Source organism: Vitis riparia, chromosome 3 (genome assembly GCF_004353265.1).
Source record: "Vitis riparia cultivar Riparia Gloire de Montpellier isolate 1030 chromosome 3, EGFV_Vit.rip_1.0, whole genome shotgun sequence".
Classification (NCBI taxonomy): Eukaryota; Viridiplantae; Streptophyta; class Magnoliopsida; order Vitales; family Vitaceae; genus Vitis; species Vitis riparia.
Window position 1 is genome coordinate 2,016,591 of NC_048433.1, and position 118,965 is coordinate 2,135,555.

Sequence of the window (118,965 nt, forward strand, 5' to 3'; positions counted from 1 at the left end):
GGAGAATGGTTGGTTAAAAAAATTAGCAAGAAAAATAAATCTAAAAAAAAAAAGAAAAAATCAAACATGGTAGATCATTCTATACAGTGTTGATGAAAGAAGATGGGAAATCGGCTATAGAGTGAGAGCCTATCTTCACATTATGAGAATAATCATGATTTTCTTTTAGTCAGTGATGGCCACGTCTGAGAACTGATAGGAATCCACTAGAAGATTTCTCCTTGCGCCGGTCTTCTTCATCTCCAACCTGTTCAAATACAGGTCAAATTTTAATGTAAGCAGAGTGCCGAAAAGGAAAGTTGGCATGCCAATTCCATTATTTTTGGTTTTAGCAAAATAAAAAGAAATGAAAAAAAAATACCACAGAAAATTATTTTCTTGTGAATGGTTTTATTACAGAAAATATAAAAACAAAATCAAATATCATTGAAATTAATAAATTATAGAAAATTTAAAAAGATTTGAGATAAGTTTAAAGTAGTATATAAAATTAATTTATTGATTTTAAATTTATTTTTAATTTTTCTTTACTACTTTCTACTTTTCCTTTCTATTTTGTTTCTCTCACATTTCCCTTAAATTTTTTGGGAACAAAACATTGCCTTCACAAAAGAAAAAGTGGAAGTTAACCTAACTACATCTACGACAGACATGGAATGTGACATACAACTATTTGCAAATTCATGGGTGCATCATCTTCCATCATGATACATGACCAAAAAGAAGATGCAACTTAAGATGATGAGAATTTGACAGGTTCTTAAAAGCTAAACCAACCACAAACAAAATATCAGCATTGTTTTGTGGATAAAGGCAAGCATACTAGGGGAAAATGGTTGAGCTAATGAAAATATTCATTATTTTGTTCCAAAACAATTTGCTAATTATTTGGATGAGACACAAGAAAATTGGGTTTGCATATTGCAAAATGAGCATTACCTCTTTGGCTATTTGCTGAAGAATCTCTATAATTTCAGAGAAGTCGGGTCTTAATGTTGGATCTTGTTGCCAGCACCTCTCGAGCAACTCTGCAAGCTTTGGATGAGTGTTCTTTGGCATGGTTGGCCGGAGACCCTGGAAATGTTATCAAAATGTGAATTATTTTCACATAATAGTAATATCTACTTCAAATGAGAGTATTGGACATGGTCTCTATGTTTATCCTGAGGAAATTAACCCAACCCATCTAGAAGAAATTAGATGGTTATTGATGACATGATCAGTATTGTGTGCTGGATGATTACCTTTTGGACGACTCCAACGGCTGCTTGTAACGGGGTCAAGTACTCATATGGAAGCTGGCAAGTGAAACATGAATTTTTGTGAAAGGAACAAAAGCATAAAGATTATCCAGATCTAAAAGCTGATAATACAAAGACATACCTTTCCAGTTAGCAACTCCCATAACACAATTCCAAAACTAAAAACATCAGCTTTGTGATCATATGGCTTGTGTTCTATGACCTTCAATGCAGAAAAGAACCATTGTAAGAGAATGCCAGGATGAGCAACCTCTGATCAAAGAATAGTAGAATACATGATCGTTACATGTAAGAAATACAATCAATATTACTAATTCAGTCAGATTTAAGAAACAACCAGTAATATCTAGAAATACAATCGAGAATACTAACTCATTCATATTGAAGAAATGAGTAATATCCAAGATTCTCTCAAACAAAACCACTCCAAAATGGCCACCACATTGCAGCTTCCATAAGAACAGTGAGAATGACCCACTTAAAAATGTTCGAAACACTGCGAGCAAAATATTTTTATCACCAATTAATTAATAATAGTTGTTGTAGATGTTGATTTGTGCCCCTTCGCCATTCTTAACGAATTTGATTGTTTATTAAAAGGACAAGAAATTGACAATATATGCTAAAGAGGTGACAACACCAAATCGTGGCACTCTACTGTATGTAAAGTTCATTTTCTTACTATTTCCTGGAGGGGAAGTAGGGTACAACTGCTAATTATTATTCCCCACAACCCACTAATCACATTTCTTTGGATCTACAAGAGAACAATGCTAGTGATGCATGGGGTGAGATTAACTAGTTATCCCCGTATTTGATAGCATAAGGTCCAGGCGGGTTATAGCACTCAGTGCTTCCAGCTATTGATAAGATAATGACTTCTCCTGCCCTATTGTCAAACAACTTCTCTAGCAGAGATAGCAGGTTTAAAGGCTAGCCAGCATCAGCATCTCATTCTTAGGCCCCAAACAAAGAATCAAGCGTTGAAGCCAGTTCCATTCCAGTTGGAGTCCTATTTTCAACCTGTTCTAAGATAGGGCCATATGAAATGATGAGGAAGATAAGAATGAAATGGTGGATCTCACTTGAAGGCAGGAAGTGCTCTAGTGAAAGTATGTACTAGGTGAGCCTACCCCTATCATGTGTGTAAGATATCTAATGAAATGCCTTTCAGCTAGTGCTATTCTTTCTGCTTGCGATGCAGTTGTTGGAGTGGAAGTTGTAGTCATATGAAATGATGAGGAAGATAAGAATGAAATGGTGGATCTCACTTGAAGGCAGGAAGTGCTCTAGTGAAAGTATGTACTAGGTGAGCCTACCCCTATCATGTGTGTAGGATATCTAATGAAATGCCTTTCAGCTAGTGCTATTCTTTCTGCTTGCGATGCAGTTGTTGGAGTGGAAGTTGTAGTCATCAGCTTTTCTCTTTTTCAGTCCATATATTGGGCATTGTAGTATCATGAGTTGTTTCAATGAGTGCATCAAAAGTTGTACATAATATACAGTAGGCGCATTAATAAAAGGACATTCAATGTGCTAAACTACCAATTGACCTATAAACTTAAACTGTTAAATAGTGATCCAATAATATATATCAAGATTAATTGGGAATTAGCTTTAATACCCCATGACACAGGAAACCTTATTAGGGCTTGTATGTGGGTTCAATAAATTGGAGGAAATAAATAGATGATGAAGTTTAACCTCAAGAGTTCCCATCAAATAAGGTTTTGATACCATGTTAAATTATTAATTGAACTAAAAGTTTTAGCTGTAGGTAATGGACCAACAAGGAATAACGAGCTTATTTAGGTTTTAGCCCTAACAATAAGTTATAGCAGGATTAAGTTACTGTTGATAAGAATGAAATGGTGGATCTCACTTGAAGGCAGGAAGTGCTCTAGTGAAAGTATGTACTAGGTGAGCCTACCCCTATCATGTAGGTAAGCTATCTAATGAAATGCCTTTCAGCTAGTGCTATTCTTTCTGCTTGCGATGCAGTTGTTGGAGTGGAAGTTGTAGTCGTCAGCTTTTCTCTTTTCAGTCCATGTATTGGGCATTATAGTATCACGAGTTGTTTCAACAAGCTTGAACCAAATGAAACAGCATAAAAAAAAAAAAAAAAGCAACATAAATAATGCAAAATGGTAGATTTTAATTCATTATTAATGCATAAATCAAAAGTTGTACATAATATATAGCAGGTGCATTAATAAAAGGACATTCTGCGTGCTAAACTACCAATAGAAACTGTTAAATAGTGAGCCAATAATATATATCAAGCTTAATTGGGAATTAGCTTTAATACCCCACATCATGGGAAGCCTTCTTAGGGCTTGTATGTGGGCTTAATAAATTGGAGGAAATAAATAAATGGTGAAGTTTAACCTCATGAGTTCCTATCAAACAAGGTTTTGATACCATGTTAAATTACCAATTGAACTAAAATTTTAAGTTGTAGGTAATGGACCAACAATGAATATCAAGCTTATTTAGGTTTTAGCCCTAACAATAAGTTATAGCAGGATTAAGTTATTGTTGATAAAAATGGCAGGTGTCAGATTTAATTAACATATAGAAGGTGTAGGAATCAAGCATGACATTCAAAATTTTGATATCTATGAACTATCCATTATGTAATAAAGATGCACCTCTGGAGCCATCCATCGATATGTCCCAGTTTCTGCAGTCATAACTCCAGATTGAGCTTTCACTCTGGCAACTCCAAAATCTGCTACCTTAACAACCTGCAATCCAGAGCATAAGATATTGTCAGCCATGCTGAAGTTTTAGATATGCATGCATTTATAAAGACTATATCAGAATCAAATCATAGCACTCATAAGTCTGAGAGCAATGCAAAAACATAGGAAAGAGAATCACAAGGAAAACCAACACATTGCATATAAACAAAAGCAACAAGTCTTACACCTAACATGTGACAAAATCTTGATCTAATTATCCTTTTCACCAAATAATGAAGTAAACAATTACATAACATAATATCTGAAATTAAAGATTGATTGCACGAGCTTTTGAAAAAAACAAGTAACAATAATATCTAAAAATCCTAAAAGTGAATATAGAGATAACAATTACAAAAAGAACAAGGCAACAAGGGCAAAAATTTCAATAATATTTTGCAGATAATGTAGCATTAATACATGGATGAAAAGATGAACCAAAGAGTGGCAACAAAAGCAGTACACTATACTCTTTTAAGTAAAAGTATCAATTTTTAACATTTTCTGGTTGTAATAAAGGTGGAATCTGAAGTTTGACTAACTATGCTAGTTTATAAAAATATCTTATGTGTAACACAAACTACAGAAAGAAAATAAAAAATTACACAGAGAATGACATTATTGAAAATATGTGTTTAAGGGAGTATCTTACTTCATTCTCATCCATCAGAAGATTGGCAGCTTTCAAATCCCTGTGGATTATATTATTTTGGTGCAAGTAGTTCATTCCCTTGGAAACATCAATTGCTACTTTGAGCAATGCAGGAAGCTTAAAAACACCCTTTTGCTTGTGTAGATAGTCATACACACTTCCACCAGACATAAATTCTAACCAAAAAAAAAATGAATATGGAGTTGATAATAACCCAAAGAAAAGATATGGACAAAAATTCAAGACAAAGATCAAATTCAAATTCTATTAGCAAAAGATTTGAACTCTTATTTTTCAAGACACATTTGGAAACCCATAGGAGTTTACCTGTCACAATGTATAAGCTTGGAGGCCTTGTACATGCACCAATGAACTGTACCACATTCTTGTGCCTAACTTTCCTGCAAGTACACAAGGAGTTTGTCCGTTATCAAAACAAACAAAGACATTCCTAAGCAAGATTTATGCAGAACTGTGTTTGTGGGAGAGAAGAAGAATAAGAAATTAACAAAAATTATCTAAAAATGATCAAGCACCAATACCAAAGGGAAAAAAAAAAAAGACAGAAAAAAAACCAGTGACTAGATCCATAATACTGTGAAGTGGTATAGGTACATAAGTAAAAGATAGGATGCTGGTGGAATATGTCAAGATCCAATGCACCTTTTAATGAAATAATTTCTGCAAAACAAATTAGTTGTTGAATGCATATGCATGGTGTTTTTTAAGTACCTGCTTGAAACTTAAAAGATATTTTTCTGTATGATGTATTTACAGCCTGGAAGGGTGTTGTCTCCTCCAAGCCCTCTAAGAGATTCATTACCATTCTAGTCCTTTGATTAGCTGATCCAAGCAAAAATTTGATGACTGTGCTCTAGGTTCTCTTGCACAGATGGGTTCACTGGGTTTTACAAGGATTTGGCATTGTAGTTTACATTTATTTTCCTTTGGATCCAAAGGGTTGAGTTGGCAACTTGCTTTCCCTCGTTTGGAGTATCAAAGAGTGCAGAGCTTATAATTTATCTCATGTGTAGCTTCTGTTGGATTGCAGAGGCAACTTGCTTTCCCTCCTTTGGAGGGTCTAAGAGTGCAAAGCTTATTTTCTCATGTGACAGTTAAAATTGATAGCTCCAATATGAAAAATCTCTTCTCCTAATCATCCATGCTTTTGAAACAACAGTTGTCAACTTGATCCGATCACTTTGGAAATAGTTATTTCCTTCAACTGGATACTTTGATCTCACAAGCCAGAGGCTGATAGTTCTCGTTCTTTAAATTTCCTCCTAGTTGCTCGGCCTTGGTAGGTATCTGGTTTCCAACTTCAGGTATCAGTTTTCAATTTCAAGCAGTCTATAGTTGATAGTCCAGGTATGTAATTAATACCTGGTTGCTCTTGTAACCATGCTAAGCTTGCTAGTTATGCGCAAACAAAATTAAGTTCCCTCCAGACCATGCTGCTGCCAATAGCCCACCTACAAATGGATAAGATTCTGAATTTCAAGCATACAAGTTCTTGAAATTAAAGTAGCAGAGCAATAATTAACTTCATGCAGGACATGGGGATTGCTCTTTCATTACAAGTTCTATACTTCTCTAAGTTTTTTTTTTTCTCCTTTACTTCAACAAGTTCGTATTAATGATGAAAAGTGTTCTTCTGGAACAGACTGGTGAACAAGCCAGCCAAACATCTGATCCAATGCCCCTGCTAAACTGAGATTACAAATTAACATGAGAGCAATGGTTGGAGAAAATTAATCCTTAAAGATAGCTTAAAAGATGCCACAAGCCAATGAGCCAGCTTTAAGCTTTTTCTAAAGCTTTAAAACTTCCAACCTTTTTCCTTTTCCAACAGACTGGGTCAACAAATTCAACCACAGTTGTTGGCCACCAAAATAGGGTCTACGACCAATCCAGTTCTGATTTGCATTGTTGTAAACCACTTAAATAGGTTTAGAGTCATCTCATGTTGTGTTATCAAGAGAGATCTATTCTTCTTGTACTATTTCCTCAATTCTTCTCAACACAATCATCCTTGTACAAGAAAAAAAATAAAATTCTATAACTTGAGAGGTGAAAACTGGCTAATAGGAAACTTTACTTCATTTCCACTATTGATGCATGAAATAAATATCAAATATCAGGTATTGCTTCCAATATGTTTTCCTTTCATCATAGCGCAGATGTCACGAACAGACAACTGTCCAACTAATTACACAGCTTCTTCAACAAGCCACATCCTCAAATTCCTGTGTTCATATAATCATGATTGAGAACATTCTTTTTGATAGGCCATAGTCATGGTCAAAAGAATATAATCAAGTTTTAACCAGCAGCACTGTTAACATTGATTAACACATTCTAATAATTCAAAGCCCTACTATAGAAAACTAACACAATTTTATCACACATGAAGGAAAGAACATATCACAGAAGCTCAGCAAGGGTGGTTAGATATAATTTTGACAAACCTCATAATAAAGACTTCCTGTGCAAACTCTTTCTGCATGTCTGAATTTAAACGCTCAGGCTTGAGGACTTTAATTGCCACTTCCTGACTACAGTATGTACCTTTGTACCTAACATAATCAGAAGAGATAGTTTAACCAAACATTCAAACACTATCAAGACATGTGTCTAAAACATTATAAACTTACAGATCACCATATGAACCCGATGCAACTTTGTTCTCAAATTTCAACTGCCTAACATCGATTTCCCAGACATCAGTCCCATCATTAGGTATTGTCACAAAATCAGATTCGCATTTGATTCCTGTTTCTTCTTGCTCGCCTGTAGGAGATAAGGAATGATGATTTGGCCAAGATTGCATCTGCATAGCAACTCAAAAATGTCATACTGGGAAATAGACATGTTAATTGTGGTATAGAAAAATGACAAAGGAGAGAACATTCAAGAGTAGACAGGATGAGCAAGTTGTTGTCAATTAGTATGATGAAAGATCAATACACAAATTGGAGTAGTCTATGCTTAGGACTTATTTTACTGCATAAAATCCCGAAATTAAATAGTATAATAAAATAAAATGTTTAAAACAAATGAGTAGCAGTGAAATACCTCAATCTTAAAAACTTCCTTTTCCAGTGCAGTTCTCAGCTGCTTTGTTTCCTAAGAAATTTAAAACATCAAGCCTGTTAAGCAGTTTCTTGCAAACTGAAATACATTATAAAAGAAAGTTTAGTAGTTTGGCATTATATGTTTAACATAAGCATATTTTGAAAGCCTCGAGATTTATCATAACTTTTTAAATGATCCTTGGTTAAACCAAGGTATACTTACCTTTCCAAAGTGAGCAGCTGCATTGTATAAAAATTCAGAAAAAGGATGACCAAAAAAGTAGAAAACTATGACTAATGAATTCTAAAAACTGGTAAACAGATCAGCAATCTTAAATTGATGAAATCACAAATAAAATGAAAACAATACTTAGAAATTATAGTAGCAGACCAGGTAACATTGCCTTGTTGATATTCAACAAATAGATGCTGAATATTTTCATTTTCCCATTAGCAAACAACCATCTAGCAACACATCTAAATAACAGAAAAGCAAATACCTCATACGGCCATCCATCAACAACAAAGACATCTAAGGAGTAACCATCCACTGTGGAAAAGGCATGTGCTTCTAGGATGTTGAGCCCAATCTCAGAAAGCAAGCAAGTCAACTGAAATTATGCATAAGAAGAAAAATGTGTGAAATGGGGAGACATGTATAACCAATGAGATAATACAATCTTCATCAAAAGGATTTTCATGTATTTTATGCACAGAAATTTTCATTAAGCACTCAAAACTGCACCCCTATCAGAACAAAGATAACAATAAGCATCTAAAAACACACTACTTCGGAGGATGTTCATTAGTGCCTGTGCGCAACCCCCACCCACCCATACACAAATGTTATTCCAGATTGTGGTGCAATGGCAGAACTTCACATCACCAACTTGAGACATGATAAGCCAATTTCACTCACAAGGGAGATTTCCTTTTTAATCTAGAGCATATGAATTATAAAATGTACCAGATATATGCCCCATTCATGAGCATAGCATCGAGTGTTATATAAAATTTCGTCTACTTGTGCCCTTCCTTTCCTGGAATAGGAAGCTCTTAAAACATATGAGGCTCCAAATCCATATTTTTTTACACTAGCTCAATGAAAGGGAAAGAAGAACAAATAATAACAATTACAAATCACCACTTTTCGAAATTCAAAATGTGCTATACTTTGGATGGTGTGGTTTTGATCACAGATTAAGAGGGTAATGGTTTGTCTATTTAAAACTATGGTAAGCTCAAATCAAGGGACTAATTGAGCCTTTATTTTTCTGCACTAGCTACTGATAAGCAAACTGCATATATTCAAGAAGAGAACTGTGTCATATGTATGTTAGTGATGCTACAGTTGAAGTTGACAAACCTAGAGTAAGAAAGTGATTGTTGTGGTCATCATGAATTAAGAAACCATAAGATGGGAGATTGAATGGGAAATTGCCCATGGATAATAGCCAGATTGGTGAAGTAGAAGAATTGTGTGATGGTAGATACAAAGGCAAACCTTTTTTACAAGACCGTTTACACTTGATGGCATTTGAATTAGAGCAGTCTAGAGATAACATATTTTAAAAAATGGCTGGCCAATTGAGGATGTTGAGATGAATAAGTAGCAATACCAGAAAAGAAAGAACAACAAATAAATAGGAAATCAAATGCAACAAGAGTGAAGAGAAGCTAAAAGACTTGCAATTATTAAACATATGAAGAAAACTCATTTAAGATCATTTGGTTTGGTTCATAGAAAACCAACAGACACAATAGGGCTTATTTGACCCAAGTTGATGACACTACTAGGATGCGAGAACACAGAATGAGGCACTGAGAAAGACTTGATGGCCTATGATGACATAAAAGAACACATATATAGCGCATTACCCATCAATACCAACATGCACTTGTAGGGATACAAATATTTTGAATTCAGTGAAGGCATAGGTTTGTAAGCATTTGGGTGTCCATAAAAAATACAATAAACCATGCACTTTAGTTTAATAAATCATATGCACTGTCTAAATTCTCAAAGAAGATAACAAGGCCAATATGGTTTGCCATATTAATGGTGTTTAACCTATTAATATAATCTGACTACTTTCTTCAGAATGCTACACTCCTATTAGTAGTGGCATTTTTCTTTGCCTCTTTTTTGCCTTTTTGTCCTTATTTTCCTTAGCTAGGAAGCCCACCTCTCTTCTACTTCTCTCCTGCAATAAAACTATGATTAAAAACATGGCAGATCTGGGGTCTAAAGCCAGTGTGGAAAAGCCTTGTATATGACTTATTAAGGGTGACCTTGCAAACAGGTGTGCCTCAGAAATTAGGAAAAAAAAAGACAGCCATATATAGGATGATCTAGGACAGGTATGGAAAAAATTTGTATATAACTCCTTGGGGTCACCTTGTGAACACACATGTGCTAGAGAGAGAGAGAGAGAGAGAGAAATAGAGTGAAGAGACAGAAAGAGAGGATTAACAAATAACAGGAATTTCATGTTTCCTGATGAGACTGAACTAAAGTCATTTAGACCCAAAAGCCAAGTATTTTAACAGGAATTCTGGAACCTTTGCATAACTATACAAGTCTCAGATAATATGAACACTTCTAATGATAAGTGAGGAGCAAGATGTATCCTCCAAACAAAATTTATACAACAAAATGTAAACATGCATGCTATTCTTCTATCTGTTCTTCAAAATAGTAGTCATCTAGAATAACACATGACTTCGTAATGCTCATAGCATAATTGTGGTTACTTTTGACAGAACATGACTAGCAAACTGCAAGAAAGCTACCAGCTGAAGTCTGTGACTAGACCAATAGCTCATATGAACTCTCAATACAACTGTTATTGTTACATAAGATGATAACATAATGTTGAATTGGAAGAATGATGTAGCATCGACAAAGTCTTCACAAATTTGTAAAAACAATAATTTCAAACTCATACAAGAGATAGTGTGCTTGAATAAGCAAACCCATAGACTACCTGACTCAGGAGTTTTGGCTTGTCATCTGATGAAAATGTGATTTCATGCATGGGCCTGCATATTTTTCAATCACACAAAAGTGTAAGTTTCACAATGCAAATCTGTGAAAGTACTGTTGTAAAACTTCACTAGCAAAAGCAGAACAGTGTAGCCACACTATGGAAATCATGTGTTGATTGGTTCTAAAGTGAGAATAAAATTTACAAGATTAAGTATTTTTAAAAAAAAAAAGAAAAAAAAACAATTTATATTCAAGCACTCATTAAAAATGATATACAAAATAACCTAGCGACAAAGCTAATATCCTAGTGATAAAGCCAACAATAAAGCATCAAAGAAGAAGTTAGCTTACACTAGAAAATAACATCTAGCAGTTAATCCCATATACAGGTGTCAAGAATCTGAGTGTAAACAAGGAAAGTTATTACCCAGTGTCCATTATGTCCTGAAGAAAATATTCTTCTTTTTTCTATGTCAAAACTGAATACAAAGTGACCTATATATATACAAGTGGGATTCCTAATCTAAGCCATATAATATGCACAATCACTATCTCTAAGGAAACAATAACTAATTAGAAGAGATTCTCTCATCCATAAAAATAGAAAGTATCCTAACACAAGGAGAGATTCTCTCATCCATAAAAATAGAAAGTATCCTAACACAATCCTTCTAATCTTGGCACTTAATTACAAATCATAATCCCATATTTCCACACTCCCCCTCAAGTTGGGTAGTAGATGTCTAGCATTCCCAACTTGCTTTTCATGTTTTCGTAGGTGGCCTTTGGAAGTGCCTTTGTCAGAATGTCTGTTGTTTGACGACTTGAAGGAATATACATAAGTCTGATTGTTCCCCCTTCAAGTTTCTCCTTGATGAAGTGACGGTCTATCTCCACGTGCTTGGTCCTGTCGTGTTGAACTGGATTCTTTGCAATACTTATGGTAGCCTTGTTATCACACAAAACTGTAATAGTGGAGTTTGATATAATTCCAAGTTCCTTGAGTATTCTTTGGAGCCACATTCCTTCACATATCCCATGAGCCATTGCCCTGAATTCTGCCTCTGCACTGCTTCTCGCCACTACGGACTGCTTCTTGCTTCTCCAAGTCACCAAGTTTCCCCACACATAGGAACAATACCCAGTAGTTGACCTCCGATCTGTCAAGGATCCTGCCCAATCAGCATCTGTGAATACCTCAACTTCCCTACTTGAGGTTTTCTTGAAGTAGAGTCCTCTACCCGGGCTCTTTTTAAGGTACTGTAAAATTCTGTATACGGCTTTCATGTGTCTTTCAGTGGGATTGTTCATGTAGCGGCTTACCATGCTCACAGCGAAACCAATATCGGGCCTTGTGTGAGTTAAGTAGATCAACTTTCCTACTAACCTCTGGTACCTATCTTTGTCAGTTGGATGACTGTCATTATTTTTATCAATCTTACCAATAGGATCCATAGGCGTGTCCACTGGCTTACAACCTAGCATTCCAGTCTCCTGAAGTAGATCAAGGACATACTTCCTTTGCGTGACCACAATTCCCTCCTTAGTTCTGCCAATTTCCATGCCAAGAAAGTATCTGAGTTGTCCAAGATCTTTGATTTCAAATTCTCTTGCTAGCAGCTTCTTGAGATTCCCTATCCCTTCTTCATCGTCTCCGGTAATTATAATATCATCAACATAGACAATGAACAAAGTCATTTCACCTTCCTTAGAGTGCTTCATAAACAGTGTGTGATCTGCTTGACATTGGATGAACCCATGTTTTTTCACAACTCTAGTCAGTCGATCAAACCAGACCCTAGGTGACTGTTTTAGACCGTATAGGGACTTTCTCAGTTTACACACTTTTCCTGAATTTTCTGGAGTTTCCATACTAGGTGGAATATTCATGTAGACTTCCTCTTCTAGTTCTCCGTTGAGAAATGCATTTTTGACATCAAGTTGGTGCAGATTCCAGTCCAAATTTACTGCAACTGACAATAACACTCTGATGGAGTTGAGCTTTGCTACTGGTGCAAATGTCTCTTCATAATCAATGTCATAGGATTGAGTAAATCCTTTAGCTACTAGTCGAGCCTTGAACCTGTTTATACTTCCATCTGGATTGTGCTTCACGGTAAATATCCACTTGCATCCAACAGGCCTCTTACCCTCTGGTAATTCTGAGATTTCCCATGTCCCATTTTTCTCCAATGCTTGTATTTCTTCCTGAACAGCAGTCTTCCATTCAGGTTGTTGAAGTGCTTCTTGGATGTTGGATGGGATACGATCATCTTCAAGAGAAGTGATGAACGCTTGGAAATTCTGTGAAAGCTTTCCATAGGACACATGATTACTGATTGGATGCTGAGTGCAAGATCTTACACCTTTCCTTAAAGCAATGGGTTGATCAAGATCATCAAGGTCATTATTGGAATTTAGATCATAAATTGTGTTACCTGGTTGTGAGTTTGGGTTGCTTGGATCCTGGTCCAATTCTTGGTTCTGCTCAAGTGAAGTGCTGTCCTCGGGCTCCTTTTGAGGAGGTTTCTCGGGCTTTTCCTTTAAATTTTTTCTAGAATAAACTATTACCTCTTTACTGCCTTGTGTAGTCGACTCAGGTATGACAGAAGGGACATCCAAGGAATTGTTTTCGGGGACAGAAAGAGTAGTATCTGTTTGAGGAGGCAGTGATGAACTCAAAGGAGAAGTAGTGCTGATTTCGGTTTCCCAGAATTGGAATTCATCTGTGGACCAGTTCTCCCCCTGAATTGCAATTTTGGGGTAGAAGGGTTGATTTTCGAAGAAAGTGACATCCATGGAAGTGTAGAATTTCTTGGTTGTTGGAGAGTAGCACTTGTATCCTTTTTGGTTTGGTGAGTACCCGAGAAAGATGCATTTAGTGGCTGTCGGATCAAGTTTACTACGTAGGGACTTATGAATGTGAACGAAAGCAGTACAACCAAAGACTTTGATTGGGATAGACGAGATTATTCGAGCGGATGGATATGCAGCGAGGAGGATTTGACACGGGGTTTTAAATTGAAGAATCCTAGAAGGCATTCGGTTGATCAAGTAGGTTGCTGTGAGTACAGCTTCACCCCATAATTGTTTAGGCACGTTTGAAGCTATCATGAGGGATCGTGCAACCTCCATCAAATGTCTATTTTTCCTTTCTGCAACTCCATTTTGCTGTGGAGTATCAATGCACGAGCTTTGATGTACAATGCCATTCTCCAGAAGATATGACCCAAGAGTGTTGTGATAGTATTCTCGAGCATTATCTGTCCGAAGGACTTGAATTTTTGCCTGAAACTGCGTCTGAACCATGTTGTTGAAGTTTTCAAATATTTCCCTCACTTTTGATTTCTTCTTCATAAGGAATACCCAAGTCACTCGAGTGTGGTCATCAACAAAGGTGACAAACCATCTAGAACCTGTAATGTTGTTGATTCTAGAGGCCCCCCAAACATCACTGTGAATCAAGGAAAAAGGATGAGATGGTTTGTATGGTTGAATGGAATAGGAGTTGCGAGTATGTTTGGACAATTGACATATTTCGCATTGAAAATTTTTGGAATTTTTATTGAATAATGATGGATATAGTTTTTCACGATAGGAAAAATTTGGGTGACCTAATCGGTAGTGCCATAACATAACAACACTATCCGTCTTGGTACTAGGGTTGGAAACTACACAAGCAGTCTTCATTGGTAGCCTTCGAATTTCCTCAGCTCTCAGAAGGTAAAGTCCAGCACGCACCTCAGCATTGCTAATCCTCTTCCCAGAGTTCAAGGCCTGAAATTCACACATGTGAGGAAGGAATTTAGTAACACAATTAAGATCCTGTGTTAGTCTACTTATAGACAATAGGTTGCAATCCAATTTCGGAACATAGAGCACGGAGTGAAGAGTAATATCCTTGGAAATAATAACTGAAACTGTGCCGAATACCCTAGAAAGGGTTCCATCGGCAATTCGAACAGAGGAATTGTTATGGCAAGGAGTATATTCATGAAAAACCATGAGATTCCCAGTCATGTGATCTGAAGCTCCTGAGTCCACTATCCATGTAGTGTGATTTTCCTATCTAACATTTAGGGCATGGGAAAAAATACCTTTCTGGGCTACAGATGCCGGTACCAATAGTTGTTCCAGTTGATTGAAGAGTCTGTTGGAACATTTTCTGTAGTGCCTCCAATTGCTCTTTGCTAAACGGTCCAGGATTTGAGCTAGTGTCAGATGTGTCTTCTTCGGCTGTAGCGGTGTAACCCCGGCCTTCTCTGTTTTGCTGTAGCCGAGAAGGTTTCCAATTAGCAGGTTTACCGTGTAGATGCCAGCAAGTCTCTTTCGTGTGTCCAGGTTTTCTACAATGGTCACACCATGGACGATTCTTCTTCGTTTGGTGGTTGTTGTTGTTGGATTGGGTTCCTCGTGCAACTAGGGCTGAGTTCTCAAGATTTTTGGAGGAATTTTGGGTTCCCAACATCACTTTTTGTCTGTTTTCCTCTCTACGAATTTCAGAAAAAACTTCCCTAACACTAGGTAATGGCTTAATACTTAGAACTCTTCCACGTACCTCATCTAAATTCTTATTAAGGCCAAGTAAAAATTTGTAGATGTGTTCCTTTTCAATGACCTTCTTGTATAGGAGTCCATATTCGGGACACTTCCAAACCAATTCTTCATAAATATCGAGTTGTTGCCAATACCATGTAAGGATATTAAAATATTCGGTAACAGTTGAATCTCCTTGTCGAAAATCCTGGAGAATACTCTTGATTTCGAAAATCGCCGAGGTATTATCGATGTTGGAGTAGGTCTCTCTAGCTGCATCCCATATCTCCTTTGCTGTGCCATAATACATGAAGTTTTCTCCTATGTCATTGGTCATAGAGTTAATTAACCAAGACATCACCATACTATTTTCCAACTTCCAGGTTCGGTATCCTGGATCATCTTCCTTTGGCTGAACAATGGCTCCCGTAAGGTATTCTTCCTTACCTTTCCCGCAGATGAAGATCCGAACAGACTGAGCCCATTGAATAAAATTCTGCCCATTGAGTTTATGACCTGTTATGGGAAGAATGATGCCGTCTGTGGTGCTGGCACTGCCGGAGTGAACTGCTTCAGGTCTGGACGTCACCTCCGAGTTTGATCCTTCCGTTCTGCTCTCCATGGAAAAAGATGATTTTTTTTTTATACGTGGTTCAGACCTGAATGCTCTGATACCATGAAGAAAATATTCTTCTTTTTTCTATGTCAAAACTGAATAGAAAGTGACCTACATATATACAAGTGGGATTCTTAATCTAAGCCATATAATATGCACAATCACTATCTCTAAGGAAACAATAACTAATTAGGAGAGATTCTCTCATCCATAAAAATAGAAAGTATCCTAACACAAGGAGAGATTTTCTCATCCATAAAAATAGAAAGTATCCTAACACAATCCTTCTAATCTTGGCACTTAATTACAAATCATAATCCCATATTTCCACATGTCCACAGTGGTAAAAGTGTGGATTTTGGAAGATGACCCTTCTATGCATGATCTGGACCATTTGAAAAAGGAACATAAGGGTTTTTGAAGGTTCCAAGCAAACTTTGTTGGCAGATGAAAGACTTTTTTCAAAATCAATGGCTGCTTAATCAAGCTGCTTTGGGGCAGAAATCAACTATTTGGTAAGAAATGAATAGAAGAGTTTTTCAAGGTTCTGAGTGAACCTTTTTGGTGGTTAAAGACTTTTTTTAAAGTCTTTGCTTGCTTATCAGGCTGCTCTAAGGTGGAAATCAACTAGTCTTCATTTGATTTGTAGATAGTTTGTGCTTAGGATAGCTATAGATGTTGTTTCTGGATTTTTATTCTTTGGTCACAGTGTGCCAGGTATACCTCTAGTGTACTATGGTAGCATCCCTTTCTGATTCAGAGCCTTTTAATACATTTTATCCTATTTCCCTATAAAAAAGAAGGTTTAAATTAGTCTATGCAATTTATCCTTGTTCATCATTCCACACAAATTTTTATTTTACGTCATAACAGAGTTCAGTGGTACGGACCCTACAAATATTTTGTGCATTAATGGTTGCTTGTGCCCACAAGTCCATTGAGCTTGAAGATCACAAGTGTAAAAGTTAGGATTTTTTGGACCCAATCTGACTATTCAAAGTGTAATGCCTTCTCATGCCATTTACTAGCTTAAGACGTTCTTCAAGGAAACATAGAATTTTTTGGACCCTTGCATGGTTGTTACTTGAATCCAACCTCTACTAATTTTAAAAATTGACTAAATTTGCTGCTTCCAATATCAAAAGTTTCAGTTTCCAAGCACAATTTCTATAGCCAATAGGCACTAGCATATACTTCTCTAATTCTATGACCTAACTATAGAATTTAAAGCTATCCCAGACAAGTACTAATCATCCAGCAGCCTATTTAAAATAAACAATAATGATGCTATTAGAAAATAATTCAAAATGCACATGAACAAGCACTTTAATATAAAATATTTCAATAATATAAACAAGAAACAGAGTTCCAAAAAAATTCAGTTAACAATGTCCATCAGCCAATCCAAGCTGTGTTTAACCCAGTCAAGTTTGATTAGACATTTCCAGATCTAATATGAGGACATTTAGGACAAAAGTTATTTACCGAGAATACTGTGAACTAGCATGTACAGAATCATCCCCATCCCCATCTTGGACATGAGAATTGTTTGCTTCAATTGCAAGGGCCTCGAGATTAGGTGATGATCCAAAGGCAGGTGGTGGGAGAATGCTGACAAATTAAAAAGGGAGGCAAAGATGTCAGCCTAGTTAATAAGAAGTGATACCAAACAAAAAGAAAGCAAGAAATACTGAATAAATTTCACAAAAGATAGCTCATATGAGATTTAAAGAACTTGCATTCAGCAAACTAAAAAAAAAAAAGATAAAAACAAGAGAAGGAACTTGGAAAAACGAACCATACCTCTGTTTGCTAGAGTACTTTGGAGAACCATGGGCTGGCCCAATAGTAGGAGAGTTTGAATGAATAGAATCAGCTATGTTCCCATGAATCCCATCAGATATAGGATGAACCTACATAACAGAATGGGCAAAACCTCCCATAGAATTAGGAAAAAAAAATAGAGTTGGAGAATACATATATAGAAACTAAGGCTTAAGATCCATTCTGCAGCATGGAAATTTCAACAAAAAAGGGACTAGGGGAGTATTTGGAGATACAAATCTTCATAAATTATAAGAGACATCAGTTCAAATTGTCAATAACTTGTGTTAAAAAATTCATAAACAATCACAAGTTAAGATAACACTAGTTAAGATAAATTGCTCACTGACAATATAGAAGCCACTTCTAAAATAATCAAATACAAAAGTGACAATGTATCTGGACCATCAACAAGTATTTTCACAGTTTTCCCAGGAACTTTTTGAAAGCTACTCTGATAAGTGCAATGCTATGCCAAATCAAAATTTTCATTTCAACAGGGTGTGAATTCTTCAAAAAATGTTACATGAACCTTCTTCTAGCAAGATCAGCTACCTATTATATCCCTAAGAAACTTTAAAAAATGAGAGTTTCCCTCCTGGTTACATCGTCCGATACTCAAGATGCTTGAAAAACTTGTCGTTGCTGGACTAAGACCAAGATTCAACTAGTCAATTTATGTTATAGTTTATTTAATACACAATTGGTTGATTTGTGGAATAGTTGATTTATATACAAATGGTTATATTGTAGGATTTGGATGCTATTTATCCACTAGAACAAACATTAAAATTAGCTTTGTCCTAGAAAAGAATAGAAAAGAACGCACATCAAAACTACAGCCAAAGGAAGTTCATTTAAGGGTGAAAAAGTACTCAAAGAAAAAACTACAAGAAAATAAGAAAAAATTTGCAAAGAAATAAACAGAACAAAGTAACAACAAATAAAAATTTCAAGGTCCAAGCCAAAAACATGAAAATGGAGACAAGACATAAATATTTAACAGTCTAACAGTCAATGATATTATGTTCCTTTTCCCCTGTTGCAGAGCCCAACCACATCTTACATGACGTTTGTGAGAGACATCAAATTTTCCAAACTGAAACATAAAAGTAATTAGTTCATGTAGTTACATAAACTGATGCCAGCATCATCCATATACATGCAAATCTGAATGTCTTGCAAAAGAAAGTCTCATTCCTTCAGCAATATATAGTTAACAAGCTCACTACGACCCCTCAATAACTCAAACTAATATCCCAGCATCCACATATTGCTATGCTCATACAAGATATAGTATTTTAACCATACATGTTGACACCACTAGAGTGGATGATGCATCTTAATTAATCTAGCTTAATGACTGTCTGACTTTGAATAAAAATCACAGTATGGCCAGGCTAATGGGAGTCCATTGCACATTGCATTAATTCCAGCAAATAGCAATGGGAGTGTCAACTAACCACCAAATATATTTGTTAAAACAAAGTTCATATTCATAGTTCTTCTACCCATGTCCAGAGTATTGCAAAGCAAGAATAAATTTTCCTATTTCTATTAGTTTTGAAAACCAATCACTAAGATAATGTGAGATGACAAATTTCCGCCTTTTAGTAATATCTCAAAAAGAAAAAAAGACAAAATCCCTTCCAATATGATAAATCGAAAATGAAATATAGATTGGTAGAATCAAGTTAGATCTTCTTAATAATCAATGCTGAATCCCACTTCGGACAAACAAACTGAGCCGAGCCAAGCCAAGTCAACACGTGCAAATGTTTCTCATTTCATAACAACTGGAAACATCAATCTAGTCTTCCCTGAATTTGAGCACATCAAGCCAGAAGCCACAACCAAGATTATAAATAATCTCTTAAATGGGGCTTGCAGTTGGACTCACATTCCTTAATAAAAAGGTAATGGATTTACAGTTGGTTACTGAATTTAGCAACTAGTTGCAGTCACATATAGGAAAGATCTCATATCCCTCAAGGAGAGAATTCATGGAAATAGGGATAAAAAGATGAGCAAATTCAAATTAAAAGTTGTCCCAAACAGAAGTAACACCCACACACTGCGAGTAACATTATATGATTACACAAAGAAATCAAAGTATCCCTAAGGAAAATAAAGTTTCAGCAATTATATAAGAAAATGAAAAAAGAAAATGTTCAAAATTGAAATAACTTACATCTAGTATGGAACTAAACTACGATTTATAGGAGATCCATAAAAACCATAGGAAGAAACAACACTGATGCTAAACAACAAGCACAATGTGATGTAACGGCCAGCCAGCCAACGTTACTGACATTCGTTAGTTGAAAGCCGACCAAATCAACTCACCTGCACAAGGCGAACTTCAATTGCAGGCCTATTGGCAGGATCATGCGCCAAATGCAGCAATCTCTTGTGCATTAGAACGTCTTCAGCCCTCTCCACATTCACATCCAGAGCATACCTGCAGTCCAAAACATCAAATTCCTCAGCGCAGTCATTCAACAAAGCATAAACACACAGAAAACCACGGAAAATGCTATGAAGTCTGAAACGAAACGTTCAACAGTATCAAAGATAATTAATCTACTAAACTAAACTACCTTCATGTAAGATTAATCCACCAAACACAACCAAAATAACACTGATATCAAATTCATAAACTAATCATCAAGAAACGGATTCAAGATTCCAACAATCCAAAACCACAATCATCGTTACAAAAAGAAAAAAGAAAAATAAACGAAAATCGAAACAAACAGTGTACAAACAAACCAAAAAGAAAAAGGATAAAAAAAACTTGAAAAAATAACAGAAACGAAACGAAACGAAAAGGCTAGGGCAAAAGGTACCGAGTGGGGAGTCGAACGAAGTGAGCCCACAGTTCCTCGTCGAAACCAGGCTCAAGCGCCTCCTCGTTGTCGGAATCCTTGAGCCGACGCAGAACCTCATTGTATACCTCCAGCTTCTGGCGCTGTTGCCGCGACTGCGCCGGCGACGACGAATCGTGAACTCTGCTACTGCAACTCTCGTTGTCTTCCATCACCATTGAAGACAACACCAAAACTAAAAAAGAAAAACGGAGAAAATTGGCGAGAAAATCTTGAAGCAGCGAGATCCGGAACGGCGAACGGAGATATAAACGGTGGATGAAGATTTGTTTGGTTACGTGAAATGGATTGATTCGGAAAAATAGAGAAGGCGATAGCAAGCTTTTATGGAGACGCAGATGCTTAAACTGTAAAAAATAAAAAAAATAATAATAATTATTATAATTATAATTATAATAATCGTTAGTATTACAAGGACGTTTTATGCCTTTCATTCCATCGACCTTCCCTTCCCACTCCCTTTCGCAAACTATACACATATACAACTACTAAAAAATAAATTTTATTCTTATTATTATATAATTATTATTTTTTATATATGTATAATTAATTAAATTAATTTTAATTTTTTAAATTACATTAAAATCTATTTCTATGAATTATTTTTGTTTATTTTGTTGTGGAATGTTGAAGTTGATTGGATTGGATTAGATTAGATTTGGTTAATTAATTAGAGTTTGGGGATTAGTTTAAATAAAGTTATAATTAAATCATCCCAACGAGTCCGTGAGGCCAACACCCACCTTCTTTCATGCCCAATCAGACGCGGGATGACGTGGCATTGTTTTGGGCGCCGGGCGCCCACTGATTTTAGATAAGTTCATGGTGTAATGACACTTCTGCCCCTCGTTTTACCTTCTGGGATGTCCTCATCCGAAAATAATTGCCAATATTTTTAAGAAAAATTATGAGAGTGATTTTGGTTTATTTAATTTTTTTGAAGAATCGTCTTCCAACTAATTTTCTTAGAATAAACTTAGGGTAATTTTTAAAAATTTATCCGATGTCTAAGTTCTTTGATGAAACACTTTTTATTTTTTAAAAATTATTTTTAAAGTGATATTTTAGATTTTGAGAATAATTAAATTAATTGATTTTTATTTTTAAATGTTATATGCTATGCACTTTTAACTTTTTCAAAATTATTTTTATAAATTTTTAAAGATATATATATAAAATAAAATGTGATAAACATGATAATTTTAAAATAATAATAATAATTTTGAATATTTTATTTCATTAAAAATATTTTTTTTAAATATAAAAAAACTATTTTAACTGTAATTTTTTTAAACTTATTTTTAAAATTTTTATTTTATTTTTAACTTAAAATTAATTTTTAAAAATAAGATTTTAGAAAATATGATCATGTTGATGTTTTTTTCTTTTATTTTTAAAAATTGATGAAAATAACTTATACTTATTCTCTAAAAATTATAAATTATTTTTCGTTTTATTTCATTTTTTAAAATTGTTTTCATATAACAAAGATAAAATAATATTAAAAAATAAATAAATAATTTTTTGTTTTTAAAAACATAAAAACTATTTTTAAATTACATAATCAAACAAACTCGGAATAATATTAATTTTATTTAAATTTCAAATAAATTGAAACATGTTTAATTAATTTTTAAAAATCATTTATACTTTAGAAAAAACGTTTTTAAAGAAAAATCAAATATTTGAAATTTTTTTAAAATTTTGAAAAATCAATTATAATCTTTTATGAAAAAAAATATTCTCAAAAACATTTTTATAAAAAATGTTTCCATTAAAAACATTTAAAAAATAATTTCAAACACATTATTAATCTTCATATTTAAAAAATAAAAATAAAAGAAAATAAAATAAACCGACCACTTTTACGTATAAGAAATTTTCATATTAACCAAACAAAGTCTACGGATGAGAGTTCACGAGAGAAATGTGAAAAGGAAAACCAAAAAGTGAGGTAAGATTGCTTTGTTTGATGCAAGCTTCTAAGGTGGAGAATGGATAGAAGGGATTGCAAGGGGACCATTTCAATTATAAAAGTAGTTGGTGCAATAAGTGAATCAAATATGTTTCATGTGTCGTTTCTCCATTGTTTGGCAACCTAGAAACCCTTTTCCTTCCTCACGCCCCAAACTAAGTTCCTGACCAAAAATCCAGGTCACCATCTCTTGGATAGCTGGCCATTCATAACATGCCTTAAATTTTCATTTATTTGAAAACACTCTTAAGTATTTTCCTTCTGAGTTAATCGAAGGTTACTGATAACCGGAGAAGACAATGCGATGGATTAGAGGTGACCCGCCCCATCCTAACCCTTCCTAATTATTTAAATTAATTCTCATTATCCTTCAAATAAATCATATGGAGGAGACGGAGTAATTTTCCGCACATTTTAGCATCGTCCCTTTGAATTTTTTTTTTAAATAAAATAAAAATATTATAATTTTTTGCTAGAAATAGTTTTTATCCTATATATATATATTTAAAAAGAGAAAAAACAATTAAATTAATTTATATTTAATTATATGGACAATCAATACTAGAGGAAATGTAACACGACAATATTCAAACCTGACATTGTTTATTTTTTTTAACTTTTTGTTAAAAGCAACTTATTTTTATATTTAAGATAATTTATCTTTTTACCTTTATTTTTTTTGTTAATTCATCATTTAAAAGTTATGATTAAAAATGACGAAATCATCTAATTTCGTAAATCTAACCCTAAAAATACCGGTTTTAGACAATAATACCCTCAACTTTTTCTTGAAAAATAACCATTTCCTTTAACACACACGGAAATAATCAATATACTAAAAGATATTTATATTAAAAACATATTATTTTTCAAAATAGTTATATGATTAAAAGGATCTTTAAAAACTTGATTTTTGAAATTTAATCTTCTATTTTTTTTTTTTTTTGGATTCATTTGGACAAAAATGTCCTCATTATTTTCTTATAAAAATAATCATTTATTTTAAAACTTATATATAAATATTTAAAATGATAAATGATATCTATGTCAAAAATGAGTTACTCTTTGAAAAAAAACATGAGAATTATTAAATTTACAATTTGAAAATTATTTAATATCTTTTAATCAAGTATTTGTAAAGATAAAAATGAAGGACTTTAGATTTATAGATATGAAATATTTTCATCAATTATTTTCATTACTTATTTCTTAAAATTTTTAATTAAATAAAAAATAAAATATTTAAATTTTTCCAAATTTTAAAAGTAATTTGCCGTTATTTTTTTACTTTTTAATAAAATAAAGTATTAGAAAAAAAACCAACAACAACGACAACAACTTAACAAGAGACGGATGGGGCAGTACATAAAAAATCTATCTAATTTAACGATAATTTTTTTAATGTATCAAAACTTTGATATATACAACCCCACCCTCTCAATAATAATAATAATAACGAGGAAAAAAACTACAAAAATATTCTGCAATGATACAACATTACACCACGTGGGGTTTGACCCACCATGATTCCCCTTAGCTGAGGGGCCTACCATTCAAGTGACGTGTCTGGCGTCAATACTAAGGATAAGCTTGAACTCTTTTACTAAAGGTCAATTTGGAAAGGAAACTAGTAAATACTAATAAGTCGTATCTTAACGTATCCAAAATTTGGTATTTACAACCTAGAAATTAAAAATAAATAATAACTTTTGAAAAAATTTATAAAATATGGAATACTTGTATAATGACAGCTATTAAAGCATGATGATAATATATAATATTAATAAGATAATCTCTAACCTCACATATTAAATGTGGCGAATATTGATATCTAAAGATAGTGTCGTGTTTGATTCCACACTTATCTTTTAAATTTGTTTTATGATTAAATTCAAAAATAATTTTAAAAATCTCCACATCATACGTACATTAAAAATATCTGATCTTTGGACTATTCGAATATTTATTTAAATGTTTAGCGTCTCTCTTTTTTCCATTTTCAAACAAATCGAAATAATTAAAGTTTTTCTATTTGGAATCATGCTAGGTATAATTCTTATTACTTTGGTTGAATTATTCGTAACGACATATTTATAATATAAAGGCGGTGATCGGTTAGACTTTTGATTAATTAACTTTTTTTTTCTTTAATCCGAATGAGGTTGTTCGTGGATCAATTATAGGTTAATCACTGATCTCAGTAATTAAAAAAATTATATAAAAAAAATATAAATATAAATATAAATAAAATTTTGTCGTATTTTAAAAAACTTCACTTGATTTAATTGAAACTAAATATAATTATTTTTTGTTATTAATACGAATGTAGTTGTGATGGCTAGAAATGACGACATCATGATGTGTAAGGTGTGACATTATTTTCTATATATTTTTAGAGTCATCTTGGGTAGTATGATATGTGGGAAGCCAATTGGAGCCAGGCCTGACTCATGGGGATGTGGAAAATAATTTACAATATTATTAAATCTTATTAAATTAGAACAAGAGTTGGGAGGAAAACATTAAGGGCGCCTCCTCTCTAATCCACCTAAAAAATCATGTAAAAGCAGTTCGAGATTAACTAAAAAGGAAAAAAAAAAAACAAATAAACACGTGGAAGGATAGGTGCAACACGTGGCAAATGACCTTTCGAATAGGCGAAAGGCCAAATACAGAAGGCGAAGCTCAAGAGTGCCGGCTAAGCTCAAGAGTAGGCGGCGACCGGGCGCTGGCGGAATAGGCGAAGGAATATGCGACCCTGAGTCAAACTCAGGCGTGAATGTGTATGCATGGGAGGATGAAGAGTGCCAGGCTGCCAGCTAAGCTCAAGAGTAGGCGGCGACCGGGCGCTGGCGGAATAGGCGAAGGAATATGCTGACCCTGAGTCAAACTCCTAGGGCTTTTATACTAATAAATAATATATTAATAATATTGGGGTAACGTATAAAAAGTTATCCTTAAGATCGTCAAACGATAAAAAAAAAGGCTCCTAGACGAGAATTTCAAGGTCTTTTTAATTTTTTATAAATATATATTTTAAATCATCATCTTGTAAAAAAGTGTAGATTTTTTTTTATACTTTTAAAATTGACACAATATTTTTTTTTTAAAACATTTGAGCTAACCGTATTTTCTTTTAAAAATTATTTTTTATTTTTCAATTTAAAAACAAATTTTAAAAAATATGATTAAACAAACCAATATATATATATATTTTAAAAGGTAAAAATAACTCCTATTTTTTTTCTAAAAATTATTCTCTATTTTTATTTTTAAAATTATTTATAAATAACAAAAATAAAACAATATTATAATTTTTTAAAAACAGTTTTATATTTTTAAAAACATAAAATTATTTTTAAATCACACAACTAAACAAACTATTTCCAACATAACCTATTAATGATTATTATATATTATATGACGGTTATTATTATTATTTTTAAAATATAAATAGAAAGTGTATCCATAGAATACTTATTACTTTATTTATTCTTTTAATAAATTCATTTTTTGATTAAACATTAATAAATTATTTTTGTTTATATATATATATAAAAGCAAAATTGGTAGTTTTTGGAGGGCATGATGGTGGCCAAGAGGAGGAAATGGAGGGGCAAAATATTATGGATCGTGAGGTACCCGACCTAACAGGCCCATGTGTTGGGTCCTCAACGTGGTGTCAATACACTTTGAATGTGGATTTGGACAAAAACATCTTTGACAACTTGGCATGATAATCTATCTTATTGACTTTCTCTCACTATACATATATATTTGAAATTTTAAAAATGCTACTCAGATGAGTTTCTCCTACATTTTTTGCGATTATTTGCATGATATCAATAAGTATCTTTAAGATTTAAATATAAGGCATTTGTAATATCAAGTCGATAATTTGGAAGTCAAATTTTCCTAAAAATTGTTATAAAATTTGATTTTAAATATTGTTGTGGTTCAATTTTTAATCAAATTTATACTATTCTATTTTATAGTCTTTTTTCATAAAAGAAAAAAATATATATTGTATGATAAAAACGATGATATAAAGTTGGTGTTTGAGAGAATTTCTTAAACATTAATATTGTTTTAGTTTTAAAAAATGTTAAAAAGGAAAAGAAAATCCTCTTGTTTGATTTGTCATTGAAAACTATGAAATAAAATAAAATGTAATTAAAATTTTATATTTTTCAAATTATTTAATTTTTATATTAATAATATTTTTATAACATGGAGGATATTATCCTAATGTTGTTAAGAGATAGTTCTAGGATAAGTTCATTTTCCTTTCTCGCAAGGGAGAGGCAAGTTTAAATTAAGAAATTATTTCGAATACAAATTGGATGAGAATTCAAATTCAAATTGGATTAGACCCACGTGTTTTATTTATATAGAAATAATCAAAGAAAATGGTTTTAAATGTTTAGGTCAATGACCGGCTCTAACCAGATGAACATGGATGCATTTCTTGCATCATTCATCATCACAATTCTCATCATCGTATTTTTAAGCAAATATTTGGAAATATTTTGGAAAATGCTATGAAATTTTGGCCCGGGGCACCGCGTGAGTCATACGGATTAAAGGCCATGGGTTTCATTTGTTTTGTCTGTGATTTGGGCTCCATGTATTTTGCTTGAAAAGGACAAGTTCATGCCTTTGTCGATGACTCACACTAAATACAAAAATTAATTTAGCTTCCACATCCCTTAAACGATGAGGTTGTTGTCCAAAAGGCCTCGCCTCAGTAGCTTACGAAAAATTGAATACTTCTTCCAGGCTCATAACTTAATAATATTATTTATGGATTGGTTTCAAAGAATTTTGAGAGGAAGAAAATAGATTAAAAAAATATTAAAAAGGTAAAAATATGTATATTTTTCTGGAGTTAATTATTTAATTTTAATCTATATGAAAAGAAAATGGAAAGATTTTTTACTAGCATTTTTGCTCATCTTTTTCTTATTTTATTTTTATACCAAAACATTGAAAAAAAAATTCTTTAAAACAAAAAATAACTTAAGGTAATGTTTATTTTTTGACTTTTTCTATTCAATTAAAAATAATTTATTAATATCAAGTAAAGATATTAATAAAATTTTTACTTAAATTATATTAATCGATATCAATATTTCAACCAAAAAATAAACATTACTTGAGTTGATAACTCAACATTTCATTAGTACAATTTGATGCAACACTAAGGGCTTTCAGCTAAATAATTCAATAATATTGTTCAATTTGGTAGGAGAAGATTTAGATTGTGTACGATAAAATGTAACTTTATTAAATATTTTAAAATAAATTCATTTGAATTTTGTTAAATCTGTATTTTATAAAACTAATTTAAACATTTTGTTACACTAGAAACAAGGAGGAAAAGAAAGTTTTCGATGGTTGTAGAAGATGCTAAGAAGCCTAAGTAGTCCGTATTAGGTGCGGGGGCAAGTGGCATTGGCAACCACTAACCAGACCATCGCCTCATTTCCTCAAGAGAAGCTCCCATCCAAAAACATCCACGTATCCCACTCGATTCATTCACCGGCCCCACCTTAGGAGTATGCTCAGAGGCATCACACAAAATTGTTTTGTTCCCCATTAATTTTATTTTATTTTTGGCTTCCTTTGTTAACAGCTTTGAAACATGCGAATAGGTTTTGAATCTCTTGAGATCATACACTATGACGATATTTGGTTAAAAGGGGAACATAAATATCTTTCTTCTTATGAAAATAGTTTTTAAATATTTAAAGGATATTTATATAAAAAAAAGATAGATTATTTTTTAAGTTGAAACATATGAAAGCCTATTTTTACGATATCAGAAGTATTTTGTTCCTTTTAATCTATTATGTCTATCATAGATATAAGGTACATGAAAAAGATTGCATCCATCTGGCTTTTCCTTAGGGGATAAGATGGGCCTCTAATAATTCAACCTGATGCATGCACATCTGAGTGAGATATCGGAAATGCACAAAGCATAGTGGATTTATTCATTACCTGCATCATGGAGGGTAGGACTGGCATTAACTTTGTTCGCATGAACCAACCAACCAACCAACCATCCATCAGGAGATGCCTCCGCCTCCGTCATTATATCTCAAATGGCCGACAAACATCGCTTTCTGCTGAGATTCATCAAAAAGTGATACGGGTTAACAAAACATAATGGCTAGGGAAGATGCCGAGAACTGAGGAACACCAGGAGTGGACTGGGAAACAGTTACCTCAATATGCAGGTCTCAGTGGCCAAGTCTGATGGGAGCTTCAACTGAGGGGCCTTCTCTGGCAAGAATATACCGATGGTGGGGGCAACTGTGCCTGGGCCTGCGAAGAAGGAGACAGAAACTTTTTAAGTAAATCTAGCAGCTGAAGACCTGGAAACCCAGACCAGCTAATCATGTTGGGGGGTATCGATAAATTTAAAGCTTGATCAAGGAAAACAATGCGGCAGAGAGAACAAATTGAAAATTTGAATCCACAAATATACAATTCTGAGTTTATACAAGATTTGTAACCGCATAAGCATGCAAAGATCCATGGAGGATCAGTTGATAAATTTTCCAATCAAACCTGATGGCTCAGCAAATCTGGAGCAGCACTGTCAGAAGGGCTTTCTGATGGAGGTTCAAGTCAGAAAACCAAGCCGAGACTGTCTGAAGTAAAGTCTATAATTTAAGAGTCAAATTTTCTACATAAAACTAGCGAGGGAGAAGTAACAAGTAACAAATAAATACATAAAAAAGTACAACAATCTCGTCTTGGAAATCACTCGACCATTTCTCCATTGTTTTCAACTTCTTCCATCTCTTCATCGTCACTCTCATCCCCTCCTTCGAGCAGCCACTGTTCAAGTTCATCCATTTCTTCATTATCATGCATGTACAAACCATCCCAGTGGTCAGTCCCTAGCTCCTCACCATGGCATGCCACATGCAAGAAGGGTCTACTTCTAGCTAAAGCGTCTACCATGTCTCTGTTCACGCTTCCTGTCACTCCCAACCATCTCAGTCTGGGAAAGTAAGGGTTCTTTAACCACCGGAAAGAAAGAGATGTAATGCCACCACAGTTATAAAGATCCAACACCCGCAAACTACTGCCATGTGATCTATGATCGTCAACCTGCATTGAGGCTAATGCCATGATTGAAGTGTCACCTATGAGTGGACATTGTCGCATCCTGAGTTCAAGAATTGGAACACGACTTTTAGCCAGCGAGAATATTCCATTATCAGATAGGTTAGGAAGATTAGATAGGTCCAATTCTTGCAACTCCTGTTTGGAAGAGGGATCAAATAGAGCAGAGATGCATTTATCCGTAAGCCTTTTGCACCCTCTAATGGACAATGAAACTAGTGAGCCTATCACTCCCTCTCTCAAGTATGACAAACCCGCATCTGTAATATCAGATCCATCCAATAGTAAAATCTTCAATTTATGAAGAGTGCTGATGGCTTGGAGGGCTTCATCCCCAAGGTTTCTGCAGTCTCTCAAGTCAAGAACCCTAAGATCCAAGTTGGATGCCAAACTTATGACTGCCTGGTTTCTCAAAAGATTACACCATCTCAAGCTGACATGTGTCAAAGAAAGGGATGTTGCTGAAATATCAAGAAAAACCAGATTAGTCAATAGCATTCCATGAGACACCCTAAGCTTGTATAAGGTCGAGCACGAGTGCAGGATTGTTTTGAAACCAGAATCTGTTACTCGACAAAAGCCACCGAGACATATACTTTCCATACCAGAGCATCTGTCGGCCATTAGGAGGATTCCTAGATCGTTAACTCGTTTGAAGTATGTAATTAGGAACTCCTGGCTACGAACCAAGGAGAGGTGTTTCAACTTCCCACGTTGATTAATCTGTTGAAAACCGGAGTTTGTGAGGTCAAATGTGACTCTTGGTTCAATGATGGGTGCATCTCGAAGATCCAGATGAGTTAAGTTGATGAGACATTTAGATACTGTCTCAACCATAGTGTCAGTAATATAATCCACTGAGAGGCACAATCTCTGAAGACTCGGCAATATGGATGGCTGGAGATGATTTGGGGGCTGATGGGGTCCCACATTAGGGCTGAGCAGTTCAGTCACCATAACTGAAGAAACATAGCCAATCTCAAGACTTGTGAGATTCTCTGAAGCCAAAGACCAGGCTCGAGCAAAATTATAACGAGGAAATAGTGAAATATCGAACATCAGGCTTAGTGTCTACAAAAAAGAAATTGGAAAAATGAACAACTAGTAGATGGAAAAAATGCTCCAGAAATGAATCAAATAATATATATATAAATAGTAAAAAATTTAAAACATCTATGAATCATCTATAATTAAGATGAAAATCATGTCAATTCAAAGGAGAAATAATCAATCAACTTAACCATTTAGAGTGCGAATAGGGGTGCAAATTGAACAGGTCTTCCTAAGCTCCAGCTGGAAACAGACAGAGCTGTACCTAGTTCACACTGGGCTGAGAAGCAGGCCTTACTGAGCCTCAGTTCAGGAACAGCCTGCCCCTACAGGTCTTGTATTGATATTACATTGCAGGCAAATTTTGGTTCTCAATGTCAAGATCTAAGGTCCAACTTCCCCCCCCCCCCGGATAAATAAATGAGAAAATATAATAAAAGGAAGTTATACACCAAGGTACACAGGATGTAAACTATGGGTACCAAAAGATGCTGCCTTAAAGAGAGAGAACACAAAAAAGAACTACTCCTTCCCTCAGCTAGGTCCAACTGCTAAGTAGTGTCTTCCATTAAACCGTTTGTGTCCCATTTTGTGCACAACATGCGCACCTAGGATGAGTGCTGGATGAGCACAAATGACAAAATAAGCCCAGCTGCAGATGGAACAATGAACATGCCTGATGGATTGGTGGCCTATGGGTCAATTTATGCAGAGGCAGATGTTATTCTTTGTCCACATGGCCATTGCAGCATTGTGCTCCAAATTACCTCCCATGCCAAGGCATGGTAGCACTTTTATGGATGCCCACTCTTCTAGTAGATGTTTAAGCTCCTTGAATGGCCGCAACACATGCATAGGAGGTGTAGTGAGGTAGGTAGAGATTGACTGCATGCCACAACCATTTCAGTTAAATTGAAAGGAAGGGACAATTCATCATTGTCCTCAGAAACATCATCTGAATGCAATGACATGCTGATGGAGCAGTTGATCAACACCCTAGTTGAATCCCTTACAGGCTTACTCTCCTAAACTCACTAGACCTATCTACACTTGTGCCTCTTGTAGGGGTCATAATTGATTTTGAGCCTGTACGATTCCTTTCATAGAGTGGCTTAGTGAGAGCAAAACCCATCTTTGGTTCTAGGTCTACCCAGCTAGCTAGGCACCCTCCATAAGCTTAGCCTAGGGCAAAGCTTAAACTTTTTCATTGATTAGGATTGTGATCCATCTAGTTGGCACTGTCTAAGTCCTTATATAAAGACCCAACGGGTGAATATGGTAAGGGGTTAAAACATTTTCAAGTCTCAAGCCCAAGTTAAGATACACTCTTAAGTTTGCTTCCACCTTCTCTAACCCCCTCCCACCTTGTTACCTATTTTGTTTGCTCCTCAAGCTTGAACATCTTACATCCACATTGCTAAATCTCCTCCAACAAGAACTACAACCAAACATGTACAAAATGAATAACTTAGTAAAGATAATCCATTATGCCCAATCTCCAATACTTTCATTCATAAAAAACTTGATAATTGCTAACTTCATAAAAAGGCCTTGAGCTCAAATCAAGCTCAAGCTTAAGAATGATAATTCATGTTGGTAGATTGTGTTCTTGTTGTGTCAAAACTTAGACACTCGACTAAATAAGTCAATCCAAACATGACATGAATAACAAACGAGTTAAGAACACAAATCCAAACATGAATTAATTATCAAACAGGTAAACCCACTTAATAATTAGGTCCTATTTAATAATTAGATCAAGTTAGGTCTTGTTTAAATCAATATGATTAATCTTCCAACCCAACATATTTATGACTCAATTAACTTATTTATTCATAATCAACTTTTAAATAAGCCAAATTTGAGTTAAGTAGGTTATAGTTATAATCAAGCCAATAAACACAATTATTAAACATTTCAATTTAGGTTAAATTTGTGTTATGCAAGTTGACAAAAAAAAAACCTATTTATCAAATAGGCGATGTAGGTTGACATGAATTTGACCCAAACAAGATTATACTTAACCTAAATTTGCAAAAAAAGTGTCGGATTTGAGTCGTGTTGATGAATAGTATCAAACTTTGCACCTTGCTTGAGCTAAGCAAGAACTACAGAAGACCTTCAGTATACCTCTGCCCAAACAATATATACATGCCAATAGTTTTCTTGTCAAAGGAGTTGAGTTTTTGATGGAGGTTGTGTTAATGCCAAGTTATAAACAAATTAAAAAGGTTAGAAATGTGTCTTTAATATATAAAATTACTGCAGCATGATTTAGGAGAACTGAGAATTAGTTTTCATGATTATTGTGTTTTACAAACTATGTCTTGCACTTATCTTATGTCAATATTCACACTTTTTCTAGTCGCGCATTATCATCTTAGTTCAATTCATGTCTGTTGTCTTGCGGATTTTTTCAAGAAAGGAAAATTTTATCAGAAAAAGGTAAAATGTTTAGTTTCCTGCATATCGCATAGTTTGCATGTGTTATTGTGCTTCCTTATGGCACCATTTGATAAAATTGGGATGTTAAATATCTAACACTACCTTGAAGTTGCCCATGACAAAAATAAATGAAACATCCCATCACCATCAAAACTTTCTTCCATCAAATATCCATTCAAACTGCTAAGAAAATAATTCAGGATGGGAGAGAATTGTCTTAACAAAAGAATGAAGATTGTCCCTGTTTTTCATTTTTTGAAAAGGGAATAGAATCATACTATTGTTAGATACTCAAACAAAGGGTATCATTAGGTTTAGGAAAACTTGTTCAAAGGACTGGAATACTAATTATACTAAATTCTACATATATTAGTGTAGCCAATACTTTAAAATAAAATTAAGAACTAAACAACAAAAGACAACACTATCTCATGACAGGCAAAGCAAGGCTCACTAATCATGCTAGTGCCATCATCACTGATAAATTAATATGTTAATCACCCACTCTAGGCCTCACTGGGGCAGAATGATACCTAAGCAACCAATTGAGCGAATTGATAGCATTAACAAAGGTTAACAACTTCATTGTAAAACATAATAAACATCCAATTGAGCACATACTCAAACTAACTTGCATATCCATAGAATGCAACCACAACAGGTGTTACAGTTGTGCCAAAGTGTTCTTGTCTATCCCAATGCGTGGGTGTCTCCAAAACCAAGTAAAAAATAAAAAAATAAAAATGATTAGATAGCAATTAAGCAGCTCTAACAATTAATTTGAAGAATTAGCATTGGCACAATATGGTCAATGTAAAAGAGGAAAGCAACCTGAATATGTTGTAATCTCTCCAAAATATTAATTATAAGGCTTGATTTATGGTGATGCAACAATGAGGACAAAATGCAGTAGTCATCAAACTCATTCCTTCACTACTAAATATTAAGTAAAAAATTTTACTAATGTAAATATCATTCCTTTATCATAATTCTCATTCAAGCATTATTAGACACCATTCTATCTTTTAAGTAAAAAATTTTACTTATGTAAATATCATTCCTTTATCATAATTCTCATTCAAGCATTATTAGATGCCATTCTATCTTTTAAGTAAATAACCAACAATCAAGGAGAGGTTTCTTATCATGACCTTTAACATAGAGCGAATAATGGTTGAGAAGTAGTTCATAATGAAATATACTTGGAGAAAAGTAACAAGATATACCCCACAAAAGGTAATGTCAAGCCTCCCAACACTCTTGGGGCTTACTTGACAACATTTGTTTTAAGAAATGCTCAATTCAAATATGGGGAGTTCATCGTAATCAACATATCCTAGCACTCTTAAGAATTCCCAAATGAATGACCTATAAAAGATGACCCCAAAATTGATTAACTTAAATCCATCAGAGAACATTGCCTAACATGATCATGTTTATTTATTCTTGATGCTAGGGTACCAATCTTGAAATTGAACCTTACTTTTAACTCAGTGCAACCACAGAGTAACTCCTCAAGGTTAGAAATATGGACTGCTCGTCCTCTTTTCTCAGCCACACAACCCAAGTAGAGAGACCTGGAGAGAAGTAAGTGGACAATGCTAATAACTTGTTGCTTGAAATAGGTAAGAACTAAAGATTAAACTATTGCTAATTTAGACCAAACTATTACTAGTTTAGAACTAATAAACAGATTTATACTGATGAAAACATCAATCCACACTAGATTCTTAAGCACCAAAACAAGAGAAGAAAAGGCAAACCTTAAATCCTTGCATTGACCTCCAATCAGAGAAAGCAGCCTCCCACTAAAATCAGCACAATTGAGGAGAGAAATCTCATGCAAAGATGGCCGAACCAGATGTTCAATTGATGAATCATCAAGTTTACTGCAATCAACTTTCAAACTCCTAAGATAAGGATTTGGTGGCAGCAAAGGCCTCAGCAAGTTGATTGAGAGTGCAACATCCTGAATTGAAAATACCCAAAAAAAAATTTTAAAAAAATGAACACATCGAATCTAAGAACAGTTAGCTGCCAAGAAACTCAACTGAATGGGGAAAAAAGAGAAAGAATATAAATTTTAGAATTTCGAATTTGAGAATCTTAAAATCTTCAACATTCGAAGAACCGCTAAAGAATTAAAACAAAAACATCAAACTCATGCTCACTTTGGTTGAGGCAAAACTGAAGGCAAACAAAAACAATCAAAATTAACGATCATGAAAATCGGGATATTAAAATTCGATTCCGATATGGAATTCGAACTCAATAGAATTCGAAATTCATGCTGCCGCGCTAGAGATTTTATACATTTCGGATCTACAAATCTAAACAAGGATCCTATTCCAAACCCTCCTTTCGAGGCAGACGATAAAACAAAGAAAAATCAACCTAAATTTAAACAACCAGTGGCTTCTCTAAGTTGAATTTTCAATTTTTTTTTTATCGACAAAAACAACAAGGACAAATTAATAAACAGAATAAAACTCAAACTTCTGCTTTCGTTTCGTGTTTTTTGCTTCTAGTTTTTTTTCCCCCTCGAAATCCAAACAAAGAACCAGGGTTTGAAAGAGATTTGACTCACGAGGAGATGGAAATTGGGGAGGAAGTGGAAGATTTGAGAAGCGCATGAGCGGATGGTAGTGCACGTGGACGCTAGGGAGCGAATCGAGGAGACGTCGAGCTTCGTCATGATCGTTGCCAGCAGTGCCGCCGGCAACTGCTCCAGAGCCCCTCCGGCGGCTTCGCTATTCGCCATTCTCTCTCTCCCGATCTCTCGATCTCAATCCCGATCGATGTTTCAGGCGGATATGTGTTCCGCTGTGGAAGGGGCCAGGGTCAGTTTTGTAGGTCCACGTGAAACCGTGCACGCCAGCATAAAGGGTAATTGGACTTAGGGTACGTTTGCCAAAGCCAAATTAAAGGGGAAATGGATTTTAGCACGGGAAATTGCCTTTATTATTAAAATTAATTTATTAAATACATAACCTTCGTTTTGTTTACGGATAAAAGTATATTTGTGATCTCAATTTTACATCTCAAGAATAACATTTTTAAATCTGATAAAAGACTCTTATTAAAGTTCATAAATCTTGTCCTAACACACTTCCCCAACTTATTCAATAGTTGTAATTTTTTCATGGTAATATCTATTACCACAAAAGTGTGACAAAAAAAAAAAAAAAAAATCTTATCCGAATGGAATGGCGAACCAATTGGATACACATCAGACAGAAGTATCGATGGTAAAGCCTCTTTCCGCGGCGAAGTCCACAAAGCTGTAAAGCGGAACGACGCTGTCGCCATACTTGTCGAATCCACTCAACTCTCTCTTCGCCTTGGCTCGAAGCTCCTCCGCCACTTCCATGGCCTTCTCCATACCGTACACGTCCACATAGCTCTTCCCTTTCTTTTTCTTCTCTTCGTCTTCCTCACTCTTCGTCTTCGCTTTCAGCACATCGTCCACCACCTGGTACAACATCCCGACAGCTCGGCCGTATCTCCTAAGGCGTAGGATGTCATCGTCGGCGGCGCCGCCCAGGAACCCGCCACAAACAGCGGAGCACTCAGCCATCTCGCCGAACTTCTTGCGCTGGACGAAGTCGACGGAGTTGGGGGCGCCCTCGAGGTCGAGGAACTGGCCGGCGGCCATGCCGGTGGAGCCGACGGAGCGGGCGATTTCCGCGATGACGCGGATGAGCTGGCCCTCTGGGACGAGGTGGGAAGGGGTGTGGGAGACGATGTGGCGGAATCCGAGGGGGAAGAGGGCGTCGCCGGCGAGAATGGCCATGTCGACGCCGTAGACGGTGTGGCTCGAGGGCTGGCCCCGCCGGGAGGGGTCATCGTCCATGCAGGGAAGGTCGTCGTGAATCAGTGAAGCCGCGTGAACCTGTTAACAAAAATATCCAAACTTTAATACAGAATCTATAGTGCAGAAGGGAAATAAAATGACAAATAGAGCGGAAGAAAAGAAAATCATGGCTTTTTCCTATGATAATCCCTTGAATTATTTCACAAGAAGTAGTTTCATGGGTCAATTTGCCATTGCCTTTGACTGAGAATGAAACGCATTTTGAATTTACAAACCATTCTTCTTTCACGAGTAACTTGTTTCTAAAATTAGCCATTAATTCAAACTACCCATAAGTTTCTCAGACACCAAACATTCCTTTAAGCTGACTTCACAGACAACCAAGTTTGGTGGGGGGATCCTCTGTAGACAAAACAATTTGATTTATGACCTTTTTCTTTCATGAGTAATTTGTTTCTGAAATTATTCAAACTACCTGTAAGTTTCTCAGGCGCCCAAACATTCCCTTAAGCTGACTTCACAAACAACCAAACTTGGCGCCGAATCACATCCCTAATAATCATTTTGGTAACCAATTCCATGTTTCTTAAAATATAGTTTGTGACATTTTTGTTAAATTAACGTATCATACTCTATAAGCTCTCAGCTTCCTCAACCGTATACATAGAAAATTTCAAATTTCTACCAAAAATTCACTTAATCGTTGTCTCTTAAGCTATAGATTCTACCGTTTTTCTTAAATTAACATATCATCCTCTCTGAACTTTCAGCTTCCTCAACCATAACAAAAGAAAATTTCAAATTTCCACCAAAACTTCAATTAATTCCATCTTTCTGAAACTACAGGTTGTAACATTTTTCTTAAATTAACAAGCCATCCTACATGAACTTTCTGCTTCCACAATATTATCACAGAAAAAGAAAAGTAGAAAGCTGATTCGCAGGCAAAAACGTGAAACACAAGAATCAAAATCAAAACGAGAAAAGCGTGACAACTGACGTGAACGACTGAGATTAGGGTTTGTTTTGGCCGTACCATTTCTAGGGCACAGGCGGTCGGAAAGGCAGCAAGGCGGTCGCCGCCGAAAAGCTCACAGACGGCGACGCACATCACCGGGGGAGCTCGCTTCGCGCCTTTTGCTAGCACGGAGTAGCGCATGGCTTCGTAGATCTGTTGCGGATACTTCACCGGAATGGCTTCCTCGAGCTTGGTGTTGATCTCTGAAATCAGGGTGGTCCAGTAGGAACGGAGATCGAACTGCATTGATTTTGACGGTGAGACTGAAATTGAAGGAGAAGAGCATCGAATTGTACGTGGTAGGCTCAGAGAAGATCGGTTCGGAAGGCGGTGGTGGAGGCGGGCAGCGGAGGGCAGCGATAGAGCGGTTGTGAACGCCATGGCAGACCACCTCTCTCTCTCTCTCTCTCTCCTCTCTCTCTTTCTATCTATTCTCTGACCAATTGAGTGGGACTATGAGGACGCTTTGCTCTGCCTGTTTTTGTCTATGAATGGGATCCACGTGGCACAATTTTCCAGCATTCTGGCCCTTTTCACTAGTAGACTTGAAGAAAATTACGGCATGGTTTCAAAATGGAAATAGCATAAATTAAATTTAAATTAAGATAAAATTGAAGAAATTTAATTGGAATTTTACAACTTGTGTCAGGGATGGATGAATATCGGAAAAAAAAAAAATCAATTTTGCTAACAACACCTTTTCACGGGATTCCTTTGCAACTTTGATAGATTAATCGAGTTGACGAGTAACCTAAACCCAATTTGAATTAAGAAATAACCACCCCGAAATACTCTAGTCAAACTCAATCTAACTTTATATTTCTAAACTCAAGTTGAGATCGGGTTGCTTAAATTAAACTCGAGTTATTGAACGAGTTTGTTAAGTTGTATAATTCAAAATCTATTTATGATATTATTTTAATGTATTTATATATGAAAATTAAATAACAAATATAACACAATTTCAAGAAAATGAGAGAAGAAAAAACATAAATTTATATATTTTTTAAAAATAATAAAAAACTTATGATATAATTTTATTTTATTTCTTAAAAATATAAAAAGAAAATAAATATGATTATATATGATAAAATGTATTATAAATATTATAAAAATATTAAATCAAGTTTTAGTTAGGTGCAAGTTATCTAACCCTAGCCCAAGTCCCACCCAAATTGAACTTGGATCCAAAAAATCTAACTCAAATTATTTATATTATTTTAAATCAGTTTTCTTTCTAAATAAATGGGTAGATTTTTAATGTGCATTATTTATATAGATTTATCATTATTTGATTTTGATGATTAGTAGTAAATCAGATCTTGACATAAATTCAAAATTAAATTACTCATAAAAACAATAAAGAATTGTAAAGAAAAACTTACAAAATAATTTTGACAACCATTTTTAAAAAATAATTCTTAATTATTGTTTGGAAACTTAAGTATCAATAAAGGTATTTTATACTCATGTGGTGTTTGTTTTTTAATTAAATAAAATTTGATTTAATTTAATTTAAAATAAAATTTAATAGTATTGAGTATTAAGTTGTTTGTTGTTTTATTATTTATTTCTATTAAGTATTAATGGGATAAAAGTTGTGTTGAAATTGTTTTAAAAATTTAATTTTAGCATTAAGAAAAAATTCAAAAATTTTGTTTTTTTTTTTTCTATTAAGCATAAAAAATTTTAAACATAAAAATTAAAAACAAACCATTTAAAGTCTAAATGTAAATTGCATTTGATATTAAGTTAAAAAAACAAATAACATCTTAGTAAATTTTTTTAAGGCATTGAAAATTCATCAGAGCACTTTAAAAAAACAAATGAAATCACCTTAAATTTACTTTTAAAAAACTACATATTTTGATAATAAATTCTTAAAAATATGTTTTATACGAAAAGTGTTGATATATCTAACTATCTAATTTTGGGTGATTTAGTAAAATTTAATAATTATCATTTAATGATTTAAGTTGACTTTAAGTTAAATTATTTTTAGGCTATTAACCTAAAACTTATTATTTAATTTTTATTTTAAGTATTAAGGTTTTTTATTTATTTTATAAAATCAACTTAAAATTTCTTCATAATAATCAAATTGATATATTTATATTTATAAATTATAATTAGGACAAAGGAGGTTGAGTAATAAAGGTTTTGGAGCAACAAAAGAAATCTTGAAGGTAATTAGGGAAAATTGAGATAAAAATATAAAATGAAAATTTGGACTTGAGAATGAGTTAATTGTTTTTATTTATTACTTAAATTTATTTTTAATTTTAAGTTATACTGTTAATTATTTTACTAAACATATTTAACTCATTTAATGACTTAAATTAAATTATTAAGTCACTTTGAGTTATTAAGTTGGTGTAGTAAACACTAAACAAGTAATGTTTTTAGCTTTTTGTTTCTAATTTTAAAACACAAAAAATAATAATAATTTTTATACAAAATACAAAAATTCTTTAAAAACTCATCTTGAAAACATAATGATTTTTTAAAATTGATTAAAAAATATTGAGATATTGAATTAAAAAAATTTTTAAAGTAATTTTTAAGGACTTAAGAAAAGTACAAACCGTACTTTTATACAAAAAATTTTTAAATACCAAAAATTGAAAATACATTCAAATTAAGTCTTTAAAAACAATATTTTTATTTTTATTTTTAAATAAAACAATTGTTTTCAAAATCAATTTCCAAACATAAACTTAGGGGTTGGAGGCAGAAAACTAGCAAAATTAGCATGAGTAGAATTTTCACAATAAATTTATACTGAAAGTAAAAAAAAAAACACTAGAGATTAAATTTAACATTTTAAAACCATTTTAAAACCCTAGAAAAGCTTATAAATTTATAGAAATTAGAGGAAAATAAATCAATAAATTAAAATGATTTTTGAACCGTCAACAAAATTTGAAATTATAATTGGAAAGCTCACAATTACTAATAAAATTTTAAAATTCATAAATTGAGGTTTTTAATAAAAAAAATAAAGCATGAGACTTTAAAAGTTACATATTTTCGTGAGAAAATACAAAAGGCGCCAGTGTAGACGCCTCTTTCCCTCGAACCAGAGCTGATCAGAGTCGCCATTGAAGCTTCTTGGGAGCTCAAAAGCTTTCAAATGTGAGAGTTCTGGGACATCTCGAGTTGGCGTACGTGTTTGTAAATCTCTCCATCTCGGTTTTTATTTTTTATTTTGATTTTTTGGGAGGGAGAAATGTAGTGGAATGTGGCGTCTGGTTTTCTTGGAAATATTTATCAATCGGAATTACATTCTAGGAGTCACACAAGAAGGAGATATTAATTTTTTTTTTTTGGTTGAAAAATTTCCAGATTTTTTTTGGCTTCGGGGTTATTTTAAACCCTAAATTTGTTGTTTTGAAGTTGCTGTCTTCTACAACTCTCTTCCAAGGCGTTGCGTTTTGTTTTCTCCAATTCTTGTTAACAGCAAGAATGTTTTCGAAGTTTCTGTCTTTGGATTTATGTATTAATCTTCCTTTAATTGCAGCACATTTTGGATTCTAATACGATTTTGAAACATATGCTTCTGTAGGATAATGCAAATACCGCATTCACCCATCGATCATGGACTATACGAATGTTTTCACAACTGACGTAATTCACCCTAGTAGAGAAGCTTTGATCGAATGGGTCCGGGAGACCGGTAAGAGGAATGGAATGGTGATTATAATTCAAAGAGCTGATATAGGTGCTACAAATAGGAGCAGGCCTAGAATCACATTTGTTTGTGAAAGAAGTGGAGCTTATAGGCATACGGGGACGGATAAGGGGGAGGAAGGAAAAAAGAAAAGGAAGAGAAAGGCCACAGGAACCAAAAAATGTGGCTGCCCTTTCTCTTTGAGGGGTATCAAGTTGCCACTAGCCGATGAATGGATGTTGGTAGTTAAATGTGGAACTCATAACCATCCAGGAGGTCAGCATGTTGAGGGACACTCCTTTGCTGGCCGGTTAAGTATGGAAGAAATCGGTATATTGATTGACCTGTCAAAGAGTCAGATGAAGCCAAAGGAAATCTTGAATACCCTAAAGGAGAGAGATGGGCTTAATTGCACAACAATAAAGGGTATATACAATGCAAGACATAAGCATAAAGTAAACGAAAATGCTGGTGGGTCACTGATGCAACAACTCATGAACAAGTTAATGGAGTTTAAGTACATTGAGTGGCATAGGAATGATGAACATAATAACTGTGTTAGGGACTTGATGTTTGCACATCCTTCATCCCTTGAGTTGTTACGTGCCTTCCCAAGGGTCTTGATCATGGATTGTACATACAAAACCAACAAATACCTATTACCTTTGCTTGAGGTGGTTGGTGTTACCTCGACTGAGAAGACATTCTCTGTTGCTTTTGCCTATCTTGGGTCTGAAAGAGAGGAGGCCTACACTTGGGCATTGGAGAGATTGAAGAGTGTGATTGATGATGCCATGCTTCCACAAGTAGTTATGACTGATAGGGAACCATCCCTTATGAATGCCCTCCAAAAGGTGTTCCCAATGGCTTCAAATCTCCTATGCAGGTGGCACATTTCAACAAACATCCTCGCAAATTGCAAATTTTTTTTTGAGTCAAAGTCAAGGTTGGACGCTTTTATTTCCATGTGGAACCTAGTAGTGCTTGCTGAAACCGAAGATGAGTATGCAAATCGCCTTAACCAGTTGGAGTCACACTTTCATAGATATATACAGGCCATTAATTACTGCAAGGAACAATGGTTGTTGCCGTATAAGGAGAAGTTGTGGCAGTTTGGACAAACAAAGTCATGCACTTTGGTAACACCACAGTGAATAGGTATGCAACTAAACTCCATTATAAGAATCGATATTTTAGACTGGGAAACTGTTCACTAACAATTTTACATGTCACCTATTAGGGCAGAGTCAACACGTGCAAAACTAAAGAGGCAGCTAGGCTTGTCTCGGGGTGATATTGAGAGCTCATGGCCAAAAATCCATTCTCTGCTCGAGTTGCAACACACAGATATAAAAACATCATTTGAGATTAGTTTAACAAATGTGCAACACAACTTCAAAGATCCATTATATGGTGAGGTAAGGGGAAGTGTTTCGAAGGCTGCATTGTGCATATTGGTAGATGAAGCAAATAGATCTGAGAGTATTGGAGTGGATGCCTCTGCTTGTGGGTGTGTGTACAGTCGGACTCATGGGTTACCCTGTGCCCATGAGATATCTTCATATAAGATTAGAGGTCAACCCATCCCTTTGGCGTGCATAGACCCCCACTGGAGAAAACTCGATCTAGTATCAGTTAGTGGGAAAAAAGTGCAGGATGTGAGTTTTACCACTGCCATGGAACTCTTCTACAAACGATTTATGGATGCTGATGACATTGGCAAGCAGCAGTTGGTGATGAAGTTGATGGAGTTAGTTAATTCAACTTCCACCTCCCTTGTTGCACCAAAAGAAAATGTGAAGACCAAAGAGGGATGCACATCTTCATTTCCAGAGGGCTTGCAGCCGTACATCATGCATGTGAAGGATGTAGCTGCAGATGGTAATTGTGGCTTTCGAGTTATAGCATCTGCTATGGGCATGGGTGAGGAAGGGTGGCCTCAGGTGAGGAGAGACATGCTGTTTGAGTTACGCACATACTGGGCTGAGTATGCCCAGTTGTTTCGGGATCCAATACGGGTTGATGAGCTTATTCATGCACTTGAACACTTTCAGAGTCCTGCTGATTATGATAGATGGATGACTATGCCTGATATGGGGCACATTATAGCCTCCAGATACAATGTTGTCCTAGTTTATATTTCAATGCAGTTGTGCCTTACCTTCCTCCCACTCAGGTCAGCGCCAACACCACTACTATGCGTAGGGTTTTGTCAATAGGTTTCATCAATGATAATCACTTTGTGGAGGTAATGTTTATAATTTAGTTATGTTAACATATTGTTTACTGCTGTATGTAGTTAACTCATCCTGTTTGGATTATTATTATGTAGATTTTGATGACAACTGGGGCTCCCATGCCACCTGTTGCAAATAGTTGGTCCAAGAGCTGTTATCCATGTGCTGAAGGTTGGGCAACTCCATATGCTGCATACATTAACATGTTTCGTGGCCTTGTTTCTAATGATGTTGCCACACAAGATACTATGCATTTGGATAGTGATGGATGATTTTTTTTCCTTTTCAATCTAATCTCTGCGTAATTGTATGGACATCAAGGAATGAAAAGTTCACTAAGTAGTTATCTACTATATATTTATAATATAGATAGAGTCTATTACATAGTTTTTCAGTAATTCAAAATATCTATGGCTACAATAAATCATTCCTCCACATGCCTCCTTGTGTATCACTAAGATGTACTGTCTGGATGGTGGATAGCTGTGGATGACTCTCCAATGCTTGCCAAGTAGAGGATCTCTCTTCTCCTGGACACACCAGTATAGGTGATCAAAAGGCTGAAACCTCTTTAGATGGATGGATCTAGTCCCAATCTCCAATGCTTGTATCATAGCAGTCTGAGTCTGAATGTGGCTCATGGGGCTGCTGCTGCTGCATGGGGAGAGGTGTTGATGGTGAGGCCTACATGTAATCAGACACACATTCTGAATGACAATGGACTGGGCCACCATGCATCACAACTTGAGAGAAATGATCTCCCCCATGATCCCAAAGATACTCCATGGTTAGCCTATATGATATGTTTGTTTGGCACTTGCCTTATTGTTTAGGAAGAAATTTATTTTTAGAGAATTTACTCATATCCCATTGTTGAGTGAAATAAGGCTTTTCTTTCTGGAGAAGAAAGGTTTAGACGTGGAAGACTAAAACCCCATTCCACCGTGTCACAGTGGATCCAGGTACGCTTCTGACTTATTTTTCTTGATGATTTAATATGATCTTGATTTTGAAATTAAAATATAAAGAAAAATAAGTTGAAGTCCTCAGTCTAAATAGTTTTTTTTAGAGAATTTACTCGTATCCCATTGTTGAGTGAAATAAGGTTTTTCTTTCTGGAGAAGAAAGGTTTAGACGTGGAAGACTAAAACCCCATTCCACTGGGTCACAATGGATCCAGGTATGCTTCTGACTTATTTTTCTTGATGATTTAACATGATCTTGATTTTCAGTTATAACATATGATCTTGATTTTGGGTTATAACACAATCTTGTTGTTTTTGGGCTATTAATATGAGATCTGATGTTTGGATATTCCTACAAGTAGTTTGGCTAATCCCTACAGATATTTCCCATTGTTGACTATCTCGTCTGACAGGGGCTGGTTGTACATGTTTACCCTTACAGCAGACAATCCCCGGCAAGTATGCCTTCAAATGAGGGAGAAGGGCTTTGCTGCAAGCACTGTTGTCCAGAGATCAACTCAGGAGAGTCTCCATGTTATCAAGTTCTGGCAGGATTTTGGTATTGGAACAGAGCAAAGGAAATTGTGACAATAAGCAAACAGCTCCAGCAAGGGTCATGGAGTCTCTACTTCCACCATTTCCTCAATTGCCATTCTGGAGAAATGGCAACAGCATGAAAAAGTGAAAGCTTCAAAGGTGAGATTGTGTTCATTCTTTTGTTCAATTTTTCTGTTCTATTTCCATATTGTCCTTGGAGTCTTGGACACAGCATTGTTGTGATATGTTAGAAGCCCATATCTGATTCTTTGGTGCGGCTATGGGGCTTAGATGCAGTACTACTTTTATCCATAAAATGTTTAGCATTTCATTTTTCCTTTTTTTTTTTGGTCTCCTTAACTGGGTGGGTTTGATATACTCCTTATTGTGGCTTATCAGTGAATTTGCTTTTATTTTTTTGTTTTTTATTTTTAAATTTTTAGTGAAGGAAGGTACTCTTCTATTCACTCTTTTTTCATTAGATAGTCTATCATTCATCTGTGACTACTGACTGGGTATAAGCAAGAAACTGCTACCAGGCGAGAGACTATTTGAGTAAGGCGGTCCATGTTCTCAGTCCCTTATATCATATAAACCGACCTGTTAGAGCATCATCCAACAGCATGGAAGTGGGTTGTTGGCTTGTGGCAGTGGTTATGTTATCTCTTCTTTAGCTCTCATACTTGTGCCCTTCATGGGGTTCATTATTTGGCTGCTGTCATCCACCCTCATGCAGCAGTGAGGTTCATGCCTTCTGCCAAGTTGATATCCACTGGCATGGCATCAGGACTGGAGAGAAACTTGGCCGGATTGGTTGATGTGTAGTGGGCTATCCTGGAACTGCCATTTCTGGGGCTCGGGGGCCGAATGGGCGGGGATAACCAATCACCTGTCCGACAGAGGCTGGTTATATCTGTTTCACTCTCACAGCAAACAACCTCACAAATATGCCTCCAATTTAGAGAAAAGGGCTTCCACCTCCACAACTGTTGTCCAAAGATCAACTGAGGAGAGTGTTTTGATTCTCCAACGAAGTGGTTCCTGCTAGAGTGTTGGAGTCCCTGCTTTCCCCATTTTCTCAGTGACAATGCTGCAGAAATGGAAGCAGCAGCAGATATATAGCTTGAAAGCTTAGACCTGTGACATTGAGCTGAGATCCTCGTTTTCTCTTCAATTTTTCAGTTCTATTTCCGGAAAATCTATTTCAGATTTGGTGTATGCTACGGGATTACTATTTGGCTTGATTAAATCAATTTTATTTTTTCATAAATTATTTATTTATTTTTATCATATGGTTGAGATTGGATGACCAAAACATAAGAAAATGAATAATTAAAAAATCAATTTCCCTCCTTTAATTTAAAATTTTTTTTTAACAAAATATTTTGCTACGTATGTTGGAAGACATTGGAAATTAATCCTTTATGGTTTATATCACCGTAATTACGTATCATAAAAATAAATTATTAATTAGATTATTTATTAAATATTTGAAACTAGGAATTTGAGGGCTTTACCCTGGGTTAGAGGGAGCCCTTCCAGAAATTCTCGATGGCCTAGGCTTAACCCAGGCCAAGGAGGGGGTTTGGAAATAGTTTTCAACCAGCAATTGACGCGCCTCGGTTAGAACCTCACTAGCTGCGTCATTGCCCCAAGCGCAAAGATGCCTTAACAATGCCCTCTGGTGTCCCTTTTATAGTCAATGTTTCTAACTCAGTACTTCTCTCCATCCGATGTGGGACGCAACTCCACTCTTACGAGAAAGAAACACCATTCTAATACACCCCTCATTAATCTAAATCTTCTTCACATTAATTTATGACATGGAAAATGATTTGTACAATTGTATATTGGAAAAAAAATTGGTGGAGAATTTAAGAAAGTTAATCATTTTTTATTTTAATAAAAGAAGAAACCAATGATAAAGTTGTTAAGAAAAGATTAAACTATAATATTAATTATTTTAGGGTCGGTGTGAGCTTTTCATTTGCAATTTTAATGAATTAAAATATTCCTGAAATAGTAACTGAATTTCTTTGCATCTAATAAATCAAATGATAATTTTTTGCATTCCGCTAACGAAGATAATTACAAAAATTAAGGAAAAGTGAGTTTTTATTCCATAATTTTAAAAAATATAAAAAAAGACCGCAAACTTTTATAATTCAATTTTATTTTCGTTCATTTAAAAATATTTAAAATATATATGTATTTTTTTCTAAGTTAGATAATTATTTTTTAAAATACCATTTTATTTGATGATATTAAACAAACTTATCAAAAAATTAATTTATCATTTTAATTTGATAAAAATACCTTAAAAATAAATATATTACAATTTTTTTATTATATAATATGATATACAAATCATTGTGAAAAAATTCTTAAGAATCCTCAAATGATAAATAAAATCCATCTAATTCCTTAATTAATAGTGATTTTATATAATGTATTATATAAATTAACTCATCTTCTCATTTAAAAAAAAATGAAATTGAATTAAAATTTTGTTAATGATATCAATAATAAAATTTTTTTAAAATTTTAAAATTTAAAAATATAATTAAAACTAAAATACTTAAAAATTAAATACAATTAAAACCAAAAACTAAATTTTTTTTTAAAAAAAAATAGAATATTGACTCCCATTGAATTTCTAACTTTTTCTCAATTTCTATATTTTTAGTTTTAATTGTAATTTTAATTATTAAGGATTCCTATTTTTAATTTCAAATTAATTATCACTATAATTTTTTTTCAATTGGTGTTATCAACGTATCGATTAAAATGGTCATTTTAGGAATAATTATTTAACTTTTGAAAAAGTGCATTTATTTTAAAATATTTTTAAAATTACTTTTCCTATATTTTTAAAATTAGTGGATCAAAACCCGTTTTTTTTTTTTCAAAAAAAAAAACTTTTAAGGTAATTTTTTTTAATATTTTTTAAAATTAGTGAGTCAAAATCCACGTTTTTTCAAAACAATATATTTTCAAAACAAATTCATAACAAAGTGTTTTATCATTTTATTTTTTTGAATTAGAAAATTGTTCATATTTATAGGAAATTTACAAACCTATTTTTTGAATTAAAAAACTGTTTTTCATTTTAAAGAACAAAAAAAATATTTAAAACTAGTTTGAAATTGGACAAAATATTACCGATCCCATCATTATCCATATTAAAATCCGACATTCAAATATTGATCTAAATACAAAAATTTTAAAAAAAAGTTTAAATCTTATCCAAAATAAATAGTAATTTTGTCCCCATTTCAAATAATTTTCATCACAAATTAATCAAGTTGTATTTAGATTAGAGAACCAGACCCAAAAGAACTGCCACCTGGCACCTACCAGTTATGCAACAAGATGAATCAGGCAACACACATACTTGGTTCCTCCATTTATTTTTTCCAGAAAAACAACAGAAACTGGATTAAAGTTTGAGCTTCCACCCTGAACCGCGGCTCAAGCCAAGGACCCACTTCAATCACAGACCGCAGAAATGGTCCCTTAACATACTCCCACTCCTTTAAGGCCCTTCCTTTGCCAGTAGCGTGAGTTTTGACTTGTAGTCGATGTGGGACTTGTTTTATGTCTGACAAGGCACTGTTCTTAAGGCGCGTTTGTCTTTCTTTTGATTTTATTTTCTTGCCTAAGATTGGGTGGACCGGGAAAGATGAAAATCAAGCATTAATATTACGGAATTAATAATACAAAATTAGGTCCGATTTACATGATTGGTGAGCAAGATCATGTTAAAATTGAGATGGAAAGATGACTGAATCATATTTCCAAAGAAATAAAACAGAGGAATATTTGTTTCCCAGGTTAATTTAGAGGAATTTACCTTGCGATATATTAAGGGTATGCTTCAATGATAGACTGCACAATATTGCGAATAGGTTTTATGGTATATCGACTAAAACCAGCATTGAGAAGGACGTAGTCCCATTCCTTGAAGGTCCTTTCTTTGCCTGTAGTAGTATGTGCCATCATAACCATGTCTACCATCAACTTCACATCCTTGAGCTTCTGATCATCACCTTGGGGATCACCATCTTCAATCACGGCTTCTACAATGATCACCTTCCCTTTGTCCTCTGGAATGGCTTCTCTGCATTTTTCTAGGATCTTGATGCACTTTTCATCTCCCCAATCATGTAGGACCTTCTACAATTGAGAAAAAGAAAACCCGATTAATTCAATTAGTAGATGACTAAGATGGTGTTTGTTTTTTGGCTAAATAGAAAAAACCAAAATATTTGATTTTTTTTATTTAGTTAAAAGTACCTTGTTGATATTAACTAATATTACTAAAATGAACTTGTTATCAATAAATTTAATTTAATTATTTTGGTTGATATCAATGAATTACTTTTAACTAAATAGAAAAAATTAAATATTTTGGTTTTTTCTATTCAGCCAAAAAATAAATACCACATAAATATGAAATGAAAATATTATTGGTATAAAATTTTGAAGTGATATGTTTCGCCATTTAGGTTAAAATAGAAGTTTTTAGTGGAATAACGTATAACTTTCAATGTAGATATTATCTGTTATAAGTTTAACGAGAGCACACAATTTAATAGTCATTTATATAGTTAAGAAAAACTCATTCTTAGACCCTATCATGTAAACACAATGTCTTTATTGTGTCTATGAAATTATATGACTATCGAGAAAAATCAATATTGAAGATCAACTATGATACTATTTGTAATGACTCGTTTTCTTCCATGTATATTTCCATCCTAAGTTTAATAAGCTTTTGCAACTTTAAAACATATTCATGGTCAAGAGAAGTCAATTATATATATAATGCTATGAAATTTATTTTTATTTTTATTTTTTTATGGGATATGAGATATCGCAAATGTGTTTGACCTTGAAATAGTTTTTTTTAGATTTTGAAAAGCCCTCCCAGACAGGTTAAATTAAATATACCGACCATGATGAAAACAGCATCAGCTTTGGGGACGCTGTCGAACATGTTTCCTCCAACATGCTCAACACCGTTACATTTAGGAGCAGTGGCCACGACATGAGGAAGATCAAAGTTGATGCCTCTAATCCATGGGCAGACCTTGACCAACGTCCGCAGGGCGGTGCCATTGCCCCCACCTACATCCACCAGGGTGCTCACCCCATCAAACACCTCTGGACAGTCATTCACCATTGCTGGCACTACCCTCCTGGCATTAGAAGCCATTGCATCATTTATAAGCTTGCTGTGATCAGGGTTTTTAGCTGCATAGCCCCAGATATCATCCCCGTGGGCAGCCTCGAACGTTGAGTTCCCTTTCCCTAGAACCCGGGCGCTCAGGCCATGCCATGGAGCCAGCATCACTGGGCTGCTCTCCAGCAACACAAAGGCAGCCATGCCATCTCCTCCGCTCGTCATCAGGCACCGTGACATGGGTGTTTGTTGATAGCCTGTATCGCCTTGGCTTGTCGCCACCTCCCTGAATATTCTCCGGCTCACCAGGAACCTCATGATCCGGTTCAAACCAGAAGGCGGGCACCCCAGGGAAGAAGACAAAGCAGAAAGAGTGATGGGGCTTCCATGGCTTTCCATGACATCAGCTATGCCTAGCTCAATGCCACACTTCACTGCGGCCATTTCAGCAAATCCATATATGTACTTCCACATCTCAATTCCAGCTTCTGCTTCTTCTTCCTCCTCCAAGGTTTTCATCTCCCTCGTTGCCTCTGTCATAGAAAATTAACTAATGAATCTTCACTCTTCACTAAGAGAATTCAACCATGGAAGAAAGAAGAAACAAATCAATGTGCATTATATTAGGAAAAAAGTTTTTTTCAGGTGGGGGATTTCCACTAACATGATCTCATCAGAAAGACCATTAATTTTTTTTTTTAATATGATAAAAGGATATATTTTGAAATCTACAATTGGAAAAGGAAGACAAAAGGTGATGAATCAGCTGTCGTTGATGTGTTTGGCGGGAATTGCGTGGGCATTTACCCATTCTATCAATGGAACTTCACTTCAATAATTCAGCTCTGGCCATATTTGGTTAGAAATAAAGGTTTTTTAAATGCCCCACTATCATCAGAATCTCGCAAAGATATCAATTTATCTATAAATAGAATAATTTAATTCATCTGTGGTGTATAAAAAGTATCAAAGCAGACAAAAACACAAGATTTGATGCACCCCCTGCTCAAGAATGAAACATTATTAGTACATATTGGATCCCACAAACTTTTTATAATTCTATCTTATTTCATTCTTGGTTACTTGGACATATGTGTAAAAATAACTATTAATATTATATTTTAAGGTTATTTTAGGGTTATAAAAAATAATTTATCCCTTTAATTTTCGTCAGTAATTAGAAAGAATTTAATAAGAGTTAAGTTTTCGAATTCCATTATAGTTAAATTATATTAATGTGGTTAAATTTCATTTAAAAAGAATGTAATTAGGGTTAAGTTTTTGTTTTATTTATAAAGAACTTGATTAAGATTAAGATGGTGTTTATTTTTTGGTTAATATTTGATATTTTCTATTCAATTAAAAAAAAACACCATTTAAGTCTTTGGTTAAAATATTCATGTAAACTTAATTAAAATCTTGAAGAAACTCCGGGACTTTCGAATAATTAAAGTTTTGATATTTATTTATTTATTGATCTTTACGATTTGGACGTGATCAAAAAAGGATTTGGACTTCACTAAAAAAAAAAGAAAAAAAAAGGGGGGGAACTATTTTTGGAGGAACAAAGGGTAAAAATGATTAAAATGGATCATTTTTCTTAGAATTAATTGATTAAAATGATGAAATAATCTTCGTATTTTTGTTTGAAAAGTAACCTATTTTTGATATAAATGTCTTTAACTATTTCAAATATTCACATATATATTTTTTTTTAAAAGTTATTTTTATAAAAAAAAAAAGACTAAGGTATTTTTGTTAAAACGAGACAAAAAAAAAAAAAACAAAAAACCAAGGACTCTGAACCTTATTTTGAAAAACTGTTTTTAAGTTAAAAAATAAAAAATAATTTAAAAAAATAAGTTTTAAAAAATATGGTCAAATAAACCCATGTTTTCCCTTTGTTTTTAAAAACCAGTAAAAACGAATCATATTTGTTCTTTAAAAATTATTCTCTATTTTATTTTATTTTTTAAAAGTATTTTCAAAAAACAACAGCCAAATTATGTTAGCATCTTTTACTTTTCCAAATGGGTAAAAAAAAATACAAAATCACTATTACTAGAATTAGCATATTTTAAGTCTTGTGGGGTCGTACAAGTCAAATAGTTTGGAAAACATGACATTACTATAATTAGAATTCGAATATTTTAAGCTTCACGAGCCTCATGCAACAACTTGCATATAATAATTAATGAAAGGTCACATCACAATTATGATTCGTTAGAGGTAAAAATTGGCCAATTATTTCAAAAATTCCACACCTACCCTTACAAATACTTGCCATTCTAACGTAAAAAACAAATAAGAAACACACCAAGTACTTCACTAAACAAATAAAAATTCCACATCTAGTTTTTACTTTCCTACATCTCATTAAAAAGACACTATTTACACAATCCACATTATAGATATACCAAATCAATGAATATAAATCAATTGTGCTAATAAATATTTTGATATTAATAAAAAAAAAATAAAAATGATGATATAAGAGATTTTGGGTTACCTGAGAGTTCACGAAGCTGAAAAGAGCGATTGTGTGTTAACTATGGGTATGAGAAGAGGTAGAAAAAATTTTTGGTTAGGACTATGGAATGAGATTTTTTTGGATTGTGGGTAAGTGAAAACAATGAGCTTTTTATATACTATCATTATTCTTAAAGTGAGTCCATTAAGTTATAATATTTTTTAAAAAAATTATTTTATAAGGTGTCACTTTTTGAAAACCGACACTATAAACCTAAAATTAATATCATCGATTCTAATTGAAAACTTTTATATGATGTGTCGTTACCTTTGTGGATTTTAAATCATATAGTATCATTATTTTAAAAGTGACACCATAAATTATTGTAGTAGTTAACTTCACTTGAATAATTCAGCTCTGGCCATATTTGGTTAGAAATAAAGGTTTTTTAAATGCCCCACTATCATCAAAATCTCGCAAAAGATCTCAATTTATCTATAAATAGAATAATTTAATTCATCTGTTGGTGTATAAAAAGTATCAAAGCAGACAAAAACACAAGATTTGATGCACCCCTGCTCAAGAATGAAACATTATTAGTACATATTGGATCCCACAAACTTTTTATAATTCTATCTTATTTCATTCTTGGTTACTTGGACATATGGGTAAAAATAACTATTAATATTATATTTTAAGGTCATTTTAGGGTTATAAGAAATAATTTATCCCTTTAATTTTCATCACAGATAACTAATTAGAAAGAATTTAATAGGAGTTAAGTTTTCGAAATTGATTATAGTTACTTAAATTATATTAATGTGGTTAAATTTCATTTAAAAAGAACATAATTATGGTTAAGTTTTTGTTTCATTTATAAAGAATTTGATTAAGATTAAGGTGTTATTTGATTTTTTGGTTAATATTTGACCTTTTCTATTCAGGTAAAAAATAAACATCATTTAAGTCTTTAATTAAAATGTTCATGTAAACTTAATTAAAATCTTGAAGAAACACCGTGACTTTTGAATAATTAAAGTTTTGATATTTCTTTATCTATTGATCTTTATTTTAAGATTTGGACTTCACTAAAAAAAGAGCACGAGAGCTTAAAGAGGGGGGAAAAAAGTTACATATCAAAGATGGAAGAGAAACGAGTTACAAAAAATGGATCATTTTTCTTATAATTAATTACCTAAAGGATGAAATAATCCTTATATTTTTGTTTGAAGAGTAACCCATTTTTTTTATATATAAATGTCCTTAATTATTTTAAATATTCACATATATGTTTTTAAAGAAAGAGTTATTTTTATAAAAAAAAATTAGGATATTTTTATTAAAATGAGACAAAAAAAAAAAAAAGATAAAAGGCTAGAACTTGTTTGACTGTGTATGTTTTTTAAACTTATTTTGAAAAACTGTATTTAAGTTAAAAAAATAAAAAAATAATTTTTAAAAAATATGGTCAAATAAATTTATGTTTCCCTTTGTTTTTAAATACGGGTAAAAATGACTTGTTATTTAAAAATTATTATCTATTTTATTTTATTTTTAAAAATTATTTTCAAATAACAACATCCAAACTATGTCAGCATCTATTACTAGAATTAGCATATTTTAAGTCTCGTGAGGTCGTACAAGTCGAATAGTTTAGAAAACATGACATTACTATAATTAGAATTCGAATATTTTAAGCCTCACGAGCCTCATACAACAACTTGCATATAATAATTAATGCAAGGTCACATCACAATTATGATTCGTTAGAAGTAAAAATTGGCCAATTATTTCAAAAATTCCACACTTACCCTTACAAATACTTGCCATTTTAAGGTAAAAAACAAATAAGAAACACACCAAGTACTTCACTAAACTTCGAAGAATGTCAAAATACAACACAAACACAATCATTTAACATTGAAAATCAAATCATCTTCATTCTCATCTTATTTTTATGCCTAATTTCGTGTCCCAATGACACCCTAAGGATAAGCTTCGATGACGGATTTGACGGCACGAATAGGTTTCACGGTGTATCGATTAAAACCGGCCTTCTTAAGGACATAGTCCCACTCCTTTAAGGTCCTTTCTTTGCCGGTAGTAGTATGAGCCATCATAGCCATGTCTAGCATCAACCCCACGTCTTTAAGATTGTTGTGATCACCTTCTTTTTCGTTTTCTTGTATCACAGCTTCCACAATTATCACCTTCCCTTTGTCCCCAGGAATAGCTTGTCTGCATTTTTCTAGAATTTGGATGCACTCCTCGTCTCCCCAGTCGTGTAGAACCCACTGCAATCCACAAAGAGAAGGTAGATTAGTAAATGAGCCAGGCTTCCAAGTGACCGACTTCAAATCCACAAATTAAATCTTCTACCAAAATAATTCCCAAGCTAATCCATTTCAACCATGGGATGCCCATGTGACCAATTTTAGATGGAAACGATGTCTTTTGCCACTCATATTTAAAAAAAAAAAAAAAAAGAGCTTCTAGGCTACCAACCATGAGGAAAGCAGCATCCGCTTTAGGGACAGTGTCAAACATATCCCCACTAACATACTCAACACCGTTACATTTAGGGGCGGAGGAAACAACGTGAGGAAGATCAAAGTTGATGCCTCTGATCAATGGACGGGCCTTGATCAACGTCCGCAGGGCAGTGCCATCTCCCCCACCGACATCCACCAGGGTGCTCACCCCATCAAACACCTCCGGACAGCCATTCACAATGGCGGAAACCGCCATTCTAGCATCACAAGCCATCGCATCGTTTATGAGCTTACTGTGAGCAGGATGCGAAGCTGCATAGCCCCAGATATCCTGCCCGTGGGCAGCGTCGAACGTCGCGTTCCCTTTCCCTAGAAGCCGGGCGCTTAGGCCATGCCATGGAGCCAGCATCACTGGGCTGCTCTCCAGCAACAGTAAGGCAGCCATGCCATTCTCGCTGCGGGTCATCAGGCGCCGCGAGAGAGGTGTCTGCTGATAGCCTGTGTCGCCTTGGCTTGTCGCTACCTCCTTGAATAGTCTCCGGTTCACCAGGAACCTCATGATCCGGTACAAACCAGAAGGCGAGCACCCGAGGGAAGACGACAGTGACGAAAGAGTGATGGGGCCTGCATGGCTTTCTATAACATCAGCTATGCCGAGCTCAATGGCACACTTCACTACAGCCATTTCCACAAATCCAAAGATGTACTTCCACATCTCTACTTCAGCTTCCGCCTCTTCTTTCTCCATGATTTTTACCACTTTCTCCATGAAAATTGATTAGTGAATCTTGGGGAAGAAAGTTCAAGGAAAGATCTCAACCATGCAATAACTTTTGCTTTGGGTATCATATTATATACACGGACACATACAAGTACACACGACACTGCAGCAAATATTTTTACCGAATGGGCCATAGACCAAGATCTCCACAATCTCTCAACTTCGCCAAAGATGATCCAAGATCATTTTTTTTATAATCATCAAAGTATCGTGTTTGATTTTTGAAAGTGCTGTCAAAAGGAAAATTTTCCTAAAATTTGTTGCCATTTAAATTGTTTTTCACGTGTTTTAGTCTAACTTGATAAGATTATGGTGCGGTCTGTTATCTTTCTAGTCTCTTAAAATTCTTCTATGAATCGATGGTGTGGTAGTTTATCCCACTAATCTCTTAAAGTTCATTTTCTCTCATGTTTAATCTCCTAAAATTCATTATTTTTTGTTCTTGCCTAATCTCCTAAATTTTATCCCTTCAGAGATTCAAAATACATTTACATGGTTAAGAAACTTAATTGCTATTGGTAACACCATTTTTATTAATGTAACATTTTACATTCCTAAATTACTCTCTCTTATTCTTCCTCCCTCTTTCTCCTCTCTCCTCTCCCCTCTATCATCCCCAACCTCACGTCCTAATTGCACCCCGTTTTTATTTTATTTTCCAATCCCACCCCACATTTTAATAATATTCTTTTTCTTTTATTTTTATCTTCCTTTTCATTTCTACCCACCCAACCCCCTACCCCATGTAAACTTTATTTTTTTTTTCTTTTCATTTCTTTTATTTTTTCATTTCTTCAAGATGCTGAAACCTCACCCAGGATGTTGGAGCCCCACCCAGGTCGCCAGAGCCCCACTTAGGTCCCTGATTTTTTTTTTTTTTTTGATAAATATATATATTTCTTTATATAAAAAAAATGAAAGTTGTAAATCTTATCTGAAACTTGTCATTAGATGATTGAATTTCGTCATTTATTGTATTTCGTATGTGATTTGTCACCTTAATCAATTAGAATTTAGGTTTAATATGTTGAGAGGAGATTAGAAAGAGTTTTTTTTTTTATTTTTTATTTTATTAAAAAGAGTATATGTGAAAAAATTATGGAATAAAAAGATTTTATAGAAATTTTCTAGCAAAAACAAAAACAAAAAACATATTTTAAGAATAGAAAAATATAAATAGAACAAAATGAGATATTAACAATAATACCATGTAAAAGAATAGAAAAAAACTTAATCATTTTTATAATTATAAAAATTTTCATTCCTATTTAAGTTTAAAAAAAACAATTCATTTACATTAATTAATAAAAAATAAAATTAATTTTTCATTATTAATTCCAACGTTCCAAATCGACTCCAACATGATATGGAAACTATTTCATTTTTCATTTTGTGGGAGATGGCAATATTGAGAATAATTTTCTAAAAAATTATTTTTCAAATATCATCAATTAATATCCTCATCACAATATATTATAATATTCCTAGAAAACAAACAGAAAGTCTCATCAAATGAAATTTTTTGCAAGATCAAAAGAAAATTTCATGTTGTAAAATGTTTATCTCTCATTCTGAGTATGAAAGATATTAAAAAATCATTCATTTTTCTTATTTTCATTTATTTTGGGGTTTTATGGGTTTAATAATGAAATAAAAGATACGGTGGAATGTTAAACCTAATTTTTACTTTCCTACAACTCAATAAAAAGACACTATTTACACAATCCACATTATAGATATATCAAATCAATGAATATAAATCAATTGTGCTAATAAATATTTTGACATTAATAAAAAAAAAATGAAAATGATAGATCTAAGAGATTTTGGGTTACCCGAGAGTCCACGAAGCTGAAAAGAGCGATTGTGTGATAACTATGGGTATGAGAAGAGGTAGAAGAAAATTTTGGTTAGGGTTATGGAATGAGATTTTTTTGGATTGTGGGTAAGTGGAAATAATAAGCTTTTTATATACTATCATTATTCTTAAAGTGGGTCCATTAAGTTATAATATTTAAAAAAAAAATTATTTTATAAGGTGTCACTTTTCAAAAACCGACACTATAAACCTAAAATTAATATCATCGATCCTAATTGAAAACTTTTATATGATGTGTCACCTTTGTGGATTTTAAGCCATATAGTATCATTATTTTAAAAGTGACACCATAAATTATTTTTGTAGTAGTTAACTTCACTTCAATAATTCAGCTCTGGCCATATTTGGTTAGAAATAAAGGTTTTTTAAATGACCCACTGTCATCAGAATCTCGCAAAGATCTCAATTAATCTATAAATAAAATAATTTAATTCATCTGTGGTGTATAAAAAGTATCAAAGCAGACAAAAACACAAGATTTGATGCACCCCTGCTCAAGAATGAAACATTATTAGCACATATTGGATCCCACAAACTTTTTATAATTCTATCTTATTTCATTCTTGGTTACTTGGACATATGGGTAAAAATAACTATTAATAATATATTTTAAGGTCATTTTAGGGTTATAAGAAATAATTTATCCCTTTAATTTTCATCACAGATAACTAATTAGAAAGAATTTAATAGGAGTTAAGTTTTCGAATTTGATTATAGTTACTTAAATTATATTAATGTGGTTAAATTTCATTTAAAAAAAACGTAATTATGGTTAAGTTTTTGTTTCATTTATAAAGAATTTGATTAAGATTAAGGTGTTATTTGATTTTTTGGTTAATATTTGACTTTTTCTATTCAGCTAAAAAATAAACATCATTTAAGTCTTTAATTAAAATGTTCATGTAAACTTAATTAAAATCTTGAAGAAACACCATGACTTTTGAATAATTAAAGTTTTGATATTTCTTTATCTATTGATCTTTATTTTAAGATTTAGCTGTCATAAAAAAAGGATTTGGACTTCACTAAAAAAAAGAGCACGAGAGCTTAAAGAGGGGGAAAAAAAGTTACATATCAAAGATGGAAGAGAAATGAGTTACAAAAAATGGATCATTTTTCTTAGAATTAATTACCTAAAGGATGAAATAATCCTCATATTTTTGTTTGAAGAGTAACCCCTTTTTTTTATATATATAAATGCCTTTAATTATTTTAAATATTCACATATATATGTTTTTAAAGAAAGAGTTATTTTTATAAAAAAAAAAAAAAAGAAGGATATTTTTGTTAAAATGAGACAAAAAAAAAAAAAAAAGAAGATAAAAGGCTAGAACTTGTTTGACTATATATGTTTTTTAAACTTATTTTGAAAAACTGTATTTAAGTTAAAATTTTTTTTTTAAAAAAATATGGTCAAATAAATTTATGTTTCCCTTTGTTTTTAAATACGGGTAAAAATGACTTGTTATTTAAAAATTATTATCTATTTTATTTTATTTTTAAAAATTATTTTCAAATAACAACATCCAAACTATGTCAGCATCTTTTACTTTTTCAAATGGGTCAAAAAAAACACAACATCACTATTACTAGAATTAGCATATTTTAAGTCTTGTGAGGTCGTACAAGTCGAATAGTTTAGAAAACATGACATTACTATAATTAGAATTCGAATATTCTAAGCCTCACGAGCCTCATACAACAACTTGCATATAATAATTAATGAAAGGTCACATCACAATTATGATTCCTTAGAAGTAAAAATTGGCCAATTATTTCAAAAATTCGACACCTACCGTTACAAATACTTACCATTTTAAGGTAAAAAACAAATAAAAAACACACCAAGTACTTCACTAAACTTCGAAGAATGTCAAAATACAACACAGTCATTTAACACTGAAAATCAAATCTTCATTCTCATCTTATTTTTATGCCTAATTTCGTGTCCCAATGACACCCTAAGGATAAGCTTCGATGACAGATTTGACGGCACGAATAGGTTTCACGGTGTATCGATTAAAACCGGCCTTCTTAAGGACATAGTCCCATTCCTTTAAGGTCCTTTCTTTGCCGGTAGTAGTATGAGCCATCATAACCATGTCTAGCATCAACCCCACGTCTTTAAGATTGTTGTGATCACCTTCTTGTTCGTTTTCTTGTATCACGGCTTCCACAATTATCACCTTCCCTTTGTCCCCAGGAATAGCTTGTCTGCATTTTTCTAGAATTTGGATGCACTCCTCGTCTCCCCAGTCGTGTAGAACCCACTGCAATCCACAAAGAGAAGGTAGATTAGTAAATGAGCCAGGCTTCCAAGTGACCGACTTCAAATCCACAAATTAAATCTTCAACCAAAATAATTCCCAAGCTAATCCATTTCAACCATGGGATGCCCATGTGACCAATTTTAGATGGAAACAATGTCTTTTGCCACTCATATTTAAAAAAAAAAAAAAAAAAAAGAGCTTCTAGGCTACCAACCATGAGGAAAGCAGCATCCGCTTTAGGGACAGTGTCAAACATATCCCCACTAGCATACTCAACACCGTTACATTTAGGGGCGGAGGAAACAACGTGAGGAAGGTCAAAGTTGATGCCTCTGATCAATGGACGGGCCTTGGTCAACGTCCGCAGGGCAGTGCCATCGCCCCCACCGACATCCACAAGGGTGCTCACCCCATCAAACACCTCCGGACAGCCATTCACAATGGCGGAAACTGCCATTCTAGCATCACAAGCCATCGCATCATTTATGAGCTTACTGTGAGCAGGATGCGAAGCTGCATAGCCCCAGACATCCTGCCCGTGGGCAGCGTCGAATGTCGCGTTCCCTTTCCCTAGAAGCCGGGCGCTTAGGCCATGCCATGGAGCCAGCATCACTGGGCTGCTCTCCAGCAACAGTAAGGCAGCCATGCCATTCTCACTGCGGGTCATCAGGCGCCGCGAGAGAGGTGTCTGCTGATAGCCTGTGTCGCCTTGGCTTGTCGCTACCTCCTTGAATAGTCTCCGGTTCACCAGGAACCTCATGATCCGGTACAAACCAGAAGGCGAGCACCCGAGGGAAGACGACAGTGACGAAAGAGTGATGGGGCTTGCCTGGCTTTCTATGACATCAGCTATGCCGAGCTCAATGGCACACTTCACTACAGCCATTTCCACAAATCCAAAGATGTACTTCCACATCTCTACTTCAGCTTCCGCCTCTTCTTTCTCCATGATTTTTACCACTTTCTCCATGAAAATTGATTAGTGAATCTTGGGGAAGAAAGTTCAAGGAAAGATCTCAACCATGCGATAACTTTTGCTTTGGGTATCATATTATATACACGGACACATACAAGTACACACGACACTACAGCAGATATTTTTGCCGAATGGGGCCATAGACCAAGATCTCCACAACCTCTCAATTTTGCCAAAGATTATCCAAAATCATTTTTTTTTTTTTTATAATCATCAAAGTATCGTGTTTGATTTTTGAAAGTGCTGTCAAAAGGAAAATTTTCCTAAAACTTGTTGCCGTTTAAATTATTTTTCACGTGTTTTAGTCTAACTTGATAAGATTATGGTGCGGTCTGTTATCTTTCTAATCTCTTAAAATTCTTCTATGAATCCATGGTGTGGTAGTTTATCCCACTAATCTCTTAAAGTTCATTCCCTCTCATGTTTAATCTTCTAAAATTCATTATTTTTTGTTCTCGTCTAATCTCCTAAAATTTATCGATCCCTTCAGAAGTTTCAAAATACATTTACATGGTTAAGAAACCTAATTGTTATTTACAACATTATTTTTACTAATGTAACATTTTGTATTTCTAAATTACTCTCCCTTATTCTTTTCCAATCTCTCTCCTCCCCAACCTCACTCTCAATTACACCTCTTTTTGATTTTTTTTTTCTTTTCATTTTTTAAAATTTTTTCACATTAAATTGTTTTTCATATTCTTCATGATGCTGAAGCCCCACTCAGGACGTTGGAGCCCCATCTAGGTGGTCGATTTTTTTTTTTTGATAAATATATATATTTCTTTATAAAAAAAATGAAAATTATAAATCTTATCTGAAAATTATCATCAGATATTAAATTTCGTTATTTATTATATTTCGTATGTAATTTATAACCTTAATCAACTAGAATTTAGGTTTAATATATTAAAAGAAGGTCAAAGAGAATTCTTTATTAAAAAGGGTGTATGTGAAAAAAAAAAATGATAAAAAAGTGTTATATTTAATAAAAGAGATATTGCGAATAACAACCCTCTTAAGAAAAGAAGAAATCGAAACTTTTTTTCATATCAAATTTTTAATAATAAAAACTTGTTTCCTTATTCAATGAGATATTATAATCACAAATATAAAATGTGCGGCTCGCAGCACAAAACCAAGTAATAATAATCCACTCCTTCCTTCCTCGATAGTGTTCACTTGAATCCAATAAATTTTCAAGATTTTCTAAACAGAATCCATTATAGTATATCAAAAACTCGTTGCGAGACATCATGAATCGTCACTGAAATTAAAAATAATTCATTGCCGTACTCTAGGCACCAGTTACTGCTGGACACCGGTGACACCCACGCTCCAGCGTCGATTTCATTGCCTTTGTACTACCAACACTTGCCTTTCTTCAGTACATGTTTCTGGGCAATTTGTATAGGGATTTTTTTTTTTTCACTAAGTATTAATATTTATATAATTATTATTAAATAGTTAAATTAAAAACTAAAAAGAATAAGTTTGATTAGAATTTAGCAAGACAAATCTGAATAATGTTGTCCATACACATTTATATGGTTCTGACATGTGGGGGCTCTGTTGGTTACCAAAAATGGTCTGTAAGGGCAATGGCATGTGCTGTGGATACCCACCATCAATTGGATGCATTGTATGGAATCATAAATCATTAGGATAAAAAAGAAGAAAGAAATCCACCATCATTGATTCATTCTGTTGCTTTTTGGTCACCGAGAAAAGGTGGGAAAAGGAAAATCAGTCACAGATTTGGTGATTATCCTAGAAAGGATTATCATAGATTTTTTCACCTAATCCCACTTACCAAACAGATGGGGCTCAAAATAAAATTGTTTTGAAGGGTTATGTTAATGTATCATTTGATTTACATCATCTCCCATTTGTCCAATTCATCCAACACGTTCTAATCATTTTTTATTTTTTTATTTTTTATTTTTACTTTATAAATTATTTCTATTTATACTATTTATAAAAGATAGAAAATTAATATTAAAAAACCACAATTATTTAGAGTTCGTGGATAGTGGTTTTAAAAAGTGCTTTTAGAACCCATCTGATAATGATTCTAAAATGCGTTTTTAACTTTCCTAACACTTCAAAATTTTTATAATTCAAGTATTCGAGATATGAAAAACATTTTCTAAAATCAATTCTAAATAAATTTTTAGTCTAAAAAACATTTTTGAAAAAAAAATTAGGTATCTTAAAAAATCTAAAAAATCACTTATAGTATTAAAAAATCTTATAGTATTTTATAAAAAAACATTCAACAAATGATTCTCCTATAAACAATTTAAGAGAATGCTTTCACTAAAAGCACTTCGAGTAAAAATATTGTCTAATACACTTTTAATCACTTATTAAAATACCTTAGTTCCATTTATCTTAAGGTGTTGTCAATCTTTGTTTGTTTTTTTTTTAATCTATATTTTATCTATTAAAAGATCGGTTTGATCTGAATTAGTTTTGAAAAATCTTAAGAATCACATGTTAAACATGAGAGAGATCAGATTAGTCAAAAAAGAAAGATTGAGGTCACTACAATAAATTTCTATTAAATTCTAGCAGAAATGTAGACCACATTCAATGAAATGTTCCAAAAGAAAGAAAAAAAAATGATAGAAAGGAGAAGGAAAAAGAAAGAAAATGGAAATAAAACTAACTATGAAGTTATATTTATAGTGATGTCATCGTCTTCTTCCATCATCTCTTCACCCGGTACTCCAAAACCCTAATTTCATTCTTCTTTCTATTTCTTTCCTCCAGGTTCTTTTTCCTTTTCATTCATCCCCCCCCAACGGCTAAGGATGAATAGCAATAGAAGAAAACGAACTGGAAAAGAAGAAGATGGGGGGAGGCAAAGGAGAAGAATATAGGATTAGGGGTAAGGTTTTTAAAAGTACGGATGAAAGAACAAGATGACAAAATTATTATAATTGGAGTTAGATTTGTAATTTAGAGTTCATCATTTGGAAGTCGGATTTTCCTAAAGATGTTACAAAGTTTGATTTTAAAGATTATTATGACTCATCTTTCAATTGGATGCATAGATACTCTACTTAGTAGTTTTAACAAAAGATACTTCTCATCATCTTTTAACTTCTGAAAAAGCTGTCATCTAATCTGATTAGTTTGGTGTTTGAGAAAATTTTAAAAATTGGAACCAATTTTCCAAGGGTCACCTCTCAAATGGGTCCTACATTTCTTTGAGGAATTAGTCTATATATGTCGATTACTCTTCAAGACAATTTTTGATGTTCTCCATACAATGTGTTAGGTAAAGCAATTTTTTTTTTTTTTAGCTGTATGTTCTTAAATATACACAAAATGTGATGAATTTTTCGTAAGTAACAAGATTCTGTTATTGGTCTTGCCTGAAGGAGGACTTGAGTTTCTCTACTTCCTTCAACAGGGAAGCATTTCCTTCACAAGCTTCTGTCAGAAACCGGAATCTTTTCTCAGTTTCGCTCTCCTTCGTCCATTCAGGCTGTGGGGATGCGAACTGCTTGTTATGTCGGATAAGCTGCAGCATCAGGCCCTGTAATTATATTTCATGAATGACAATGAATTAGTGTGAGCCCAAACTGGAGGACTGGAGGAGGAAATGGAAGCAGAAAATGCAAGATCTGGAGACATCATCACAGGTATTAGTTTTGGACAGCCTAGTCTGACAGACAAGAAGAGATGGCATTTATTTGTTTTATTCATTTTTATGGACAGTCAGTTAGGCAGTGCTCAGCAGCTCCAATAATCGTCCAGGAGCAGCCAAGGGACATGACTCAATGATAAAACTGCTAGACTGCAAGATACCTGTGATTTTGCATAGGGAACAGTGTGTTTTGATACACATCACTAGAAAGAAAAAAACAAAACAGAAAATAGCAACCCAAATGTGTGTATCAAAACACATTTTTCCCCTTTGGCATATCTATATTTTGGTGAGGGAAATGTTAAATAAGCTCACTTTTTCTGTCTCTCATCATTTGGAAGGACCAAAATACCTTCTTCTTTTCTTCTACCTTCGTGGTCCCTTTTTTTTTTTTTACTTTTCAATTTTCAAACCCTCTATACTGTCCACCCATGCTTGGAGTTCCAGATGTGTTGAGTTTTCTCTTGTTCTTTTTTCTTTTCTTCCCCTTCACAATTTTTTATAAATTTTTCTCTCATTTTCTTCATCTTTTTAATGAAACTTATAAGCATGAAAATAAAAGAAGGGATGATCCATGAAAATTAAAATAAAAGGTAGAGGACGGAAAGGAAAGAGGAAAAATTAGAAATAGGACTTGATGGGTGCAAGTGGGTATAAGAAGATAAAGAAGATGAGAATATTTTTGTACTTCATACTAATTTTACTTTTAAATAAAAAAACAATTAGGTGGTGTAGAGGGAGATCGACAAGAATATTTAACATCACATGCATGGCAAGGAGCAGTACATGGAAAAAGTGTGAGGGTAATTATGCATGTACAAAACTAATTTATCACACACATGGCAAAGTTCAGTAGTTTCCAAATAACTTGCATACCTCATGTTGTCGCTTACGAGAGTAATCTCTAAGGAGGGACTTTGCGAGCTTATTCCTCAGTGATAACTTAACATCAGCATCATCTTCAAAAATGAATGATGAAAGGTGGTGCAAAACCAGTGTAAATGTAACTGATCCTCTAGTTGCAGCTCGGTCCAGAGCACCAGTAACCCATGACTTGACATAAGCTTCCAAAATCCCTTCATTATTCTGCAAAATAAGAGTTTGAATTCCCACTCATTGTGTTTTGGGGTGTCTAACAAATAAATTGACATGTAGTCAACTTTCTCTTGTAGTGCTTGAACATGAAGTAACATTTTATAATCGTTCTAATGAATTATCACACAATCAAGTTTGTGAGAATGGCTTTTAAAAACAATTCTTGGTTGTTTTCAACAATAAAATTCTATTTGAGAATTCAATTACAATAAGTTGAAAGAGAATAACAAGATGACAAGAAAGGATAGGGTTTAGGGTTATGTAAGAGTGATTTCTCCATGTTTTCCTTTGGTTTTCGAAACAGTTCACAAAAAAACAAGCATAAAAATCTTAAATTTGTTTTAAAAAATCATTCTTTTTTCAAAATGAAGTTTCAAAAAATTGTTTTCAGTCCAAAATTTATCTAACATTTTCAGAAAATTGTTTTTAAATAATAATTGTCAACCAGACCCTAAATTTCATGTTCTTTTGCTTTAGCATGGACTTCCAGAGGAATCAATAATCGGATGTTATGATGTTTTCTTTCAAATGTTTTCATTGCAGCAGGCTCTTGAAGTTAATTTTGTAAACAAATCAATGGTTTGGTAGTGGTACCTCAACTGGTTCAAGATAGCCTTCAGCATCAGCAGAACATTTCTCCAATGGTGGCAGAAGTTCAAGGACACGGGCATTAGATAGCGCATTCCAAGCAGCGAGCCGTACTGGAGCTTCTACACTTCGGTGTAGATAAATGGCAACTTGCCGGCCATAGATCAGATCACCATAAGATATAGCAGCAAACTGCTCCACGAGAGTTTCGATAAATGTGGAGTAACTCTCATGAATATCTGATTGAAACCTCAGGAACTCGATGCTGTTTTTCTCTCCAGTTTCTGGCATAGGTTTGGTGCTTCTGTGAACCCTTGATTCATCAAGAAGCTGCCCGTACAGCTCCTGCAAAGCTTCATAGACATCCCTACTTTTCTCCTCTTCAAGCACACTCATTCCATCAAGTAAGGTCACAGACAAAGAATGCAGTTTCCAAATTACTGGTACACTCCGAACAGGAGAAGGCACATCAGAGGAAAGGAAAGAGGACATTGCCTCAATACCTAAAAGAAAGAAAAGTCCACCTCTAGCTACCTCAAGAAAATCAGTGGGGTTCTTCACCAAATTTTGTATATTAGAAGTACTAGGAGGCTCAGCATGTTTACCATCATGGATGGTTGATATTGGACTCAGAAACCAGTGCACAGGAAGTGGAAGTCTTTGGTGAGCCCACTCTACTAACAAAGAAGGGCAGTCATGATCTTGAATGGTCGTATTTGATATGTCCATGTCCTCGGGAATGGTGTCCAGAGATTCACTACCCTTAGTTGACGCTTTTTGGCCAGAAGAACTCTTGCTTTCCACTGCTTTAAACTTCTTTTTTACACACAGCCATCTCTTTCTGAAGTGAGAAGCTAACATCTTACTGAAGATCAGAAAGTCCTCTTCTTGATATACCCAACCAAATTGTTTAATTTCCTTATTAAGGTGAAGAAAACGGCAAATACAGAGATTAAGGTACTTTAGAACAGGGACTTGGAGCAAGATATCCAATGCCTTCTCCATGGTCACTCTATTCCTTGGTCCTAAAGTTAAACATACTTCCAAAGCAGAGTTGATCCTTTGAATGGTAAATGTCATGTCCTCATCCAAAGGTATATCTTCAGAAAACAAAAACGGAAAGATTTCAAGCAAGTGAATGAGCAATTCTGCATCTGTTTGTGCCAACAAAACAGTTTTGGACCAAAACCCTCCACCAGAGGCACCCCAACCAAGTCCAACTCCTGGAGCTGGACCTCCTCTTCCAAATATCTCAATAGACTGCAAATAATGCCACTCTGAAGTAACTAGCTTCATGAAAGTAATTAGCCCAGTTTTCAATTCAATTAGTGACCATTTGAGTACCCCATCTTCAAGTACTTTCCCCTCTTTTGCGAAACTGTGTCCTTGGAAAGATGGAGTTTGTATCTCAGTCTTAGCCAGCTGGATCAAGTTATCAAGGGAAACAACCTGCTGGACTAGTCCATGAAGGCAACAAGTAGAACCTAAGGATATTTCATAATCACCATGATGTCTCAAATGACACAGCTCCTCAATGAAAGAGCAACCTGCAGAAGGATCAGTTCCATATTCTTTGTCATTCACACCTGGGAAGCTCAGAAACGAATTATTAATTACTTCTAGTCCAATTTTGGAGACAAATTCAGGCAGCCCTGGCAGGAGCCCACCACTTTCAGGCAGGCTGATGGTATCTTCTGGGGTCACTCTTTTGAGCACACTAGAAAGCATGTGCATGGTAGCTGAAATCACCCATAACAAGGGTCTCATTGACAAATCTTTGTGAACAGAATTGCTCTCAATTCCTTTTTGTTGGTCAAAGAATCTAGAAATGTCTGGATTGGTTTTGAAAGCCATCCACTTCAAAGCTATATTGACTATAGGACCCACATGGCTCCAAGACCAGGTCTCTTTGTCATCATCCACAAGCTCTGATATATGCTTCTGTGAACTAAAATTTGAAAGTCTTCTAGCCAGAGACTCCAGAACAAGGTATGCTTCTGTGGTGATGGCAGCAAATTCATTAAGAACATTGTTCTCAATGAGTTTTTCAAATGTAGGTGGATTCAACCACAGGTGCATGGCAGGGAAAAAATCTCCAAAGTAAGATACACAATATCCATATTGAATGCAGACCTTCCAAAAGCGTAGTTGTTCAACCATCAAAGCTGACGCATGTTTACAGTTTTCTTTCCCTGATTTTATCCACTGATCGAGGGACAATGGACATTGATACAAATTCGAAGTTGCATCCTGGAAAATCCCACTCTTTATGAACTCTATACAATTCTTCTTGTCAGATTGAGCCAACACCTTTTTCACATTAAACAGAAAGTAAGTATAAATTTGTGTTGTATTTGGGGCCAAAATAATTTACTGCCTTGTAAGAATTTGAAACAAGCATACATCACAACTACTGGAAACATGTCAAAGAAAATGCATACCTTCAAGAGAGTGACTGACTTTATCTTAGAAGGATAGACTCCCATCTTGTCCTTTTCAGCAAATCTGCCAACAACCGTCTGAACAAGCCTTTCACACTTTATAATTGCATTTGCACATGTTGGGGAATGCCTTGCTATTGCAATAAGTATAGAAATCATGCATTCTTCCAAAGCTACTGTAGGATCGGTCTGAAATCATATGAATCAACATGTTATAGATTATAGTACTAAGAACAGTTGCACTGACATTTTTGAGGAAACTATTACTATAAACAGATCAAGCAGTGCACAGCATTTCAAAAAGACTGTCCATTTAGTAACTATCTCTTGCTATCAAATCCTTCACACAGATACTTCTTTAGGAAAATATGTTAGTGGGTCCAGCGGGCAGATTGACAGATTAACTGTCCATTATTTGGGCTGTACACCATTCTTGAGCCTAATTTGTATCTGTTGGGGGTCTCAGACAATAAAATTGATCCTTTGACCCACATAACTAAAGCCAGCCATTAGACCTCAGCCAGCTTTGGTTTGAGAAGGTCCATACAAGTAAGCTTCTGTTTCATAATAGCCATCTTCTGCGGGCTTGGTTGTCTAAACTTTGCCCCAGCTTATTAAGCAGTAAGCCCCTATCTTCTAGGCCATCACAGCCACTGGATCATCATCTTCACAATTATAGGCATCAGATGCCAACAAGATGGTAATTACTTAATCAACACACATCTAGTGAAGAAATCAGACATTTATTACAATTTGAAAGTTACAAAGAAGACTTTTCTGACCAAACCTAGCAAACTATAAGTGCTTTACATCTGAGACGAAGAAGGAACAAAAAATAAATAAATTATAGTTAGATCCTTAAGCAAAGGAAAGAGTAAAGTTTTCATCTGAAAAATGTTGCACATAGTGTAGTCTCATTCAGTCTTCTTGTCTTTGAAATGCGGACAAGAGATCAGTTTTATTTCATAAATCTTTGAGACACTGAGCTTGTTTGGAAATCATCTTTAAAAACAATTTTCTATTCTTAAAAATAGAAAACTGTTTTTTAGACTCAAAAACACATATAGTAATTATTTGACAAAAAAATAGTTTTTTGAGAACTTATTCTGAAAACAAAGTATTTTTTGAAAATGCATTTTAATTGTTTTCACTTGTTTATTAGGGGTTGTTTTAAAAATAATTTTACAAATATGCAGAATTATTGAAAAGAAAATATTTGGAAACATAGAAAACAAGTTGAGAACATTCCAAGTTCCCAATATGACTTTTATTCTAGAAAACCTCAGAGAATTGTTTTTAGAACTATTTTAAAAAACATCTCCAGATAGGCCCCTAAGAGTTTTCTTTAACCGAAAAACTTCTAGGAAAAGCATCTTTATCACAAAATGCTTACCTCCAACAGATAACGAATCCTAGGAAGGATTCCCATCCTAACCAAACCTGCAGCAAAATCTTGTCCAGCAACAACAATATCATCCTGAATGGTGAGTTTTTCTTCACTCTTGGCATCCATGATATCCTCACTTAAAGGAAAAATATTAGAAGGTTTGGTGTTGTATTTCCAAAATCCACCATGAAGGAAACCAAGCTCAATCTCTGGTCTACTTCGGAACACCGGGGCAGTACATACAACTTTCTTGCAAGTTGCTAGTCTCTAGAAGCAAAGAATGTTAGACTTAAATGCAGAATCATTTGAAATAATAAGGGAAGGGCAATCATTAGAATACAACTCTTACCTCCGAGACATCAACAAAGTACTCATTCATATCACAGCTCAGTACGCACTGAATAACTTTGGCACAAGCCAAAACCACAGAATTGTGGTTATCATCAAGAGACATCCTACAAATCAACCAAAGTGCTATTCATCACTAAAGGTATAAGAAACAGAAGATGGTCAAACAAATCAAATACAATACTAAAGAGAAGAAATATTCTTTGTCATATAACCAAAATTCAGACAAAAGCACACCACATTTTAGTTCCAATTTAGGCATCAAATATAGCTATAGCTGGCAGAGACATCACAACCAATAATTTTCTGAGAAATATATTTCATAAGCTAAAAATGACCACATTCAAAGAGTTAATAAGTCCCTTATAAGGAGTGCAAATTTGAGGAGGCAACCTAAAGGTCTTAAACAGTTTTGCAAGACAGGTTTTGACCAGTTTAGCAATGTAGTGTAGAGGTATAGGCTGAAGCAAATTTTTCGTGATCAGTCTATGTTTGCTCCAAGAAGATGTCTTAAATGTGCTCCAAGAAAAGCACAGTATTCAGATTTCTGGTATGTAGAAAATCACTAAGTTTCCAACAGTGATTAGGCTAGTGCACAATGTGCACCTCAAATGCAAGATCTAGAGATTCCAAGCTTCTTGGTGAGAAGCTTGTAACATAGAGGTGGCCCTTGTTACAAACTCAAGTTCCAAAGGAGGGTATAGAATTCTGACTCATGTCAAATAAGCCTCCTTCTAATATTGGGCTCCTAAAATTGATCCTATCAAACTGCCTATGAAAAAAACAAAGTATATCTCGTGAAACTGTTATGTGTGAATCAAGAAGATGTATTTTGTCAATAGTCCTGCATCCATGAGAGAATTAATCATATTAAAGTTAACCTCAATTCTTTTACTAAGATGAAATACAAGAAGATTTTCCACCATATGTGAAAAAGAATAATGAGTTTACAACTTGAAAGCAGATATAGATCCACAGGGAAGACGTTCAATGAAAATAAAGAACATAAGCATTCAGATTTCACCTCAGTGCTAAAACAAGCTCTGGTTCTGGGCCTAGTGCATAAGCCCAAACTGCCTCCCAGTCAATAAACACACCGCTGTTATTAACACTTCTCATGGTATACCCAACCTGATGTTGGTGAATATTGTCCAATGCCTTATACAGCACAGACGCAAGGAGATGATATGCAAGGGCCCGTTGTCCTGGCACCTGAAATTTACATTTTAAGAACAGGTCAAGAAAGAATGCCATGAAATATAGACATATCATCATATGAAAAAAATTTAATGTATAGAAGAGATGTTAACAACTGTGTTGTGTAACTCTTGGGAGTGAATATTCACAATATACAACAAAACCATAAACATTCTACTATACACCACACAAACTTCAGTGGATTTACCTTTCACATAACATAAAGAAGGGGAAGAACATGAAGAAGACAATGGTCACTTATTTCTAAATTAAACAATGTGAACTTATAATGACTGAGCACTAAGATATGATCTAAACTAACCGTGCTCCTAGCCAGTGCTAGAGCTTCTTTAATTGTGTAACCTGCTGCACCAGGGTCTCCCTCGGTTCGGAGGAAGTCTCGTTCAGTAACATTATCAGCATTATACCCACTACGAACAGAATTGTTATCTGTTATATGAAAACCAAGAGGGGAAAGAATTAAACAATACCATAATAGTAATCTTCATGACAAGTGAGAAAATCCACTAAATTGGGTGAGGGACAAGAACATTCTGATTAGAAATAGAATGCACAAAGATTGGGCATTTGAAGAACCAAGAAATAATAAAAATAAAAAAAATAAAAAGAAAAGAAAAGGAAATCCAAATAAGTATCTCAACTTGGTAATTAATACAATAATTCACCCAAAAATTAGAATGAACTCAAATAAACCAATAGAAGTAATTGACCAAGAAACTTGGTTTTCATGACAACAGGCAAATACCTCAATCAAGGGGGGAAAAACTTGGTGAACTTCCTTGAAAGAAAAAAAAAAAAAACCAAACTGTTCTGAAATTTTTTGAAAATTTCATAAAATACCTATGAATTATATAATTTGGGTAGGGAGCACCAATGTCAACTTCTGGCTAACAGAAGCTACAGCTGAAACTGTCAAAATCACTTCTGGCTAACAGTATTAAATTTTGCCCTTAATATCTTCTTCATAACCACCAGATTTAGAATTATCATTTCCCTCTATTCTTATACAGACCTCTCCACATGGACCACACCATAACTGCTAACTTTAGCTCTGTGTGTTCAAATATTAGGAGTACTTGGTTCACAGAGTTATCCTCCATCCTTCATCTTCCTCATCCAAACCAGGTTTATAGTTATGTAGGATTTCCATTAGAACCTTTATACTCTAAAATTTAACGTCATTGTTCATCATGAATTTGTTCATAAAAAATATTTGGTCATCTAAGCAAAGTGTCTGCAGCAAATGGATCCCAAAATTATTCTCTACCCTTCATCTTCCTCATCTAAAACCAGATCTCTAGCTACACTAATTTTCAGGTTAGAACATTGCCCTCAAAATTGCTCAGAGTGCTTCAAGAGAAGCACCAATTAAAACTGCAGTAGACCAATCACCAAACTCTATTTAATAAACATTGGCTTTATGCCAAATTGATGCAGCTAAAATTTGCAAATGGAATATACACAAGGATTCTTTTTTGAAACCCACTTTAAGAATAGTCTAAAACATATTTTAGGTGACTGCATCTCTTCTTTAAAAACTCTATCCGGCAAAATTTTCATTCAAAATCATAAGAAAGAACAGTCACAACTTCAACTCATCAAACTTGCATATTCAGGAATTAACCCCTTCATTAAATGCTACAAAATTTCCAGGTCATGCAGTCAGTGTCCAATTGAACTTTTTGACCAAGGAGCCAAATTCCCATAACATAAAGCCACACACCTTAATTATTAGAAGTAAACAAAAGGGACTGCTAAGACCACTAAGATACTTAAAACCAAAAGTTAAGATCGAAGTTTCTCCCCTTAGTCCTAAAATTTGAAAGCTACTTGATCAATGCTCATTCATATTGGGTTTCTATGATCCAACTGTACAGTTTGTATATCAAAAGAGAAAAGAAGGAAAAGAAAAGGATTCAATGGGCTCCTAGTCAAAAGACAAGTCAAAATATGTAGGATTGTCACATTTACTAGAGAGAAGCCTTGTTTCTGAAATATGAACATCTGAAGTGGGACACACAAACCCAGAAGCTATGGAGATTTTAGAGGAACTATTAAACTTAAATTAGTTGATTGAGTATAATGATAGCTGATGTTCACATGCCTTAAAACAAGAATCATCTAGAATAGTAGCATAAAGCAAGACATGAATCAATAGGTGAAGGCTTGACAATTATCCCACACCAGTAACTAAATCTATCATACGGCTCAAAAATCCTGAGAGAATGGTAAAAAATGCATTAACAAAATAAACAAAGAACAGTAAACAATAGCATTGAAAAACAAAAATTAAAAATAATGATAGTAATAGTAAAATGTAATAGCAATAGTTCTATACAGCCTTACCAGCCTTGGATACCTGGCCAAAATCATTTTCAATAACAGTTCCATCCCAAGAAAACCTTAAATCCCTGACAGCCTCAACTCTCCCACTCCAAGCATTCCACAAACCGCTGTTGCCTGGACCAGAATTCTGTAAAGCAACATTATCTTGTCCCCTCTGTGCATCTTTTGAGGCTGTTTCTGTCACCATATGAGAATCATCACTCTCCACGACTGAGAAACCTTTTGTGTCTTGTGTCAACTGATTCTCATCTTGTAAATTATGCAATTGGCCATTGGTAGCCAGATCTGACCCTGAGCATTTTTGCTTCTTCAGTTTGTCTTGGCCCCGTTTTTTTAGCATCTTCAGTAATGTGGGGTTCATCTTCTCCATTATCTCAGCCTGTGCTTCTGCAATCTCTTCATGTGACATTCTCTCCAACTGTGCACGATTTTCAGCATCAATTTGACTCTCAAGAGTCATGGATCCTTGGTCAATTCCAAAATTTTCTGACCCAGGAACCATATGTGATTGCTCCTCCATATTCACTTGCCCTTGATTCTTTTGCACCTCTACTAGTCTAGGCCTCATACTTTCTACTATCTCAGGTTGTGCTCTCGCAATATTAGGCACTGGATCCAATTTATCTAATTCCATATTGTCAGCAACAGAATTTAATCCTGATTCTACATTCATTTCTTTAGGATTAAGCACATCAGCATCAGCTAATGCTGCGTAAGAAGACATCTTTCTCTTGTCTGCATTTTCAGTTGTTTTGCCCTTGTTGTTTTGCTCCTTAAGTTCTGCTAATAAAACCTTATCTTTCTTTTCAGCAGGAAGAAGAGAATTATCATTAGGGACTAGCTCTCTCCAGTTGCTCAAATCCAAACCCTTCTTCTGTTTCCTTTCTATAGGATTAGCAAAAGCAGCTATTTGATCAAAACCAGTAAGATCCATATCTTCTCCATCATCACTATCACTATTGTCAGCACCCTTTTTATCATTCCCACCACCCATCTTACTGCCAAATGGACTCCAATGCTGTGAAATTGAATTTTTATAAGTTCATGAAACAACAAAACGGATTTCTTTCTAGTGCTTTCCTATAAATGAGTGTCACTCATACAGGGTAGTTCTCAAAGTAAATGTAAGATGTATAGTTCACATGTAACAACTGATTCAACCACATGGCAATAACACCCCATTTGTCCAAAATAACCCTTACTAAGCCAAACAGTTACAGAAAGCTCAGTTGAATTTCCGTTTGCTCATCATAAATAATGGAAAATTCAAGACTGAAACTTCCATTTGGAAAAAAATAAATAAATCATTTTCTGCATTTTCTAAGCACCCATGCAGCTGGAGCCCTAAATGCAAACGTGGGCAATGTATAAATGAGTGATGAATAACAATAAGAGTATGAAAAAAAAAAAAAAAGTCCATGGAACAATGAAAAATTCAAGAATGAAATTTCCATTTTTTTTTCCTAGTTTCCGGCCTTTTCACAGCCTCCAAACAGCAGGAGCCCATATGTAAACTTTGAACGCTGAATAAAAATAAGAGTATTGAAAAAAAAGGCTCATTAAATAATAAAAAATTCAAAATTGAAACTTCGAATTCCTTTTCATTTCCTGCATTTTCTGGGCATGCGCCCTAACAGAAAAGTGGGCAGCTGCGGAAACCAGTAAATGATCAATGGTAATAAGAATGAGGGAAAAAAAAGTCCATTAAATAATGAAAATAAAAATAACATCCATTTTTTTTTTTCCATTTCCCGAATTTCTCAGCATCCAAACAGCTGGAAACTTTACAAACGAGCCAAAGACGGACCATAACAAGAGTCTGAAAAAAAAAGAGAAAGAAAGCTCACCGGACCGTGAGAGCGGTGTCGTGCGACCGGAAAAGGGAGAACAGTGGGCTGAGGAGCGGAAGAGGGAGCAGGAGGCTTACCGGAAATGCCCTTTTCGACTATGCTGCCGACAAGGCGAGCGCCCTCATCTTCGTTGATTCGCATCGCTTTGGCTCCAATCATCTTCCTTTGAGAAGGCCTTTGGGGACCGCTGCTTTTGCTGCTGCTGCTGCCCTGCTTCTTCTCCATGGAAAAATCTTCTCCACTTGATTGAGAGAACTCCGAACCCCGAATTTAGCGTAATTCTGAGAGAAAATCAGTGTAGAAGTTCTCAGTTCCTTGGTCTTCGTTGTTCAATTTGATGAATGGAGCTTCTGAGAATAGGAGGAAGGGTTTAAGGTTTTATTTCTTATGCACGTTGAATTCACTATTAAAATATTATAGAATTTAATTTAAAAATAAAATAAAGATATAAAATATATTTGTGGTATATTTTTCATGTCATTATTTATATTTAGCTTTAATTAATTTATGCCGAGATGGCACAATATGAATGGGGAAGTGCACGTCAATTTCACTCTTTCAAAACGCAGCGTTTTACCAATTCATAGAAAAAAATTTTGGTACCCAAACAAAGCCTTCCTGGCAGCTACCATCTCTTTCGCTCTCGGCTCTCACTTCCTCTGCACAGATCTACGCCACCCAACGACGTCGTTTCGAGAAGAAAGAAGCTCCTAGCCCTAGAAACCTTCTCTGCGGCCATAAATGGCGCTCAATCTTCGTCAGAAACAGACTGGTACCTCCATTTCTCTCCAGATCTCTCTCTACATGTACAGAATATTTGTATGTTCTTGCGTAGATCTCGGTTTTAGGGCTTTAACGAATCAAAGGATGTGAAATTGATGCAATTCTGATGGAAAAATCATTCCATTTCGTGGTATTTCAATTCGATCTGTTTTTTTTTTTTTTTTTACCCCTCTCCTTGAACTTGAAAATGCGTAATTCGAATATTGCATCTGAATTACTGGTTAACTCAATTGGATCGGAAAACGAAGAAACTGGTGTGAAAATAGTACGTTTAAGGTAAGATTTAATTTGTGTGGTTTTATGTCTGACTCTGATGCTGTATGTATTTCTTTAGAGCTTTGACGAAGAAAATGATGCGAGAAAAATGCATTTGAGATTTAAAAAAATATTCATTTTCTGTGATTGTTGTCGGTGAGTTGGATTCTTTTTACCAGAATGATAGCTTGAATGTTGAATCTGCACCAATCAGTTAATTCAACAGAAATCAATACATTTAAGATAAAAGACCAATCAAATTGTGTTGTTTCATGCTGCACTAAAATACTGGATCTATTCCTTTAAAGTTGTAAAGGAGAAAAGAAAAGAAAAAGATATGTAATCAATGCAATTGAGATAAAACATTATCAGTTAGCGTGATTTCATGTTTACTCAGATTGGTGAATTGGATCTATTTATTTTTTTCATTTTTAATTTCTTTAATTTTAATCTTTTTTATTGAACCAGAATGCCCATCTTGAATGTTAAATCTGAATCAACTGTTGAACTAACTGGAATAGTAAATGAAGAAAATGATATGAATTGATATTATATAAGGTAAAATCATTTGTGTTAATTCGAATGTTAGATCTATTCCTCTTGGTATTTAATAAAGAAAATGGTATGAAATTGACTTCAATCAGACAAAAGATCATCTGATCAGTGTGATTTCATGTTTAATTTGGTTGGTGAAGTTGATCTATATTTTTCTTTGCCTTGAACCAGAATGCATAACTCGAATGTTGAATCTGAATCAACCGGTGAACTCAACTGGAACGGCAAATGAAGAAGTTTACAAGATTTTAATATATGACAAGTATTGCCAAAACATGCTCTCTCCTTTAATTCATGTGAAAGATCTTCGTAAACACGGTGTAACCCTATATTTCCTCATTGATAAAGATCGAAAACCTGTACATGATGTACCTGCCGTCTACTTTGTCCAACCCAATCAGTCCAACATTCAGCGAATTGTTAATGATGCCTCTCACTCACTCTATGATAGCTTCCACCTCAATTTCTCTTCATCAATCCCTCGACCGCTTCTTGAGGATCTTGCATCTGGAATGTTGAATTCAGATTCAATTAATCGAATTTCTAAGGTGCATGATCAGTATTTGGAGTTTGTCACATTGGAAGAGAATTTGTTTTCGTTGGCACAGAAATCGAGCTATGTTCAGTTGAATGATCCCTCAGCAGGGGACCGAGAAATTGAGGAGATAATCGAAAAGATTGTGAGTGGACTTTTTTGTGTTCTTGCCACACTTGCAGTAGTGCCCATTATTCGATGCCCCGTGGTGGGCCTGCAGAGATGGTTGCTTCTGCTCTGGATCAGCGAATGCGAGATCATTTACTGTCAAAGAATAATTTATTTTCTGAAGGTGGGAATTTTGCGAGTTCATTTCAGCGGCCAATTTTGTGTATATTTGATCGGACTTTTGAGCTATCAGTTGGTATCCAGCATGACTTTAGGTATCGACCACTTGTTCATGATGTGCTGGGTTTGAAGCTTAATAGGTTGAGTGTGCCGGGAGAGAAGGGTGGGATGCGATCATATGAGTTAGACAGTTTTGATCCATTTTGGGTGGCAAATGGGTCATTGGAATTTCCTGAAGTTGCCATTGAGATAGAGACACAACTGAATAAGTATAAGAAGGATGTTGACGAGGTGAATAGACGGACAGGTGGAAATGCTGAGGAGTTTGATGGGCAAGACTTGATTGGCAATACAAAGCATTTAATGAATGCTGTGAACTCACTGCCTGAACTGACCGAGAGGAAGCAGGTGATTGATAAGCATACCAACATTGCAACAGTGTTGTTGGGTGAGATCAAGGAGAGGTCTCTTGATTCTTATGCTAAGAAAGAGTATGACATGATGGTCAGAGGAGGCATTGATCGGAATGAACTTCTAAGTGTCCTAAAAGGTAAGGGGACTAAGATGGATAAACTACGATTTGCAATTATGTTTCTAATTTCTACAGAAAGCATTCCTCAGTCAGAAGTGGAAATGGTGGAAGCAGCCCTCAGAGAGTCTGAGGTTGATACTAGTGCATTTCAGTATGTGAAAAAGATCAAGTCTTTGAATGTCTCATTGGCATCAGCAAATTCTGCCAGCAGAAGTAACATTGTTGATTGGGCTGAGAAACTCTATGGGCAGTCAATTAGTGCTGTTACTGCTGGTGTTAAGAATCTATTATCTAATGATCGGCAGCTAGCATTGACAAGGACAGTAGACGCCTTGATGGAAGGAAGGCCTAATCCTGAAATTGATTCCTATGTTCTGTATGATCCTCGAGCTCCTAAGTCAAGCTCTGGAGCAAGCCATCTGAAAGGACCATTTAAAGAAGCTATTGTATTCATGATTGGTGGTGGTAACTATGTGGAGTATGGAAGCTTGCAAGAGCTTGCACTTCGGCAGCAGCCAGTCAAGCATGTTATATATGGAACAACAGAAATTCTCACAGGGGCAGAGTTTGTAGAGCAGCTTAGTCTGTTAGGACAGAAGATGGGATTAGGTAGTAGCAGTGCTCCTCCAACCCATTAAGAAGTGTACTCCAAGTTTGCTTTTTGAATCATGAAATCTGACGGTGTATATGCACATAAGTGTGTTCATGGGAAATTAAAATTGTTGAAGAGTGCTATTTGAGAGAGTCAATTGAAGCTGGTAGCAGGAGGAATGCCTATGCATTTTTGGTTTTGAATTCCAGGCCCCCATGTGGGCTACAGCTGACATTCTGTAAGGTTATAGAAGAATGTGTTTATTATTTTCATTAATATGAGTAGGTTTCTAGTATTGAAAATTCTCTGTTTTGATCATTTTTATCATATTGAACTGCTTAATATCTGGGAATCAAATTGCTCTCCTTCTAACTCCAGTGAGATACAGCATGGTTCAATATTTTCTTCTATCACTTTGTATGCAACTTACACACTATGAAAAATGGAAAGTGATCTATCTTGAGGCATTTGGACTTAAATTTTTTATTTTTTTGTGGTTTTCTTTTTGCTGCTGCTGTTGTTGTGCAATGAATTGAAATCATGTTACAGCAGACTATATCCATGCTGTGACCCTTTTCATACCGAGGATGTGGGGCACTTCTGATCCTGTTAGTCTCTTGTCTATTATGTTATCTATTGGTTAAATTTTTTTGACACTTAAATTATAGTCCTTTTGTCTGATTCTCGTACTCTCATACACGCACAAATCAAACTTCTGCAGTTAATTGTGGTCCTATGCTACCACAGTTGTGATAATCCTCATGTCTTACATTGAAAAAGTCGAACGTAAAGTGGGAACATAAGCTGATCTCCAGGTTCGAATCGTTTTTGTCTGAAGTAACTACAATGTTGAGCAGCTGATGTTGATTTTTCTTTTAGTTTAATGAACACAATGCCTCAAAATCGTTACTCTAATGGCCTTGATTCATTTATTCTGCTTGTTTGCTTATTGGTATTGAAACACTCATGTTGAATGTATCATAAGAATTTAAATTTCCCTCAGATGTTTGCTTTCTAATCTCATACAAACCAACAAAGCATGGTGTCCGGCTGCAGCACCGAAGAGGTACCTGCCGACATGTACGCATTTAGGTCCCCATTATTTGGCATCCATTGTTTTGTATTTTGGTCCATTATTTTTACTTTATATATATGTATGTCTGTGTTTATGTACTGGGGTGTCTTGTGTCAACCTACCTATAACACTCACGCACTGGTTATTGCTTGGAACCAAAACAAACCCCTCCTAGCTCCGGTAACGAATGTTATGGACTATGGTGCCTGTTTAGGTAATTTTGTTAGAAGGTTTATGAATTTTTATTTATTTTTTAATATGTTTTTTTAGTTTATGGGAAGTACTAAGAAAAGGGGAAAAGATTTGATAAAGACTATGATTTTTTTTATATTTAGATGTCATGGAAAAGGTGGCCAAAAAAAATTATTATCTACATTTAGTTCTTAGAAAAATTGTGTGAAAATATGGAAAAAGGAAAATAATGAATAAAATAGGAAGAAAAAAAGTTTGAAGTTAATAAATGGCTTTTACAAGTTTTTACAAATTTATTTTACTTTTTTTTTTTCTCATATAAAGATTAATTAATTTGAAAAATATAGTTTTTATCTAATTTGAGTTGTATTTAATTTTCTAAGAGAATATTAAAGAAAGGAAAAATATGATAAATTAATTATTTTTTTTATAATTGCTTTGATTACGAAAAATAGTAAAAATAAATATAATTTAAATTAATTAGAAACTTATTTTCAAATTATTTAATTTTTATATAGAATATTTATATTATGTGAAATAAATTTGAAGTAGTATCTAAAATTAATTTATTATTATTTTTATTTTGTTTCTCTTTATTTTCTTGTTCTCATATTTTCCTTCAATTTGTTTATGAAGGAAATATAATGAAAGTTTTTCATGGTAAACAATACATGTGAAAATCTTTTTCATTAATGTATATTTTTTTTCTTTGATTAATATTTTCTGACAACCAAAAACAAATGAGAGGAAATGATAAATGCTTTTTTTTTTTTTCCCATTTTCTTTAAGAGAAAAGTACGAAATGTTGATAAATAGTGTATACCTAACAATTTAATTTTATTCTCTCAATTTTTCCATTGACATCTAAGAGAAAAATATTATAATCTTCCTTAACCTTTTTCATTTTTTACAATAGTCTTTATTATTTTCTTTTTCTCAAAATTTTTTATACTCCTGAGATTGAATTTGTGGAAAAAAAAAAAACTAGATAGAAAAATGTAAGGAAATATAAAATAAGGAAACTTCATAAAATTTTTCTAATTTATACATAAATAAAAGGTTGAGGAAAAAGAAATTAAAAGCCTGTCGGAAGTGATTTAAAAAAACATTTATAATATTTTTAACACTTAATTTTTTTTTATTTAAATGTTAAAAAGATTAGAAATGTTTTCTAGAATTATTATCAAATGCACTCTAAAAGAGTGTTTGTTTGCGTGATTTAAAAATCATTTTATGTTTTTAAAAATAAAAAATTATTTTAAAAATTTTCTAACGCTAGTTGCAACTGTTTTTTGAAAATATTTTTTAAAAATCAAAGTGAATAGATAACAATTTTTAGGGAACAAGTAGAGCCGTTTTCACTAGTTTTTTTTTAAAAAGAAAAGAAAAATATAAGTATGTTTGATCATGTTTTTTTAAACTTGTTCTTATAAATTGTTTTTAAATTAAATAATGAAAAATAGTTTTTTAAAATAAGTTTTACAAAATATGACTAAATGGAGCCTTAGTTGTTGATGATATTTCCGAACTTTCTTCACCTTTTTATTATATGGAAAATAAGAACTTTTTTAATATGTATTTTCTTAATTTTTTAAAATTTATTCATGTTTAATTTAAATTATTAAGTATATTTACTAAAGTAACTTAATAATGTAATTTAAAGTCAAAAATGATTTTAATAAATTAAGTTAATAATTTAATAATATTCAATCAATTAAGTATAATTTAATTTAAAATGATTAAACATTGAATATTAAGTTTTACGGAATGTATCCAATTTGGCTCAATAGAAAGATAAAATCCCTTTGCCCAAACCGTCATGGAAAAACATAATTATGTACCTATAATTTCCCTAAAAATAAATAAATAAAATAAAATAAAAGTTAAATTATCGTAAAGTAAAATGTCCATTTGCAAACAAATTTCAAACTTGGGGTAAAAATTAAGAGGCCAAAACGAAAAATACAAAACAATAGGGACACAGTTGCAAAAAGCACAAAATTCTGGTAACTTTTCGGTCTTTCATGGCTTCTCTGCGACTCTTCAACTCCTCCATTTCATGAAAATCACATTTTAGACCAGTATACCACGAACCCTCCGAAACCTAATTTTATTCGAAGTCAACGAAAAAGTCATCCAAATCAATGGCCAGGAGAGCCCTCCCCATCGTCAAGCAACTCGTCGGCCGGTCATCGTTCGATCCCCACCCTCTCCTAGGGTTAGGGTCCCGATCCGTGACCTACATGCCTCGTCCTGGAGACGGCTCTCCGCGCGCCGTCACTCTGATCCCCGGAGACGGCATCGGGCCTCTGGTCACGGGCGCCGTCGAGCAGGTCATGGAGGCGATGCACGCGCCGGTGTACTTCGAGAAGTACGAGATTCACGGGGATATGAAGACGGTGCCACCGGAGGTGATGGAGTCGATTCACAAGAACAAGGTGTGTTTGAAGGGAGGTTTGTCGACGCCGGTGGGCGGTGGTGTGAATTCGTTGAATGTTCAGCTGAGGAAGGAGCTCGACCTTTATGCCTCGCTTGTGAATTGCTGCAATTTGCCTGGTTTGCCGACGCGGCACAATGATGTTGATATTGTTGTGGTGAGGGAGAACACGGAGGGCGAGTACGCTGGGCTTGAGCACGAGGTCGTTCCCGGCGTGGTCGAAAGCCTTAAGGTAACGTCTGTTTGGATGTCTAGAGAACTGGTGGAACATAAAAGAAAATAGACTTTTGGTTCTGTTTTGGTAAGAAAAAAAATATAAAATGCGACCCCTAAAATGCTTAAAATTTTAGTTTTTTCCCCCTCTTATTACATTTTTTCATTAACTTAATTTGTCATTATGTTGATTTATTTTGTATTTCGTTGTTGATCATATAATTAGTATGGCTATGCATTTTGATTTTGAATTAATGGTTCGTCAGAGTTTGTCTTTTTCATAGTGCTTGTGATTAATCTGATAACAATGAATAGAAATGCTATCAAAAGAAATTCTACACTCATGAAAGTGAAAAAAAAAAAGGGGCTGTTGAGTAATGTCAATTATGGAACTAGTGCCATGTTCGATAACCTATTAGGGATTTGGGGAAATTATTTGAGGGTTTGGTCTGATTTTGGAGTAAATAGTTTATTGTATATTCTGAAAATATATTAGTAAGGATCTTTTTTTTTTTTTTTTTGATAGATAAACCCACAAAAATATATTAGAAAAAGGGTGCTTGAAAGGCGACCTGAAACATACAGGGAGTATACAAGAGTCACCTAAAAACAAGAAAAGACAAACACTCACCGACCCTCAACAAGAACCCAACCAGTCCACAAAGTTAATCAAAGATAAGGGACCTACAACTATAGAAGACTTAGCCCAGGAAAAGAGATTACAAATAAAGGAATTTTTCATTATTTGAATCGACAAGACCTCATTATAAAAAAACTATCATGTTTTTTTCCTTCCAAACCGTCCAAAATAAGCAAAAGAGGAGTTGCCCGCCAAACCTTTCTATGCTTCTTGTCCTTAAAGGAAGCACACCAACCTAAAAGAGTGTCTCTAACCGTAAACGGAAGGACCCAATTAACACCAAACAAAGAAAACACGAGATCCCACAAAACCTTCGCCTTGGAACAATGAACAAGAATGTGATTTATTGTCTCCTCTTCAGCACAACACAAAGAACATCTGTTAGCTAAAATCCAGTCCCTCCTCTTGAGTTGATCTTGAGTAAGAACCTTCCCCCATGAAGCTTCCCAAGCAAAAAAAACCCACCTTTGTAGGAACATCCGGACTCCAAATAATGCTCTACGGAAACGGGACTGCATAGCTATGATCAAGAGAATTATAAAGGGACTTTATAGTGAAAATCTCATTCTTCGTCCCTTTCCACACCATCTTATCCTCCACATCAGCATTTAGCCTTTTTCCTTGAATGGTCGAAAGGAATCTCTCCACCTCCTCCACCTCCCAATCATTGAAAGGTTTAGAGAAACGGGGAGTCTACCCTCCCTCTTCTCCCATTGAATCCCAACAGTCCGCTACCCACGCATCTTTAGAAACCGCTAATGCAAACAAGGAGGGAAATACCTCACAAAGGGAATTATTCCCGCACCAAATATCCTTCCAAAACCTCACCCTTTTGCCATCCCCCACAGAGAAGGAAACATTATTGAGCAGCAACAAACCTTCATTACTGATTTCCTTCCAAAGCCCCACCCCATAGCCCTTCCTTACCCCACGAGAACTCCACCCTCCTCTTTCTTTCCCAAACTTCCTACTCATTATAAGCTTCCAATAGGAATCCCTTTCAACCACAAAACGCCTACTCCATTTGCACAGAAGGGCCCTATTGAGAGTAGAAAGATTTCTAATCCCCAATTCACCCTTCTTTTTATGAGAACAAACAACAACCCACTTTACAAGATGGGGCCTCTTCTCCAACACTCCCCCTCCCTAAAGAAAATCCCTTTGAGTTTTCTCAAGTCTTAATTTAACCACTTTTGGCATACATAACAAGGACATGAGGTAGGTTGGCATACTCGCCAAAGTGTTTCGAATGTGAGTGATTCTTCTTCCCTTAGAAATGAACTGCCTCTTCCACAAGGCAAGTCTCTTCCACTCCGTCCCACACCACCACTGACTTATGCGGAGCACCCAAAGGGAGCCCCAAATAAGTGGAAGAGAGAGATCCCACTTTGCAGTCAAGTTCAGCAGCTAATAACTCAACATTCTCTACTCTACCCACCAACAAAATTTCACTTTTGTTCAAATTAATACACATACTAGAAGTGGCTTCAAACCACAGTAACAACCAACTTAAAAAAAGTCAATTGCTCTTGGGAATCCTCACAAAAGACCAACGTATCATCAGCAAACAGCAGGTGCGAAACTTGGATCCCAATGCCATCCCTTCCCCTTATCCTGCAGCTTGTTAGAAAACCCCCTCTTACTGCTTTGTTAATGAGGCTACTTAAAGCCTCCATTCCTAAAACAAAAAGGTAAGGGGAAAGGAGGTCTCCTTGCCTTAACCCCCTAGTGCTCCGGAAAAAATCGATTGGATAACCGTTAATCAGAACAGAAAACGAGGCAGTGGATATGCACCATCTAATCCAGCCAGCCCATTTCTCCCCAAAACCCATTTTTTGCATCACTGTCAGCAAAAAAATCCCAATTAATATGATCGTAGGCCTTCTCTAAATCCAATATACACAACACCCCACTTTCCTTTCTTTTCAGCAAGGAGTCTATGGCCTCATTAGCAATTAAAGTAACATCGAGAATTTGCCTTTCTTCAACAAAAGCATTTTGGGATGAAAACACCACCTTTCCCACTACATTTTTTAATCTATTAGCTAAGACCTTAGTAAGCAGCTTGTATAGTCCTTCCATCAAACTGATGGGTCTAAAATCTCTCAAATCTTCAGCCCCGCCTTTGTTTGGGATTAAAACTAGGAAGGTGGTGTTCAGGCTTCTGACAAATTTTCCCCTCTCAAAAAAATCTTTGAAAAAAATCCATGATCTCATCTTTGACGAAATCCCAACAGAATTTCCAGAAGGCAAGGGGAAACCCATTCGGACCAGGGGCCTTATCCCCATTCAGATCTGAAAGAGCCGAAGATACCTCTTCCACAAAAAAGATCTCCTCCAACATGGTTGCCTCTTCAACCCCAATACTGTCAAACTCAAGACTGTTCAAACAAGGGCGCCAACCACCAGGATCCGATAATAGATTCTGATAGGCCCTCACCACACCCCTCTGAATATCATGATCTTCTGACAGCCAGGTGCCATTGACTTTAATATTTTTCAAGCAATTCCTCCTTTTGTTAGAGTTTGCCATCTTGTGAAAAAATCCCATGTTTTTATTGCCTTCCTTCAACCATGTTTCTCTTGATTTTTGTCTCCACGAAATCTCCTCGATAAGCGCCCAATTCTTGAAATCCTCTGTAGCCTCCTTTCTAGCCTCTAATTCCTGCTCGTTTAAAACTCTTAGCCGCTCCTAATCATCCCAAAAAGACACTTTGTCCAGAGCCAACCTCTTGTTCATCCCCACTTTTCCAAACACTTCCATGTTCCAACCCTTCAACTTAATTTTTAAAGCCTTTAATTTTTCTGTCAGGATAAAACTATAGGACCCGCTATAGTTGAAACCTTGCCACTAGCCCTTTAGCAGCTCCTTAAACCCCTCCTCCTTTAACCACATATTCTCAAACCGAAACGGGATTGGACCTCTCCTCACCCCACCCTCATCTAACAGAATTGGGAAATGATCCGACACTGGTCTTGGGAGAGAACATTGGATCGCCCCATTGAAATGATTCTCTCAATCCTCCGATATCAGAAAGCGATCTAGTCTAGACCTGGAATGACCATTTAGCCCTCCACTCCATGTAAACGACCCCCCATGAAGAGGCAAATCTCTTAAAGCCAACTCCTCAATCACCTCCGAAAATCTTCTCATGGTTCCAATAATTCTTCCTTCTCTACTATGCTCGCTGGGAAATCTAACCACGTTAAAGTCCCCTCCAATACACCAAGGATCAGACCACAACCCTCGAATGACACCTAACTCTTCCTAAAACAACTCTCTATACCGTTTCATGGTAGGTCCGTACGTCCTTGTAAAGGTCCACAAGAAGCCATCCTTGCAATTTCTAAAACGACACGAAATTGAGAAGAGACCCACCTCCATGCCTACTAACTCCAGAACTCTATTATCCCAAAAAACTACCACCCCACCAGCAGCCCCCCTTGCATTCATAGCACCCTAACCTAAGAATCTTCCCACTCCAAGACTGTGAACAATCCCCAGGGACATATCTTGAATTTTGGTCTCCTGCAGACACACCAAATCCACTCTTTGCAACCTGATCAAAGCCTTAATAACCTTCTTTTTATTTCTATCATTGGTCCCTCTAACATTCCAAGATAAAATCTTTATCTTCATCTAAGGTTCGAGATTCTAGCCTCACCTTCTCTAACCAGAGATTTCTCCTTTCTCGTGCCATTATAATTGATGAACCACTCCAATTTTTTCAATTCACGATCAAACTTAGTGGCCCCCGAGATTCCCTTCTTAATATATTGCTCTCTTCTTCTCTTGGTCCTTAGGAGCCGATTCAAAATTTCGCCTTCAAAACCTTCCGTCGAAAAACCCAGAAACTTGCTGAACCTCGCCAAGTAGCTACTGTCCCATCAACATCCTTTACCATCCAGATCCTGTAACAAATCCTCAATTCCCCCCCCCCCCCCTCTTCCTTTCCTTCACCACCCAAGGACTTCTCCCTCTCCGTGACCAACTCCACATTGTTGCCATCTGCTAGAATAATACTCAGAGGAAGCTGCTCCTCTCCATCAATCACAGAGGCCAAACCAGCAAAGGCCCCCTTTTTCACCCCAACCCGGTCAAACCCAGATGAAAGAGTAGAAGAAGAGAGCTCCCGACCCCCCACAGAAAGCGACGAAGTTTCGACATACCTGGAAGCTTCATTGCATAGCGCTTCATTAGTCATCGACCCCCTTTTCACCACCGCAGAGACTTCCATTGGCAACGCAACTCTCGTCATGCTGACAAAGGGATCAACGTCTCCACTTACGCCTCTCTCCTTGCTAATCGAGCTCACACTTTGTGCCCTAGGACGAATGACAGAAGACTCTTCCCCATATAAAACCCCTCCACCCACTGGTCAGAGCCTTCAGGCCTAAGGCCCACTCTCGTCGCCCCCTCTCTGCAGCCTTTCACAACGATTAAGTCATTGGGCCTGGAGTCTTGGCCTAAGCCCTCTTGTATTTCTTTTAAAGGGCCCTGGGGCTCCCTAAGTTCTTTTAAAGGGCCCTGGGTCTCCTCAAGTTCTAAAACGTTGAGCCCAAAACGAAGGCCTTTTGGCCTAAGAACAGAAACGTCTATCCTTTTAAAAGAAGTCTCCCTGCCCCCTTTCACATGTCCATCAGCAGTACCTACCCTATCCTCCACAACAGTCTCTGCACCAGAGACCACAACAGGAGGGATGGAAGGAACACCTCCAATAGAAGACACGTCAAGTACTCCCCGCTGCAACCTTAATTGCTCCACCTTCTCCCTTTGACTCCCACAACCATAGTTTTAAAAGGCTCAAGGCGCACCAAGGCGCAAAGTAGTCCTGGAGCCTGAGGCGCAAGGCGCACCTAAGGCGCGGGCTTTAGTGAAGTGAGGCGCACCCTAATTTACTTATATATTTTCTCCTATTTTCCCTTATATATATATATTTTTTTCTTCTTCTTCTTCACTTCTCCAGCACGGCTGAGGCTAGGACACGATTGGGAGTGGTCTCGGGTTGAGAAAGACCAGAAAAGGGAGCTGGAATGGAGGAACAGGCCAAAACGGCGTCGTTTTGGCCTGTTTTTTTTTTTTAAAAGGAACAGGGTCCAAAACGACGTCGTTTTGGACCTTTCCTTTTAAATTAAAAGGGGCCAAAATGACGCCGTTTTGAACCCTGTTCTTTTAAAAGAACAGGGACCAAAACGATGCCGTTTGGTCCCACAAATTAAAAAAAAAAAATTAGGGCTGAGGGTGTAGAGTTCTGCAACCCGACGGGAGGAAGAAGAAGAAGAAGAAGAAGAAGAAGAAGGAGAAGGAGAAGGAGAAAGAGGGGCGCGTACCTGGTCGGACCGTCGGAGGCGACTCAGGCGAGCGCCTCACGCCTTGTCGGAGGCGAGCGCCTTGCGCGCCTAAGCGGCGCCTTCCTGAAGGGGCGTCGCCTGCCTTCAGGCGAGGCGCCGGAGGGTGGCGTCGCGTCGCCCCGAGCCTAGGCGCGCCTTAGGCGCGCCTTTCACAACTATGCCCACAACAAAGAGCGCGTGATGTTCCACCATCTTCTTCTCCTACCCTTGAGCTGCCCTCCCCGTCGAGGCTTCCCGCCGACACCACCTGCGTGAACCAAGGTGAAGACTCCCACCAAAGTTGAAAGGAATAACATCCCGACCCCACAACAATGTGAGCAAAGTTGGGAAACTCCTTGTCCGCGAGCTTCACAAGGATCCGAGCCCACTGCAGCTCAGACGAAGAAACAAAGTCTTCATCCACTGCTACAAATCCTCTAGACCCATCACCAATTCTTTTAAACACCTCCGTACTCCATAGATGAAGTGGGAGCCCGACCACCCTTACCCAAACCTCGTTAGCAATGGAGTCCTTGCAGAGACATCCCACCTCAGGGTTCCATCTATCCAAAATAATAACATTTTCCTTTATATTTCTTAAGCCTCTAGCTAAAACACGCTCAGCCTCACTTGGCAACTCGAAGTCAAACAGCAAGAGACCTTTGCCTAACACAACAACCCTTAGATTCCCCTTTAAAGCCCAATGCTGCAAAGCCCAACTCCTTACGTACTCCAACTTAGGAAAAGGAGCTGAGTTAAAACCCCACTAGCCTACCAGACACTGTCTTAACTGATCTAACCTTCATCGCACTTCTCTTTCACCCACCTCTAACCAAACTGACTGGCCTACCCTTCCCGGGCTCGTCTTAACAACATCTGCGTAAGATTTTAGCTCCACCCCTTTCTCCCTCCACTGGACCTTTGAGCCCCCCTTCGCCCTCAACAAATCCTCTGGTCCTTTGGTTACCTGTAAGCCACCTGTTTGGGCCACACCAAGACCTCTCAACCTCACTGCCAAGGAATTCCATCCAAAAGAATGTCCCTTCCCTTCTGGAAAAATAATGCTGTACTTTTTTGATTCAATATCACGAACTAAGCAGAGAATGAACCTTCCTGCCTCATTCAAACGACGCTCCAATCTATACTTCCTATTCCCCTCCTCCCAGCCAATAACCCAATCTTGATTATTAACCTCTCTACAACAAGCTTCTACTCCATCCAGTAAGCAACGTAAACTAGCCTCCCTGAATCTAATCCAAGAGGAGACACCTTTGCTTCTCTCCCAAATGCAGCCTTTCAGCTTTCCTCCCAAATCCTCAACCAAAATCTCAAAGGATTTGGACTCCACCACAAAACAACAACTTCCACCCCTGGAATCCATCCTGCTCTCCCTAAATCAAGTATACATAGTATTGGAAGTATTGGCTGTTAAGCCCACAACTGATGTAAAACAATTACTGAGATCCTCTCAACATGAAAGCATGATTGTTATAAAACAATTAGTAAGGATCCAGGCATAGCTTTTCCCCCTTTCTGGGACATCTGCCAACGTTTTTATTTGTCTCAGTGATAATGCCGCTGACTTCTGCATCCAAAGGAATGTTTGTTCCTGCAGCATTTTGATTGTTTGATTTAGTTGTTCCTTCTCCTTAATGGTGGAGCTCTACATTTTTTTTAGATAGCATTATAAATTTAGTGTTTAAGATTTTTATAAAGTGTTCTTTTTCCGACAGTATGGAATTGTGTCTGTTTCTGATCCAGCTGCTTTGCTAGGTGATTACAAAGTTCTGCTCCGAACGAATTGCAAAATATGCCTTTGAGTATGCTTACCTAAACAACCGAAAGAAAGTGACAGCTGTGCACAAAGCCAACATTATGAAACTTGCAGACGGTCTCTTCTTAGAATCCTGTCGGGAAGTTGCGAAAAATTACCCCAGTATCGCATACAGCGAAATTATTGTGGATAACTGCTGCATGCAACTGGTTTCAAAGCCGGAGCAATTTGATGTCATGGTATGTGGCTTTGCAAATGGATTTATTTCATGGGAAACTTTTCCTTAGCCACTAATTCTGCTGATATTATTACTTGATATATGTTTGTATCTATAAACTGTAATCATGTGTATTTGTTGCTGATAAACCTTAACACATTAGTCCACAATTCCAAGAATTGATATGCTTCTTAGTAAATTTGGATGGGAGAATGCGTTCACAAATCAGTGCTTCTTTCTTTTTTGTGCAGAAGTGCTGTTAAGTCCCTTGTCCAGGCAAAAACTGTGTAACTGCTTAGTCTAAATTTATTGAATTGATTGGAAACTCATTCACTTTGTGGGGTTAGTTGGCGAAAACCATGCAATTGTTGTTTTAAACCTTTTGAACGAAAGAGAAGTTTGATTGTATGGTTGCTACCACGAAGGCGATGGCTGATATGCTTGATTTCTAGCAAAAACATGAGGTAAGATGTGATATACTATTGAGGCTATGCTGATTGAGGTTTGGAAAAAGAGGGTTGAGATCATGATTGATGCAGTTGATGAATGACTACACCTGTTTCTATGAGATATTTTTATCCAGTTTTCCCTTGTCATCGATGAAACATATAGGTGAATGGAAAAGGATCTCACAATCTTTTACCTTGACATTATGTTGTCAGGGAAGCTATGATTTCATTGATATTGACATGACACAATTAAATAATTTAATTTCCTTAGTTTTCCATCAAAGGCTATGACAAAATTCTAATGATCATTACAAATCTTGATTTGTGAAGTGCCATGGCCAGATTTACATCACCATAGGTGGCTGTTGTGACCAATGGTGTAAAAGTCCCTTCTGTTAAATTTTAGCAATAGCTCCAATGTCTTTGAACTTTTCTATATGACTACCAAAATGATACTATAGATGGATATGGAGTTTTACTTAGCAATAGCTTGTTGATGCATTATGGATAAGAAATATTAACATAGTGGATTCTGTCAATAGCATGATTGAGCATTACAAGCATAGGATTGTGTCTTTCTGAGGGAGTGAAAGCTCTCTGTCTCTCTGTCTCTCTTAAAAAAAGGGAGTTTTACTTAGCAATAGCTTGTTAATGCATTATGGATAAGAAATATTAACATAGTGGATTCTGTCAATAGCATAATTGAGCATTATAAGCATAGGATTGTGTCTTTCTGAAGCTGCAAAAGCTCTCTGTCTCTCTGTCTCTCTCTCTCTTAAAACCTTTTTTTTAAGTAACTTCTATTGAAGAGATAAATAGTAGGCTTTTCTTCTTTTACCCATAGAACAAGAAAGTTGAGGTTGTTCTTGTAAAAGAAATAGCAGGGTGTCTTTTTGGGGTATCTAGTTTAGGTGAGACTATTGTACTGATTTATGAAGTTCAAGAAGAAAATTAGAGAGAAAACTCGCATGATGCCAAATCCTCTCCATGATATAAGAGCACTGACACCTTCATTGTGGGTGGTGGTTTGATGCAAGATTTTTCGAGCAGAGGACCCAAGAGACCATTTTTGTGCTCATGGTAAAATCAAATCCAAAAGCATGGGATACTGTGTACTCATGCTTCACGTACTCTACTACTGAAGATGCAATGAGTGCAGCAGAAGCGCTTTCAAAGAAACTGGTCATAAAGGGTGTGACGCTCAAGCTGATGTGGGGTAAATCCTCAAAGCACCAGAACCAGAGTGAGAAGGTTGGACATGGCAAAGCTTGTTGTGGGATGCTGTGAAAGCCACATACTTCATATTGGTGTTAAATGTGCTGAATAATTAGCTATATTCACACAGAATTTTTTTTTTGATAAGTTAGTTTCACACAGAAAAATGTCCTACCTTATTAGTTGTTTCTTGTACTATATGCTTCTGGCCAATTAATGGTTTTGCATAACTTCAGAGTTGGTCCAACACTTCAATTATTTTCTGTCAATTGGTGATGGATGTGCTATGTTTTGCAGGTGACACCTAATCTTTATGGAAATCTGGTGGCAAATACTGCAGCTGGTATTGCAGGAGGCACTGGTGTCATGCCAGGAGGTACCTTTTCTTTTTGAATAATGAAAAACGAAAATAAATTAGTAGTGAAGAAGAGATTAGAAAAATGAAGGATAAGGAACCATGGGTTACCTTTCAGCAGCAGGCAAATGCTATTTTTTTAAAAAGATCAATGGATATAATCAGTCAGGGCTAGGAAGCTGAGTTGTCTGATAATTTATTATCTTATTTATCAACATTTTTTGAGGCCAATCCTTCCATCCCTAATCAGTTGCTTGATGATTGCAGGCAATGTGGGTGCTGATCATGCCATTTTTGAGCAAGGTGCTTCAGCAGGAAATGTTGGTAATGAAAAGATAGCACAGCAAAAGAAGGCAAATCCAGTGGCTTTGCTCCTCTCATCAGCCATGATGCTGAGGCATCTCCAATTTCCTTCATTTGCTGATCGACTAGAGACTGCTGTGAAAACTGTAATCTCAGAGGGCAAGTACAGGACAAAAGATCTTGGTGGGACAAGCACCACCCAGGAGGTTGTTGATGCTGTCATTGCAGCTCTAGACTGATGGATTTGTAAAAGGCGCAACGCAATTCTTGGACCTACCTCCTCGCTCGAGATCTTCCATTGGCCAGTATGATATCGGTTTCTTTCACATCATTTTTAGGTTCTCCTCCTGCAATCTGTCAGGAAAGTCTATATTCTTTTGAAATAATCTGAGTTAATCCTTGAAGTCAAGAAATGCTCAAATAAAAGCCCCCCTGAGAGTTTACTTGCTGCAATTTTCCATTGGATAAAAGTTCACATTGTTTCTCCTTTGGTGAGAGGAATGTAGTTTATACCAACTCTTAACTCATTTTATTTTATATGATTGCCTATGTAATTTAAGCAATAAAACGAAATACTGCTTATGGACTTGCTCACTTCTTAGCACTAACCTCCTTGAGTGTCCTATAGAATGATTGAGGTCTTCTTTTGTGTCACTCCATCAATATGCATGTATCGTTGTTCTGCAGCTGAAGGCCTGTACTAGCAAGTTGATCGTAGCTATCATCCAAGGCTAAAATTTCTATACCGGTAAGTAGGTTTTCTGCAATACTACTTTGAGAAAACTACTATTTGAGACTTGATTGTGTGCTACTTGTTTAGGTGCTCTGAGGTTGGAATTTAATTTGGGTCGAGAGGCCTTTCCTCCCTTTGGTGAAGGGCCACACACACATGCATGCACACATATATATATATATATATATAGGTGCTCTGAAGTCGGAATTTAATTTGGGTCGAAAGGCCTTTCCTCCCTTTGGTAAAGGGACATGCCTGCGTGTACACACACATTTATATATATATATGTAACCTTTTATGGGTAAGTTGCTATTTAAAAAGATTTTTATACATAAAAGTAACAAAATTGTCTAAACAAAGCAGAAGACTTACTAAACAATATGACTCAATAATTTATGATCATTAAACCAATCATCACAACCTTCAATGAACCTTACGTAACCCATGTAATTTATAATCATCAAACCCATCATCACAACCTCCAATGAACGAAAACCAAACAAATTTACATCCATGTTAATTTTATTGATGATGGTCATTGAAATATTTATAGATTACATGATATAGTAGTGCTACAATGATACTATATTAGCTAATACATTAAAAATACTCGACAAATAAAATTTTATTTTGAAATTTGCATTTTTCCAATGCGTGGTATGCATGGAATTCTCTGCATGTAGACTATACGTAGACAGTAGAAGGAATCCACCGTCTACAAGTTGAAGTAAAACTATATATAATCTCATATGTAGCCGCCCACGAGTTGAAGTAAACTATGCATTGGTGCATGTAGCCGTCCTTGGCTTGTTAGTTATTATTTGACCAATCTCCGAGGAGGAAAGCAGAAAACAAGCCAACAAAAGAGAGAGAAGGTCATTTGATGAAAATCTAAATAATGATATAAGTTACAAAACAATAGAATATATATATATATATATATATAATAGAAAGAAATTGAATCGAATTTGATATAAAGTAATGAAACTTAAATGTATATATAAGGTGACTTCGATGATCACACATTTCGATACTTATCAAATTATTCAAATCCTATAATTTGCAAGGTGAAACAAAGTCCCATATCAAATTAGAGATTGATTTTAATACTATTTTATAATGAATCAATCTCAACTATATATGTAGTTATTCTCCTCTCAAGATCCGATGCCTAAGGAAGTGGGTCATTATAAGTGGTATTAAAGTCAATCTTTGATCTTAATGTGAGCATCTATTTGTCCAACCTCACATGAGGTGTTTGTGTATTTAACTTAACAATTTTATGGGATACGACAAAGACGTTGTCTTTACATGATGGGTGATTGTGATTATCTCGTATTAGTTAGAGAAAGAAGTTCCTAACACTAAAAATATATTGAGCTTTGTTTTAAAGACGTTGTGAAGTCATGATGATCAATTTAGCTTTAAAACAAATAATATTTGCATAGAAAAAAGTTGGTCATTAGACATGATATTAGAGTCGATCTTTAACCCAATGTGAGACTTTGTTTAACCTTACAAGGAGTGTTTATTTGTTTTAGTAATCTCGCACTCTTATAAAACAACAATAAGAATAATATGTCTATATATATGGAGGGAGGGGGAGGGTAGTAGTTTTGCAATCTCGTGAAACACAACGAGAAAAATATGTCTATACAGGGGAGGGGGTGGTTGAGATATATATCTACGTCGATTATGGGAAGAAAGTTTTGACACCAAATAAGACACTTTCACCTCCATAGGAAAGACTTCTTCGATCTCTTGCTCCAAAGATAACAATTCCTACATTCTCATTCTCAAGATTCAACATTATTCCTTGAAACAACTCTTTCAATACCATTGCCTCTTGAGGAGAATTGACAATGAAGAAATAAGGAGATTTTGCCTCACTAGACACTTAAACTTGAATTGATCGTTAGTCTTGTTTTGTGGAAAACTGACAAATGAATAAAAAAAAATTCTCTTTAGACAACAAAGACAAAATAACAACCTAATAGGAATTCCTCAAAATAAGTATGGATTCTTCTTAATTATGAAAATAATTTTTAAAGTTATAAGAGTCAATCGGGCTTAAAGCAAATAATATCTACATGGAATGAGGCAAATCATTACAAATGATATCATGACAATTTTGGATTTGGTGACTTTGCCTGTATAACCTTGTGAGAAGTGTTTGTCTAGTAGAACGACTTTGTAATTCATGGGACACGTATAACATAATGTGGACATTGTATCTGCATAAAGGTTAAATATGATTTCTTATATCAAATAGGTGAAAAAAAAATCATGATGCTACATATTTGGTAAACTTCTTTTAGCTGTATAATTAAAATACGAAAGAATCATTAGGTTTAGAACGGACAAAAACTTCATAATAAATAATGCAACTTCCAAAACAATATTTATTAAAAAAAATTAATAAAACTTTTTATTATGTTTGCTTTAAGAAAAGAATTAAAGGAAAAAAAAATAATTTGTTCATGTTTTTCCCATTATATTATTTTTCCTCACATTTTCACTCAAAATTTCCAACAACTAAAAAGTTTACATATCTCAATCCTCCCACTTCAAGAACAAAAACAAAAGGGTTCATATCTCCAAAATCTTCCCGTTAAAAAATTAGAATTCAACTTCAAAAGTTTTATCATTACTAGAAAGTAAAAGTAGAAAAAATGCCAAACAAGTTACACAATCTAGCTTGTATCTGATTGAGATAGCAATAAATAATTTAGATCGAGTAGGTTGGAGTGGGCATCTCCTAAATCCACAATGTGAACAATCCTTAGAAACCATTTGAAGACATCATTTGAAAGTGAGATCAATTTATGTTTCAAGTAAATTAATCATGGTCACTATCAAACAATCATTTTCTAATTAACCTATTTATTGTACATTATCTTGAATCAAACAATCAACCTAAAAGAAAAAATCATTGGACATAATCTTGAACTTCATCATAGATGGAGATGGTCAAATCTTTTGAGCAATGACTTTTGCTTCATTAACAAAAATATTTTCCACTAACACTAAAAATATTATAAATATATCATGGGAACAATTATTTATGAATTATAAACAAATCTAATCATATGATAAAGTTTAATCATCTACATCTTTTGATTGTTAAGTGGCCATTGAAAAAAGTTGGGAAGACAAAGTACTAACTACTAACATTGAATCCACTATTGTACGATTTTCAAGATGATAACAAGCACTATTTCATATTTTTTTTTAAATGTAATGATGTAAGACATTTTTGTTCCTTTCTTTTTTGTTCCAAAGTGTGACACGAGTGGGCCACTCCTCCATAGGAATTATATATATATATATATATATATATATATATATATATATATATATATATATATATATATATATAACATAGCATCTTATAAGGAAAGCTCCAAATAATTGCCGTAATATTGATTTGGTATGTGTGCCAGTACAGAGAAATTTGACCAAAATATGGACAAAATTTCTGAAAATTTTAATTCATGTTGGTTTTGGGTTATAAGGTTTCCTAACATGCAATCACCCACTAAAGATCATTTATAAAACTTGGAAGAGTTTTTAAGGCACCAAAAACCCTTTTTTATTAGTAAAATTAGTAAGGAGAAAAATGAAAAATAATTATATATTAAATTCAATTTTGAAAAGGATATTAAATGTAAACATGTGTAGCCCGGGGGCTGCGCACCCATGGTGGCAGGATGGGCCTTGGCATTTTTCTCTTCTTTATATGGGATTCCATGGCCTATGACACACATCACACATCTCAATGGAGAGGAAGGTAGCCATCATAGGAGCTGGCATCAGTGGCCTCCTTGCCTGCAAGTATACCCTCTCCAAAGGCTTCACACCGGTTGTTTTCGAGTCCCGGAGCAGCATCGGCGGAGTATGGAGGAAGACACTCGAGACTACAAAGCTCCAAACACCCAAACCATTCTACCAGTTCTCAGATTTCCCATGGCCATCTTCAGTGGAAGAAGAGTTCCCTAACCAGTTCCAATTGTTCGATTATCTGCAGTCCTATGCTTGCCATTTCGACTTGCTCAGGCACATCAAGTTCAATAGTAAGGTGGTGAGTATCGAGTATGAAGGGGCTTCAGATGAAGAGATGCAGGCATGGGAGCTGTGGGGAGGCAATGGTGAGGCGTTCAGCTCTAAAGGGAAATGGAACCTTACTGTGACCGACACACAGATCCTTTCAACTGAGGTATATATATGATTATATGTATATACATATTCATTTCATTACTGTGCTTGTGAATAAATAGTACTAAAGATTCATGTGGAAACTGCTATAAATTGCTGACATATACTAAAATATTGGATTCTTCGATGAAATTTATGTGACACAGGTTCACCAAGTGGACTTTGTTATTCTCTGCATTGGACGGTTCACCGATGTTCCAAACATCCCAGAATTTCCCCCCGGTAAAGGCCCAGAGGCGTTCCATGGAAAGGTGATACATTCCATGGAGTATTCCGCCATGGATTTTGCAAGCGCAGCAGAATTCATCAAAGGGAAACGAACAGCTGTGGTTGGTTTCCAGAAACATGCACTGGACATATCGATGGAGTGTTCAGCAGCAAATGGTGTGAGACAGATTCCGATTATGAATCAGATCCCAAGCTATTTTCATTTTACATGTGGATTGATTAGAAATGAGTGAATTTTCTTTGTAGGAGAGCAAAATCCATGCAGACTGTTATACAAGACTGAGCACTGGAACGTCCCTGATTATCAGCCATGGGGAGTGCCACTGGCTTATCTGTATTTTAGTCGCTTCTCAGAGCTTCTAGTTCATAAGCCTGGTGAAGGGTTCTTTCTGAGTCTCCTAGCAACCATTCTTTCACCTGTGGTATATATTTATAACTCTAGACTTACAAATGTGTTCCTGAAATCTGGAATTTTCGGTTTCTTAATTTTAAGCTATTTCTTGTGTAATCTTTCGACAGAGATGGGGATTCTCAAAGTGGGTGGAATCTCATATAAAGAAGAAGCTGTCCCTAGAAAAGTTTGGGATGGTACCAAAACATAGCTTTCTCAAAGAGATCAGCGCTTGTTTGATCTCAACAGTGCCAGAGGGGTTCTATGATAGAGTTGAAAAGGGAAGTATCATTTTGAAGAAAGCTCCAAAGTTTAGCTTCTGCGAACAAGGCATTGTGGTTGATGGCGAGATCACTCCTATAGAAACGGATTTGGTCATTCTGGCTACTGGATTCAAGGGAGAGAAGAAGCTAAAAGATATATTCGTGTCCCCCGCCTTCCAGGACTGCATCCTTGGGTCCCCAACTGCATCGGTTCCATTCTATAGGTACGATATCTCACATTTCTCACATTTACTGGTCCTACGTATCAATGGGTTCTTCTTAGTTTTATATATGCGTTTTAAGCTCACAAAAGTCTTCAAGTTTAAAACGAATAATATCTACACGATTAGGAATGAATTATTGTAAATGGTATCAAAATCAATACTTAACTCTGATACGAGTTTTTGTTTGTTCGATCCCAAGAATGACTATTTGTTTAACCTCACAATCCCAGAACACTGTGTTTGTATAGAGTTGATTGTGCTATATCACATTGGATAGAAGGAAAAATTCATAACTTATATATATGTATGACTTTATTTTAAAATTGTGAGAGTCCATTGAACCCAATGCAGACAATATTTAAATAGTAAGAAATGGATTATTACAATCCATTTATATGTAATTTGATCTTAAGGTTTTCAATGACGGTACTAATTAATTCACTTGTTTCACTTGACTAGGGAATGCATTAACCCTCGAATTCCACAGCTAGCGGTAATTGGATTCTCGGAGAGTATTTCAAACCTCTACACATCGGAGATGAGGTGCCGGTGGCTAGCAGAGCTTCTTGACAGCACATTCAAGCTGCCAAGCATTAAAGAGATGGAGAAAGATGCAGCAAGATGGGACAAGTATATGAAGCAATCCTCCGGCGAGTACTACCGGAGATCATGCATAGGTGCTCTGCATATCTGGTACAATGATCAACTCTGCAAGGACATGGGGTGGAACCCTAAGAGAAAGAAGGGATTTTTTGCAGAATTGTTTGAGCCTTATGTCCCAAGTGATTACTGCCCATCCTAAAACTGAAATTAACATTCAATTTCGTGTAAAGTCATGTGATGAAGCTCACTAGTAGAAAAGAATAAAGGAATTGGGGTCTGTTCCTTTCTGCCACAGTGCATTTGGAAGGAGAGGAATAAAAGAAGAGGTTTGAGTTATCTAGCCATATCCAGATTCAGTGAAGCATTAATTTGTTCTACTTACTGCAATCTTGGATTCAATTTGAGAGGGACTTTGGAGTGGTTCCGTGATTTTCATCTCCCTTGGGCTGTTTGGGTTACTGCAATCTTGTTCTACCTGAATTGGGCTCTTCCTATTCTAAGTACTTCACTAATCAATCTAGAGAAAAAACAATAAAGTGTGGGTATGGATATATTTTTTATACTTCTTGAGTAGGTGCTGCGAAGATGGGCTTTAGTTTTGCCGAGAGGGGTGGTGTTAAATCCCGTAAATTAACTTAATGACTTAAAGTAATTTAATAATTTAATTCAAATTATTAAGTAAATTAATAAGCATATTTGATAAAATAATTTAATGTGATAACTTAAAATAAAAAATAATTTTAAGTATTTAAGTCAAAATAGTTAACTTTATGAGAATATATTTAACCATCATAATTACAAATCTATGATTTATTTGTTATAGTAAGAATTTTAAGGTCATCTTATGTATCTAAAATGCTTTAAGTATTGATGAAATTAAATATTAGTTAAAATTAATAATGATAAATATTAATTATAATTAATGAAGATAAATATGTTAATTTGATAATTTAAAATAAATTTTGAGTTAATTTTATCAAACAACAAAAAATAAGTAATAAGTTTTAAGTTATTAACTTAAAAATAATTTAATTTAAAATTAATTTAAATTATTAAATAATAAATATTAAATTTTATCACATACTTGCTTATTTTTCAATTGATTTCCAATTCATATACAAACCATCCTGCTTTCAACTTCCTTCCACAAAATCGACACTTTCACTTTGTCTCAAAACTTAATAATCAGAAGGCCAAACCTATATTATTTTGTTGGAAAGTAAATTTGATTTAGAAAATTTCAAAACATTATAATTAGATTTAGTTTTTAAAAAGTTAAGGAGGATATTTTATTTTGACTAATTATTGTAGTTTCTATTTTTAAGTTTTGAAATTTTAAAAAGTTTCTATATTTTATTAATATGAGTTTTGATTTTGTTTAATATGAGTATTTATAAATAAGAGATTATATATGAATAAGAAAAAGTAATGAAATACAATAAAGTTTTTAACTCTCCCCAATTTTATTTTTCCTATGTGTTTCTTTATTAATCTTATTACTCAAACAAATTGATATCATAGCTTATGCCCACCCAACATATTTATGTATATTAATTATTCACTAAATATCCTCTCACTTAGAGGTGTGATAGGTGCACCATCAACATCCACTATATATAAGTGGGTATTCACAAGGATCCAAATATCATAAATTGATAGAAAAAAAAATTAGACAAAAATTTCTATTAAAAAATATGGAATAAAAATATTAGAAAAACCCTAAAAATGATAAAAACAAAAAGGATAAAATTTATGACCTTGGGTAATAACATATACATTGATAAAAAAAAGTGGCTACCAAAGTATAAAAATAAAAAATTTAACAAATTAATATATAATTGAGTTTAGAAAGTGAAAAATGAAGATACCATAAAGATAAAATTTATTTCATTTAATTATATTGTTTGGAAATATATTGTATTTTAATATTTGAAACACATTGCATTTATAAAATATTTTAAATTTTACCTTAGAAAATATCTTTATATAATGTTTTAAAAAATTTTTTAAATTAATTAAAATTATTCAAATCTTAATTATTAATTAATTTATATGTACTTAACTTTCTACTAATTAAAATGATTGAAGATGTTGAAATTCTTTAATGAGTAATTAAATTTTTATTCATTTGTTTGGCGGATACAAAGAAATTTGGTAGAGGAGGACTTATTCTTCTCTTGGTTTGGAGAAACTATTTACAAGCTCCTTGATCATTGACAATGCTCAAAATCTTCATAAATGAATGAATTTTCATTTATTTTGGCAAGATACAATGAAGGTTTTTTGTGAAGGGAAGGCCCTCCTCTCTTAATATTAAAAAAAGAAGAAAATAGTGAATATATATATTTTAAATAGTGTTTTAATTATTAAATTATTTATTTTTAAAATATAAAAGGTAAATTTTATTTATTTAAATTAATATTTTTTAAATTATTTTTTAAAATAGTTTTTGAATTATTAATATAATTTTTGTTTATTTATAATTTAAAAATAGAATATAATATTTATTTTTTAATTATTTATAAAAGAGTTTAAAAAAGTAATAAAAATTCCAAATATGATTAAATAAGGATAAATTTATGGGTGTTGGCATATGAAAGAGCGGAGGAACAGAGACAAAAATAAGTTGTATATATTACTATTCATAGCCTTGTAACCAATTATAGGCATCACTTATCAAGCCCAAGCCCACTTGGGCTTGGGCCCGTGATTTTTCCGACTTCCACAGACAAGTACAGTTACAGGGTCCCACCAGTATTAATTTCATACAGCAGTCCGCTATCAACTGCAGGTAACCTGATAATTGCTATCCATGTAAATCAGGTTTAGCCCTAATATTATTACGTCGTATCCATGCTAAATCCATTTATTTTTAGGATAAATATCTATAAATTAATTATTTTATTTTTTTTCCTTATTTTTATATGTTTAAAAATAATAATTTAAAATAAATAATTTGACATATTTGTAAATATTTAAATTCATTATAATAATAAAAGTTATTTTTCTATAATTAATTTAAAAATTGGCAATAAATAATAATTAGGATTTTTAATTAGGTTTATTTGGTAAGAAAATGTTCGAGGGTAACTGTTATTTTTTTATTTTTTTCTGTTAAAAAATAATTATTTTAAGAATTAAAAAACACAAAATAAATAAAACTGGAAGGAACGATTCCCCAAGTCTACGTTGAGACCAGCTGTAACCTTTATTTTACATTCTGCCTCGTTTCTCATGCAAGATGTAGATCTAATTTATAGACTTACACTCAAGTAATTATTTTGTTTTATATTCTTCCTAAAAAAAAATAGGCTCACACCCGAAGATCTATAAATTAATATTATAAATAAATAAATAAATAAATAATTAATTAATTTGTGAAGTTACTAATTTGATCCCAATTAGGGAAGAAGAAGGGAATAAAGATTTGATCGAGGGTAGAGAGCATGCTTACCAACTCATCTCACCTAAAAAAATCTATATTTTGATATTTATAGAAGGAGAATAAAGTTTCCTCTCTTATACAACGAGATTAAGTGATGTGATGCACATCTAACATACCTAAATGGAGAGGAGGGTGGCCATAATCGGAGCAGGCATCAGTGGCCTCCTAGCCTGCAAGTATACCCTCTCCAAGGGCTATACTCCGGTTGTTTTCGAGTCCCGGAGCAGCATCGGCGGAGTTTGGACCCAGACTTTCGAGACTACAAAGCTCCAAACACCCAGATCCGTCTACCAGTTCTCAGACTTCCCATGGCCATCTTCTGTACCAGAGTTTCCTAACCATTCCCAAGTACTAGATTATATTGTCTCTTATGCTACCCACTTCAACTTGCTCCCCCACATCAAGTTTAACTCCGAAGTCCTCGGCATCGAGTATGGAGGCCCATCGGATGAAGAGGTGCAGGCATGGGAGCTCTGGAGCGGTACCGGTGAGCCCTTCAACTCTAAAGGGAAATGGAGCATTACAGTGAAGGACACAAACAGCCTTTCAACTGAGGTATACATATGATCATATAAAAAAGATAATATCATAGTCACATTGCTGATTTCCAGCCAGTTTGAGATTCATTGTTGGTCGTTTCAAGTAATATAGAGGCGTCATATATGAGCAGGTTTACCAAGTGGGCTTTGTTATCCTATGTGTTGGACAATACAGCGACGTTCCAAAGATCCCAGAATTTCCAGCAGGCAAAGGCCCAGAAGCGTTCCGTGGAAAGGTGATACATTCAATGGAGTATGCAGCCATGGATTTCGAGAGAGCAGCTGAATTCATCAAAGGGAAAAGAACAACCGTGGTTGGATTCCAGAAATCTGCGCTGGACATCGCAATGGAGTGCTCAGCAGCAAATGGTAAGAGATAGGTTCAGATTCCCATACTATTTTCATGTTTAGCTAGGTTGGCAATTCTGGACAAAATTCCTAAGTGTCCTCTAACTCGGCTTTCCTATTCCTATTCGGACTACTTGACTTTGAAGACTAAGACTTTGCTAAGAGACCGAGGTATGTAGTCGAGTGTGTGGTGATTGGATGTGAATCAACTCGGTTTTTAATCTTTAAATGTGTTAGAAAGTTGGGAAAAATGGTTTTTGGTGCAAGACTTTCATTCCTTTGTTTTTGGATCGTGTAGGGGTGGATCTATCCAACTAATGTTTTTTTGATCAAATATCAGCCATTAGATTAAGAGTTTCTTTTTACACTTTAAAAACCAATCTTCTATCATTTTCTGTGTAAAAAGACTGCTGAAAACGTGGGGAGAGCAGCCACACTCCAAGTGTTCTTCATTTTTTCATTTTTGCTTTCCTAATTTGGGGTTTTTGATTGCAAAGAAAATCCACTTCTCTTAATGTTTTCCAAACTAGTTTTCAATGGATTTTCTTGAGTAATAAATGGGTTGATTTATTACTCCATTCACATCTCAATCTCTCATTCTATTTGGGTTTGTGCAAAAACCCATTTTCTTCTTGTGTGGATTCAAGAAGAGGCCAAGATTGAGCTTGGTGCGAACTCCAAGCGTGCTCCAAAAGGAGAAGCTGAAAATGAAGGTACTAGTCAAGTATTCCGGGAAGGATTGGTTGGCTTAAGTTAGGTAAAACCTTGTACTCAGTTTTTATTCTTTATAGTGGAGTTTTCAATCGGTGATAGGCCCGTGGTTTTTGATATCTTCAAAGGTTTTCCACGTTAAAAATCCAATGTTCATTGTCTCTTTCTCTCACTCTATATTTTGATTTATTTTTTAGGAGTGTTGAAGCATTTGTATGTGTTTTGCATTTATAAATTGTTGGGAGAGTGTTGGTGCATACATTATAGCTTGTGGATGTTTTGCTTTGTTGAAAAGTTATTGGAAGAAAAAATTCTTGACATTAAGATAGTTTAAGGTTAGGTAATCTTTGTTGGAAGAATTTTTAAATTGTTCTACAATACCTATTCACCCCCCTCTAGGTGTAGTTCATTATTGAGATTCACATTTTCACATGTTAAACAAATAGGAAAAAAAAGAAAAAATCCGCATGTAGATTGAATAGAGAGGATTGAAATTTTTTGCAGGAGTGCTGAATCCATGCAGACTGTTATACAGGACCAAGCACTGGAGCATCCCGGATTCCTATCCATGGGGGGTGCCTCTAGCTTATCTGTATTTTAACCGCTTTGCGGAGCTTCTGGTTCACAAGCCTGGTGAAGGGTTCTTTCTGAGTCTCCTAGCTACCATTCTTTCACCTTTGGTACAACTCCATAGACTTACAAATATGTGCCTGAAATAGAATTAATTCTCAGTTAATTAAGCTATGTATATAATTAATTATTATGTAATCTTTGGACAGAAATGGGGGTTCTCAAAGTTTGTGGAAACCTATGTAAATCAGAAGCTGTCCCTGGCAAAGTTTGGGATGGTACCGGAGCAAAGTTTTCACAAAGACATCAGTTCTTGTTTGATATCATCAATGCCGGAGGAGTTCTATGATAGAGTTGAGAAGGGAAGCATCATTCTGAAGAAAGCTCCCAAGTTCAGCTTCTACAAAGAAGGCATTGTGGTTGACGGTGAGGCTTCACCTCTAGAGTCGGATTTGGTCATATTAGCAACAGGGTTCAAGGGAAATGAGAAGCTCAAAGACATATTTGTGTCCCCTACCTTTCAGAACCACATCATTGGCTCCCCAAATGCATCAATCCCACTCTTCAGGTTAGCATGATTATCTGAATTCGTCTGAAATTTTCTAAATGGAAGTCCATACAAATTTGAAGTATCATTTGTACTTCAGATTTTAGAACAAGACTGTCTTCTATTGAAATGATTATAGAAATGTTTTGAAATCTGAAAAACAATTTTCTTAAAACAGAAAATTGTTTTTGAGGACCAGTCCAAGCTAGAGAGGGTCGGTGTTGACTTTTCGTACCCAAACAAAATGTCATAAAATAATATTTAATTACAAAAAAAATGGAATTGAACTATGAACTGAAGGGACTTTCTTATTTGACTAGGCAATGCATTCATCCTCGAGTTCCACAACTAGCGATGATTGGATTCTCAGAGAGTGTTTCAAACTTGTACACGTCGGAGATGAGGAGCCGGTGGCTGGCGGAGTTTCTCGACGGCACATTCAAGCTACCAAACATTAAGGAGATGGAGAAAGATGCAGAAAGATGGGACCAGTACCTGAAGCGATACTCAGAGAAGCACTATCGGAGATCATGCATAACAGCTCTTCATATATGGTACAATGATCAACTCTGCAAGGACATGGGGTGGAACCCTAAGAGGAAGAAGGGGTTTTTTGCTGAATTGTTTGAGCCTTATGGTCCCCTGGATTACCGTCCAATATCTTGAAGTTAGTGAACGTGAATCGTCCACCACTTCATATCTACTTCAATAATGTGGTTTAAGTACAAAATACTCCATGTTGAAGGAAAGAAAAAAAATAAAATAATGGATGGTATTTTTCAAAGTTTTTAAAGGTGATGGCCTAAGGTGAGGCATTTTTGTGCCTATGAGGTGCGTAAGCCGAGACCCTCATTTTATAATTAATAAATATTTTATAATATATAAAAATTAAAAATAAAATAACATAAATTAAAAACATGAAAACAATCCATAGAATTATAAAAAAACCTAATTACTTGATTCATACTTTCACAATAGAAAATAAAGGCAATCATATTAATAGTTCCGAACAACCATAACCAAGTCACAAAATATCAAATAGAGTTCAACACATTGCTAGAACGTTTCAACTTAAATCATCATCTCTAATGACATTATCATCCTCATCCAATGTATCAATAGTTGGAAAGTTCCCACTATCAAACCTTCCCAACTCATCTAACTCCTCATCTTTATGAATTGGTGTCAAATTCAACTCATTTCCTTTGCCTTTGCCTCTACTTTTACCTAACATAAAGTATAAATTAGGTGTAAATATTATAAGTTCATTAATAAACTTAAAAAAATTTATTACTTAAAATTTTCAGTACTTACTTGCAAATTCATCATGTTTTCTTTTGTTGGAATGAGAAAAAACCATGTTGTGATCACGCTTGAGTCTCTTGGTTTTGGGATGACGCAATTCTAATGGCATCAACATTAAATAGTTCATTATCTTCAAGCCAACAAAGATCAAGCGGGAGGAGAAGATCTTCTTTTTCCGCAATCCACTCATCATCCAAATCAATCTCATCCACCAAAATCGAATTAACATTTTGTTTCCTTTGTAGACTTCGCTCTCTCAATCTAGTGTTGTACCTCACATACAATAGAGCATTTAACCTCTTATGTTCGAGTCTATTTCTCTTTTTGGTATGAATATACAAATAATAAAGAAACAAATTTATATATTAAAATTAAATTAAAGTTCTCTAACATTAGAATAAAAATGCATATACTAATTTTTTTTTTTTTAAATAGAAGTATCACCGATTCAAAAGTGCTCCACTTTCTCTCACATCTCGAAGCACTACAAGTGCGGCTAAGGACTCGAACAACAAACTTCTGCAACTTTGGTGTGGAACCCCCAAAACGCATCCACCAACTCATAGGACTTCTTAATCTTTGAGAATCAATTGCAATTCGGCTTCCAAATTCACTCATTGTTTGGTCATATGAATCCAATTGAATGTTAGCTTTTAAACGTTCTTGGTAATCCAACATCTTATCCATGCATTCAAATAATTCGTTCCTCACCTCATCCACATTAGTGAACTTATCTTCATAATGCAATTGCGGATTAAGATAATAACTTGCTGCATGTAAATGCTGATGAAGTTGTGGAGTCCATCTTGTATCTATTTTTCTCCAAATTGGGCCATATTTCCTCTCCATGCCCCCACAATTAAATGCATTTTTCTCCTTGGCTGAGTCCATCAACTCATAAATATAACCCATGGCTGGTATTTCCTCCGAATTAATCTCTCTTAAAACACTTACTAATGGAATAGTGGTCTTAATACAAAAAACAACACAAGGCCAAAAATTTGGATCAAACAATACTGTACTTCAAGCTTTTACACCTTCTACATTTTTGGCCCATATACTAGAACACCATTTTTCAGAGGAGAACATTGTTATAAGAGCTTGTTTTTGCTTATAAAGACTTTGGAAAATAAGAAATGCAGTAGCAAACAGTGTAATTGCTGGACGAATAAGTTCATGATTTTTTGTAAATGTTCTTATTAAGCTAAGAGCCCAAGTATGCCCATATATGAACTTCACCACTTATCTAGCTCGCAAAAGTGTATTAGCATGAACATTTAGCTTCCCAACATCCTCCAACATCAAATCTATGCAATAAGCACAAAGAGTCCACCGCAATCTTCTCATCTTTTCCATAAGCCTCATTATGGCATTCACATAATTTGATGTATTATCAGTAATAACTTACACAACATTCTCCTATCCAATTTCTTCAACCACCTCATCAAGATGCTTGAACATCAATTCTCCATTTTTTTATTGTATCAGATGCATCAATTGATTTCAAAAACCATGTGCCAACAAGAATATTCACCAAAAAATTTATAAGACATCTATTTTTTCCATTTTTCCATTTTTTCCTTTCTTCTAGCTTCCACTTAGAATTCAAAGTATTTTGTCTAAGTTGTGAAATGGTGAATTTATCCATGGGTCCCTTAGTTATAGGTTTTCCACTCTTATTTACACTCCCACTACCACTCTCACTACCATTACCACTCCCACTTTGCAATGTCCCCATTGTTTTGGAGAAAACACTCTCATTTGGACCCACACCAATTTCTTGGAGCAATTCATTTCTTTTTTATTTTTGTTCCTTATAATTGCTCAATGCCTTTTGGCATTCCAATCTAACATTTTTACTAACCTTGGTACATGGTTTCATACCATGATGAGTTCCGACTGAGTGATGTTTGAGTCTATTCACCTTTCCTGTGCATCTTTGATTACAAAAATTACATCGTATATACTTCTCCTCGGAGACTTCAATAACATATTTCCACACAAAATCTTTTTGTGAAGCTTTCGAATCGGAGGAACTCATTCTAAAAAATAATAATAACAATAATAATTAAATTTCATTATATAATTGACCTTAAAAATAATTATAAAACATAATTGAAATATCAAATTAACAATTAAAAATTAAAAATAAAGCATGGAATAGTGAAAAAATAGTGTTGGGTTCACTGTTTAGAAAAACACTGCTAGGTGCCTTATTTAAAAGATATTATCGGGTGCCTCTTTAAAACTTTAGTATTGTGCATTGTTTAAAAAATGGTGCAGTGCACCATTTAGCTTTACTGCACTGTGCATGCATAAATATTGTTGCCAGGTGCAATAAATACTGCTGGATGCAATAAAAGCTATTGCAGGGTGCAATAAAAGCTATTGCAGGGTGCAATAAAAGTTGTTCTTGGGATTTATTTGAGATTGTTGTGAGGAAAAAAAAAAGGTAAAGAACTAGATAAGGAAAATAGTGTCGTTAAAGCTATGAGAAGCTGGACACTGAAAAGAGTGAAAAACAAATAGAGAGAATAGGAGATGATAAAGATGTAACTGTGTGAGACCAAGAGAGGGTGAGCAGCAGAAAGAAAATACCTACCTATTGAGAATCGAGATGAAAAAAATGTCGTTCTTCATGTTGTGTTGCCGCTGAAAGAGAACTTCCGTCGAGATGAAGTCGTCAGAGTGAGAAAGAGGAATAACACTTCAATGCTTTTGCCCAAGAAGAAGTCGATTTTCAGGTTGTCGAAGAAGAAGTTGATCTTCAAGTCGTCGAAAGTACGAACCATGAAGAGCTAGGATTAGGGTTAGGTTTCTTTCCCAACTCGTTCTCTTTGGTCCATCTTCAGTCTTCAATGTGTTTGTAGGGTTATAAAGTCTTCAACGGTAAGTTGTTTCTATTTTTTCTTATTAGCCACCTCAGCAAACCAAAGGCTCACACTTTAATGAGCAAGATGTGAAAGACGTATGTAGGGCGCGCCTTTGAAGCACTTCAGGTGAAAAGACTTTGGCCTTTTGTGTTCAACATTGTTGTGCCAACGCCTTAAGATGTTTTCTGGATGCCTCGCCCTAGAGCGTGCCTCAAGAGTGTTTTTCAAAATAGTGGTATTTTTCAACATTAATTACATTAAGAAATATGAAGTGTGAGAATTGAAAGAAATCTGAATGGAATAAAATTGAAAACAGAGTAAAACAGAGGTTTCTTGAACTTTTGAAGGACTTTATTCTTTGAAATTTCTTCTACATTGTGAGAATTGATTCTACATATTTATATGTATTTGAAGTTAGTTATACCTTAAAATTAATTATCTAACAATACCAGAACTAATCATCTAGATACAAGTTTTCTAACTAAGTTGGTTTAGTTACAACTGTACATGGCTTAACATCCACCCTTAAACTTGAAGGTCTAGCTAGAACGATGAGTTTGCTTCGTAGATTGAAAAATTGTTGAACAGGTAAGGCTTTGGTATGAACATCAACAATCTAGTCACAAGAAGGAATGTGTTGAACCACCAAAGTCTTATTGAGAACCTTTTTCCCAAACAAAATGACAATCTAGTTCAATATGCTTAACTTGAGAATGAAAAATAGGATTGGCAGTAAGAAAGGTGGTCACAGAACAGAATAGGAGAAGAAGAAGGTGAGATAGAGAGCTCATGAAGAAGATGTTGAATCCACTGAAGTTCAAAAGCAGCCTTTGCTAAGGCCTTATACTCAGTTTCAGTGTTAGAACGAGACACAACCTTCTGCTTACTAGAGCTCCAAGAGACTAAATTAGAGCCAAAAAATATACAATGACCACTTGTACTTCAACGATCATCACTGCAATTAGCTCAATCAGTATTAGCATAAGCAGTAAGTTGAAGATCAAGAGAAGAATGAAATGAAAGACCAAAGGAAGTAGTGCCCTTGAGACATCACAGTAACCGTTTATCAACTTGCAAATGAAGATCAGTTGGTGATTGCACGAATTAGCAAAGTTTGTTGACAGAAAAAAAGATATTAGGTCTTGTAATGGTACAATATTGTAGGGCTTCAACAATGTTGTGATACTGAGAAGGGTCAGCCAAGAGAGAACCATCAAAGACAAACAAAGTGTGAGAGGTAGTCATTAGTATAACAATAGGTTTACAATCTACAAGACCAGCATGAGTTAACAAGTCCTGAATATATTTAGTTTGGGAAAGATGAAGAGAAGATCCTTGCCAACATACTTCAACACCCAATAAGTAATTTAGAATACCAAGGTCTTTGAGAGCAAACTAAGAGAGTAAAGAAGAAACCACTTGGTGTACCAACACAGAATTATAACTAGTAACAATGATGTTATCAACATAGATGAGAATAATGATCATGTTAGTCCATTTCCAAAAGAGAAACATAGAGGAATCAAATAAAGAACAAAAGAAACCCCAAACAAGTAATGAGTTCTTCAATTTTGTGAACCATGCTCGAGGAGCTTACTTAAGACCATACAAGGATTTGTGAAGTTTACAAACAAAATCGGGTTTAAAATTATCAACAAAACCTGGAGGTTGAACCATGTAAACCTCTTCTTCTAACTCACCATTGAGAAAAACCTTATTAACATCTAATTGCTTCACTAACCAACCACGAGAAATAGCGAGAGAAAGAACAAGTCGTATAGTGGTTGGTTTAACAACAGGACAAAAGGTTTCAAAATAATCAATACCATATGTTTGATTAAAACCCTTTGTAACTAAGCGGGCTTTAAAACAATCAACTGAGCCATCAACTTTGAGTTTCAATTTGTATGTCCATTTACAAACAATAATGCATTTATTAATGGGTTTAGGAACCAATGACCATGTGGAATTGGTGAGAAGAGCAACATACTTGGTCTTCATAGCAACTTGCCACTCATGATGCAACATGGCTTCTTTGAAAGAAGAGGGTTCATGAACAGTAGTTTAGACAACAAGGTTGAATATTTTTTGGGGTTTAAAAATACCATTTTGGCTACAAGTAACAATAGTTCGGTTTGGAAGTAAAGGAATATCAACATTGGAAGTTGGAGAAAATGATTGTCGTAAAGTTGGAGAAGAAGATGGATTAGATGGGACTAGTGGGAAATCCGACGGAGTGGAAATAGGAACAAAATCAGTAGGAACAGTAATTGAAGAAGAAATATTAGGTTGAGGATTATTAAGATTCCTTGAAGATTGTGTAGGAATAGAGAGAATACTAGAATCAAGAAGTATTGAAGAAGAGTTGGATGATGATACTGGTTGAGAAGATAAAGACCTTGTCAAAAATGGAAATCGAGTTTCATCAAATACAACATAGTAGGAAGCATATATCTAAGAGGAAGCCATATCCAAACAGAGAAATCCCTTGTGCTTAGCACTATAGCCTAGAAAACAGCAAACAACAGATCTATTTGCCATCTTGTGAGAAACATAAGGGCGAATATAAGGGAAACACAAGCACCCAAAACTTCAAAGAGATTTATGGTCAGGTAAACAATTATAAAGAACTCCATAAGGAGAATTTTGTGAAAGAACAACAAAGGGAAGCCGATTTATGAGAAAAATTGCAGTTTGAAATGCAAATAACCAATATTTGAGAGACATATCAACTTGGATTAACAAAGAAATACCAATTTCCACAACATGACGATTCTTCTATTCAACTCTTCCTTTTCGCTAAGGAGTATAAGGACAAGAGACTTGATGAAGAAGACCATTTATAGCTAAATAATTCTGAAAAGCCTGAAACTCACTCCCTCATTAGACTAAAAACATTGAACTTTAGTATCAAACTATCTTTCAACCATGGCTTGAAAACGTTGGAACATAAGTAATGCTTCATTTTTAGTTTCTAAAATATACAACCATGAGAATCTGCTAAAATCATCAACTAGCAAGAAGAAATATCGAGCACCATTAACATAAACTGTAGGAGTTGCACCCCAAAGATTAGCAAGGATGAGATCAAATGGTTTTATTGCTCTAGAAGTGGACCTTTCAAATGGAAAACGATGGCTTTTAGCCGACTGGCAAGACTCACAAACAGAGTTATTATTGTCATGTTTCAAAGGTATTTTACAAAAAAATAAGATTTTGTAAACAACATCAAAAGAAGAATGACCAAGTCTATTATGCCAAAGCCTCAAAGAACCAACATTTGAAGTACTACTAGTAGAATAAAAGGCTAGTGGATGACCAACATCTCTTGTTGTAGCAGAAAGTTTATAGAGACTCTTCTCAATTTTTTCCTTGAAGAAGAACAAGTCTCATTTTCTGATCCTTCACCACAAAATGACAAGGATGAAATTCAATAAAGGTGCCATTGTCTGAGGAGAATCGTTGCACACTAACCAAGTTGGTTGTAATAGAGGGAACATGCAAGACATCATTGAAAACCAAAGAACCACTTGAAGAGGCAAGATAAAATTTACCAATATTTGCAATAGATAAACCCTTACCATATCTAACAATTACTTTGTCACCACCACTAAATGGATTATGGATCGTTAAATTGTTAAGATCGGATGTGAGATGATGTGTAGCTCCTGTATCAAGAAACCAAGAAGTGTCTCCCATTGTTGCAGAAGTTGCAGTCATAGCCTGAGGATTATTAGAAATGGAATGCTTAGAATCTTTTGGCTATTAATCAGAGTTAAATCGATACCAGCATTGTAAAGCAATGTGTCCAAACTTAGTGTAGGGAATTAAACCGAATTCCCAACTTGTGAGAAACAAAAAAAATAGAGAAAAACACATGCCAAAGAAAAACAATCACATGCACAAGACAGTATTTACGTGGTTCGGCAATATGCCTACGTCCACGGAGTTGCAGGGATATCACTATTATCAGGGAAGAATACATAGTACAACCACAACGGCTACAATATTTTCTCTCTATATATAACACGACAACCACACCACACTAAAAAAACCCTAATTATAAAATGTGGTTCCACAATGGGCTAAACGAGCCCAACATGCCTCAGTAAATCTCCCATTAAAAAACCATGCAATATTATTCGGGTCGGGTCGTCAAACCGAATCAAACAAAACTAGGCTCCACAAAGGCTAAAAAATCTCCCACTTGGAGACTAGTTCAATCACCAACATCAAACCGTTATCCTCCAAGAAACAATCCCTCATCCCTGCAACTCACCCTTAGAAGGAGAGGAATAAAAGAAGAGGTTTGAGTTGTCTAGCCATATCCAGATTCAGTGAAGCATTAATTTGTTCTACTTACTGCAATCCTGGATTCAATTTGAGAGGGACTTTGGAGTGGTTCCGTGATTTTCATCTCCCTTGGGCTGTTTGGGTTACTGCAATCTTGTTCTACCTGAATTAGGCACTTCCTATTCTAAGTACTTCACTAATCAATCTAGAGAAAAAAAATAATAAAGTGTGGGTATGGATATATCTTTTGTACTTCTTGAGTAGGTGCTAGGAAGATGGGCTTTAGTTTTGTCAGGAGGGGTGGTGTTAGACAATTAGCTTAATGAATTAAAGTAATTTAATAGTTTAATTTAAATTATTGAGTAAATTAATAAGCATATTTGATAAAATAATTTAATGTGATAACTTAAAATAAAAAATAACTTTAAATATTTAAGTCAAAATAGTTCACTTTATGAGAATATATTTAACCATCATAATTACAAATCTATGATTTATTTTTTATAGTAAGTATTTTAAGGTCATCTTATGTATCTAAAATGCTTTAAGTATTGATGAAAATAAATATTAGTTAAAATTAATAATTATAAACATTAATTACAATTAATGAAGATAAATATGTTAATGTGATAAATTAAAATACATTTTGAGTTAATTTTATTGAGCAACTTTAATGCTTAAAAAAATAAAAAATAAGTAATAAGTTTTAAGTTAATAACTTAAAAATAATTTAACTTAAAGTTAACTTAAATCATTAAATAATAAATATTAAGCTTATTCTTCAACTGATCATTTCCAATGCATATACAAATCATCCTACTTTCAACTTCCTTCCACAAAATCGACGCTTTCACCTTGTCTCAAAACTTGATAATCAGAAGGCCAAAAACCTATATTATTTTGTTGGAAAGTAAATTTGATTTAGAAAATTTCAAAATATTATAATTAGATTTAGTTTTTAAAAAGTTAAGGATTATATTTTATTTTGACTAATTATTGTAGTTTCTATTTTTAAGTTTTGAAATTTTAAAAAGTTTCTATATTTTATTAATATGAGTTTCGATTTTGTTTAATGTGAGTATTTATAAATAAGAGATTATATATGAATAAGAAAAAGTAATGAAATACAATAAAGTTTTTAACTCTCCCCAATTTTATTTTTCCTATGTGTTTCTTTATTAATCTTATTACTCAAACAAATTGATATCACAGCTTATGCCCACCCAACATATTTATGTATATTAATTATTCACTAAATATCCTCTCACTTAGAGGTGATAGGTGCACCATCAACATCCACTATATATAAGTGGGTATTCATAAGGATCCAAATATCATAAATTGATAGAAAAAAAAAATATTAGACAAAAAATTTCTATTTAAAAATATGGAATAAAAATATTAGAAAAACCCTAAAAATGATAAAAACAAAAAGGATAAAATTTATGACCTTGGGTAATAACATATACATTGATAAGAAAAGTGGCTACCAAAGTATAAAAATAAAAAAAATTAAACAAATTAATATATAATTGAGTTTAGAAAGTGAAAAATGAAGATACCATAAAGATAAAATTTATTTCATTTAATTATATTGTTTGCAAATATATTATATTTTAATATTTGAAACACATTGCATTTATAAAATAATTTAAATTTTACCTTAGAAAATATCTTTATATAATGTTTTTAAAATAAATAATTTTAACTTAATTAAAATTATTCAAATCTTAATTATTAATTAATTTATATGTACTTAACTTTCTACTAATTAAAATGATTGAAGATGTTGAAATTCCTTAATGAGTAATTAAATTTTTATTCATTTGTTTGGTGGATACAAAGAAATTTGGTAGAGGACTTATTCTTCTCTTGGTTTGGAGAAACTATTTACAAGTTCCTTGATCATTGACAATGCTCAAAATCTTCATAAATGAATGAGTTTTCATTTATTAATTGGCAAGATATAATGAAGGATTTTTGTGAAGGGAAGGACCTACTCTCTTAGCTGAGGAGGAGCTATTTATATGCTCCTTGTTCATGAGGCTTTTGAGAAGTTTCTCCTTTTGCTATTTTCTTGTGAGGTATTCTCTTGTGAAGGACCTTATTCATAGGTAGTGTTATATTTATATAAATATATATATTGTTGGTTAAAAATAAAGTGTAAGAAGAGTTACATTTTTGAAAAATAACCTTTGAAAATAAAGTGTAAGAAGGGTTACACTTTTAAAGTGTGAATTAAACACATGATTAAGTTTTAGAATGTTACAAAACTTAAGAGGTATTTACACATATGATTAAGTTTTGAAATGTTACAAAACTTGAAAGGTTAAGGAAGACAATGAGTCTTCTTATCTTTGTAACTTTATAAAACTTAAGAGGTTAAGTGTAAAAGAGTTACGCATTTGAGATTAAATCATGTTTAATGTGTGAATTAAACATATGATTTAATTTTTGAATGTTACAAAGATGAAGAGATTGAGGAAGACAATGGGTTTTTTCTCATCATTGTAACCTTTTTTCAACCCTAAGAGTGCTATATATATGACTTTTCTTCTTTTTGAAATCTTATGCAGAAAAGTGAAAAGGCTTGATCAATCCCAAGACTATTTCCATTAGTTCCCTAAAGATTTCTAGAAGTGGGAGGAAATAGAGTCTTTGGACAAAGTTCCAAAAACTTGTTTGAGTCTTTCTTGTGTTCTTCTTCTTCTTGTTCTTATTTTGCAACTTTGAGAGTTTTATTGTATCAAAGTGAGTGTTTGAAAGTATTTCTTTTCTCCATTGTATCCAATTTTTTCAAACAGGTAGGGTGATTTTTGGTATCTTTATGATTTTGTATCATCTAATTATAGAAACTTTTTAGAGGTTAAAAACTTTAAACTAGTTACTAGGTATTAGGTATTTTAATTAGATTAGGTTATCAATATTACTTTTTTACTCGAGATGACCTTAAAGTTGGGTGACTAAAGGATAGTGTTTTGGGTATGAATTGTTTTTTGTTAGTTTACTTCAATGTTTTTAGAATCGGATTGGATATTGAATCGAAAAAGTTACTAGTTCATGGTTTACTGGTCGGATCGATGGTCGAAACACGGTCGAATCGATGATGTCATAAATATATATTTTATATTTTATTAAAATTTAAAATAATTATAAAATATTTAAAATATATCATTAAAAATTAAATAATATTTATAATATTATTTATTCATTTTTATATAAATATATTAATGGTTTAAATTTATTAAACAAAATATATATAATATTTAAATATGAAAATATATTCAAAATGGTAAAAATAAAAAATAAAAATTGTATTTAAATATGAAAACAAATTGAAAATGAAAAAAAAAAGTATGTGATTTATATATATTATTTTTTGAAATAACCTATGTAGTTATTTTTTGTTAAATATTGACTCAAACAAATGAGCAACACGGTTATGCTGATGGTCCATGGTTCAAACCCTCTTGTTGCAGCCTAGAGCTGATTTTTGCTTTTATCTCCCTTTTAATT

At 34.6% G+C, this 118,965-nt stretch overlaps 12 protein-coding genes and 1 non-coding gene across 28 annotated transcripts in view; 5 read left to right on the top strand and 8 right to left on the bottom strand.

The window, feature by feature from the left end:
• Positions 1–20,898, bottom strand: part of LOC117909325 (serine/threonine-protein kinase STY46) — a 21,067-nt gene extending 169 nt beyond the window's left edge. The window contains exons 1-16 of the mRNA XM_034823324.1: positions 20,547–20,898; positions 20,044–20,158; positions 17,677–17,786; positions 17,359–17,484; positions 10,720–10,774; positions 8,233–8,343; positions 7,734–7,784; positions 7,313–7,488; positions 7,127–7,234; positions 4,986–5,059; positions 4,659–4,834; positions 3,914–4,009; positions 1,384–1,464; positions 1,245–1,298; positions 940–1,074; positions 1–247 (exon numbers count right to left, since the gene is read on the bottom strand). The exon at positions 1–247 is cut by the window's left edge and continues 169 nt beyond it. Of these exons, the coding sequence (XP_034679215.1) occupies positions 170–247; positions 940–1,074; positions 1,245–1,298; positions 1,384–1,464; positions 3,914–4,009; positions 4,659–4,834; positions 4,986–5,059; positions 7,127–7,234; positions 7,313–7,488; positions 7,734–7,784; positions 8,233–8,343; positions 10,720–10,774; positions 17,359–17,484; positions 17,677–17,786; positions 20,044–20,158; positions 20,547–20,743 (1,743 nt within the window). The 5' untranslated portion in view covers positions 20,744–20,898 and the 3' untranslated portion in view covers positions 1–169. The remainder of the gene's footprint in view (positions 248–939; positions 1,075–1,244; positions 1,299–1,383; positions 1,465–3,913; positions 4,010–4,658; positions 4,835–4,985; positions 5,060–7,126; positions 7,235–7,312; positions 7,489–7,733; positions 7,785–8,232; positions 8,344–10,719; positions 10,775–17,358; positions 17,485–17,676; positions 17,787–20,043; positions 20,159–20,546) is intronic.
• An 8,118-nt stretch (positions 20,899–29,016) lies between these two features.
• On the bottom strand, positions 29,017–36,146 carry LOC117911087 (F-box/LRR-repeat protein 10). Of its 3 annotated transcripts, XM_034825270.1 has the most exons (4): positions 35,783–36,146; positions 34,959–35,164; positions 34,679–34,772; positions 29,019–30,771 (listed from the first exon to the last, which is right to left on the bottom strand). In XM_034825270.1, exons 1-4 carry the CDS (start codon positions 35,954–35,956, stop codon positions 29,332–29,334), a joined length of 1,914 nt encoding a protein of 637 aa, XP_034681161.1. In that variant the 5' UTR covers positions 35,957–36,146; the 3' UTR covers positions 29,019–29,331. The 3 variants fall into 3 exon arrangements, with proteins under 3 accessions (XP_034681163.1, XP_034681162.1, XP_034681161.1); XM_034825272.1 differs by lacking the exons at positions 34,959–35,164; positions 35,783–36,146 and adding an exon at positions 33,817–33,905 and having other exon boundaries at positions 29,017–30,771; positions 34,679–34,735; XM_034825271.1 differs by lacking the exons at positions 34,679–34,772; positions 35,783–36,146 and having other exon boundaries at positions 29,017–30,771; positions 34,959–35,062.
• A 102-nt stretch (positions 36,147–36,248) lies between these two features.
• Positions 36,249–38,464, bottom strand: LOC117911089 (heterodimeric geranylgeranyl pyrophosphate synthase small subunit, chloroplastic). The gene is made up of 2 exons (XM_034825273.1): positions 38,046–38,464; positions 36,249–37,087 (listed from the first exon to the last, which is right to left on the bottom strand). The coding sequence occupies exons 1-2, from the start codon at positions 38,406–38,408 to the stop codon at positions 36,425–36,427; spliced, it is 1,026 nt and encodes a 341-aa protein (XP_034681164.1). The 5' UTR covers positions 38,409–38,464; the 3' UTR covers positions 36,249–36,424.
• A 2,602-nt stretch (positions 38,465–41,066) lies between these two features.
• Positions 41,067–46,713, top strand: LOC117911392. 11 transcript variants are annotated; one of them, XR_004650873.1, is made up of 6 exons: positions 41,067–41,191; positions 41,593–42,855; positions 42,938–43,945; positions 44,030–44,896; positions 45,040–45,114; positions 45,342–46,713. XR_004650873.1 is itself a non-coding variant. In XM_034825749.1 (4 exons), the coding sequence occupies exons 2-3, from the start codon at positions 42,827–42,829 to the stop codon at positions 43,914–43,916; spliced, it is 1,008 nt and encodes a 335-aa protein (XP_034681640.1). In that variant the 5' UTR covers positions 41,067–41,191; positions 41,593–42,826; the 3' UTR covers positions 43,917–43,945; positions 44,030–46,713. The 11 variants fall into 11 exon arrangements, 1 of the variants encoding a protein (XP_034681640.1); XR_004650874.1 differs by having other exon boundaries at positions 45,345–46,713; XR_004650866.1 differs by having other exon boundaries at positions 44,030–45,595; positions 45,880–46,713.
• A 232-nt stretch (positions 46,714–46,945) lies between these two features.
• Positions 46,946–47,101, bottom strand: LOC117911927. The gene has a single exon (XR_004650949.1). It is a non-coding gene; the product is annotated as a U4 spliceosomal RNA (small nuclear RNA).
• Positions 47,102–48,719: 1,618 nt separating this feature from the next.
• Positions 48,720–51,235, bottom strand: LOC117910883 (acetylserotonin O-methyltransferase-like). 2 transcript variants are annotated; one of them, XM_034825065.1, is made up of 3 exons: positions 50,394–51,235; positions 49,290–49,612; positions 48,720–49,094 (listed from the first exon to the last, which is right to left on the bottom strand). In XM_034825065.1, exons 1-2 carry the CDS (start codon positions 51,159–51,161, stop codon positions 49,301–49,303), a joined length of 1,080 nt encoding a protein of 359 aa, XP_034680956.1. In that variant the 5' UTR covers positions 51,162–51,235; the 3' UTR covers positions 48,720–49,094; positions 49,290–49,300. The 2 variants fall into 2 exon arrangements, with proteins under 2 accessions (XP_034680956.1, XP_034680955.1); XM_034825064.1 differs by lacking the exon at positions 48,720–49,094 and having other exon boundaries at positions 49,118–49,612; positions 50,394–51,234.
• Positions 51,236–54,853: 3,618 nt separating this feature from the next.
• Positions 54,854–56,520, bottom strand: LOC117910328 (acetylserotonin O-methyltransferase-like). The gene is made up of 2 exons (XM_034824415.1): positions 55,597–56,520; positions 54,854–55,385 (listed from the first exon to the last, which is right to left on the bottom strand). Exons 1-2 carry the CDS (start codon positions 56,350–56,352, stop codon positions 55,077–55,079), a joined length of 1,065 nt encoding a protein of 354 aa, XP_034680306.1. The 5' UTR covers positions 56,353–56,520; the 3' UTR covers positions 54,854–55,076.
• A 3,463-nt stretch (positions 56,521–59,983) lies between these two features.
• Positions 59,984–61,545, bottom strand: LOC117909729 (acetylserotonin O-methyltransferase-like). Its single transcript, XM_034823795.1, has 2 exons — positions 60,728–61,545; positions 59,984–60,513 (listed from the first exon to the last, which is right to left on the bottom strand). Exons 1-2 carry the CDS (start codon positions 61,481–61,483, stop codon positions 60,205–60,207), a joined length of 1,065 nt encoding a protein of 354 aa, XP_034679686.1. The 5' UTR covers positions 61,484–61,545; the 3' UTR covers positions 59,984–60,204.
• A 3,120-nt stretch (positions 61,546–64,665) lies between these two features.
• LOC117911245 (transcriptional elongation regulator MINIYO) lies at positions 64,666–76,781 on the bottom strand. 2 transcript variants are annotated; one of them, XM_034825543.1, is made up of 10 exons: positions 76,418–76,781; positions 74,571–75,588; positions 72,526–72,653; positions 72,031–72,218; positions 71,008–71,113; positions 70,665–70,925; positions 69,272–69,460; positions 66,837–69,140; positions 66,024–66,233; positions 64,666–65,036 (listed from the first exon to the last, which is right to left on the bottom strand). In XM_034825543.1, exons 1-10 carry the CDS (start codon positions 76,643–76,645, stop codon positions 64,860–64,862), a joined length of 4,809 nt encoding a protein of 1,602 aa, XP_034681434.1. In that variant the 5' UTR covers positions 76,646–76,781; the 3' UTR covers positions 64,666–64,859. The 2 variants fall into 2 exon arrangements, with proteins under 2 accessions (XP_034681434.1, XP_034681435.1); XM_034825544.1 differs by having other exon boundaries at positions 76,498–76,586.
• Positions 76,782–77,009: 228 nt separating this feature from the next.
• On the top strand, positions 77,010–80,423 carry LOC117911549 (SEC1 family transport protein SLY1-like). Its single transcript, XM_034825955.1, is given in 3 exon segments — positions 77,010–77,192; positions 78,185–78,751; positions 78,754–80,423. Coding segments are annotated over 3 exon segments (1,851 nt in total). The 5' UTR covers positions 77,010–77,161; the 3' UTR covers positions 80,007–80,423.
• A 2,844-nt stretch (positions 80,424–83,267) lies between these two features.
• LOC117911313 (isocitrate dehydrogenase [NAD] regulatory subunit 1, mitochondrial) lies at positions 83,268–94,759 on the top strand. Of its 2 annotated transcripts, none has more exons than XM_034825635.1 (4): positions 83,268–83,896; positions 91,634–91,861; positions 93,801–93,879; positions 94,126–94,759. In XM_034825635.1, exons 1-4 carry the CDS (start codon positions 83,372–83,374, stop codon positions 94,398–94,400), a joined length of 1,107 nt encoding a protein of 368 aa, XP_034681526.1. In that variant the 5' UTR covers positions 83,268–83,371; the 3' UTR covers positions 94,401–94,759. The 2 variants fall into 2 exon arrangements, with proteins under 2 accessions (XP_034681526.1, XP_034681525.1); XM_034825634.1 differs by having other exon boundaries at positions 83,269–83,896; positions 91,622–91,861.
• A 3,886-nt stretch (positions 94,760–98,645) lies between these two features.
• On the top strand, positions 98,646–101,162 carry LOC117911497 (probable flavin-containing monooxygenase 1). The gene is made up of 5 exons (XM_034825897.1): positions 98,646–99,110; positions 99,256–99,493; positions 99,584–99,759; positions 99,857–100,215; positions 100,675–101,162. Exons 1-5 carry the CDS (start codon positions 98,673–98,675, stop codon positions 101,015–101,017), a joined length of 1,554 nt encoding a protein of 517 aa, XP_034681788.1. The 5' UTR covers positions 98,646–98,672; the 3' UTR covers positions 101,018–101,162.
• A 3,137-nt stretch (positions 101,163–104,299) lies between these two features.
• On the top strand, positions 104,300–107,654 carry LOC117910897 (probable flavin-containing monooxygenase 1). The gene is made up of 5 exons (XM_034825074.1): positions 104,300–104,818; positions 104,934–105,171; positions 106,366–106,541; positions 106,641–106,999; positions 107,299–107,654. Exons 1-5 carry the CDS (start codon positions 104,384–104,386, stop codon positions 107,642–107,644), a joined length of 1,554 nt encoding a protein of 517 aa, XP_034680965.1. The 5' UTR covers positions 104,300–104,383; the 3' UTR covers positions 107,645–107,654.
• The last annotated feature ends 11,311 nt before the right edge of the window (positions 107,655–118,965 follow it).

Excerpts from the sequence above, each read along its gene's own strand:
- LOC117910883 (XM_034825065.1), bottom strand. The coding sequence starts at position 51,161 with ATGACAGAGGCAACGAGGGAGATGAAAACCTTGGAGGAGGAAGAAGAA. Across the intron at positions 49,613-50,393 it reads CTGATGCTGTTTTCATCATG|AAGGTCCTACATGATTGGGG; the intron begins GTCGGTATATTT and ends TCTCAATTGTAG.
- LOC117911089 (XM_034825273.1), bottom strand. The coding sequence starts at position 38,408 with ATGGCGTTCACAACCGCTCTATCGCTGCCCTCCGCTGCCCGCCTCCAC. Across the intron at positions 37,088-38,045 it reads CCGCCTGTGCCCTAGAAATG|GTTCACGCGGCTTCACTGAT; the intron begins GTACGGCCAAAA and ends TTTTGTTAACAG.
- LOC117910328 (XM_034824415.1), bottom strand. The coding sequence starts at position 56,352 with ATGGAGAAAGTGGTAAAAATCATGGAGAAAGAAGAGGCGGAAGCTGAA. Across the intron at positions 55,386-55,596 it reads CGGATGCTGCTTTCCTCATG|TGGGTTCTACACGACTGGGG; the intron begins GTTGGTAGCCTA and ends TGTGGATTGCAG.
- LOC117911087 (XM_034825270.1), bottom strand. The coding sequence starts at position 35,956 with ATGGCGAATAGCGAAGCCGCCGGAGGGGCTCTGGAGCAGTTGCCGGCG. Across the intron at positions 35,165-35,782 it reads TCCCCAATTTCCATCTCCTC|GATGTTGCACTCTCAATCAA; the intron begins GTGAGTCAAATC and ends TTTTCAATTCAG. Across the intron at positions 34,773-34,958 it reads GGTCAATGCAAGGATTTAAG|GTCTCTCTACTTGGGTTGTG; the intron begins GTTTGCCTTTTC and ends ACTTCTCTCCAG.
- LOC117911245 (XM_034825543.1), bottom strand. The coding sequence starts at position 76,645 with ATGGAGAAGAAGCAGGGCAGCAGCAGCAGCAAAAGCAGCGGTCCCCAA. Across the intron at positions 72,219-72,525 it reads TAGCACTGGCTAGGAGCACG|GTGCCAGGACAACGGGCCCT; the intron begins GTTAGTTTAGAT and ends TGTAAATTTCAG. Across the intron at positions 69,461-70,664 it reads GGATTCGTTATCTGTTGGAG|ACCGATCCTACAGTAGCTTT; the intron begins GTAAGCATTTTG and ends ATATGATTTCAG.
- LOC117911497 (XM_034825897.1), top strand. The coding sequence starts at position 98,673 with ATGGAGAGGAAGGTAGCCATCATAGGAGCTGGCATCAGTGGCCTCCTT. Across the intron at positions 99,111-99,255 it reads CACAGATCCTTTCAACTGAG|GTTCACCAAGTGGACTTTGT; the intron begins GTATATATATGA and ends TATGTGACACAG. Across the intron at positions 99,494-99,583 it reads GGAGTGTTCAGCAGCAAATG|GAGAGCAAAATCCATGCAGA; the intron begins GTGTGAGACAGA and ends TTTTCTTTGTAG.
- LOC117909729 (XM_034823795.1), bottom strand. The coding sequence starts at position 61,483 with ATGGAGAAAGTGGTAAAAATCATGGAGAAAGAAGAGGCGGAAGCTGAA. Across the intron at positions 60,514-60,727 it reads CGGATGCTGCTTTCCTCATG|TGGGTTCTACACGACTGGGG; the intron begins GTTGGTAGCCTA and ends TGTGGATTGCAG.
- LOC117911392 (XM_034825749.1), top strand. The coding sequence starts at position 42,827 with ATGCACTTTGGTAACACCACAGTGAATAG. Across the intron at positions 42,856-42,937 it reads GGTAACACCACAGTGAATAG|GGCAGAGTCAACACGTGCAA; the intron begins GTATGCAACTAA and ends GTCACCTATTAG.
- LOC117910897 (XM_034825074.1), top strand. The coding sequence starts at position 104,384 with ATGGAGAGGAGGGTGGCCATAATCGGAGCAGGCATCAGTGGCCTCCTA. Across the intron at positions 104,819-104,933 it reads CAAACAGCCTTTCAACTGAG|GTTTACCAAGTGGGCTTTGT; the intron begins GTATACATATGA and ends ATATATGAGCAG. Across the intron at positions 105,172-106,365 it reads GGAGTGCTCAGCAGCAAATG|GAGTGCTGAATCCATGCAGA; the intron begins GTAAGAGATAGG and ends AATTTTTTGCAG.
- LOC117911313 (XM_034825634.1), top strand. The coding sequence starts at position 83,372 with ATGGCCAGGAGAGCCCTCCCCATCGTCAAGCAACTCGTCGGCCGGTCA. Across the intron at positions 83,897-91,621 it reads GCGTGGTCGAAAGCCTTAAG|GTGATTACAAAGTTCTGCTC; the intron begins GTAACGTCTGTT and ends CTGCTTTGCTAG. Across the intron at positions 93,880-94,125 it reads CACTGGTGTCATGCCAGGAG|GCAATGTGGGTGCTGATCAT; the intron begins GTACCTTTTCTT and ends TGATGATTGCAG.